Source organism: Drosophila hydei, unplaced genomic scaffold (genome assembly GCF_003285905.1).
Source record: "Drosophila hydei strain 15085-1641.00,03,60 unplaced genomic scaffold, DhydRS2 tig00000232-arrow-arrow-pilon, whole genome shotgun sequence".
In the NCBI taxonomy this organism is placed as follows: domain Eukaryota; kingdom Metazoa; phylum Arthropoda; class Insecta; order Diptera; family Drosophilidae; genus Drosophila; species Drosophila hydei.
The window spans coordinates 236,993-359,959 of record NW_022045690.1 but is presented as its reverse complement, the minus strand read 5'-3'; the positions used below and the strand labels follow the sequence as shown (position 1 = coordinate 359,959).

The 122,967-nt window shown below is 41.5% G+C and overlaps 4 protein-coding genes across 12 annotated transcripts; 2 read left to right on the top strand and 2 right to left on the bottom strand.

Annotated features, from left to right (window-relative positions):
• Positions 1-7,766: 7,766 nt before the first annotated feature.
• LOC111597411 (homeobox protein vnd) lies at positions 7,767-28,378 on the bottom strand. The gene is made up of 3 exons (XM_023312108.2): positions 27,278-28,378; positions 11,824-12,467; positions 7,767-9,157 (listed from the first exon to the last, which is right to left on the bottom strand). Exons 1-3 carry the CDS (start codon positions 27,394-27,396, stop codon positions 8,235-8,237), a joined length of 1,686 nt encoding a protein of 561 aa, XP_023167876.1. The 5' UTR covers positions 27,397-28,378; the 3' UTR covers positions 7,767-8,234.
• Positions 28,379-41,304: 12,926 nt separating this feature from the next.
• On the bottom strand, positions 41,305-101,315 carry LOC111597367 (amyloid-beta-like protein). 9 transcript variants are annotated; one of them, XM_023312033.2, is made up of 12 exons: positions 101,273-101,315; positions 99,765-100,005; positions 67,413-67,583; positions 46,577-46,715; positions 46,242-46,463; positions 45,506-46,176; positions 45,286-45,438; positions 43,143-43,292; positions 42,382-43,079; positions 42,167-42,314; positions 41,915-42,094; positions 41,305-41,691 (listed from the first exon to the last, which is right to left on the bottom strand). In XM_023312033.2, exons 2-12 carry the CDS (start codon positions 99,837-99,839, stop codon positions 41,584-41,586), a joined length of 2,715 nt encoding a protein of 904 aa, XP_023167801.2. In that variant the 5' UTR covers positions 99,840-100,005; positions 101,273-101,315; the 3' UTR covers positions 41,305-41,583. The 9 variants fall into 9 exon arrangements, with proteins under 9 accessions (XP_023167801.2, XP_023167794.2, XP_023167826.2 ...); XM_023312026.2 differs by having other exon boundaries at positions 101,217-101,311; XM_023312058.2 differs by having other exon boundaries at positions 42,167-42,311; positions 101,217-101,311.
• Positions 101,316-105,048: 3,733 nt separating this feature from the next.
• LOC111597463 (lysozyme) lies at positions 105,049-105,746 on the top strand. Its single transcript, XM_023312215.2, is given in 4 exon segments — positions 105,049-105,217; positions 105,277-105,426; positions 105,485-105,505; positions 105,508-105,746. Coding segments are annotated over 4 exon segments (435 nt in total). The 5' UTR covers positions 105,049-105,066; the 3' UTR covers positions 105,621-105,746.
• Positions 105,747-111,546: 5,800 nt separating this feature from the next.
• On the top strand, positions 111,547-113,248 carry LOC111597508 (transcription initiation factor TFIID subunit 1). The gene has a single exon (XM_023312279.2). The coding sequence runs from the start codon at positions 111,730-111,732 to the stop codon at positions 113,134-113,136; it is 1,407 nt and encodes a 468-aa protein (XP_023168047.2). The 5' UTR covers positions 111,547-111,729; the 3' UTR covers positions 113,137-113,248.
• Positions 113,249-122,967: the final 9,719 nt, after the last annotated feature.

The window sequence follows — 122,967 nt, the reverse complement described above, 5'->3', positions numbered from 1 at the left end:
TCGAATACATATGTCCATAATCCAAAGTTGCTCTATAGTCAGATTGATTGAAATTATATATATATGTTATTGAGTCTCGATATATTTGAATGCCAGCTCTTAGTATATATTACTCAGTCTCTTTCAATCATTTTCTTTTTCAGTTTTCTTTTTGGTCTACTCTCGTTCGCTTACAGGGTATTTCAGCTATGTGCTATTATTTCCTTTTCTAGGATAAGCCTGAACTTCATTAAAAAAGTCTTCCTATGTTCGAATTGTCAATCAGTTCCTTTCCTAGGTATACCCTACCTAGAACTGCCCATGTTAACTACTTTACACTTTACTTTACAGGGTATTTCAGTTGAATACATGCCCATCTATACATATTTGTAAACTCTGATTGCGGACAGACAACATTCACACACTCTTTCAATCATTCAATCACTCAATCACTCAATCACTCAATCACTCAACTGTTGTTGCTGCTGCTGCGTGTTGCCTTTTATGCAAATCATTGTAATGCAATATTTAAATTGATGTTTGGTGGCTTTTTAATGGCAAACATTGCCAGACACGCAACGTGGGCCGCAAAGTGCCACGTTCTCAGGGTGTAAGTGAGACGAAGGAGGACCGAAAAGCCCGCGAAGGGTTGCGCCTTTCGCTTTTACATGCTAATTATGCACAGATTCGTGTGAACTCTCAAGTTGTGCCTAATGGATCCCATTAATGATCTATATTCACATGAACTGCACTAGCCAAATGGCTTAAGCGTATTTCTAATCAATAAAATATGTTATATATGTATAAATATTAAATAATTTTATTATATATATATATCAATAATAAATAAATAAATATTAAGAGATAATCCATATTCTTGGACTGAGTTCCTCAAATTGATTTGGTAAGTTGATTTATGAGTTCGCTTACAATTTGCACTTGCTCTGTTTGAGGTTGGCTAATCCTGGCCGCTAAGCCCGTGCAGCCGTTTGTGTTCTGGAGCCCACTCCTTGGGTTCGTGTTCGGGTGTGTGTGGGGGGTGTTCACAAATAGCCAACATATTGGCCGCATCTTCATGCATAAAGAAGTGTGGCTGGCTTCTGGGACAGTGGACGGCGTGCACGCGCCTGCGAGGCCAGCTGTTGGCACGTGTGTGCGATGCAACTGAAAAACAACATTGCGAACAACATCGATCGCTGGAGGTGGGTGTGGCTGGGTGGGTGTGCCAGCCGCTGGCTGCACACAGAAACAATTGACTCGACAAGATTACATGCAGGAAATTCAATTTTAAAAGCAGCTGCCACGTGTCCTTTTAGTGCTTGAAATTGTTACAGTTATTGAGCCTGGTGCGTTGTGTGGGCCGCTGTGGTAATGGCAATCGTAATGCTGCTGGTGTTGTTGGTTGGTGGTTGGTTGCTGGTGGCTGGTGGTTGGATTGCCCACGAAAACTATGAATATGTAATTTTGGCAACATCGATGAAAATTGAGCAATAAACGCGCCGCGCTGCATTGCGTTACAAATAAAAACAAAAGGCCTGCTGGCAGTGGCAACGGAAACGGAACAAACACCACCAACCCATCAAGCCACCAAGCCACCAACCCACCAACACGCCAACCCACCAATCCAACAACGATGACGACGGCGACGACGTGTTAATTTGCAGGGTGGCTTTCTAGACAGCGGCAACGACGGCAACGGCAACGGCAACGGCAACGACGACGTCGACGGAGCTGCGGTGGCTAAAAGGGCGTGTGATTGACTTAATTGACTATGAAAATGAGAAATTACATGCAGATAATGACGATGGTCGCGAAATGAACAGCAAACAACCGCTGCCAGCAACAACAACAACAACAAGCGCGCTGGGCGTTATTAAATTTTTCAATACCCATTCTCACACTAGCCGCACCGCCCCGCCCCGCTCTCCCGCTAACAACTGTAAAATGAGCCATCAACTTTGATTTAATTTGATTTGATTTGCACTCCGCCTCCCCCGGCTCCCAAGCGCCACCCACAGGCAATCTCCCAGCACACCTCGCCGCCCCGGAGCGACGGTTTCCGGCGCTTTATTGCAGCACATTGGCTAATTAGAATTGCGACTTTGCGACTTTGTGACTTTGTAAACCTGCCTCATGCCACATTGTGTGAGAGTTTTGTCATTAAAATTGCATTTTATTTGCGGACAACGGTCAAGCCGAGACCGAACTAATTGAAAATTCCAAATCCTCTGCACGTCCAACACCCGTCACATAGGCCTCAATGAGCTGCGATCAGAATTAGTCCAATCAACTATATTTACACAGAGCATAGAACATATATAGCTGAACTAACATATGCAACATATATGAGATAAAACAAAATACTAAAAACTTATTTTATTTTATTTATCTAGTTTCCAGTCTACTCTCTGGTAAGGAGTGCTCGACTCTAATATACCCTGAATCCTTTAAAATTAACTTGTATTGAGTTTGGTGGAGTGGGAACAGATATGCAGCAAGCCAAAACGTTTAGTATATTGAAATATAATTTGAAATTACTAAAGCACTTCATCAACAGACATCAGTTTTATACAAATATGAAAAGTTATTGCTGCTTTTCAAGCGGAGATGTGCGCGCTATAGCAGGATTTACTTCGTCTGTAGCTCTCATATATGTGTCGAGCTCAGCACGGGCTCGCCACGTGCAAACAGATAAACAGACAGACGATCGAAAGGCTGAACAGGTGTAGATCGAATTGGCAGTTAATTGTAATCTATAATATGTGTGCTTTATGGGCACGACTACACCTGCTGCTGGCTTTCAACAAAATCATTTGCGCAGTCTGAATGGAAAATCAAATTTATAAATTATAAAAATAATTGAAATTCAACAGCTTGTTAATAGATACTTTCCTTCACATAAATATGCATTTGGATATGGACAGACAATCCAATTGAGCTCTGTCAATTGTTTCGATCAATCAAAAGTAGTCGGAAGAAGTAAATAAGGCATGTGTGCCATTTGGCATGTACGGCTAGAGCTGCTTAGACCAATGGGAGGCGAGTGCATGGAGTGCTTATCTAAACGCCACGCCTCCACACTGAATGGGCGAAGCAAGCGAAATCGGCGCAAAAGGTTCGAGTTTAGAAATCACTGAGAACTCGAGAATTTCGTTTACGCCCACTTGGAGCTAGGCGGCCGTTAAATGTCATTTCAGTGCGACTCTAGCAGCGATACGGCTAAGCGATCGATGAGGTGGGTGAGCGCAAGTGTGGAGCTCGAGCACCGGGGAGCGCCAGCTCGAGTGCCTGCCAATTTGCCAACTGCACATTGTTAAATCAAAAACGCAATTAACTTTGGCCTACAATCAAAAAGAAGAGAAAATCAAGCTTGGTTAAGTACACAAACAAACACATATTTATATATATATATATATATATATATATATATATATATATATATTTAGTCCAACAACAGCTCATGCACTTATCGATTATTTTATTAATTGTAATCTCATTTATTTACTTAACGGTCTTTACTTGGCCTGTTTAATTTCTACATTTCTGTTCACTGATTTACGTTTATTTTGTGATAAATTTATTTATTCGATCGACCAACTCAATATGTATATATATATATTTATATATAGTTGTGCGTGCGTCTATATCACTTTATATGGCGTTAATCAACTTTTTTCTTTACAAACTGCCCACAATCGAATCAATGTCGTTGTCGTCGTCGTAGTCGTTGTCGTTGTCGTTGTCTGGCACTGTCTGCCAGCTTTATCAATGCCAAAATTGAACAACCAAATACAACAAGAACAACAACATTCATTATATCGACTGAAATCGTTGCTGATTAAGCGTTGTAAGTGGCGTTCGGCGACTCACATGGCATTCTACGTACTCCTTGTTCTTGGGACTTGTTGACAAGTGCTGCGCTTTGCCCAGTTTATCTGAAGTTGAATTGAGATTGTTGCTGCTGTTGTTGTTGCGACTGTTCCCAATGTTGCCGTCGTATCCATTTGCTTGGCTTACCTTGTTCCCATTACCCAATTACAAGGCTTTGCCAAGTACTTGCCAACTTGAATTGAGGACATTGAATTGCTGAAAATAACAATCAATTGAGAGTCCTTAGAGAATGTTGAGGGAAACTGAAAATATTTATATATATTTGAAATTCAGATTTATTAATTTATTTTTAAATGTTTTTAAATTAATTTATATATTTTTATATTTGCCTGGATTAATTTATTTTTATTTATATTTGTTTGGATTTATTTATTTTTTTATATTTATTGAAGACTTTTAAGTGGTCAAAGCAGATGAGAGAATGTGCAGTTTATATGACTGAATAAGCGAAGCTAAAATAATTTACGTAAATAAAAGACCCAAGGGAGAAAAAAGAAGAACAGCATCATAGAAAAGATACAGATCGCCTTTTAGATGGACGTAATAATACAAATTCAATTTGATCATGAGAAATAGGTAAATATTTGAAGGCCAGGTAGATTCACCTGGACATTATAAGAAAAAGTCGAAAACACATTGGGAATGATTGCAGAGGTCAGTCGAAGGCTCAGTCGAAGGCTCGGTTCGAGGCAACAGCCGTCGTAATGTTAATACAAATATAATAAATTTAAATATAAATAAATAAATTGCCAAGCATTTTCCCTTCGACTTTTTAAGCTGCTCTATCTTTGGGCTCAAAATATAACGATTTATTACAATAAATACAAATTATGAAATCTTTGTGAATATTAAAGTTAGTTTTGTGGGAGTTAGCCAGATTTTGGAAATTTTAACGTATCTAAAGCTGACTGGTGCACTCGATATCTTGGCTGTCTCCCTACATCTCCGCATCCATCAAGCGCTCGGACTAGCGCCTCGATAAGCTTGCACGTTTGTACTTGACATGTCCACGCCAGCTCACCAATGTATCGATATATGTATGTACGCAATCTGTATTTGACGCGATCGCTGGGCAGCTTGTCCGGCCGTGCAAGACATATTGCTGATATGGGCGGCCACCCAACACACATACACACACACACGAACAGAAGCAATCAGCTTGACGCGGAGTGACGACCAGTTTGCACCTTCTGGGAGCTGGGCACAGAAGGCTTATCTGTGAAGCACAGCGAGCAGCAATAATAATAATAAAAACAAAATAATAATATTATTAATAACAAAAGGTTTATTATTGTGTTAACTCGAACAGTCCGGCTGCCGGGCAATATCAGTCTTGAACAGCTATTACGTCTAATCTACATCTTTGCAATGTGCCACTGATATGAGGCCTGAGTATAATCAACATCCTGTGCGATAGCTACAAGCCGAAACGAAGTCTAAAAACAAACCTTTATGCAAATAAACTTAATGGCCCGGCAACGGGAGAGGAGAAAATGTGAAAATCGCGATTTCGAACAATCGAAATTTATAGACCAATTAGGGCAATATGTATTTTTATGGAACCACTCGGAACTGAGAATAGAAATGACTCTAAATACTCGAGCTAAGATAAATGCTTCCATATATATATATATATATATGCTTGTGATAGGGAAACATATTTAATTCATGCCTATCTCTTCATGCAGGCGTGAAATTGCTTAAATTAAATACTTATCGTATGAAAACATAATTTTAATTTCAATTATTTATTTAATTAAATATTGAATAAATATAGTTCAAGTCCATCATTGATAACTTTTGCCATATCTAAATTGGGAATTTGAATATTCAACGCCTATAATTATCAAAATTTAAATTTGCTTCAGTTGCTTGTTTAAAATATAAAAAATTGAAGTGAAAAAATCATACAAATATTTAATAATATTTATGGTACTTCAGTAATCGTTCAGTTTATGGCCTGTGTAAAAATATTATTGTTGTTGTCGTTGTTAGCAAAATATATGACCAAGCACTCGAAGTTTATTATTAATACATGGTATAGTTATTATTATAACCTCTTCTCTTAAGCCCAATAGCGAGGCATGCAATTTGCTTATCATTTTTGCTCAAGCAGTGAATACTTTTTGTGTACATATATATAAATATATTAATATATATGTATAATGTATACATATATAAATTGCATAGTAATTATGCAAGTAAACTCTCAAGTGAGGGCATTGCGCAGTTGTGCACACCCGGCTGAGCGCGTTCCTGTACTTGTTTTCGAATGACTCGACCAGTCCGAGTCGGATTCGAGTGCTTTGTAGCGCTCATCAATGAGTAATTTAAATTGCCGTTTATTCGACTGGCACTTGTTTATTTTATGAGATACTCAAAAACATCTACTTGAGTTCGAGTTCTTTATTTGGGCAAATTATATGCCCTCCCACGAAAGCCAGTCTGAGAGAGAGCGAGAGAGGGAGTGATGTCCTACGATTCGCAGTGTGATTTCTAGTCGCATTCTACTTGCATTTCGTCTTTAGCATGTCGCATAGTCAATTGACTGCCAGGCAGTGGCACCACCACCCACTAAATCAGCTATTGATGGCCATGCCATAAAGTCAATATGTTGTAACCGGGCAATTATGGGGCCATGCCATGCCATGCCAGCCGTGCCATGTCATACGTTCGTATTGAATGCATCGCGTATGGCTGGGGCGGGGCTTATCGCCGGGTAGCATTACCAAAGTCCGAGTAGCCACTGAACTATGAGTGCCAGTAGTACGATTCGTATAATCATTAATGGATTACGAACCCGATTGCCGGCCACCGAACTGAACGGTAGCTGAAAGCCATAATCAAATCGTATTTATGAGCTGCTTAATGTTTTTTACCAGCTGCCTTCGCCATCTGATAACTATCGACGGCTTGTCGCCACTACAATACCCTGCATTGTTTACTAATCATTATCGATATATGCTAAGCATAGAGTTGATGTCAGCAGCTTCTCAAATTGCCCTAATCTAATTATATATATCAAATATTCGGTTTGCATTAAGCTCGTATTCAGATAAAGGTTTCGCCTGAATGACCAATTATGAGTGTATCTATTTCCGATAACTATATTTCAGCAGTTGTTTGAGTTATTGCTAATATAGAGCCATGGAAATATTTATTAAGAATTTCTTGCTGAAGCTACGCCAGTAGCTGAAGTATTATTATTAAAAATTGATTATTAAAAAAATGAGAAGATTTAAAAAAGAAATGATTTTTTATATGCTTTGGGGATGGCACAAGCTACGGCTAATATCTGGATGGGGATTACATGGGAGGGCACATAATAGTTATTTATGAGTTAATAAATAAGTTTTAAGAAAAAAAAACTTCTCTAAGCCTTAGAGTCACACAAATATAGTGCCAGCTGAAGAAGAGAACAAGCAAAGTAATAGTATGATAAAGTCGCATTGCATTTCATAAACATTCAAGTGGAAGTTGCATTGTTTTTTTAATTTTTTATTTTGTGTTTATATTACATACATTTGTTAAGTTTTACGACGATTGTGTTAACATTAATGAACTCATTACGCGCTATAAATTCAAAGAGTTTGCTTTCTTTTATTTATTTATTTATGCACTAAAAAAAAAGAAATTTGATTATATTTTACAGATACGACCTCGCCTGGAACTAACATATGTGTGCGTATTGTTTATAAACAAATGTAATTATGCCTACGAATCGGACACTAGTTCATTATTGTTGAAATATATATATGCATATGTATATATAAATATATATACATACGATTATAACTACTAGCTGTTCCGTTAGTTGAATTATATATATTTATATACTTTATATGTTATTTATATTATTTATTTACAAAACGATGTTTTTTTTTTAATTTGCGCATATTTTATATTTGAATAAAATTATTATTACGTTTAACTAATGCTAAGCGAAAAAAAATGCTTTCTATTACTAACTTTTCTTTACTTTCCTTTAGGTATTAACGACTTTTGTGCGAAAAAAAAATGGGTAAAAAAAATAGTTACGACTAAATGGCCCGCAGCTTTAGAGCTGAGGGAAAAAAAAGGGTTTCTTCTTTGTTTATTACACGAATGATATTTGTTGTTGTTGGCAGAAGCAACAACAATCTTAGCTTGGCGCAGAGCGCTCGCAATTTGAGCCAAGACTAGTCTGGGTAGTTGAAGTGCAACCACTCGGCTCGCCATTTATTATTGCACCAATTTCTGTTTGTTTGTTCGTTCGAATGCCCGATCGACGTAGCTCAGCTAGCTTATTGTCCAGTATTCGAGTTAGCAGTCATTTGGCCGCTGCCATTCAGGTCGGCCAACTCGAACCTAGGCAGCTAGCAATATTAGGGCCACCAGGCGGCTCGCTGCGCGTGCGGATGGGCGTGCGCGTGGGCGTGGGCGTGGAGGCCAGCAGCTGCGGCAGCAGCCGCATGCTGATAGGCAGCGGCGCCATTCAGTGCCACCAAATGATGTGCGGCGGCATTCTGCATGGCAGTCGCTGTACTAACACAATCCTGCGCCAGCTTGGAGCCGTCGCCCAGGCAGGGCTTGCCATTGCGCACCAGCACGGGCACGGCGACACGGCGTGGCGAGGGCAGCGCCGACGGATGATGCGGATGTATGGCATTGCCGTGTATCATGCCGGTGTGCTCGTAGCCCTTCTCGTTCTGGGCTCGCTTGGTCTTGTAGCGATGGTTCTGGAACCAGATCTTCACCTGCGTCGGCGTCAGGCGTATCAGGCTAGCCAAATGCTCGCGCTCCGGGGCGCTCAGATAGCGCTGCTGGCGAAAGCGTCGCTCCAGCTCGTACGTTTGCGCCTTGGTGAAGAGGACGCGTCGCTTGCGCTTCTTGTTGGGCATGCCGTCGGCATTGACGCCGCCTCCGCCGCTGCCATCCGCGTCGTCCACATCATCGATGTCCTCCTCGATGCCGTCCTCATTGAGACTGTCGTCGTGGTTGCTGCCGCTGCCGGCGCCTGCATCGTGCTTCAGGCTATTGTCATTGTTATTGTTGTTGTTATTATTGTTGTTGTTATTGTTGTTGTTATGTAACGCATGCGCCGCTGACGTGCCACCGGCTGCACCGCTACCATGCAACGTATGCAGCGCATCGCCCACAGAGAGCGCATCACTGTCCGCCGAACGACTGTAGCTCTTATAGTCGCCAGAGAGAGCGGGCGACGTTTGGCAATTGGAGCCAATGTATGTGTAGGAGACCTCTGAGGTGACGGGCGAGGTGCTATCCGGACTAGCTGGCTGTTGAGTGCCTGCAAGTGGAGAGGAAGCAAGAGAGAGACGGAATTAGTCAAAGTTGAACCAAATACTTTAAGGGAAACTAAGTCTCTAGACCAGTTATATTTATCTAGTGCCTGACTTCTGTTTTCGCTCAGTGTAGTTACAGAGTCAATTTGTCAACAATTTAGAAAAATTAATGCAAACACACACACCCAATGTACATGAGCAGGCAGAAATTGGCCGAGGCAGAACCGCCAACGAGTCGTACAATTGGATTATGCTGCAGCTCTAGCTGGATGAGGGGTGGCCAGATGCAAGCGACCCTGACTCGAACCACGAACACCGCAGAGCGGAGAGGGTACAGCTAATAACGTCAATTAGAAGGAGCGGGCCATTGACAAGGCTCGATCGATCGGATGCTACCTGGTTGACTGGGCCTGCAAAGGCAACCCTGCGGAGTTACACCTTTTAGGGCAATTGCTCGTCTGCCTTCTGACCTTCGCAGTGTTGCCTTTTGCCATGGCTGTTTGTGTGTGAGCGATCTTTTCATTCTCTTTTTTTGCTATCGTCATTGTTTGCTGTGTTGCCGGAGAGGGAGTGAAAGGGAGAGACGGTGAGGGAGAGGGAGAGGGAGAGGCAGAGGGAGAGAGAGTACACAACCAAATGCTAATGAAAATACATTAAGGTTTGCAACTGGGAGACAATGGGATGCGACACAAAAGCCAAACCTCAAACAGCGCTGCCTCCTAATGGCCGCCCAGCCCCTGACTTCTGTGTCCCGCGTCTTGCATCCGGCTCCCTCTCTTCCGCTTTTGCCCATTTTGCACAACGCCCACTTTTTTTGCCTTTTGATATAAGCATATAGTTACATTGATTTATTGGCCATGGGCGTCTGGGTTTGGCTTTTGTGTGCGATCCACGGTATGTGGACCCTGTCTGTCAAGTCTGGCTTGAGCGAATACCCAATGCAGTGCACCACATTCCGTCACAATTGACTAAACAGAACTTAGAGCAGCGCGAACTCGAGCCAGTCGAGGGCCGTCTAAACCAGCCCCAGTCCAGCGCGAGTCCTGCACTAGAATCGTCCTCACCATGACAACTCAACAAATTAATAACTTAATATAATCAAAACGACTCGACTTACAGCTGTGAAATTTCCCAAAAAAAAAAAAAAAAAAAAAAAAAAAAAAACGGGCAACAATTATAATTTGTAGCTGAGCACCATATCAACGAAAAGACAAAAGGAAAAAAGAAATTGGTATAATAAAACAAGGAAAGGCCGTGCAAAAGCGAAAAAGGACGAAACGGAAGTGCGTGCCATAAATTTTCAGGCTTATATGAAAGGAATGACTGAACAATGTTGTGTCCGCGACAACAATAATGCAGGGGAAGCCCTGCAACGGCGACGGCGACGTATGAAAATAAAAAATACAAAAAGAAAAAAACGAAAAAATAAAAATAACAAAATTAATCCTCAAGTGTGAAGCGCATACAAACTATTAGTCAAGATTATGTTTGGGCCACAACTCAGTCTAGGGTATGATGGACTCGTGTGCGCCCAACAGCAGCGAAAACGGGGTGGTTCAGACCGCACGGGCACTTCGCATTTCAAGCACCTGAATCGACACATCATGTCCCATCTAACACTGCACTACATGCACTCCATGCCACTGCCAGGCAAAGGCGTCTGCCAAATGGGGCGTGGCATGGCCACAGCCAAGGGTTAGCCCTCGACGAGCCCTCGAAGTGCCAGAGACGCAGTCAGCGCCCGTAGATATGCAAACACAGCTGCCTTTTGTGAGGCAATTATTGAACAATATTATTAGGCGGTCGCTCTCAAATATCCCCTGCTCCTTGCCTCTACCTCTGCCTCTGCCTCAGCCCCTGCTCCTGCCGCTGCCCTGTTAACCATGTATATATAGCGCAACTCCGGTAGCCTATAGCTTCGACTGCAGCTGGGGTTTTTGAAAAAAAAATCCTTTTCTTGATCCATTGAATAACTGCAGAGGAACTCTAACTTATGATTGAATCAGATCACAATTTCAAAATACTTTAGAATATCTTAACAAAACTCAGTTGAGAGCTTTGCGAATATGTTTTAAGCCTAGTTTTTATATATTCTTTCACATATTTGCACATTTGTATCTGTAATTAAAAATAGCAAATCTGGTAATTCCTGAACTTTGTCAAACAGAAATCTTTACTAAGCTTTCGACAATGACAGTGCAGCAAGAGAACGGCGAAAAAGCGAATGTGTGGATATTGATCAAGATTTCATATTAAGACTTAATCTTAAAGCTTAATGAATTCAAGTTTTTCCTAAGAAATTATTTTACTGAGATATTGATAATAAAAAATTCGAAACAGAGGTTTAGTTCTCACAACTATAATAGATCAGAGAGCTGCCCACTGCCCACCAGCGCTCGACTAGGAGATACCTCAAAGACAGTGCCAAGCAACCCTTTTAAATAATGGAGGAAGTAACATTAACCATGACTTGAGAGAAACCTGAGCTTGGCTTTAAAGTATGGACGAACGTCGGGACAAACTTGCCTCAGCCCTTCAGAAAGAGTTTAACAATAGCCCTGATGAAAGTCTATAGACCGATTGAATGAGTTTAGAGCACTTAATAGACGAGCTTCCTAGCTATATTTGAGCATGATCTGAAGAATATTTGCATATTTTTCGGAACACTTACCATAGAGCTCGTTCTCCTTGATCCACGCGCTGCGACCTGAGTGGGTGAGCATTGTCTGGGCCATGTGGTGGTACGAGGACATCTCGTATTGGCCGGCGGCCACAGCCGCGGCGGCCGCTGCATTGTGACTGGCCAGCAGATGGGCAGCGGCCTGTGCGGAGGCGGCATTGGCATGGGCGCCCATATGGGGCATGGGCGGCTGAGCGCCGCCCGAGCTCTGGTGATGCGATAAGGGCAGCGGTGCGACAGGATGATGCGACTGATGGTGCAGATGCGGATGGTGGAGCTGCTGCTGTTGGTGGTGATGCTGGAGGTGTTGCTGCTGCTGCTGGAGGTGGTGGTGGGCATTGTGCTCCGTCGTCTGATGCTCGCCATGGGCTGCGGGCGTCACATGCTCGTCTGTCCCACTGGGCGGCGGCGGTGGCAGCGCTGGGTTGGGCGTGGGCGACAGAGCCGTGGGTGTAGGATGGCCATGGCCATTGCTGGACTCAGCGCCCAGCTCAGCGCTATGACTGTGGCTGCTGTGATGCGCTGCCGCTGCCGCCGCTGCTGCGGCACTCTTCAGCTCCGAGCCATCCAGATTGAGTATGTCGGATATATGAAAGCCAGAGCGCTGCGAGGACGGCACCTTGGCATCAAAGAGGCTGCAAAATAGACAAGAGAGCAGAGTTTTAATTGTCGATTCAACACTTGCTGCCACATCCGACATCCGGTGTCGTCTCATGAATGAACGGACAGGAAAACAAACACAATGGCTAACAAATTGGTCGGGTCTCAGCTCGGCTGGCTACCTGTGCACACGGCGAGTACCTGACGCACTGACTTTGGCCAAAGAAAAAAAAAACACACGCAAAAATTGCACTGAGCTGCGACTCGTTTCTCAATTTTTCACACTTGCTGGGAATTAACTTTGATTAAGTGCAGCCAAATCGCTGGATTATTGACACCTAGTCCACCGACTCTAGTCCAGAGCTCGGCCATGGCCACGGCCACAGGCCCAATTTTCAGTCAGCGTCTTAGTTTGAGGCTTAGCCAGGGCTAATGCAAATTTGATTTTCCACTAATACCATCAACAATTAAACGCAAATCCGCTTCTGGTGCAACACTTGCTACCTGGGCGATCGGGGCACAGCATCAGGATCAGCTCGAGGTGCAGGCTGGCCTGGCTAACCATTTTTCGGCCACATGTTGGCGCAAGTAAAAAGCGCTCTCGCTTCCGGTTTTTCCACGGCGAAATTTTCCCAAATGTGCGCGCGAAATTCCCACGCGCTCAGGTCCATCAGGACGCGGGGCATTCCCCGCATGTCTGAGCGGAATTCCCTTCAGCACTCGACCCAGCCCGCGGCCAGACAGTGTGACGCCGTTGTCTGTTGCACACATGTTGCCAGGTTGGGGTTTCCCTGCAACTCACCTATGGGAATTTCTAAGCCAGCCCGAACAGGCCAAGCAGTTCAACGCTCGGCCACTTGCGAGCTGCGATCGCACTACAATGCCAGAGCCCAGCTCTGGACCTTGAGCACAGTTGAGCATGCACCAGCCCAGCAAATCTGCGGATCGGCTCGGGGGGAATTACGTGGTCAGAGCAACAGTTCGCTGCAGGATTTGGGTAATTTGCTTGCTCGCGGGCAAGTGTCTTAGCCGTCTAGCAGTTACTGATTTGATGGGATTGCCGGCAAAGCTCGTTACTCTCGAGCTGGATTAGTGTGGGCGCAGTTCATTAGCTGCACAGGGGGCATAAAATAACACAGACGGCTCAGCACATTAAAAAAGGGCTGCAGTGGATGATAATGTTGAGCTGAATCTTGGACTTTGGATGTTTCCTTGTGAACTGAACTAAAATTGAATTCAATTGAAGCTAAGTTCTGGCCTTAACTTAATTGAAGATATCTGGAAATACTCCTACTTATATCATTCAATTGATCGTTCAGTAAGGTTTACCCATAGCAGAGCTGCCTTTAGTTCTAGCTGATGATATCATAAATGAAACTTTGATATGGATATTTATATATATATATATATATATATATATATATATATATATATATATATATATATATATATATATATATATGTCTATATTTATATATATATCGTAGAGATTAGTATAAAAGTTGAGGGATTTTCTGGTTTGTTGGCCAGATTAATTTGGATAAAATGTAGCATGCGCTTGAAATACAAGCTAGCTGAAGATTAGCTAGATCGTTTGCTGTATCTTATCTTGTCTTATCAAGTGCAGAGTTAGCAAAAGAGGGCCAGATCGCAACTAGGCGGGCTATATGTTTTGCTTACCCGGGCAAAGCGTTGCGCAGTGCCGCCGGATAGAAGGCGGCGGGCAACAGAGCATGGCTCCAGGGCGGCAGCAGGATGGGCGACCAGGGCAGGAAGGGCGCAGCTGCAGCCGCTGCCACCGCCGCCGACGATGGCACCATCAGGCTGCTCATGCTATGCAGGCCGGGGAAGCCGCTGAAGGCCGCTGCGCCCGTTGGTATGCGCAAGTGCTCGGCGGCGGTCAAAGTGGCGCCGCCCGTTGGTGTCGTCGTCGGCACCGTGGTGCTGGCCGTGCTTATGATCTTGGCTGCTCGCTCCAGCGATGGCGTCGACGTGCGCAGCGGCCGCTTGGGCGTTGTGGGCGTGCCGGGACTAACGGTAGCCGCGCTCTGCGGCGAGGCGGGCAGGCTGCCGGCGCTGCCCAGGCCGCTGCTGTTGCCGCTGCTGTTGGTTGTCTCCGTGCGCGCCTTGTGCTTGGCGGGCGTACGCTCCACCGCCGGCTGGCTGTGCGTGGTGGTCATGTCCGTGGCCGTGGTGGGCGTCGTAGCAGGCGCCGGTGCGGCTGTTGGCGGCGTTGCGTTGCACGATTTGCGCCGCTGCTGCGCGGGCGGCGGCGTCGGCGACGGCGTACCTTTGCGTTTCTCCGCCACTTTGCGGCCGTTCGAGTTCACAAGTGTCACACGTGCAAAAAAAGTACAAACAATGCGTGGATAAATCCCAAAGGATTTTCTTGTACTGCAATACACAAACTTAACACTTGGCCAGAGCTTTGAGGGCACCGAACGTTATCATAATAAGTCGGAAAGCGATTCACTGCGATTCGATTTCGATGGCGATCGCGTTTGCGTTTGCGTTTGCATTTAACGTTTACGTTTAGAGTTTTGATTTTGACTTTGATTTCGTTTTGATTCGAGATTTAATTTCAGCTTCTTATTCTGATTTCGATCTTGTTGTCGACTCGTGTTCGGCTTGCGTTGTCAGCCGCACTCTAAACATTCCAAACTGAAGTGTCATCAACAACTAACGAGACATCAAGAACTCGACACGAGTCCAAGCAGCCAACGGCGCAAAAGTACCAAAAACTACTCCGCACACACACATACACAGCGAGACAGACACAAACACACACACATGCATGCCTTGTGAGCATTGTATATGGTGCATCCATCCACCATTGGGTATATAAACTCACACACACACACACACGCATAGAGAGTCTCTCTGGCTGTTGTTTAGCCGCGGCGCGTTCGTCGCATTTTTACTAAGTGGCTTCTCATGTCCTTTTCAACAAGGATACTACGTCGGCAGCAGCAGCAGCAGCAGCAGCAGCAACTATGTGAGTGGCTCATTCAACCACCAGCAATAGAGGCGGCAGCAACAACAACCACCACCATTTGTTGTCGAGCGCGCATCCTTGCGCCAAACAAGGCCAGCCTATACGTGTGTTAGCCTGCCGTCTCGCTCACACTCGCGCGCAACTGCCAGCCGACGAGTGCCCACTTGAGCCGCCTCTCTGTGCCCTCTCTGTCCATGTGTGTGTGTGTGTGTGTAGAGAGCTGCCATTGTGCCGTTCGAGTATCGGCCCTTTAGGTAGAAGCGGCCAGCCAGTCAGACAACTCGCCGCATCCCAGAGCACTCTGACGCGCTGCTCTGGACCTCTTTCATTCATGAGCATGGCATTCAGCTGGCTTGACTGACTGACTGACTGACTGACTGACTGACTGAGGGACTGATTGGCTGACTGGCCGACTGACTGGGGACTTTTCGCCCTGTCCAGCACTTCATGTTGTCAACAATTGCCGTGTCATTATATTGTATTTATCATTATCGCTCGTCTCTCCAGCTGGCCAGCTGACCAGCTCAGCTCCTAGCCCTGCCAGCTATAGCCCTGCCAGCCATACTTGTGTATGCGTGTGTGTGCGCCATCATTGTCTTGGAGTTAAACGGAGATGCCATTTGTACGCTCTTATTACAACTGGCATCTCATTAAAGCTCTGCCGGCAGCTCATCAACTGACACCACTCGGAATGCACTCAGCAAAGAAAACTGTCCTTAAAGCTTGCAGAGCATTGCTAAAAGTTGATCGAAGTCGAAGCTCGCTCAAACCTGATATTGTCTTTAAAACATTTAATCTTAGTTATATAATGTTTAATATAAATACATGAGAAGTAACAAGTATAGATAGCTATGAGTACCTGCAGGTACCTTGTCTTAATGTGCTTTAGAAGGTTCATACAAGAGCGATCCTCAATCCTAAATCAAAGTTTTAAATGATAATAAACCAAGATAAATATCACAGATTTTTATTTAAATACTTTCAATGGCATTGCTTAATACTAAATTCGAATCAGCACTCATTGAAAAAGTTATTATATGCAGAATATTCGATAGCTTTTCAATATTTATTGATTATTGATATTGATATTTATATATCGTTATTTATTATAGTGGGAAAAGTTTATTTGGCATGGCTGAAAAGGGCTTAGCTCACTTTTTAACAGCAAGGCTTCTAGTTCATAGTCCTGTCAAATCGTTGATTAGTATAGACCCAAACTAAACAGAAAACAATTTGCCAAAATAAACTAAACTTTATTTGAATTGTTTTTGTTTCAAACTGTAATCTGTAAATTAATACAAAATTTACTCTGAATGGCTAAGTAAAGAAGGGCTAAAGGACTCTATATGTAGTGTGTGTTGTACCTAAGGGAGGTTTTAACGGATTCGTCTGGAGTTTTTCTTATATATAACTAGCTTAAGGAAGAAATGCAGAACTGGCAGAACTATGACCAAGATATACAAAGCCTGACATTTAGTTACAAGAATAAAAGCTCATCAAAATCTAGTTATGTATAGGATTCTATTTGATTACAATATATGAAATATATGAAATATATATCTCTAGTTCTTAACTTTAATGTGTTGAATGAATAAGCTATTAGTAATATTTTATGCAATAAATATTTATTAAAATATGAGAACTCATTGTACCCTGTAATCGCGCCGACTTGCTAGGCACTTGAGCAAAAAGTCGGCACATTTGATTCGATTCGATTTCATAAGTAAAGCCATGATTAGATTCAGATTCTGCACAACAACGCCATTAAGTATAAGTATATACGTCTATACATATATATATATATATATATATATATAATATATAGCTAAAGCCTGTACATATGTGGAGCTGTCGCTTGTCTAATATTACGGAACACACCCAATTGTGTGTGTGCGTGTGTAGATGGGAGGACCTACCGTAGAGGGTCTGCTGAAAGGAACATCATCAAAACGACCATTAGCTAACTTGAACAATGCCAAGAGGACGCGTGCAGGGCGAAAAGTTTTAGCAATTGAAAAAATAACATGGCAGACATGGCGTGCCAGGGCACCCACTCTATATACGAGTATGTATCCCCCCACATAACATATATGCCATGTGGAGGGTCTCTTTACATAAGCAGATCGAAGCACATATGTATGAATATGTACACACATATAAGTATGTATATATGTGGCGCATGAGAGGCCACTGGCACTCTATGGCCGTTCATGGCTCGGATTACAAATGAAAATGGGAAAACACGCGCACTCCTCAACCAAAGAATAACAAACGAAAAGAAAACACACACAGGCACAGGCTCGCCTGGGGAAATTACGTGTAATGCCGTCGGCGTCGTTGCTGTGGCTGTTGCTGTTGCTGTCGCTGCTGCTGCTGCTGCTATGCTTGCTCTTCTTCTTGTTTGCGCTGCAAAAGTGGGCGCGTCGCTGGTGCTGCCGCTGGCCAATCGCAGCGCGGCGCGAGCGAGATAGCTAGCGCGCATGGCGCACTTGCGCGCTGCTGTTGGGAAATTTCCCAATTTACAGGATAACGGTGACAAGGGAAATTTTATAACAGCACCAGCAGCAGCACGCCCATTTTGTGCGCGGCCTCTTCTAAATAAGAGTATATAGCGAGCGTGTTATGTGCGTATGTAAAGTGTGAGTGTGTGTGCGTGTGTGTGTGATGGCTATTGTTATGCGCTTAATGATGATGTTGCATTTAACAATAGCAGCAACAATAAATACAACTACAACAACAACAGCAAGAAGCAGTAGAAGGAAGTGAGCTAACCAAAGGAAAAGCCTTTCAGCGCTGGCAGCGACGCGTCGCTGCGATGCTTCGCTTTGGCTGTTTGTTGTTGTTGCTGTTGCTATTACTTTTTATTGTTGTTGTTGCAGTTTAGCTTCCGCAGGAAGTTTAAGTAGCCAGTCAGCGCCAGCAACAACAACACGAGTGAGTTTCTCACATTGGCAAATGTATCTCTGTCGCTGCATTTGTATCTGTATCTGTGTATCTGTGTATCTGTCTGTCTGTCTGTCTGCCTGGCCCTGTGTGTGTGCGGCATTCAAATTACATACAAATTCAATTGAATTTCGCGCACAAAACTTGTTCTGTTTTTCCGGCAGTTGCAACTCCGTTCGGTTCACTTCACCTATTTATATTTATTTATTTATTTTTTTCATCTTTTTTTTTTTTGGACACTTCAAAGTACTCTGGCGGGTTTGTTGTTGTTACGCTTCTTGTTTATTGAAGTCGTCGTTGTCGCTGCTGTTGCTGTTGTTTTGCTTGGCCCCTGCCTATTTGTATTATTGTTTAGGGTTAAGTAACTCGAATCAATTGTTGTCTCTTTGTCTTTTTTATTCTTCTCATTTCTGTGTTATTTTGTTAGCGTTTGGATTTGATGTCTTCTAGTTTGGCTAATTCTAATTCCTACTTATGCTGCTTATCCAAAAATAAACGATAATTACTGGAGTAAGCTATGGGCATTCACTTTTCACATCTTAACGTCTTTTATTTCACTCAAAGCTTAATGTCATATGAGAAATTATTGTCAAAATAAAATATTATCATACAATTTTTACTGAAAGGAAAGTTAAACCTTTTTTTAACCATATTTATTTAAAAATATTACAATTATAAAAAATATATAGAATAAATAGTGCCAATATTCATTCACAAATTCATAATTATCCATTGTAAATAATTAAAACTTATTATTTATTTTTTAAAATATTTTTTAAAACTTTTTCTTTTGTTTTAGCTTAAAATTCTAAAACTTTTTCGGCTCATTTTATAGCTTTAACGAAATAGTCATTTATGTCAAGTCACTTTTGATGTCTTTAAATAAATATATTAAGTATTTTTCATATATGATTAAAGCACTCAGCAATTGTTGTAATACTTCTAGATTGTGGTCCACTTCCGCTCATAAATTTTTGTTAAGGGCCATGCTCATATTTTCTTTCAGCATATTGATTATTTCTTATCGCCGACTAGATTCTTCAAAGCAAGTCTTGAAGGAAATTGCGTGTTCTTCTTATAAGTACACACTTTAGCAATCTAGATCTAATTACCAATACTTTGATTTGCTACTTTAGCCTCAATCGAGACATGACATGGGACTTTGAATGAATGAATGATATGTTTCATTGGCTTTAAGCTATGCCTAACTAATATGCCCGACGAGATGCCTATAATGATATCTCTAACTTGATTTGCAGCTGTTCCATTGCCGGAGCAACTCCAACTGAAGTGTGACAATGCGTAGGCCACTTAAACGAACCGTAGCCGGCAGATACAATTAACAACAATAGCTACGACATGCTGACTGCTAATGTTGTTGTTGCCGATGGGGATTGCAAGCTATACAAATGCAATAAAATATGTTGAATGTCAGAATGTTGGGCAGGCAAAAACCGCGCGACAGTTTTTCGGATTTGGGATTTCGCCTTTTAGGGGCGGGCGGTCTAACAACCCCAATTAAACGCTTCGTTGCCAGCAACTGCTGTATTGAGCGTAAAAAATCAGGCACGCACACACACACACACATATATATATAGGGTAGAGGGGGGATTGTTGCAGAAGAGTTTTTTGTTTTTGGCAAAAGGTGTTTGCTTAGCTGCAGGCTTGTTAACTGCGAGCTATGCTGCAGCCATGGCAGCACAGCAGAGTGGCACACCTTTACACACGCACACGCACACGAACACACGCACTCTCGAAGCGGAGCGCAGCCATTCATTCAATGCTCGTTTATAGCAGCAACAGCAGCCCGTCTCATCCATTGTCATCCATTTTAATTTACCTTCCGGTTTTCCTTTCGTTTCATTCTGTCTGCTCTTGCAGTCGCTCCTCTCTCTCTCTCCCTCTATCTCTCTCCCTTTGTCCCTCTCTTCAGCCAGCTCGTGTTGTCAATTGACGGCCATGACAATTTGGGTTTCAGATTCGTTGCGCGGAAGTGATTTACCCAAAAACTGACTTTGTTCCAAAGGAGTTTCAAATGGGCGGAAGCAGCTCATTCAGCGCTCGCTCACCTTTGCGCAATATATAAAGCATTTGTTATTGATTGATCTTGGGTTTGTTTAACAAGCCCCTGGGGTCTTGGTCAGCTCCGCTGGCGTGATCAATGTAACGAACATCCAACCCCCGAGCATGTCTCTCACTATGCCAATTCAGAATGGGCGTTACATTGCCGCCAATTTTCATCTAGAATTGAACTCATTTCCCGCTGGAAGCTGGACTCTAGCAATCGATAAGCGTCAATGTGACCAGAAAACAACAGAAGAACACAAAAGTTTCGTATACACAAGCAACTCGTGTTAGATAAACACCAGCATTATCAATCATTGGGAATATGACACCTGTAGAACGAATTGTTTCCAGTGTAATGCGAGCAGGTGATCCGTTCACACTGTGCCTTATAAGGGTCATTGGTATAGAAAACGATATTTGATTTGTGCTTAATTGTATAACATAATAAGAGCCACTTGACTAAAAGTAATATTATCAATTGGAATTTCTATAAAAATCTTTAACATTTATAAAACTTGAGCTTTCACATTATTAGAGTAAAGACTATCAAAATTTGAGCCCAGTTAACAGACAGACTTTCAAATTTGAGTAAGGTATTCAAACGTTCATAATTTGGTTTTATTTATTTTAAAGAACAACATATATAAATACACTCCAAGACCTAGGGTCCATTTTGGCTCGATACCCTCTTGCCACATTTACCACAATTTGTCTTGATTGTCGCCTTTTGATGCTGAAAATGCGAATTGCATGCTGCCTGAAAGTGATCTGCTGGTAGTGTCACTCACTGACAATGGTTTTTTTTAGCTTTGTACACTTTGCATATAAATTTTGTATTATATGTAGTTTTTTGGGACTGAGAACGTGTGTTACGCAGTCGATAGTGCCCGAATCTTAGGTTCCATTGGATCCACTAGTCGTTAACGTACTTAAATAATTATAATAAATATGAAATAATTTATAAAATAGCTTCTTGACTCAATAATTTATTATATTATGTTATTAAATTGTACTCTATACTTTTAATTTAATATAAATTCTGAACTTATGAATAATTTGTGAGCATATTTGAGGCCAAGCAATTATCGAAAACATTAACAAATTGCTGTCAGTTTAGTCGATGAGAGAAAACACATTTGTACTTTGGTAACTATGAGGAATCGCCTCAGGCTGCTCAGGAGCTGTTTGTTTGTTTAGCTGTTTGGCAAATGGCATAAATCAGCTTAGGATATTTTCACACAATTGTCATTGGCGTTTGTAATCGAAATTCCATGCGAGATGCAAAGCGATTTGATGCGTACAGCTTACAAAATTTAGATAAATTACTTCCTACTTTCGAGTTTCCCTTGGCCCGCACGGCGGCTAATGCCCTTTCGTGGCCTTTATTGAGAGGACATCGACGCTGACATACAATATAGGAATAGACATGAGGAGCGAGAATCAGAATCAGAATAGGAATCGGAATCGGAATCGAAGTCTAAGTCGATGTCGAGTCGAGCAGCGGATGTTGAGCTCTCCAGGCGAGTAGGCCGACTTCGAGTTTGAGTCAATGGATCGCTAAACGATTGAAGGCAGGCCAACCTCACACAAAAGGCGGCACAACCTCATTGACTAATAAAAAATTATCTATGTGTGCGTGTCAGTGTCTACAGCTGCCAAAGACCTGGGCCATGAGTATCTAATTGTGAGTGCCATAGCCATAAAGCAAACCCGAACTTGACAAATGGGTTTGTGCCGTGTGTCCCACTGTGCCAGTGCCAGTTGGGTTAGTTTGTCAGCCAGCTAGTGAGTTAGTCAGTTAGTCAGTTGGACAGAGTTTGTCAGTCATGCCTGCCGAACTTCCTCTGCGCACTTCCTACTTCCTTCCTCACAGCTTGACGCATTCGCCAGATACACAATTTGCAATTTATTTCAAATGCCAAACAATTTCAATTGCAATATTTTTATGAATGGCACAGCGGCCTTTAACACACACACAGAGACACAGAGAGAGAGAGAGAGGGACACACCTTGCCCAGTTTTGTGGTATTGTCTTTGGACCCTGCCAGTTCAAAACGTATCCGTATCTGTGTCTCTGGTCATGTCTTTTGTCTGTTTAATTGCTGCGTTTTGTCAGCTTTGATTTGTGAATGAAGGCGGTGTTCCTATGAAACTCATTAAAGCCAACTTCAGCTGCACGAAAAACAATTTCTGCTGGGCGTCTGCTCCCGCTCCCACTCCAACTACCACTGGCATGTTGCAGCGCCCGTGACACTTCAGCCAATCACAGCCCTCATTACAGGCCAATCAAATCGAAAAAAGAGTAAAACCCCACATACAGATAACTCTTCCGTTGTGTTACTGTTTCACTTGACGAAGATTGAATACAGTTGCAAGCGAAGAGCTTACAAAATATATATTTACATATATTTCATATATGCAATATACTATTGAGATTGTCATACAGTGTCAGACTTATAGAATATATAAAAATAAATAAATAAATACATTTTTATTTTGATTTATGTTTTGTCTAGTTTGGCGTTACTATTTTAATGAACACAACTGTATGAGTTGATGTCTATGATCATTTTATATGAAATGTGTGAGCCTCAATTGATGTTGTTAGACAGAGAGGCAAATGCAGATGCACCTACTGCTGTCATAGAAAGCTCGAGGCAATTTGGGAATATTTACAGGGCATTGAGAGTAAAGAAAGTAGAGTGAATATAGTTGAGGGCAGATAAAATTACTTGTTATGAATATTCATTGAAAATCAAATCGATAGATTTTCGTTGCTGAATGCATCACATATTGCTTGAAAGCAGCCAACTACCCAACGTTAGAGTAGAGCTCGACTGTAGAGAGCTGCCATATATGACTGAGTAGTAAATGCAAATTTCATTGTATTATTTTCACATTCGCATGGCGCATGCGATCTGTTAACTGACTGACTGAGTGACGGCCAAACGGACTGACTGACTGATTGAGAAACTGGCATTAAATGTCAGAAAGTCACACGTCGCGTTGTGTCGCGTCGCCTCTACTCGAAAGCTGTGCAGCATTTTGTATTAAATGTATCAATTTCTGTTTTAGCCCAAACTGTCGCCTGTTTGAGTTCAGCATGCTGGCAACATTTTGTCTTTCGACCCATGACATGTGCCACAGACAACAGACAGCAGACAACAACGACAATGACAACCTGCGCCGGCAAGTGGCTGCTTTGACAGCGTCGTTTTAGCCAGGCAGATACAAAAAAAAAAAAAAAAAATACACAACAAAAAAAGGAAAATAGCTCGCGGATGACAGTTTGGGCCACGAACGCGCTGGGTAAAGCCAAATGCCCGCCAGGGTTGCCGAGTCTCTCCCAACAATTATCAGCTGCCAAATGCTTGTTGGCTGCAATCGAATCTCGCTTAGCTGCCAGCTCAAGTCAACTTCACTCGTAACCCAATTCTGAGCCACTTGACAACTCTGCAAAGTAATAAAATATAAAAATATAAAGCAAAGCAGCGCGCGATTTAACGTTAATATTTGCGCCCAAGGAACAAAAAATAAGAAAGAACGAAAAAATAAATACAAATTATCGCGCGTAAGGGGCGTATTAAACGCATTCAAAACATGCAACAAAACACACTTAAATACCCTACAAAAAACGCCTTTTGCTAAGTACTTGGTCACAGCTCAGTTTACATATGAATTTGAGAGCGTTAGGTATGACATTAATTAGAATAGTTAACCAATTCTAGACTTAACAAATTACAAAATATTAGCTTGGGCTATAAATTATTTATATTTTATAAAAATCGAGATTTCCGTTTCCAAAAATGTATCCAAATACATATGCCATGGAAAATCTTTACATATTATTTATATGTCAACCAGGTGACTTCATTTAATAAAGTATATCCTGATTATTCTTTACTTCACCAGCCTGGAAAATTTCCCAATATACATAAATTTTTGTTAAGTAAATCTCATTTATTTTTACCAAATAAATATAAAAAAATCAAGATAATCAAGTTCAATACCCACAATGTGAGCCAATTATCTTTAAAGCTATTTCAAGAATTGAAATAAATTTGAGGAATATTATCTAAAAATCTACGAACTTTCAAATGATTACAGTCTCAATTATTCAGCATAAATCAGATATTTTTTTGTATAGTTTTCAAGGCTGTGAAGCTCAATTCAGGCATTGTTAAAGAATATTTTTAGAATTTACTTAGAAACTTTTTAATCAGAAAGTGACTTTCATTCCTATATTGAAAGTAGGGCTAACAATCTTTATATTACTGATCTATAAATTGCGTACAAATGTTTATAGCCTAAATACAAATGCGAATAAGTAGAGTATTTGAGGTGCCTGTCGAGCGATCAGGCAACGTTTAACGTTTAGCTGCCTGGCTATTCGTGTGTGCTTTGTTTACTTCCTGGCTCATCCGACGGGGACGACGATGACGATGTCAACATATGCACATATTCCCAGGCATTCGAAGTTTACGATTTTTGGAGTACGTTCAACTTGACTGATTGCGTTTCCGAATTGCGTTTAGCAACGCTTCTCTCAGCGATTGCCAGTTCTTTTGTTTTATTAATAAAAAATAGTATCATCAAATAAAATTATGTTTTCGAACTTCATATTTCAGGGTGCCAGACAAGTGCATAGCGTGTCCTTTTCAACTCCAAAAGACAAGTGAGTGCGCGCAGACTGTTCAAAAGGGGACAGCCCAAAGAGACCAACTGCTTTCATGTATATATACATATATATATATATACATATATAAATATATAATATAAAAATATATTTATATATATTTCTTATTATTATGAATTGACTTAGATGTTTGACTGGCTCGATTGCGAGCAGTATTTGCAGAGATCGGTGCGTATTTTTTGTTGTTTTTATTGTGCAAGCAACAAGGTTAAAGGAAAACATAGAAACATAAGCAAATATACAAATTAGTTCCATTTAGAGACTTGAAAGACAACAAACATGGACTGAATGTCACTTTTTTTAATTAAAATTACAGTTGAATTTGAGCTCGAACAACAACCTGTGCCCTTGGCAAAAGAAAAAACACGAAGAAAAAACGAATTGCAACCTGTGGAACGAGGGAAAGTCCCAGGCAGAGGCTCAGTCTTTGGCCAAAAACATCAATGAAAAATTAGCCGTGTGACAGAGCGAACCAAACAACAAAATAAAATGGAAATAAAAATAGAATTTGCTTTTATTTGGCAAACAGTATTATCCGAGATTAGCCGAGGGTTCGATGCAACGATTATGGACAAACCCAATTAAAGTAAAATTTGCTAGACTCTCACTCTCAGATGCACCCGCTCCCTCTCTCGCTCTCGCTCTGTTACTCTGTGTGTATGTGATTTTCCAAACGATTTCACAAAACATGTGTTTTGGTTTTCAAAGTGCAGCCGTGAAAAACCCCGTAGCCCTAGCTGCTGCTGCTGCTGCTTTCCAAAATGCAAAAGGTGACAAAGTGGAAATAATGCGCATTGTTGAGTGCGTCCCTCGCAACTGCCGAGCTCTGTGGCTGATGCGACACCTTTTGCCCTCGGCTTATCACACATGCTCGGCCAGTCAGTCAGCCAGTCAGCCAGCCAGCCAGCCAGCCAGCTAGCCAAGTCTCATCACAATGCCGTAACATTGGCTTAGGCCAACACTCGCGCTCGTCTCTGTGCGAAAATCAGGGGCTTAAGACGGGCTGATATGCGATCTGCGCGTGTGTGTGTTTGTGTGTGAGTGTGTGCGATCAGCACAATTTCATTATGTTATGCCATTAAATGTTAATAGTACGTTTGTGGATTGATCCCTTTAAACTTGTTCCTGGTCTTGGTCTTTGGCTGCTTTCGGCCTGGGCCTGCACTCGGCTTTGAGCCTTGTTTTCTTCGCTTCTGTTTTCTTTACTGATTTAAAATCAAATTGTTTTTAATTGCCGCAACGATTTCCTGGAAATGTTTTGACACCTCACACAGTCGACGGCACCTGTCCAACTCTACAGCACATACATATGCATAAATTATAAATTTATTCACATAGACGAATAGCTTTTCCAGTTAAGTATGTAAATCAAACGAATTTCTGGACTGCAGGCAATACTTGAAGTTCACTCTAGCATACAGACAATTGGGATATATAGATATAGCTGGTTTATATAAAGGGGCTTATTAAAAGTAGGTTTATATATAGGAGATATAAGCAGACCTGGCTGATAAACTATATAAGTTCTTTGTTAATATGAGTAGTGGATTTTGAATATGCTTAGAAATTTGTACTTTTCGTTTTACTAATTTCTAAGCATTGCCCATTAAATACTCTTATTTGTTTAACTGTGTTTTCTAGATTCAAACCTTCACGAGAGTTTTGCTGTTGCATATATTGAAGTTTCCCGTATGAGGATAATGAAGAACAAATTCAAATCTGAGTCGATTCAAAATCAACTAAAAACTGGAAAAGACAAAAAGTTGTCTTGATTTTATGGTATTATAAAACACATAATTATGTATATCATTAAATTAGGATTATATCCAATAATTAGCATTATAGCAATAATTTTTTTTAGCTGCCAACGATTCTATGATAATCGAAGAAGTTAGCGTATGAAGAAGAAGTCTTAGCTTCTGATTCTCGCCAATAAGACACACTGAATAAAAACTTAAATGGAACGAAATGAATTGCCGTCGGCATTAGTTGCAGTTGGCTGCAACTTATTGACCCTTGAGTTGTTGAATGTAGTTGGGATTGTGGCTATTTATTATCCGTTCATTACATGAAATGCTAAATGCTAAATGGTAAATGGTAAACGGTAAATGGCGCTGAGCCAATTGGCCTGTTTAGGTACTCACTCGTAGACGTGTTTGTTGTATTCATAATCCGGCTGCATGCAATAATCCGGCTGATATACATTGTTTGTATAATAGCTGCAATCCTCAAAGTAACCGCAATTCGGATTGTAGTTGCTCATAATTAAAATTTGTTGGCGCTCTTGGCCGTTGGCGTGCCTTCCAAAGGACAACAACAATAACAAAAAAACAAACAACAAAAAAAACTTGTGACAAATTTTTAGATATTTTTATATATATTTATACGAATCACTTGGCACTGGGTGGGTGGTAGGTTGTTTGGGTGGTTGGGCGGCTTCTTAATTGCACATTGATTTCAATTAACTTTTGAGCCGGCGGCAATTATTTGCACGATTTTGTACTGCGCCCGGATCGATATTTAATGCGCGATCGCTTTTTAATTTGTGTACAAATATAATAACTATTTAATAGCGGAGAGGCAAATGAATTTGTCACGATAGTTGTCGTGTCACGGCGCGGCCTGATTTATTATTGAATCCAATTCAAATACTAATTCATTTATGGCAATCCCATTTAGTGCAATTTGGGGCTCAATTCAATTCATATCGCGTTCCACTTGACGCGACGAGTGCGATGATTGTTAACGACGGTAGCGACGGTTCTTTCCGCTTTGGGGCTTTGGTTACATTTTTCGGTGGGTGCTGCTGACTGGTGGCTTGTGTCGTTTGTATCGAGCGGTGCGCGCGCTTTTGACTGTTGTTCCGTTTTCAATAAGCCATAAAAATGCCATTCGGCGATCCAGCTAGCGAGCGAGCGAGCGAGTGAGCGAACGAGCCCGGTCCACTTACGCACTCGCTGATATGGCCCAACTAACTAGGCAAAAACAAGCTCAATGCCCATGCGCATGCGCCTTCTCTTTCTCTCTCTCTCCCTCTTACTCACTTGCTATCTGTCTCTCTCTATCTAACTATATCATGGCCGAGCTGTCGATCAGCGAGTAAATTCAGCAATTAGCGATCGATGCGTTTAGTTTTCGGACACTGCGTCAAATGGAATCAACTGACACGGACAAACTGGGGGCCAAACACGAACGTGCCCTGTGCCTGTGCCTGTGCCTTGCTGCGACTTGATCCACACACACACACACACAACAAAAGAGAGAGAGAGAGAGAGAGAGACAAGCTTATAGTGAAGTGGCGCAACGTTCGACACTTTAAATGCTACAACAATCACTTATTAAAGTCAAATAGGTATTAAACAAAAAGGTAGAAAAAGAACCGAGTTAAGCAAATATAAATAAAGTACACAAGAACATCGACAAGCGACATACATATATCGATAATGTATCACTGCCTGTGTGTGCGTGTGTGAGAGAGTGTGTGTGGAGTGCAGATATCGCTGGCATGCATATATGAATACGCAGGCGAGCATATAGCCAAGCTTATGAATATGTGGCCAGGCACTGCCACAGACACAGACACGGCAACAGAGGCAACAGAGGCAACAGAGGCAACAGCCAAAGATACTCGCAACGTTTGCTGTTGATTCCAAATCGGGGTTTTTCTTTCAATTTTTTTTTTTTTTTTTTTTTTTTTTTTTTTTTTTTTTTTTTTGCTTATATTTGTTCTTGTACCCTTTTACCGATTTGGTGGTCTGCTGCTGCAGTCGCACAGTGGTGCGAGATCCGCTGCGAATTGCATTTATAATTGAATTTAAAACAAATTATTAAGCAAGATATAATAATATATAATTTTACATTTACATAAATCAAATTGAATATGAATATACTAAATTACTTAAAAATAAAATGTAATACAAATACATATGATGACCAAAATAGAGTCAAAGCAAAATATATTATAATAAAGGAAGTGTTTTTTTTTTTTTTGACATATAATTCTATTATTTACAGCATATCAAAATAATAAATATATAACATATATTATATTTATAATAAATTTATTTGTATAATCAATTTACATTTATTTATTATTATTACTTATATAAATACATTAATTATACAGTTGGAATGGATTTTTATATTTCAATTTCAACAATTTTCAACCACTCACACACCACTGTAAGCATACCAGTCAGTCAATCTACCCGCTCTACACACACACACGCGTCTGATTGGAATGCAATAAAATAATGCCAAACAGTAATATGATTCAATCGCGATCAGTCGTTCGACCTGTAAAGACGTGAATTCGAACAGCCTTCGCTTAAGCTCTACTGCTGCAGAGTTCTAAAAATAGAACTTTGCGGTGCATTCTTCAACGCAACAGCAACAAAAACCGCACACGCAGCGTTTTCTTATCGCTTGCTTCCGCGTAACTCAATTGCTTTAATTGCAATTTACGAAATTTCGTCGCTTGGCGCGAGTGCGCCTGCACTCAAAAGCACAATCCGCGATGACATCTAATGTCAATAACCTCGCTACAGCTGTAAAGGTAAATGCAGAAATGCAAGCCCAGCTTAACGTTGTGATGGCAAATAGGCAAGCCTCCATCATGCCAATAAACTCAAAAATAGATATCGCCTCCGTGCAAGGCATCACTAACAACAAAAACACGAAACGTAAACAGCCAAATTCACCAAAAACCATCAAGAAAAGGCTCATCTTCGACGAACCAAGCACCAGCAATGCAGCATTAATATCAGAAAATCGATTTTCACTGCTCGTAGAAGAAGATGAAGACTACAGCGAATCACCTGTAGCTCCAGAAGCCCCAGTATTGACCGACCAGCAAACTACTCCGAAACCTCGTCCGCCCCCCATATGGTGTCCAAACATCAAGTCTGTGGCCCTACTTCAACAGATAATAGATAAAGTAATTGATGCTAAATCATACGTAATTAAGCCAAAGAAGAATAACATAGGTGTATTAACCCAATGCAGTGAGGACTATCGCAGAGTTATAGACCACTTTACTAAGCTGGAATTGGAGTTCCACTGCTACCAGCTTAAGGAGGACAAACCATATAGAGTCGTGTTCAAAGGGCTTCACTCCAGCACTGATACAACACTAATTAAAAAGGAATTGGAAACCAAAGGCCACACAATTACAAATGTGCACAACCCACTGAGCCGTATGGACAAAACACCGCTAAATATATTTTTTGTTGACGTGGCTCAGGCCCCCAACAACAAAGAAATTTTGGACATTCGAGTTGTCTGCAGGCAACGCTGCACAGTGGAACTGCCAAGAAGATACAACGACCTGACACAATGCCATCGCTGTCAAGAATTTGGACACACACAACGCTACTGCCACAAAGCTCCCAGATGTGTGCGTTGCGCCGGGAAACACGCATCCAAAGACTGCACCCGCGAAAAGGACCAGGCACCAACTTGTGTGCACTGTGAGTTACAGCACCCAGCCAACTATAAGGGCTGCCAAGTATACAAGCGGTTGCGCAAATTGCAATCCCCAGCACAAAAAAGGAGTCCCACACAAACACCGTCTACGGGTCCGAGTACTGCTTCCGAAATTACAAGGCCCCGGAGCATTACCCAAGCCACGAGCTTTGCAACGCCTATTAGTGGTGTTTCTTACGCACAGGCCGCTAGAGGTGGACCGTCAAATAAGAATACCACAAGTGACACTTTGTTCACTGAAATGCTTCAGCAACAACAACGTCAGTTTGACGCAATTAATGCCGAGCTCAAAGCGATGCGAGAAGTACAATCCCAACAAGCAACCATGCTAAACAGTTTAATGGCCATCATAACCAAGCTTGCCTACAAATAATGGCTTTACGTGTGGGTATCTGGAACGCCAATGGCCTGAGAAACAAGACTCAGGAACTGGCTGCGTTTCTCTCACAAGAAAACATAGATATAATGTTAATAACAGAAACTCATGAGTGCCCCACTACACAAATTTTCGGATACGAACACTATCAGGCTCATGGTGAAGGAGCAAACTGCTTTGGTGGATCCTCAATCCTCATACGAGCAACAATACCGCATACACCTTTACTGCCAATTTGCAACGCAACAATGCAGGTCTCAGCCATCACCCTGCCTACGTCTATTGGAGCGATCGAAGTTGCGTCAATTTATCTTCCGCCAAACACTGGTCTGTGTGATCATCACATGGAACAGGTTCTAGGCCAAAGGTTGAATAAGACCCTCATCGGCGGCGACTGGAATGGATGGCACCCATTTTGGGGAAGCAATAGTGCGAATCGTCGCGGAGAAGTCATATTTGAGGCGATTCAAAACTTACAATTCAGCATATTGGCGACTGGAGCCCCCACCCGTTACCCAATTAATGGACACAGGCCCTCGGCAATCGACTTCGCTGTCTACAAAGGCATCTGTGACCGGCAATTGACCATTGAAGAATCCTTGGACCTATCCTCTGACCACCTGCCACTAATAGTCACAATCCACGCGCAGCCACAGCCCTTGCCCATTAGGAAACAACTACTGCCAGCAGGATCAGATTTAGGAGTCTTTAGGCGCGAGCTCCATTACTCTTTGCACATAGAAATGGAACTTAACACTCCTGAAGACGTGGACTACGCAGCAAACAAACTGCAGGAAGAAATAGTCAAAGCTGCGCACCAAGCCGCCCCACCATCTTGCCAAACAAGACAACAGTCTCCGTACAACATCCCCCTCACCTTGGAGGCCCAACACCTACTAATACACAAAAGATGGGCCAGGAGACGCTGGTTAAGATTACGCACGCCTGATGCCAAATCCATGTACAACGAAGCCACGAGGCATCTTAAAGCTGCTCTCGCCCTGCTTCAAAAGAGGTGTATCAGCGATGCGCTGGTACGAGCTGAATCGCCCACTGACGCAGAGTTTCAATTATGGAAATTTACAAGAAAGCTCAAACGGCAGCCAATACGACGTCATCCCATTCGGAGCATTTCTGGTTCCTGGCACATTGGAGACGAAGCTCAAGCTGAGGCTTTTGCAAACCACCTTCAAGACCAATTCACGCCGGTGATTACCGCAGAGGCCTCAGAAATCGAAGCAACAGAAGACATCGTTCTCTCGCCCCTCCCAGCTGAAGACCAGATAACTGGATGTACAAAAGAAGAGGTTCTTGAACACATCAGAAGAGTGAAGGCAAAAAAATCCCCTGGATATGATCTAATAAACGGCAGAGTCCTTAGAGCACTGCCTGACTCCACCATAGACTACATAACTATGGTGTACAACGCCATGCTCCGCATCCGGCACTTTCCAGCCTGCTGGAAGCGCGCCGTGATTGTGATGATTCCTAAGCCTGGCAAACCCGTGGGAGAAATTGAGTCGTACAGACCAATTAGCCTGTTGCCAGTACTCTCCAAAATATTCGAAAGAATATTTCTGGAACGAGTACTGACACATCTGGGACGCCAGGAGGCCATTCCAAACCATCAGTTTGGCTTCAGGAGACAGCATGGAACACCGGAACAGGTTCACAGAGTTGTGCACCATATCCTTGGAGCCTTTGAAGAAAAGATGTACTGCTCTGCCGTCTTTTTAGACATCAAACAGGCGTTTGATCGAGTTTGGCACCTGGGACTGCTGCAGAAAGTGAGGACCACCCTTCCAGCCCCATTTTTCGCGTTGCTATCCTCATACCTTATTGGAAGAACCTTCCAAGTGTCAAGGGGGCAAACAGTATCCTTGACTAGACCAATTATGGCTGGAGTACCACAGGGTAGTGTTCTAGGCCCAACACTTTATACTTTATTCACAGGAGATATGCCAACTCCCGAGCCAAATATAGGAAGTACAGATGCAGTACTCATAGCGACCTATGCAGATGACACCGCCATCTTATCACGTCACGTATCTGCGCAAGAAGCTTCAGACTCACTACAAAAATATCTGGACTCTTTCGGACGCTGGGCAAAACGGTGGTGTATCACCATTAATGCACAAAAGTCTGTACATACTACCTTCGCCACTAGAAGAGGAGATTGCCCAAGCGTTGCATTGGGGCCCACTATTCCCAAAGCCTCAAAAGTAAAGTACCTTGGTATCACTCTTGACAGAAGGCTGACTTTTAAAGCGCACATAAGTCAAGTAACCTCAAAATGCAAAAGCAAGCTAAAAACCCTCGACTGGATGCTGAGAGCTTCAAGCAAGTTGTCTTACAGCAGCAAGGCCGCCATCTACAAGGCAATAGTTGTCCCAACCTTCGTATATGGTATCTCTCTATGGGGCTCCTCGGCGAAGACTACAAGGAACAAAATTCAGACCCTGCAGAATAAAGCACTACGCAGATGGACTGGAGCCAGCTGGTTTGTAAGAAACTCAGTCTTACATAGGGATTTAGCAATTCCCACAGTTGCTGAACTCATTGGGCGACACAGTTCAAGATACGCGGACAGACTTGCAGCGCATCCTAACCATCTCGCAAGCAACCTGGCTATAAACAACAATAGGCGAAGACTGAAGAGATTGCATCCTCTAGACAATATTAGAACTAATTAAGATAGTAGCTACAAGTGCAGAATAATTGGCATATCTGCCCTCCCATTAGTTAAGGTTTAGAGCTAAATGCGCTATAGAGTCTAAGACAATAAGCTGCAACAAAATAAAGAAATAAAAACGAAAAAAAAAAAAAAAAAAAAAAAAAAAAAAAGTAATATGATTATGATGACGATTATGTGGCGCATATGTTTATTGACAAACAATAACTCCCGATGGACGACGCACGGAATCCCAATCCCGGCTGCAACTGCCACTGCCACTGCCACCGCTGCTGCTTCTGCTGCTGCTGCTGCTGCTGCTGCTGTTGGTGCTGTTGCTGCTGTTGCTGCTCTACTACAGTGTCGCTTACAACAACTTTATTTGTACACAACTCGTTGCGATATCAGTTTGCGATACGGTGCGCTGTGATAGTACGCCGTACAAGCTGAAACAACCTACATAGAAGCCATGGACTGGCAACAGCGAGCTACATATATATATAATATATATACACATATATACACAGCTATCCATGAGGTAGTTGCTGTGCTTGTTTACCTGTTGTTGTTGCCTCCTTATCATCAGTATTAAACGTATTTTGATATATGCTCGCTTGATCAGACATTGATTATGATTTAGCTCCATGGAGCTGTCTTCCTCGGCTGCAGTTGGGGCTTGCGCTGCAGCTTATCGGGCCCAACCAGCAGACGGTAGCCCGGTTTCCATTTACGTTTACTGCTGCAGCAATACAAACACAATCTCTGGTTGTTATCGCCAGCTACAGATATCTCTATATATATTTATATATATTTGTGTGTGTGCGTGTGTTCGGAGAGTGAGAACGTTCGGCCCGCAAAAGCAGGCAACTACCAGGCCAAAGAGACAACACAACGGCTGTCTCTCTCTTGCCTTGCCTGCTTATCTGATGCCACTTATCGAGCAGCGACCAACTGCCTATGGCTGGCCCCTACTGACGCCATCGGGCGCTGACAGCTTCGGTTTGGCCTCTTTCGCGCCTCTCCGCCTGCTCAAAGCAAAACCCAAATCCCAATTGAACAATTCCTTCTGCAATCGGGATTATGCAGCTCAAGCAATTGACCCATCAGCTCAGCCAGCATTGCATAATTTCGCCAAGCTCTTCAAGTGCATTTCAAAGTTGAACTATTACTATCTATCTACTATCTGTCGAACTGTATCTATATCTCTGACGGTATCTATATCTGTATCTGCGTTTGTTTCGCTCTCTGTTCGTACACGGTGTGCACATTCTGTAAGTGCATTATTTGTTAGTTGTCGTGTAGACGACAGTGGCCACTTCGAATACAAAATGCACTTTGGAAAGTTTGTAGATCAATATACGAATCAGTATACACGACAACTAAGCGACTGAAAGATACCCTTCACGAAAAGGAAGAGCAACTAAATAAAATACCATTTAAATTGCTCTAATGCACAGGCTAACAGGAATTGGTATCAAGAATCAAGCTATATCTTATCATCATCGATATGTTGTTTGAGATTCAGATTCAGCTTATAAAAGTCTTGTGGGAGAGTTAAATCTGATTCTTGCTTACTAAAATTCACCCAATTTCTCAGCTGGAACCAAATGTGAAATTGTTACATCAAATACATGTTTATATTATGCTTCTTTGAATTTCGAACTCACTCACTTATCTCACAGAAATCGATCTTTAGTTAGAGCCTTCAGATTAATAAACTGATCTAAGTCATTGAGGATTTAACCACGCCAAATCCAATTTGTAATCAAGGTTATAGTTAAATTTTTATAATATATTTGTTGATTGAGATTGCTATGAGATAAATCTCCAAGCTGATCAAATTTATTTTAACTGAACATAAGGAAAAAGTCCATGGAATTGCCAAGGTACAAGTGCAGCAGGCCTAGATCATAGGCTGGACTTCTGGTACTTCCTGATGTTTGCATACAATTGATATAGAAACTCAGCTTAACTTTAATACTGAATATGATTGATGATGATAAGCACTCGAATGGCTTAATTAAGCGTCAGTCCAAGTGAAAATGAGTCAAAGCAACAACAAGAAAAGTAAAAGTAAATTGAATTAGTTCCTCTACTTATTTTCTATCTCCTTTTGGCCGAGCATCCCTTTGAGCTGATGGGTGGCAGCTGCTGCTTAAGGGACGACAACTAAAAGTATGCAACAGAAACTCAGTTGACGATTCGTCTCATAAGCTACATCAGCCATTTCAGCTGCCCGAACAGTTCTGGCTCCCAAAATGTAGCTATCGGCTGACCTAACTGCTTAAGCAGCATTTTCAGTTAAGTACGTTTTCAACTTTCATAACAAAAAAACACAAAGAGCGAGCCATTTATTGTTGTTAAATAAAGTTATTTTAGTCGAAATAATATGAAAGAATAGAATAAATAAACATGGCAAGCATAGCGCTTGCTATTGCTGTAGAGGTAACGTTTATCACGCTGCACTCCCGGTTGAGAGTCGTGATCTTTATCTGTGTCTATGCCGTGCTCCACATTGTGTTGGCTGCTAGCACATCGATCATTTGTGTGTTTAGCTCGAGTAGGTGGGCCATGGAGGCAGCCGAGCCGAGCCGGGCCGACTAGGTCGGGCTGGGTCGGGCTGGGCTCGGCAATTGGTTGCTCCGCTTGTCGCTTAGCTCATATATCAAAATGTACGTCCATTTTCATGCTTTGGACACTTGATAGACTGAAGTGCTTTACATTGATTTCACGTATATACCCATACAGTTTCAAGTGATTTATTGTAAAGGCTTGTTCGTGCACTCCAAGTTGAAACTCATAATGAGCACACATCATAATCAACGTAAGCTCTGCGGCATAGAAATCACCTAATAAGTGGCCCACTCTTCACCACTCCTAACTGTCCCTCTCTCTCTCACTCCCTGTTAGATATTCGTTACGCAAATAACCCAGTGACCAGCGATGGAGGACACAGTCTACGGGCCACTTTAACTAGCAAAGCCTCCAGCTGGCCCACAACAGTAAAGCCTGCCTATAGATAAACTTGTTACGATTCTAAGCAAACAGCCGTCTCTAAGTCTCGGTGCCTATCAAAGCGGCTTTTGCCCCTGTTGTCCAACTGAATAAACTTTCATGTCACCTTCATTATACATACCTGAGTTTGCATCTTAATATTAATTTAAGCCTTTATAATCGAAATTTGGAGTGGCTGCTAAGAAGTATTTTAAAGTTCTTCACTGTGGAAATCCTTGTCTCATGAGCCATTTAAGACGGCCTACATATTCATTATTCTATAAGTCGTTAATGTTATCAATCAATATATACATCATATATCAATCAATATATATCGTTATGTTTAAAATATAGTTTTGAAAGAGAGTGTAAACAGATGTAGAGGAAAGGTCAATCAATGACAACTCTATTATGAATTGATGCCATTCAAGCAGTAAACTCTGGAAGATGCCTTTATTGGGCGTAGCTTGCTGATAGACGTTTTATCCGATTTGTGACGCTCTCAATAGACGTAACTATATATTTTTATATAGAGGTATCTTTAATATATTTAAGCATATTTACTCAGGTATACACTCATTTAATCAGGAGTTTAGACCAGAGTATATATTCCAAGTTTCAACTATGCAGCCTTGGCCTTGTTACTAACTAATATATTCTTTTCTTACTTATTACGTATTAGGAGTATTAAAATAACTTTCAATTTGTTATTGTCAGTAAAGGCAGTTTCTAGCTAAGCGTCAATAAGTCTAAAGTCGGATAATTCAAATTGTGAATTTGATTTACGCTGCGTATTTTATTGCATTACTCAACTCGTCTGGTGACTCCGACACTATCAAAACCCGCCGCAGTTTGCAGTAAATAATCGAGTGAATTAGCGCCAGTCTTGACTCGTTTATATTCATTCGTTCTCTGCTGCTATAATTAAATCTGAAATTTGTTTATATGCGTTGCTAGGAAAGTTAAGACATAGGTAAAGCAGCTTTATCTCTATTTAACCAGAAGAGAGTAAAAGAGAGAGATACAGGTTACGCTTTTTTTGGGCAAAGTTAGTTTTTCTGTTATTTTATTTTATTTATGCAAAATATTTCGAAAAAGAACACAAAAATTCAAAATTAAATTATATGATTATACAATGAAAATTGTTTTGTTTGCCATTCGGTTTTCTTTTTTTGTATTTTTTTTGGTTTTGTTTTTTATTTGGTTTTGGTTTTTGTCTTTGCTTACGTTTTATGTTTGGTTTTTTGCCTTTGGTTTTTTGTTGTGAAACATTTTACAATTTTTATGCATACTTCATGTCATGGCCGTTCTCTGTGTGTTGTTGCACTCTCTCTGCCTGCCTCGCCGACCCGACTGTCTGTCTGCCTGCCTGTCTTTGCGTCTTTCTTTCTGTCTGACAAGAGTTGAAGTTTCCAAATGTTTGAATTCAGCTGCATGGCGCATTGTTTACACTTTCCACATTAATAATAATATATATAGCGTACAATTATTGTTGCAATTACAATTGTCTTGAGTACATTTAATATATTTAAATTTTTATACGTTTTCATTTTGTTTTTTGTTTGTTTTTGTTTTTCGAACCTATGCAAAAATCATAGTTGACAAAAAGAATTACACATTTTGTATTTGTTTTTTTTTGCTTTTGCTTTTGCATTTTCATTTATTTTTGTTTTTCTTCTTTTTATGATGAGACTACGACAAAAACACATGCGACTTATTACACATTTTCTTATATTTGTGTTCAATTTTTTTGTTTTTTTTTTTTTGTAATTTGTTAATGTTTTGCTTTTAAGTTTTTGTGTAAATTTTCTTCATTTATGATATTTTTACTTTTATGTTTAATTTTATTTACGCAGGACGGGGTTTATTTCTTACACATTTGCATTTTTGCTTTCATATTTTTTCTCTTCTTTTCTTTTCTTCTTTTGTTTTGCTTCACTAAGTGTAAATATCAATTGTTTTATTTTTTTTTGCAATATATATATATATATATATATATATATATATATATATATATATATATATATATATATATATATATATATATATAAATATATATATATATACATATATATTTTGTCATTTTTAAATATTAATGAATAAATTAAAAAATATTCAAGCTTTGACTAGTTAGATTTGGTTTTCTTTTTATTTATTTTGAGTGTGTGTTTGTGTTGGTGTGTTTGAAATATATATTTGTAATGCTCTAATCCAATCTGTGTGTGTATATGTGCGCGTATATATACGTGTGTGTGTATGTGTGAGTGTGAGGGTCTGTGACTTGACTGTCTTTGACTGCTCGCGGTTTGCATTTGAGACTGATAGATATAATATATATATATATATATATATATATATATATATATATATATATATGCACATATATAAATATATATATGAATGTGTGTGTGTGGGTATGTATTTACGTATAGCGAAATCAAGGAGAAAAAAGTAGTTTTGGTTTTGCTTGGAGCCTAGAAAAGCTTTACTATATATTTTATGCCCTGAAGCATTGCATTAGCTGAAGAGGTTATGAGAATTATGTGGGTGTCACAGCAATATGTTTGGGTAGAGAGCGGTCGTAGTAGGACAACGGAAACAAGCTATATCATAACGAACTCTGACAAATCAAGTGAACTGAAACTTGATTATTGAAATCAAGTGCTAGTTGAATGCAATTGAATTGTTGCTGTTGCGTCTGTCTATGCTCTTGCTATATATATATAAACATATAGATATATAATTCATATACAATTTAGTACATATAAATATATCGTATATATGTAGGTATACAAATAAAGTTACAAACTTTGGTTTATAGCAAAAAATGTACTACAAATTACATTTATATAAATTGGATCTGCTCTGAGTATACATATATATATTTATATATATATATATATCTTGTGTATGTGTGTGTACGTGTGTGTGTTATTAAATAACAGAACGTCTCGAATCAAGCATTCGGCCATACACTTGTCCAATATTTGCCAAGCAATCGAGTTGAAAAATTAAACTAGCAATTTCTATCGGTTTATCTCTGTAGCTCTGCCTATCTGTCCCACTGTCAATTGCTTTGATTCGCTGCGTCTGTCTGTCGCATGCAGCAACAAACATATATAGATATAGATGTACAGGGAGATATATTTATTGTTTTGCAATCGGGCTGAAGTGCAATTGTTGAGCGAACCCTGAGAATGCAGCATAAGTGCACTCACATTGACTCTATCGAGCACTCGTTGCTCTCGCTGTTGACCAAGTTGTTCGCTGTGCAAATACTTGGCCAAATAATGTCAGTTCAATGATTTGTCTAATTTAACAATATCATTTGATATGAACAAATGCCAATGCCTAACAGATTGCCAGCTGCATGCGTCTCTGTGTGTGTGTGTGCGTGTATGTATGTGTGTGTGAGTGTAAGTGTGTGTGCTGAAAGGAACAAAAGCCAATTACAAAAAATCTTGAGAAAGATTTCTGAAAAAAACTTTTGCATTTAGCTTTGCTTTTGTTAATTATTTATTATTTTTGTGTTTGTGGCTTGCCTTAATAGCTGAGTTTTTATTAATTATTTATTTGTGTTCTTTTTTTTTGGTTTTGTTTCTTTTTTTTCATTTGGGTGTTGTGTATAGATACATAAATACATTTATGGACATTTTGCGTTTGCGTTTGCGTTTAAATATATTGTATATATATATATATATATATATATATATATATATATATTTATATATATATATATATATAATTTGTTTTGCCATATATATAGCTGTATATGTGTGCATATATATGCTTAAATACATACATACATATATGTATATATATATATAGATATATATGTTCATATATAGAGATTAGTACGCGTAGGTAGCTCTTAGGTTCACATGTGTCTGTCTCGCTCTGTGTGTCTGTGTGTGTGTGTGTGCTTACGTATTTGCCTTGCTTTTGCTTAATGCATTTTAATTTTTAGCAACTACTAATTAGGCAAGCAGCGCTGTTGCTTATTTGCATTGCTCAATAAATTTATATAGCTTTTTTATATTTCTCTTCTTTTTTTGTGGACGCCGCAAAGTATGCAACGCTTTCTTACATATCTCTGTGTGTATGTGTGTGTGTGTATGTGTTGAGTGTGTCTAGTTTTTATGGACTTGCTTTATATATCAAATTGTTTCATATGCTGCAATTCAATTGTTTTACTTTTGTGTGTTAAACATTTCAAATCTGTATGTATATGTGTGTGTGTATGAATGCGTGTGAGATTTAAGTTTCATATTAAATTCACTTGATATTATTGTTTTGCCTGTTGCGTTTTTAATACTTTTTCTAAACAAGAGCAATGCAGTACGAAACAATTTTTGGTTTGACTTTTGTCAATTTCTTTTCAATTTCTCTGAGTGTATGTGTGTTTGTGTGTGTGTGTATTACAAACTGGGCTGCTGCCCATTTTGCTTTGCTGTTTGCACGTTTTCCTTTTGATACATTTAGATATCATTTGAAGCATTTTCATTTACGTTCAGAGTATGAGAAAGGGGAGAGCTTGAAAGAGATTTTTTCATTTTTAGCATTTGCTTTTGCTTTTGTTTTTTGTTTTTTGCTTTGGTTTTTTTTCTTTTTGTTAAACATTTAAATACTTAAATTTAATTGCTTGCTTTATATTCTTGCCTTTCATTAATTTAATATATAGATGCATTACATTTCACGTACGTTGCGGAACTGCGGTCCTTAAGACGAAAAAAAAATTTTTTTATTTTGTTTATTTTTAATATCATTTAATTTGTTGTATTTTGTTTTTGTTTTTCTTTTTTTTAGTGATGTGCCATGCTTTTTGCTGATTGTTGTTGCTCTTCTTAGGTGCATGCTTTTGTTCTTATTGTGTTTATTTTTATTTTTTCTTTCTGTTAATTACTTTTCTCTTTTGCTCTAGGTTTTTACTCTTTCACTTCGAAATATTTGTAGGTTGGATTCTCGTACCCATTGATTTGCATATTGGGCACAATCTTCTCCTCTTGTACGATGGGATGGTGTGTGGTCACATTCTGCAAGTGCGAAACAGAAAGAGATGCATGAATAAAAGTATTTCATAACTGCGTGAGGGAGCGAGAGAGAGGGAGCCATTGAGAGAGAGAGATATAGAGAGAGACTAACTAACTGAAGCACCCATTAACTGATATTAATCATCTTATATATGGCTCTCTCTGTCTCTCTCTCTTTCTTATCTGTAAATTGTCTTTTGACATTGACTTTGCTCATTGCTTATACCTGATCCACTTCAATGAAGCCCTGAGCGTGCGGCGAGCGTGATGTTCGCCATTTGGCAACGGCCACGCCCACAAAAACAGCAGCCATTAGGGCTATGCCAGCAAACGAGAGCGTAAAGTAGACATTGCGTCCCTCCTTGGCCGCATGCGCGTGCGCAAATTCTCGACGCAGCGAGAAGCTCTGCAAAGAGAACGAGAGAGGATAGGCTTTAGGCAGATGCGGCACGAGATGTGGACGCCGCAGTTGAAATACCGATTCGCGGTGGCCCAGATCGTGGGTCATGAAGTGCTGCACCTGCGGCTCGGCCTCCTGATGTGCCACTGCGGCGGCCACATCCTCAACCGCACGCTGCACAGCATCGTCATCCACCGTTGGCAACACGGTCTGCACCTTGGTGCTGCTGCAGAGGAAGAGCATATCGATTAGCGCCATTGCAGAGGAACAATGAACTCAACCAGTGAACTAACCTGACTGTAGCCTCAGCGTACTCAGCATCGGCCAACTCCTTGTCGCTCTTTGTGGTGTCGAGATTCAGATTGGGCACGGTTACCAGGCCAGCAGCTCCCTTCAGATCCTTGCTCCTGTCTTGCTGTTGTTGCTGTTGCTGGAATTGTTGCTGCTGCGATAGCTGCTGCTGCTGCTGCTGGGACAGTTGCTGCTGCTGCTGCTCGGCCGCCTGCGACTTGAGCATATCATCGACCTTTTTGGCTTCCATGCGCAGCTTCTCCTCGCGTAGCTTCTCCCGTTCAGCGGCGCGCTGCTCCTTGCGCTGTTTCTCGGCCAGACGCAGACGTTCCTTCTCGGCCACCTTGCGCTCGATCTCGATGCGATATTTGTCCAGGATGCCCGCCTCCGCCTCCTCGCTCATGCCCAGGGATGAGCCGGGTATGTCGTCCTTGCTGCGCAGCGCCAAAATGTAATCGTTCATCAGCTGGGCAATCTTGGCCGACAGCTCCGGGTAGCGCTTCAACATGGTCATCGACTGATTGACTGCACGATCGATGTCAATTAGACGTTCCAGAGTGCGTGGTCGCTCCGATGCGGCTGCCTCCAGGCCACCCGGACCGCCCGAGTTCAACAGATGACGATAATGGGCCAAAGCATGTGCCCGATCCTTGTGCAAGGCGCGCAACAACTTCTGCAAACACTTCTCGACATGATGGGCCTGCGCCAAGAGCGACAAGACTTATAGAAAATGGGGACTCGGATACTGGCGCAAGATACTCACATTTGGTGGCTGCTCCGTGAGGGCCTGGGTGTAGCAGGTCATGGCCTCGCGCTTGCGCTGATTGATGTGGGCGAGCACGCGCTGCTGGTGCATGGCGGCCAGTTGGTGCTTCTCGGCGTTGCCTTCTTCCTCGAGTGCCTGAACAGAAGTCTAAAATTACATTCCCATATAAAGACGTATTGCACACCAAGAGAGAAAGATTATCAGCATGATGTTGGAATTTAAAACTTTGGATTGTTTCATTTGATCGATAGCAATATCGATTTCGATTTCGATTGCAATTTCGCTTTCACTTCATTAAGTACAGCTACGTTTCGCTACAATTTCAATGGCTATAACTTGCAGTTGTTGCGTTAGTTCAGCGCGTGTTCGTTTCGTGTGTGTTTGTGTGGGTGGATGGGTGGGTGTGGGGTCGTGAGCGCGGACTAATAACTTGTGCCACGAACGCTTCAGAATACTGTGCAGAGCGTCAGTTGAAATTGCCAATGAAATGGAATAATACAAATCTCGATACATTCGGAATGTGAAATTTACAGCCAAAGTGTAAAAGTCGCTTCACACATGGAACATTTCTCGCACTGCTCTTTAGCTTTGTTCGCCCTCTCTTGGCAGTTGCAGTCTGCAATTTGATTGCGATTTCAAATTGAACTTCAATATTTTCTTAGTCAATTTCAATTCAACTAACAACACAAATTGCAAGAGTAAATGGAAATTTGCATGTGGTAAATACTTTTGAGGCATCAGTTCAATGTTTGCCCTATTTTTGTGGCCTCAGCTTAGCTCAAATGATGTGAAAAACTAGGGAACGTCCAATGCACACTTTTGTTGTCTAAGTACTTTTGACTAAGGCATGAATGTTCATAATGTGTAAGCGGAAGCTGACAATACAGAGGGAGATATATATATATAGAGACAGAGCGAGACAGAGAGAGACAGGGAGAGAGAGTGAGAGAGGCAGTAAGCTATCGACAATTGAATTGATGTTCTTAAGAGCTATGTATGTATGTAAGTTAATATGGTTTCTATATAGAGGCATGAGTAGATATGCATATTTACATGACTAGATAATGGCAATTCATATTATGAATATATAAATATATATATTTGATTGTTTGTTTATCTGTTACGAATGCAGTAAGCGCAGCATTTTGAGTATTTGATTTTAAGCAGCATTTGATTACAGCTATAGATATGCACTTATATACACATTCAAAAACAGAGAGAGAGAGAGAAAGTGTGCGTGTGTGTGTAGGTGTGGGTGTGTGTTGCTCTCTTTGCAGTTAGTTGCTGAGCTGGTTGGTTAGTTAGCTAGTTAGTTGGTAAGCGCTAATTGATTAGTTGAGAGATAAACGAAAAGAGCGTCGTTAACTAAGAATTACACGAGTTCAACTTTAAAGCCAATCAGTTTCAACTACTTGAGCACTTCTATATTGGAGTCAATTTGTTGCTGAGCTGTACTTGTGTTGAGAGTTGTTTCTTTTGCGTTCGTTATAACGTGTATGTTGCATACATCATTGAGACTATTGTTATTGTTATTGCTTTATGATTACAATCTGATGCCTCTTTCGCTCCCATTTGCCATACATGGATACACAAAGAGTAGGAATTACATGACTACATACATACACACATACATTGATTAGATGAAATACAAAATAGCGAGCAGAAATCATATGAACACAAGCGACAGGTGCATTGCAAACTTAGGCAAACGATAACCAATAAGACTAACTAGAATTATAATGAAAATGATTTGCTATAGCTTATAGAACTAGCTATAGTAGTAGTAGTAGTAGCTACTCAAAGGGTTGGGGCAGCGGTCCACATAGTCGAGCTGTTGCCAACTGAACAACTCTGTGAACTCTCTGTCCCCAAGACAAACATACAGTCACACTCACATACTCACACTCACACACACACACACATATATATGTACATAGTTGGTTTTGAATAGAGATAGTGAGTTGGTGCGTGAGATAGAGATAGAGATAGCCAGAAAAAGAATACACAATAGAACTATGACAGGTTGGTTGGATTTGGGGTAGGGGCTTGGGGGTTTGGGCAGGCGTTGTGGTTTAACATTTTTGATGGGGTAGTGGGTGGGTGGGTGGTGGCTGGGTAGGGTAGGCAGTTGGGAACAAACCTGGAAACGTGCCGTCATACGCTGTTTGAAGCTTTGCGCTGCCTTTGGATCGGCCAGGCGCATATCCTGATATTTCTCCTCTAGATCGGACCAGTCCTTCATGACACGTGTAACCTTCTCGCGGTGCGATTCCTCAAGGCGCTGTTGGGCTTCCTTTGTTTAGAATATGTTTTGTTTTTTGTTTGATAAATAAACCTGCACCCTCAACGTAAACACTTACTTTCTGACTTACTTTGTAGCTCTGGTGCTCGTAGTGCGGGTCGAAGTGCGTGAAATATGGATCTGAGGTGGGCTGAGCTGTCGATGGTGGAGCGCCAACTGCGACGCCAGCAACGGCAGCAGCGGCAGCAGCAGCCGCAGCGGCGGCAGCAGCAGCCGACAATTGCGGCGTACCAGTGACCACATCCGGCTTCGAGATGGATGGCTTGCTGCCCACCTGCTCGGCCACGGTCAGGCTAGCGGGCGACGAGGACATCAACGGGACTGAGGCTGTCTTGAGCGAGGGCTTGGCTCCGCTGGAGCTGCCATTGGGATCCCAGGTGTCGGCAATGCCAGCCACATCGCTGTCCGAGCCGGCGCCATCCTCCTCGTAGATATCGCTGTCCTCTCCGCTGTCGTATTCGGCATTGATGTCCTCGAGGCCGCTGCTGTTGGCATCGCTGGCAGTGCCTGTGCCGCCGACAGCGGCTGCCTCATCGGCGACCATTTCGTCCTCCTCATCATCGCCCATCAGATCATCCTCATCGTCCAGCTCATCGTCGTTGGCATCCTTGGAATAGTTCGAATCGTTGCTTTCATCCTCCTCATTCACGCTCAGCTCTACGTTGGCATTGTTCAGCTGTGCTGGCGGCATAACGGGAATTTCGGTCTTCTTCACGCGTATCTCATCGGCTAAAAAGACGAAAGGTGTTGCATCAGCGAGTGTGACCCATGCCGTGAGCAGTCGCGCCACTTACTTTTGAAGTGCTTGGGGCAGCAGACGAACTCAACGCCAGAGAAAAGCGAAATGCCGCAGGGCAGCAGCATGGCAAAGCTGCGCATCTGCATGCCGCGCTCCTGACAGGCGGCAGCTCCAGTCTGATTCCACCTGACGAAGGGCCAGCAACGCGACGCATTGTGTATGTGGTCAAAGAGGCAGCCCTCAGGCACCAGCAGTGCGTCCGATTGGAATGGTCCTTCTGAAGCCAAACGAGTTTGTCGCCGCATTTTGGGTTTTTTTTAGTTTTGTTTTTTGTGGAAAAGCAAATGATTAACATTGTTGGCTCAGAGCTCAGCTTGTGTTCATACTTACCCAAGCAACGGAACGGCTTGATCCAGCGATGGGCACCCTTACACTTGGCCGCATTCAACGAGCCCTGACGACACCAGCCACCGATCTTCTGGTAGTGCGATGATTCCACAATGTTCGTAATGTCACGATTCGGATAGGCCTGCAAGCAATCACAAGTGAGAGCAACGGTTAGCTGCCATGAAATTGATGCACAGAAAAATCTGAGACAATGCCCTTTGTTTCCCTCGAATTCCAGCTAGTCTTTTCAAGTGTTCAGAATGTGATCAACTGGCAATTGACGTAGCCAATGTTAGCTTGGCATAATTGTAATAAAATAGAAGTTAAAGTTGTTTGCAATTTGTTTTATTGTGCCATGATTACGTTGGCAGCCAGCGCATTGCTGCCAGCCTGCACTAAGTACACACATTTACATATGCAAACAGCCCTGGCAAGTGGCTTGATAAACTGTTGTCAGCATATGCAAGTGACATTGTCAGAATTTTAACATTTTGTTGACAAATGCTGATGTGATTGCAAATTGCAAAGCAAATACAACTTTTTACATCAATCAATTGACTTGGAACTGCACTCCCGAACAGAGACCCAAGCACGAATGCTAATCGAAGTTGAAGTCTTTCACTTTTATGTGAAACAGGAACTCAAACTGAGCTGTGCCGTATCGATACAAATTGAGTTGGGGAAAGCATAAGCAAAATCTAAAGCTCAACTATTTGTGATTATGTTCGATGTCTTTTTGTTTTGGCTTTAGTATTTGCTTAATGCATTATCCAATCTCGAGGCACATTTAATGTAATTTGAAGTGAAGCAGATAAGCCTCAAGAGTTGGGTTTTCAGTGAGCCTTGCTTAAACAAGTGGCTTTTCCATTTCCACTCGAGCGATTATTCCGTCTGCTCAATAAATGCGTCAACTAATCCAAATATTTATTTGTCCCTGTTGAGGCTTGTGCCATGGCAACGGCAGCAGCACAACATTATCATCAGCACCAAGTTTGAGTTGTGCCAAGTGGCAGCAGCAGCAGCTTGTTCTCAAGTGTGCGTGTGTGTGCGTGCGAGGGTACTTGAAGGCACATGTAAATTGAGTGCAACCAAAAGCCTTGGCTTCGATTTTGACACCTGACTGCTGCACACACACACGCACGCATACTCAATCAAAATGGGAGCACACACGCAGAGTGAGTGCGAGAGAGAGGGGTGGATGAGTGGGCAGATGTAAGTTTTCAGTAGGTTTTGTGCCATTATTGAAACTGCCTGCAACAATGGCAACCACTTGGCGTATACGTAATGTGCGCACTTAGCACTCCAAGATCGATGGAGAGCGCACAGAGCTGCTGGTTGCTAATGTTGATTAGACATTAGATGGCATTCAGTGCGTGCGCGTATCGATAACCATATGCTTATTAGTATCTATACACATATCCGCATTCGCATCCGTAAACGCCCACGCCATATAAATATTCAGCATGTGTTTGTGTGCGTGTGTCTATCCTCTGGGGTAATTCAAAGTGGATAAGCGGTTAAATCATTAGATATTTATAGGCTACAATTTCATTGTCTGCTGTGTGGCATTGCTTAGCCAAGCATTTGATGCGTTTCTTTTTTCTTTCTCCTTTTTTTGTTTGGCCAACGAGCAGTAAAACTTTAATTGGCCGCCCAGTTTGATTGACTGCCTAAATGACTGACTAACTGAATGGCCTTATAAAATATCGCACACAGCCACGTCATACACACACACCGCACACACACACATGTGCATATGCTTATATATGCGGTAAGTATGTGTGTGTGTGCTCGAGTGTGTGTGCACTACATTTGTTTCAAACAATTATGTGCCGAGTGCCACACACACACACACACACACACACACACGTAACACCCAACAGCTCATGAAAATGAGGCCTTTTTAAATGTTGTTTGAGTGTTTTGCTGCAAATAGCACACACACACTCACACACACTCTCGCACACTCGCACACACAAAACGAGTGCAAACGGCACGTAGGCAACGAACCGCTTGGCGCTGAGCCATACGGCCAGACAGTTAGTCCCCACCATAGACCCTCATACCCCTGTCTGCCCCGCCGTCACAGCTTTTGGCGTCCAGTAGGCCTTCTGTTGAGCTGTGTGTGTGTACAATGTATTGCCGTATAGCTGTTGGCAACCAGGCTAAATAAAACATTAAAAGCACAAAATAATGATGCTGATGCATGTCAAGTCAAACTGAAAACCGAAACCCCAAAGGCACCCAGGCCCGTTCCACACTGAAAATAAAACAAAAACCCAACAAGGCCCCATACTGTGTGTGACCATACATTCACATATATATTTATAAACATATAGGAATGTGTGTGTGTATGTGTGTGTGCGTGTGTAGCACATAATCATACATATAATGACACAGTGACAACCACTTGAATCGAGCATGTCCTTAGTATTGGTTCAGCATCGCCATGTGCTTTATCTCGACAGAAATATGTATTCCATTTTATCCTAAGCTTTCATTCTTCTGACATTTATATTTATATCCCCCATTTTTCTCAATGGCACGCAAGACTGTATGAAAGACAATCTTATATGGGTTCAGCTTGCTGTCTGCTTATATCAAGACACTTATAACAGTATAACTGTTGAGTGCTCAGTAACATTTTACTTTATAACAGTTTCATATACCAGATAATGGCATAAGTGATTATGTTTATGTTTATAAATATCTGCTAAGCTGAACAAACATATAACAGTTTTTGGCTAGGTATAACAGTTTTTATTTCTTAAAATATATATAGTGTTTTCATGTTTAACAAACCATCCTACTGAATAAACAGTTTTGTATAACAGATTTGTATAACAGATTTGTATAACAGTTTTGTATGGCAGTTTTGTATAACAGTTCAAAGCTGAACAGTAGATTGCTGAATAATCCTACGATCGATAATTGAATTAATTAAATAGTGTTATGCTTATAACAGTTTTTATAGTATAACACTTAAGTACTAAGATACGCTCTGCTTCTATTAACTAGGCTCTGTCTTGTTATCTTTCTTTTCTCCAATCAATTAAGGTTCAATTTCATTAATGCCGCATATAGTAGGTTCAAGTGTTATACAGTCCTAAGCTGACAGCACAATCTGTGCTATCGCGCTTAACAGGCCAACTGTGAAATTGGTTGCCCACTGTGCGCACGGTGTTTGGATGGCCGCTGCGATAGCGTGCGTGCGTGCGACTTGATATATGGGTGCCACCTACACCGCTTCACTCTCTTTAGTTGCCATTTAAAGGAAAATGTTAAAAAAAAAGAACGCACATCATCAGCAGTGGCAGCAGCAGTAGCAGCAGCAGCCACAGCAAAAGCACTGATGACGATGGCAGCGGTAACGTCGACGTCGACGTCATTCACACAACGGCCTCAGCCTGACCAGCGTTGGTCGAAGCTGCTGCTGCTGCTGCTGCCGCCTGTGGGTGACTCTGAGTCCGTCATTTGTTTGGTCGTTGGAGTATATAAACGTGCCAACCGAATGCGCAAACCAACACACACATACACACACACACACACACTCTTGCAGAGAAACACTTTCACACGAATACGTGAAACTGTGGCAGAAGAGCGCACGAGAGGAGCGGCTCTGTAGGCGCACTGACTGGGCTCTTGGGTGTTCTGGCAACCCCCACCCGAGGCAAACCGCTGTGCCTAGCCGCGTCACCCTCTGCCCGTCGCTCCGTCTTGTGCTGGCTTGGCCCGTTCGGGCTTGGCTAAAATGTGTTCGTTATACTTGGCTTAATCAAAACATATTCAACCGAGCGTGAGGCTGTTTAAGTGCTTCGCTCGAGAGAGCTTGCCACAAATACACACGCAGCGCCAACTTATTGTAACAGAATTTGATTCTTTTGTTTCCATAAGCACACACACACACACATACACAGGCACTTGGTTGTGGGGTAAAATGAAAAGCAAATTTAATTGTATAAAATTAGCAAAATGCGCGGCTCCCATGTGAGTCTGTATGTACTTGTGTGGATCTGTGTGAGCATGTGTGTGGGTGTGTGGCTGTGTGTGTGTGCGCTAATGACAGACAAACAATTAAACTTGACATTTTCTCTATTGTCCCTCGCACACACAGAGAGAGCGAACACGCGTGTTTTTCTATTGTCAACTGTACATGCGCTTATCCTTGAGCAATGCAATTAGACAAGTTTCAATCTAACGGCAACAATGGCAGTTGAAACAACAGCCAAACAACAGTTTGACACACAACATTAACAACAAGATGGCGTCGCCACATATTGAACACAAAATGGCGGCCATTGCGCTAGCAACAGCAGCGACAACAATAGCCGAGGCAACAGATTGCGCGTCGTCCTTGATGTCAAACTTTTCTATATGTATATCCTTAAATATTATATTTTTGAGCTATAAGTGTGTGTGTATGTGTGTATGTGTGTGTGTGTGTCGTCTGCGTCTTCGATCGATATCTATTAATACATTGTGAACTTCTGTTTGCCAGACGAATTTTCCGCTCATTTTCGATAGATACTTAAGAGTCTCTGGGTTGATTAATGATCCCACGGAGTTTGGCTCCACTTTTAATTAAGCTGCACAAGCGATGAATATTAAAAGTTTGGCTTAAGTGCATTAATAATTCTAAATTGGCCTCGCTTTTGCCATTATCAGACTCTCGCCGACTCTTATTCAATTCGCTTTCAAAAATAATTGCATAGCGCTAGGCGCGCACGGGCCACGCCTACTTTTCAATGCCTGCAGCTGACAGTTGGCGGTCGTTTTTTTTGGCATTGGCGCAAGGAATTTGTTTGTGGGCCCCGCCCCCAGCGCTTGGCTCAATGCAAACAGTCGACTTGCGCGTGTGTGTGTGTGTGTGTGGGTGTAGTTGGTGTGCTGCAGCCGAACGCGTTATTGAAAATGATTTTTTAATGCGGCATTGCCGCGAGCCTCACTGCGCGTGGACCCCACCGCCCCCATCGACTGCTTCTTCCTCGTGCTGCTTCCTCTGCTCCCGCCGCTTGTGCACAGTTTATGCGTGCGCTGCCTCAACTCATTTTGTGGCAACTTCCTATTCGCATTTTGCCGTTCAAGGCTCTTTCTGGGTATTTTTGTTTTTGGTTTTTCGAATTTAAATTTGAATTTTACATACATTTTGGTGCGCTTAAAGCTCGCAGGGGCGTGACCACGCAGCCAACGGCATTTGTTTGCCCACGCCGAACTGCTGAGCTTGTTGTAATTTAAGTTCCAGCGACCGCCCCCGCCCCCGCCCCCGCCCGCCGTTCCCTTACGGCACAAACAGTTTGAACTCGTGGCGTATACATATTTTTAGTTCAGTCAACGTTAACGTCGGCTACAGTTACAGTTAGAGCCGCAGCTACGTTTACTGTTACACAGACACCCACAAATGCCTGTGGCCAACAAACAGTGACCGCTGCGAGGCCCTGACAGCGCCTAACTGTTCTCAGAATCTGGGCACTCGGCCTTCGCGCGTGTTTGGGTCTCAACGCGTTGACATTGAAATTGTAAAAATAATTTCTCCTTTGCCACGTTTCATTCGCACACACACACACACACACACACACACACACACACACACACACACACACACACACACACACACACACATACGCACAACCACACACTGAAAAACAATGCGGGCAAAAGGCCAAATGCTGTGTCATTTCCATTTGTTTGTTGTTGTTTGTTTTTTCTTTAAGTTCAAACTTTTGTGTTACAAAGTCATTTCTGTCAAATAGGCTAAGCAAACATATTATTTTAAGTTGACTCGCTTTTATTTGCTCTTCGTCTCCTTCTCCCGCCCTGCCCCTCCCTCTCTGTGCGTGTGTGTATCTGTGCGTGAGCATTATTTAAGCTTGGTTAGGCATGCGTTGTTGGTCAGGCAGTTAGTTACACTTTTAAGTGGCATTTGGCTATAATGCGTATACGCAACGTGGCAGGAATGGAGCGTCGCAGCGTGAGTTACATATTTAATAAGTACAATTCGCTCAGCACTTTATCATGATTAGTGCAGCCAGATCATAAAATCTGATACTTTTTTCTCTTTTACCTTACACGTCTTATCGCCTTTCATGATTTTTATTCCATATTATCTGTGTGTCTAAGTTTTTTTCGGTTTTCTCAATATCTCTATCCTACTCTTCGCTTTATACTTTCTTTCTGCCTTTTTTCGCTCTCTGTGTATATCTCTGTCTCTCCAACTCTACCTTTCTTTGCCTTGCCTTTTATCTATATATATCTTTACCTCTATCTCTTTATCTTATTTCTCTCTCTCTCTCTGTCACATTTGTCATTGCCTTTATTTCTCTGTCTTTACTCATCTCACTGTCCTTGTTTCTTTTTCTCCCTCTCACAATCTCTCTACCTCTCTTTGCTCTGTATCGTTTTCTTTCTGTTTCTAAGTCTCAAGCTCGCTCTCTCTCTCTCTCTCTCTCTCTCTCTCTCTCTCTCTCTCTCTCTGTCTCTATCTCTCTCTATCTATCTATTGGCATCCATTTCTATTTTTCTCATCCATCTTAATTTTTCTTTTTTCTTTTTTCTTTCTCTATCAATATTTCTATTTCTCTCATTTCTTATTTATCTCTGTCTCTGTCTCTCTTTTCATAGCACCCTGTCTCTTTCTTTATCTAGTGTCGTTCTCTATCTCTCTCTCTCTTGCACATTCTTGATTACTTCTCCTTTACTTGTTTTCATCCTAATTCGTATTTTTGCTCAATTAATCTTTTGTCTTTTCCCATTTCTCTCGAACTTTCGCTTTCTTTTCCCGTCTCTTTCACATCAATTTGCCTCAAATCTGTTATACTGGCACGTTTGCTTCATATAAGTCGCATATTCGATTATAACAGAACAAAACTGTTATAATTGTTATACACTCTCACAATGTTATAACTGTTGCAGATGAAAAATGCGATTTAAATGACCAAAAGCTAAATCTCACGCATTCTTCTCCGACCGCATCGCGTTCTCTGCGCCAGCTCGCCCTTCACATGAATATATATGCCTGACTGTGTGTCCGTCTGTCCGTCTGTCTGGTAGCCTGCTCATGTGTATGTACATGCAATACATCACCTTTAATGGGCATTTTGTGTTAGCAGGCATTTAGCCCTAAATGCTTTGGCAACGTTACAAACAATTGAATTAAGACTGGGCCGCTGCACAATTGCGGGCAGAGCGGCTGCTGTTGCCGCTCGCCGTGCGCGGCTTTGCAATTTTGTAGCCATTTAAGGACTAGGTCCAGCCAGCCAACCCGTGTGCCGCTGGCTCTAGCTGTGGCCCAAGCCCATTTGTTAGTTGTGGCCTAATGTATGTGTGCGCCGGTCTCTTTCTATGCTTATCTATTTATCTCCCTGCTGATGCTGATGCTGCTACTGCTGCTGCTCTTATGTATTGGCCAACTATATTTAGCTCTCATATACACACTTATATGTATGTATGTGTGGGTGTGTGTGTGTGCGCGCTTTGAATGGCTCGTTGGCGACTAAACTACTTTTTGCCTGTTCACTGAGTTTCAATGGCCACGCGGCATTTAATTATAAACATATCACACACACACACACACACACACACATTTACATCTACATATGCATATAGAATGCTAGAAAAAACAACAACAAGGCGACATATTTAGCGTTGTGTTTTTATAAGCCAATTGGATCAACGTAGCCAACTGCGAGCACTGTGAGCGCCAACAATTTTTATTGCCAACTCGAGTCGAGTACCAATTACAGCGCACAAAAACAAGCACATTTAACAAACAGCTATTTATATATACAAAATTGATAAAACTAGTTTTTTTCTTTTCGTTTCCATTCATTAACCCACACTCGAGCTGTTCGAATTATCGGCATGCATTTGCGGTGCACGACACAAATCACACAAACCAAACTAACTAAAAGGCATTTAGCAACAATTTCAGAATTTCTCACCCACACTTGAAACTTGCATTTAGCTACAGACTAAATCTGAGCAGGGACGAGGCTCTGTTTACAGCTCTTCCATGGGCTGCTGCATGTGCTCATGCATGAAGCTTGAAACCCTGCACAAGAGTTGGCTTCTAAGTCAATAATTAATATGGAGCTATGGGCATTACTTAAGTTGATGACAGTCGGTGTTCGATAGAGCACTCACAACTTTAATGACAGAACTTGTAGCATATGCTTTTGTTAAGATCTGGCCGACAGCGTGATTGTATAAGCACTAATTAGAGAGAGTCGCAACTCTTATTTCAATTCATCTATAACTATACCTACTACTCTCTCTTCTACAGTATTTAAAATATAGATTCCGCTACTCTTTAAGTCTCTTCTTCAACGGCGTGGCGTCTGTTTCCTTGCCTCTCCCATTTGTAGCCTCCGATTTGATTACTATTACTTGTTTCAATTGAAATGCAAACTTTCAACTTGCGTGAGCTTTCTAAGCCATGAGTGAATAGCCAATAGTTTTAGCAGCCTTTCAAGCTGAATGGGTTTCAGATAACTATTTCTGCTTCATACATTAAACGAGTTTGACTACTTCAGAAATCGCTGTCGCTTTCCACGCTGCAGTAAATTTCAGTTCTGCTCTAGAATCTAGTGTTTCGCTTGAATCAAAGTAGGCGACAAATTAGAACTCAACTCATCAGCTTTGAACTCTAAAATAAAGTCATTCGTGAGCTAGTCGCCTACGGAAAGGGATATATAATTTAGAAGCTCACGCTTTGTGCTCTCCTTACTATGGCCAAGGCAAAGGAACTCTTGAAAGCATTCGCACGCGCATTCGTCTTCTCGTGGCTCGCCTATAGCTTCTGCTACATGGAGCGCGAGCTGGAGCTGGCAAACTTGCATATTCTAACCGGAACAACAGCCGTGATTTTGAGCGCGTTTCTGATTCGATTGCTGCTCAGGCAGCCAGACCAATCACACTGTGGGCAAGGTATTTTCCTCTGGATCTCTGGCAAGGTGGTGCTGGGGCTAATTGTCCAAATGCTCTCGACCCTGCTGCTCTCGCTCTGCTGGAGCTGGCTGCTGGACGATGCCAGTGGAAGGGGCATGGTATACAATTCGAAGAGCCTTCTGCCACTTGGCTGCACTTTGATTAGCTATGAGATCTATTTGGAGTGCTGCAAAACGTCGCAGTCTGATGAAGTAGACAGAAACCTCGAGTTCGCCTGCGCTGGTGCACTTGCCACATTTGTAAGCTCATTTGCCACACAGCCTCATTAACGGAGGGCAAGCGTGGCGAGAAGCATGCGCCCTCCATCATATCGTTAATTAGGAAGGTTTTGTAATTGAATACTCAGAGCTGAACGCGACTGAGCATAAATCTCATAAGCCGTTTATTAACTATCAGCAGCCAGCGAGCGACCAGCAGGCAGCCATTGTCCTCTGCTCCTCGAATCAAGCATAAAAAGGGCGAAAATATAGTTAGGGTCGACTAATTGGTAACTGGAAGCTTCACCTAACTAAGATGGAAAATAGATCGAATATAAAAATATTTATTAAATCTAAGAATGCAAGTGAAACCTCCTTTGAGATCGAAGCATGAAACACGCTCGACTTCACATGGCTTGGGATATTTTAATAAACAAATTGACTTTAGCAGTTGAACAAATTGTATTCATTAATTAAAATGAAAGCAATGACAATAACCGTATGCATTTACAAGTTAATTGAATATTAAAATGTTCGAGGAAACTGTGTCAAATGCACACTAGTCAGGCAATAGAAGGAAATGTCTTTACGGACGGGCAGGCTGGCCTGGTCTGGCATGGTCTGGCATGGCCTGGCCATACGAATCAATGAATAAGTTAGATATAAGTTAACACAATTGATCAGCAGAACGTAAATATTGAAGCTGACCATGCATTCTCAGCATAAATGCTTACGACACCAGCTGTCTCAAGCGGACATTGCACAACAGCGGAAGCGTCCACGCGCAACAATGTTGCTGACCAGCGACCTAGTACTGTATGCAATGCCAGCGTTTTCAGGGCTTAGGGCTAGCTTCTATTATAAGAACGATTGTCAAATAGAGTTAGTTGATTTTTGGAAATAAAGAACGTCGGTCATCGCCACGGAATTCACAAAGTCTTCTCATTTTTCGAATAAGTGTTAACGCCGATACTCCGTACGCGCTTAACATAATTTCGAAATCTTAAAATAATTAACTGGCGCCCAACGAAATCGGAAAAAAAAACCCGAACTCAATTAAACAAATATTCAAAAAATAATTTGTGAAAAAAACCCGAACTCAGTTAAACAAATATTCAAGAAATAATTTGTGAAAAAAAAAAAAACCCGAACTCTATTAAGAAAATTTCCAACAAATAATTTGAAAAAAACCCGAACTCAATCAAACAATTATTAAAAAAAAATTTGTGAAAAAAAAAAACCCGAACTCAGTTAAACAAATATTCAACAAATAATTTGTGAAAAAAAACATTATAAATTACAACTAATACGCAACAAAAAAAGTTCACCAAGGGATTCATCAAACCATCAGCTCTACGAAAATAATATAAGAACATGTAAGTAGGGTGTTCAAAAAAAAAAAAAAAAGAATAATAATAAATAAAAATTGTAAAAATACAATTCCAACTGTTCAACTAAATTTTAATTGTATAAAAAACACTACACATATCTTATTTGCATGTTATGAGTGATAGTGAGATACAAGATTTAGTAAAAAAATTTCAAAGTATAGATACAGGTGAAAAAATAAAAATGTCTTTATCTAACGAACAGTTAAGAGCGATTGTAGAAGGCGCAGTTACAAGCGCATTAAGAACCCAAAAAGAAAACTTTGATCAGAAATTACGCGACATAGAACAACGTATTGGTTCTGTACAAGTTAGCACTCCTGAAGTAGAAACATTTAGAGAGGCCGAGATCAGGGCAAGCGTCATTTGCAATGAAACCCTTGACATAATGAAATCCCTTCCAGAATTTGAAGGAAAAAATGAGACTTATGTATCATGGAGGAAAGCTGCGCATACCGCATACAAAGTATATGAAAAATATGATGGTAGCTCGAAACATTATCAAGCTTTAGGAATATTAAGAAACAAAATTAAAAACGCCGCCGATATGGTACTCTCTTCGTTTGACACTCCTCTGAATTTTAGGGCCATTATAAATCGGTTAGATTTCACGTACGCAGACAAAAGACCGATATACCTAATTGAACAAGAGCTGTCAACACTCCGTCAAGGAAATCTGACACTACTACAGTACTATGACGAAGTGGAGAAGAAACTGACTTTACTCATAAATAAGACAATCATGACCTATGACGCCAACGTTGCCTCTTCGTTAAATGAGAAATACAGGGCAGACGCTCTACGAGTATTCATCTCAGGTACCAGGAAAACTTTAAGTGATGTCCTATTCTCAGCTAGACCAACTGACCTTCCGTCTGCACTGGCATTAGCCCAAGAAGTCGAGTCTAATCATGACCGGTATATGTTTGCCACGAATTTTGCACGTAGTTTAGAAGAAAAGGCTCAGAGAACAGTACAAAAACAACAAGGCAGAGATAGGAACCTAACTCAAGACCCAAAATACAACCAGCCAGGGAAAAGCCCATATTATAAGAAACAAGAATTCTCACCACGACGAGAACAAGTTGAACCAATGGACGTTGATACATCCGCTCGCTTCGGACAGACGACCCAATACCAGCAAAACACGGCTCCCTCAAAGCAAACTCAGTGGTCGACTCAACAACAAAACACAAAATATGAAAGTTACAATAATCAGGGACAAGCAAACAAGAGACCAAATAATAGTAGTGCACGACTCACAGGACCGAAGCAGCAAAGAGTTAACTATTTAGAAGCAAGAGATTCAGAATATGAACAGGACGGTAATAAATATCGGACCATCGCAGAAAATGAGGCAGAAGACATTGAAGACGAATCCGACGAATATGACCAGGTCCATTTTTTAGACCTGGCTCCCTGCTACCGTTCATAGAAAGATCAGTGGCAGGAAGGACAATAAGATTACTTATAGATACAGGGGCCTCTAAAAACTATGTTAAACCATTAAAAGAATTAAAACATATTAAGCCAGTAGAAAAACCCTTTCGAGTAAAATCAATTCATGGCTATAACGATATTGACAGGAAGTGTACAATGCATCTTTTTAACACAAATACAACATTTTTCTTACTACCAAACCTTACGAAATTTGACGGTATAATTGGACTTGATTTACTAAACCAAAACAACGTTATATTAGATTTCAAAAACAAGAAGTTAATAACAAACTGCACTTCCGAGACTATTAAATTTCTAAAATGCCCAGCCGTAAATTTTACGGATGTCAAAGAAATAGAAACCCCTCAAGCCATAACGACAAACTTTCAAACAATGCTCAAGAAACGAACAGGAGTCTTTGCGGAACCAAATGAGGCACTCCCGTATAATACCAACATCATTGCCACCATTAGAACAGAAAATGAGGATCCCATATATTCCAAACTATACCCATACCCAATGGGCGTATCGGAATTCGTAAACGCAGAAACTCAAGACCTGTTAAAAAACGGTATAATACGTCCATCTCGTTCACCGTACAATAACCCCGTTTGGGTTGTAGATAAAAAAGGTACTGATGAACAGGGAAGGAAAAAGAAGCGTTTAGTCATAGACTTCAGAAAACTTAACCAAAAAACAATAGACGACAAATATCCAATCCCCAATATTGCCTCTATCTTATCCAACTTAGGAACAGCAAGGTATTTTACAACCCTAGATCTGAAATCCGGATTTCACCAGATCTTACTTGCTGAAAAGGACAGAGAAAAGACAGCCTTTTCTATAGGAAGTGGAAAGTATGAGTTTTGCAGGCTCCCTTTTGGCTTGAAAAATGCACCCAGTATTTTTCAAAGAGCCATTGACGATGTGCTCAGAGAGCAAATCGGAAAATCTTGTTATGTTTACGTCGACGACGTAATAATTTTTTCTGAAAACATGGAAAACCACGTCAAACATATCGCCTGGGTCTTAGATAAGCTATACGAGGCCAACATGAGAGTTTCGCCAGAAAAATCACACTTTTTCAAAGAAAGCGTTGAATATCTAGGTTTCGTGGTCTCAAGTAAAGGTATAAAGACATGTCCAAGTAAAGTTGAAGCGATTCGTAACTACGAATTACCAACAACTCTGTTTAACGTCAGATCATTCCTCGGCCTGGCAAGCTACTATAGGTGTTTTATCAAGGACTTCGCATCTTTGGCAAAACCTATAAGCGACATCTTAAAAGGCGAAAACGGCAAAGTTAGCGCAGGACAATCAAAGAAAATACCAGTAAAATTCGACGAGAGTCAACTCACGGCATTTGAGAAACTAAAAGAGGTTCTCGCATCCGAAAATGTAATGTTACTCTACCCCGACTACAAGAAAGCGTTTGATTTAACAACTGATGCTTCGTCCTTTGGTCTAGGGGCAGTCTTATCCCAAGGTGGAAAACCAATCACCATGATATCAAGGACATTGAAAGATAGGGAACTTAGCTTTGCAACAAATGAAAGAGAATTACTTGCTATAGTCTGGGCCTTGAAAAGCCTCCGAAACTATCTGTACGGAGTAAAAAATTTAAATATCTTTACGGACCACCAACCCCTGACGTTTGCAGTATCTGACCGTAATCCAAACGCAAAAATCAGGCGTTGGAAAGCTTTTATAGACGAGTATAATGCAAATATCTATTACAAGCCAGGGAAGGAAAACTACGTTGCTGATGCGCTATCGCGGCATAATATTCATGCCTTGGAAGACGACGCACAGTCAGACAGAGCTACAATGCATAGCGAAGTATCACTCACGTACACTATAGAAACAACAGACAAACCAATCAACTGTTTCCAAAACCAAATTATAATTGAAGAAGATAGAGTAGCCTCTGATCGTACAGTCATTATATTCGGTAAAAAAATCCGACATACAATTCACTTCTCAGACAGAAATTCGTTAATCGAAAGAGTTTACGATGTAGTCAAAAAAGACGTCGTTAATGCAATCCATTGCGAGTTACCAGTACTGGCATTCATACAACATAAACTAATAGAAACTTTCCCAACAACAATATTTCGATATACAAAACATATGGTAAATGACATTTTTGACAAGAACGAACAAAAAGAAATAACTGTAACAGAACACAATCGAGCCCACAGAGCAGCTCAAGAAAATGTAAAACAGATTTTACAAGACTACTTTTTTCCAAAAATGACAAAACTAGCTAACGAAGTGGTTGCAAATTGCAAAATCTGTAAAACAGCTAAGTACAACCGTCACCCACAAAAACAAATACTTGGAGAAACTCCTATACCTTCCTATGTGGGTGAAATGCTACACATTGACGTATACTCAACTGATAAAAAATACTTCCTTACATGCATAGACAAATTTTCAAAATTCGCAACCGTTCAACCCATTGCTTCAAGGACAATAATCGACATACAATCGGCAATTTTACAACTTGTAAATTTTTATCGACATATCAAGACGATCTATTGCGATAATGAACCCTCCTTAAAGTCCGAAACAATAAAATCACTATTAAACGGCCAGTATGACATTCAAATCGTAAACGCCCCACCACTCCATAGTACTTCAAATGGACAAGTCGAGAGATTTCATAGCACCCTCAGCGACATCGCAAGATGCCTAACAGCTCAAAGAAAAATTACAGATACCGTTGAAACGATACTCCAAGCAACTATTGAATACAACAACACAGTTCACTCGGTAACAGACAAACGTCCAATCGACATAATCCACTCATCCTCCCCAGAACTTAAAATTGAAATAAGAAATAAAATTCAAAAAGCACAGCAGCTCCAAATAAACAGGGTAAATGAAACAAGACACGATAGACAATTCCAAGTAGGCGATACAGTTCTTGTAAAGGCAAACAGACGTTTAGGGAACAAATTGACACCACTGTACAATGAAAACAAAATTGACGCAGACTTGGGGACAACGGTCTTAATAAAAGGGAGGGTGGTCCACAAAGACAACCTAAGGTAAACAAAACATTAAACCCTTTTTATTTCTTTTTATCTTTAGGATTTGGGCTATAATTCTCTTCGCCACAACGGTAGCGGCGAAACTTACCGATTATACGAACACAGATTACATACCGATCTCAGACGGATATGTAACCATTTGGACGGATTTCCAATATTTAAAACATTCAACTAATCTTACTCTATACTCAGCAATAGTAGAGGACACGAAGAAATTAAGACAAAATTTTCCACGATCACATATGAGACAGTTATTAGACACAGATATACAACATATAGAAGCACTAATAGCCACAGTAAATATCCATCATAGACATGCTAGGAGCATTAATATGCTAGGCACCGTTCTTAAAGTCGTAGCTGGCACGCCAGACTCCGACGACTTGGAAAATCTTAAATTTACACAGAAAGAACTTGTAGAATCAGAAAACAGGCAAGTAACTATAAACACAAAAATGCAAGAACAAATAAATAAGCTAACCGACACAGTAAACCTCATAACAAAAACAAAGCAAATAGATACAGAACATTTGTATGAGACACTGCTCTCAAGAAACAGAATAATTATTTCAGAACTAGAAACCTTGATGCTATCAGTAACACTTGCAAAGGTTGGAATTGTAAACCCCTCCATATTAGATTCTTCTGACTTAAAAAATATTGTTAATGAACACCCTATAAATATCACTATTACTGACTTAATGGAAGTATCTCAAGTTAAAGTCTTGCTAAATAATAACTTTTTACACTTTATTATAAGATACCCTAAGCCTAACATAGTATGTAAAAAATTAACAATATACCCTGTCCAACACGATGGCATTGTAATCAATTTCGCCGAAGACTACGATATAGCTGTTTGCGACAACCATGTAATATCAATAGGAAATTGTAGCACAGCCCTCACAACAACGTTCTGTAAGAAATTACCCTATACAACGTGCGCGCAACAACTGCACTCAGGTGGCACTGCACATTGCTCAACTCGACCCAGCCATCTTGAACCTCTAACCATCATCGACGATGGCGTTATCATCATCAACGACAGAGTGGCTATAGTTGACGAGCAAATGGTGAAAGGGACATTCCTCCTTACCTTTGACAACGAGATAAAGGTAAACGGCACCGTATATAAAAATCCAAAAAAATACGTGAGGAAATCCCCGAGACCAGCGGCATCCACGCTTCTAAATATAACGGATCATCAGGAAATACCGAGCCTGCCGTACCTACAGAAGCTAAGCATAAAAAACATCCGGGACATTGCTCAAATAGAAGAACAACTGGTAAAAAGACCAATAATATCTGGACTAACCGTGGTCATCATTCTACTTTCCTGCTACGCCTCAACGAAACTTTATCAAAGACATCAGAGGAGCAAACGTCAACTTGATCTTCAAGCGGTAATTAACAGTTTGAAGAACTCCGAGGACGTCATTCACCTAAGTGGGGGAGGAGTTAACACAATTGATCAGCAGAACGTAAATATTGAAGCTGACCATGCATTCTCAGCATAAATGCTTACGACACCAGCTGTCTCAAGCGGACATTGCACAACAGCGGAAGCGTCCACGCGCAACAATGTTGCTGACCAGCGACCTAGTACTGTATGCAATGCCAGCGTTTTCAGGGCTTAGGGCTAGCTTCTATTATAAGAACGATTGTCAAATAGAGTTAGTTGATTTTTGGAAATAAAGAACGTCGGTCATCGCCACGGAATTCACAAAGTCTTCTCATTTTTCGAATAAGTGTTAACGCCGATACTCCGTACGCGCTTAACATAATTTCGAAATCTTAAAATAATTAACTTATACACATTTTGTATTATATACAATGCAAATGGTGAATAAATATTTCATAGCTGGGTGGCTCGGGGGTTCGGGGCGGCGAACAAATTGTTTACAAAATGGCCTAAAAATCAATGCTTGTTCAATGCAAATGAGTACAAAAGCAACAACGGCTTGGGCCGTGCTCGGTCGAAGCTACGAATATGTAATTCGGCTCATTACAAAAACCAAAAAGCAAACAAAAGAGCACACACACGCGCACACACACGCACACGCACAACAAAAATAACAACTAAATTGTGACTGTGCAAACAATTAGAAAGCAGCGAACGATTTTTGGTTGCCTGACATCAATGCGACTAAGCAAATACGACCCCTTGCCCTAACTTTCCAACTTACAGTGCCAGCCACGCCCCACCCAGCAACGACCCCGCGCTCTGTGCACCTCTTAGTTGATGTCCAGGGACACGTAACCACACGTTTGGTCGGCGGTTTGTATGTGCGCCTCGCCGTAAAGCAGCTGCAAATTAATTAATTTCCATTTGAATGGAAAACAGCGAAATAAAAACCAAAATAAGGCGTAAAAAAGAACACAAACAGACACAGACAGAATGAGTAAGGGAGAGTGGCAGGCTATTTAAATATGCATATACATAAATGAGTTTGTTCTGCTGCACTTCGGAGCTGTGGCGTACCCAAAAAGCGCAACCAGTCGAACAATTCGCCAAAAGCAACAACAAACAAACAAACAAACAAACGAGCACAAAGGACAACAGGTTCACTTCATCATTTTTTTTTTAATTAATTTCTTTTTGCGACCAACATCAAAATTTTGAACGACTGCTGAAAAAAAATGAGAAAAAAGTGTAGCATACTTTTGTGCGGCTTGATTTATTTCGCGTAAAAAGGATTGACTCGAACGTTTGAATGGGAAACGAGCGAAGTAAATGGGCAAATATGTGCGCCAGAGCCGCAATGGCCTTCTCTTTGTGCGTGTGTGTGTGTGTGTGTGTGTGTGTGTGGCTGACTTAGTAAATTAAATGAGCGTAAACTTTGCGCTATTTGCGTTTGTCTGTTTGTTTGAGGTCAGGGGCTGCTGTCGCGCACCGCATCAAAATAACCAAATTAAAAAGCAGGCAAATGTTTAAGAAATGTACCCACACACACACACACACACACACAGACATATATAAGCTGAAAATGCAATTTGTTAGCAACATCAATTTGACTTTTTACCCAGCGCTTGACATTAATGGTCAGCGCAACTGAGCTTGAATACGCGTTTTATACTTGATATGCCCATTAGGAAAGGTTTTATAATCAAATTATGCATAGAGAGAGAAAGAGGAAATGACAGCGCTTGCTCACTGTCCCTCTCCCTCTTTCCTAGTCAGTTTGATTTGTACCCTAGTCCAACTTTGCTATGCAAATTCAAATTGCGATTCAAAGCGAAGCAAATAACAGAATATTTTATTGATTTATCAATTGCTCTAAGCTTTTCTATTCTTTGAAGCACTTCAATTATGAGCTTCGCTATTCTAAATATGTTTCAATTAAATATCAACAGACTAACATCTATGGAGCTGTGCACAGCTCTCATACATATTTATTGTCAGAGGGAATTCGTTAGTGTCGCAGTTTTCCCTCTTCTTTTTTTTTTGTATATCGAAAGCAAAGCAAACAATGAATGCACGAATGGAAAATGGCGCAACAGCAGGTGGATTAGGAAAGAGATGAAAGCCTGATAGGCGCGGTGGGGGTTGGGTGGTGCACAGTTGAAAGCAACAGCTTAGCATTGTCTAATGGCTGGGATTTGTGTGGCTCTCACAGTTGTTGCTGTCGCTGTTGTCGTTGCTGTCTTTGCGCGTGTTTCGGCCTTATCAGCAATGACGACAATACGTAAATATCTTGAGTGCCGTTGCCACTCCAACTGCTATGAAAAGTTCTCATACGCCGCTTGGGCATTTGATGATTTTGTATGTATGCAAAAGTACAAAGTGACCAAGCATTGAAAGATATTTAAATTCAATTTGCTATTCAGTATCTTTCTTAGTGACTTTCCTTATTTCTTGCATATTGCTTATTCTAATTTGCCGCACAGCAGCCAGCAATGTTAATTTATCTTTGCTTAGATCTGCATGCAGAACCCTGTGGCTTCATCGAATACCTTTGCTGCTCTCTTGGTTCATTGATATTGCTAGTTCATAAGCATGGCAGCGAGAAATGCTTTGAGTCCGGTCTTGAGTGAAGGCAGATGTCGTGCAGAGCAGCTGGACTGGCAGGCTGATGGCTCGACTAAATACTAATTTAAAGCATTTTCTATTTTCGATATTTTTGGTTTTTGGGAAAATATTTAGCTTTTGTTGTGCAATCAATGCTATTTTAATTTGCACTTGTTTCCTTCTAATTGTCTGTTTCATATTGTTGATGTAATTACGAGTATTTCGCAATTTATTACAATTAGCATTGGCCGCTGTCAGAACAGTGGGCGGATGTGGGCGGTGTGGCCTGCAGCGGGCGGGGGTTGTCATCGGTAACATGTTCACATAAATTAAGCATAATATAAAAATTAACATAATTATAAAATATGGCTAGCGTGAAGAAGAAAGAAAACACGCTTCACATTGTAAATACGAGAGCAACGTAAATTACAGCCAGGCAAAAATAAAATGCAAATGCAAAGCCAATGAAATATTTTCCACAAACCCATAATATACACACACAAATATATATATAAATGTACATGTGTGTGTGTGTGTGTATAATATGATTTACGTTGTGGCAAAATGACGACAACAGCAGCAACAGCAGCAGCGTCAGCAGCAGGCCGCAACAAATTTGCGTGTCGAAATCAAATGCGACAGTTTTGACAGGCCGCAAGGCTCATTAGAAACATTCGCCAAATGTTCAGTTCGAGCACAGAATATGTCATATTTACCAAACAGAGACAAGCAGAGCAGAGCCACAGCTTGTAATGTGGTGTTCAAGTCAAGATATTAGTTTACAGCGACTGACTCGACTCACAGTCTCATCGCATGCGATCAATGCAAATGAATTTGCAATTTGCAATTTGCAATCTAAGTTTATTCATACGAAGCCATTCTGCCATTGTGCTGAAATATGAATGCACTCGACGCCCTTTGATTCCATTCGACATAGTATTTCACTTAACACTGTTGCCGGTGTCAATCAGCAAAAGCTTTGTTGTTGGGCTGCATTGAAGAAGGAAAGAAAAAACGCTACATTAGCCGGCAGCTAGGGAAATTTAATTAAAAAAGCCAAAGGCAAGCCAATTTATGAGGGCGTCCCAGGCGTATGCGCGATGTGTGTTCGCACTGCCTGCCTGGATGAGAGAGACATAGAGCGCGAGAGAGAGAGGGATACGCGTATGCAGAAAGCAAAAAGCAGAAAGTAAAAAGCGAAAATTAATGGAAAATTAATTAAGTGTCGTTTAATGTTGTCTCAATATAAACGCTTTCAACGCAGCGCAAATTAAATTGTTGTTGCTCCACACACTCATTCAACTACTGAGCATAGCTGCTGCCACTACTGCACCCTCGGTTGTGTGCCTACAAAATGCTGGCTGGCTGCTGCTGCCGCTTTTGATTTATTGCCTTTCATGTTGCTGCTGCACTTTGAGTGAAGAGGCTGGGTGAATGTGAAAGGGATGCTTGGGGGGCAGCCAGAGTTCGAAATAAGCTTGCTGCGCTGGTTGCCAGGCCAGCAAAGCCGCTGCTTTGCTGCTGCTGCTGCTGCTGCTGCTGCTGCTGCTTGCGGCTGGCCACTTGAGCGTTAGCGTGGCCATAAAATTACATTTTGCAATGGGGCCACGTGGCGTATGCGCAATCTCTGCTCACTTTTCATATGCAAAGTAAATGCAATAGTGAATGCAAATAGCAATTTTCATGCGGCTTCAATTCAATCAGCAGCACATTACAAACACGTGCCCATCCCCATTGCCATCCCCAGCTGCTTCCCTTGGAGCACTTGGGCATTTTCAATTTGAAAACGCAATCCCCCTTACTTACCTTCTTGCAGTAATCAAGCAAATCCATTTTATCACGCAAACATGTGGCGCCCGTTGTCTTCTTGCTGAGGTCCGTTACCCAGCGTCCCTCCTCGGATAGATATTGCGGTTGATAGATTTGTCCGGCTTCGCAGAGCACGGCGATCTGTGGCTCCCAGCGCGGCGAGGCGGCCTGTAAATAGTATTTGCAAATGCAAATGCAAATGCAGCACGGATTAGTTGATAATACATTTTCCATCAATGCCAAAGAATCTACAAATATGAGAGCATGTGCATCAGTGTGTGTGCGTGCGTGTGTGGGTGTGTAAGTGGTGCAATCAAATCATGTCATATTGCTAAATATTCATATGTGTCTGGACACGGAATAGGCACAACAACAGCTGAGTGCCTATCAATAAGACAAACACGCATTCACGTCACGTTCCATTCCACTCGACAGGGGCCACACGCAACTTGCAATGAGCCAGCTGTTGGTCATATGTGCATAGAATTAATGCCTGGACCAACAACTAAGAACGTGCTTAAGCAAGAAAGAAAGGTGAAGCAGCGACTTACAATAGAAATGCATTTGCTGTAAGAGAATTTCCTCTAGAAACTTTAACTCTCAGCTATCTAATCAGTCAGAGCCAAAAATATGAGGGGGAAATATAATAGCATCAGTTTTACAGCGTGCGTTTAGCAGTGCGTATACGTAATGTTCATTTGACTTGACTCGCAGCATAGACAACATAGACATTAATCATACGCCACATTGTGCAAGTGAAGCTTGACGCGCTCAGCCCGTACCACTGCTGGGTGGGTGTGGCTGAGCGATAAAAAATAATGATGCCACATACAGAGGGACAGAGAGACAAAGAGAGAGAGAGAGAGAGAGGGAGAGAGACCGAGAGATCGCATTGGACTGTGAATATGACTTGGATACAACAGCAGGCGGCACATGTGGCAATCAAGTGAGACAACTGAACTCATTAGGCGGGTCTGGGCGGGCAGACAGAGGTATGCATGTTGACGGCAGCTAAACCTCAACGATGTCTTAAATGGTTCATTACAGTTGCCATTGCCAGGCAGAAGCAGCAGGCAGAAGGCAGCCAACAGTTGCCAGTTGGCAGTTTGATGAATGGGCAGAGTTGAATTATGCATAGCAAAGCAGGCTCAATTGATGGATTGATTGAATGATTTTGCTCTCTGATTCAGATCGACGCAGTAAGCCAAGAGCTACCCTCGGCTCAAGTGTCGCACTCATCAGCTCTCAATTAGTTGGAGTTTCTATTCGTAGTTGCCAATTCTGTTGATGCTCTCAACATCGACGTATTGTGCCGCATTTGAGTCAGTTTTTTGCGACACATCTCGCAGGACTGTGGCAACAGGCAGATTACTACACTGTCCATCACTGTTCGTCTCTTGACCTCGCTGCGCACACGTATTGTTTTTGCTGCTGCTGCTGCGAATTTCCATTAGTTGCTGGCCATTGTTCGGCATCAGCGCTGATAAGCTGCAGGTTCATGTTTCAACAAACTGAATCTTGAATGAATGCAACGCATTCGCATCTGGCTGCCATTCAAATGCAGCATTCAGCATTCAGTATTCAGTGTTCGGCGTTCGGTGTTCAGCATGTGCCACTGATTCACTCGCTTAGTGTCTGAAAAAACCAAAACTCGTCAGCGAAATGCTTTCAATAAAGCGCACATGTAGAACCTGCTGCCATGCACAAAGCATTGTTTGTCCAAATAGAGCTCGCTGTCAATTTCCATGTTAAAAAAAACCACATGTACATATATATATATATATACATATCTATATATATGTGTATAGGAACAGAGCTGCTATAGGGCACGGCATTAAAGTCAATCTTGATACAAAATAACTACAGACCAAATGAAAACATCAAAGCTTAAATACTTTGAGTTGTTCTACCTGAAGCACTTTAGCATTTTTTCTAGTGTTTTCTAAAAACTTTTGCTGATTGAAAAAGTTGCACTCGATATTTTTCAGCAGTTGTTGATGGACGTAGCGATAGTATTGAATATATATCATTTACTTTTCAGAAGTCTATATATATATATGATATACATGAGCTCTCATTGCATTAAATTTATTTTTGTATAATTTTAAAGAGTTTTCCCACTCAACTTAAATTAGTTTCTGTTTCGCTGCGCAACTTAAGCTTGTCTTTGTGTATGTTCCGGCGGCATGTCAACTAGGAAAAGTCTTATTCCCAGCTTTATGCCCACGTTGTGCTGCTCAACCATCTTGATTATCCGCAACATTTTAGCTTGTTTTGTTTTTTGTTTTCTTGTTATCATAACAACGAGAAAATTGAGTTGCCCGACGCTTCGCTGAGCCACTCGCTAGGCAGGTCGCTAGGTCGGTATCTATGCAAACTCCATTATCAAAATGCATTTGAGCAGCGTTACGTAGCTGCATTAAAAAAACTTCCTGCTCGGGCGCTGCTGCTGCTGCTGCTGCTGCTGTTGCTCCAGCTCCTACTCCTGCTCTCCACTAATAAATATAATAATAGCCTGCGCCTCTGGCATATGCGAACGGCGCGTGTAACAAGCCTGGATGACAGCTCCTTCGCCTGACTAGCCTCAGCTACTTGGCTCATGCAGCTATCCATCCACACACCAATTGCCATCGCTCATATGCCTCTCGCTCTCACCCTCTCACTCTCTTTTTGTCGCTCTCTTTCTTTCTCTGTGTGCTCAACTATTTCGAAAGTAATTAAGTTGGCAAAAAGGCGGAAACATGCTCGTTCTTCAGCTCAACGTCGCCTTGCCAGTGACGTGCCAGCATTTTTCCAGGCAATCTAATAATTCACAAAACAACACTCACACACACACACACACACACACATATGTATTTATATACATATAAAAGTCTATATGTGTGCATATATATATATACAGATTTAACATTTTGCCTGCTGTTTGCATGTGAAAAATTTGTTGGCCCAAGCTTTTGGCTTGGCTTTATGTTTGTCTTTTCTACGTCATTGTTGCAATCAGCTTTGTTATTGCATGCCTTGTTGTTGCTCTTGCCGTTGCCGTTGCCGTTGCCGTTGAAGTTGTAGTTGTAGTTGTCGTTGCTGCTGCTGCTGCTGTTGCTGGTGCTGTCAACGATGACACCATAGTCTATGCCAAACAACATGAACTGCAATTTCAGCTGCCGCTGGCTACAGTAAGGGGCATATTAAATAACGCCGTTGTCCGTGTTCGGACGCAATCTACCAGAATTAAGGCAAACACTGACGCAATCAGAGCAAACTTTGTCAACATATAATATGCATGCTTGAACATACCCTGTAATCTCGAAGCTATGAAGGTAGCCGGAGTTCAACTCGGCCACCAAAAGTGGCAGATTTTCAAAACTCTGCTGAACTCGCAAGCTTCATTGGTCAAAGTGATCTTAAAGCTCGAATAGTTCGTGCTGATTGGAATGGGCTGCTTATGCGTTTTTAATCTTAAGCTGCAGCAATCAGCAGATGCTAATCAAAAATGATGATGTACTCGAAGTGGCTGCGAATGCTGCCAATCATCGGAAATGAGTCGGCAACAATTTGCTGTTGGCTGTTGCAAATGCAGAGCCAAACGGTTGACTGACTCATTGCCAGGCGGCAATCCAAATCGAAATTAAACACAGGACATACACACATACAACGAAGCGGCACACAGACATACGGAGCTGAATGGGATGGAACATGCAATGCAGCGGAAACGGAAGCGGATGTTGCAACGGGGAGGCCCAGGCGCCAGAGTCAGAGCCAGCGCCAGAGCCAAAGGCAACGGCAATTGCATTTGCCAAAAGTCTACAGGCCAACATATTGTATGTGTATATATATATGTATATATATGTATGTTTGCGTGATTGTATGTATGTAGGCAGTCAGGTACGCCCACACCTGCTCGCTGGCTGTGAATCAACGCCGCTTTCGCGAGCCAATAACAGCCCAACAGGCCAAAGGGGCAATCAAACGCACGCCTTAAATGCCTTATGGACGCATGGGCATGGCAACTGTACACAGTACGCTTCGGTACGGTTCAGCCCAGTTCAGTTCAGTTCAGTTCAGTTCAGGTAGCCAAAAGGCAGACAGGGGCGTTGAGTGCTTTGTCAGTTGGCTGACAAACAGTCAGCCTCCTTAAACAAGGAGCTAACGTGGGCTATAGCATATAAATCAGCTACGAACTGACAGCAGATCCATACAAAATATATGAGTAGCAGAAGATATGCTGCAATTTTCTCAGAAGCCCATATATACATCGAATCGAATTCAGCCTCAGCTTTAACTGCACTAAGCAAAAGTCTTGTTTGATGTTAGAGCACAAATAAGCGAAGAACAACATCAATTGGATTATGTATTTACAGCGAAAACTTAATACACTGTGCTAACGAAAGTCCCCAGAACAAAATGAAAGCGTACATTGAGGAGTGGGAGCTAGAAATCAAATTAGTGCTTGGGATAAATTCATATCAGTTTATAATGTAGTTCGGCAAATTGATTTTGGAAATCGAATTGAAGCAGCGTCGACCTTAAATCGATCGAAATTCCATTTCAGAGACCGAATTTATGGCCAAGTGGTCCAATGAGAATAGCAAAGCAAACTGGGCAATAAGTAGATGCTACTTATAATGCGGCACTGGCTGTCACTGTGCCAGTAGCTGGGACTGCGACTGCGACAGTGCGAGAGGGGCAGCGGGCAGCAAGACACAATTATGTTAATGTTTACTCGACCGTAATTAACTCAAATTTATGATATTTTAATTTCGCCTGTGTGGGCGTGGCTGGCGACACTTGAGCGGAAGGGAGAGAGAATAAGCGAGCAAGCGAGCGCTAAAGTTGAAAACGTTTGCAGGCAAAAGCCCAAAACCAAAGCAAAAGAAAAACACAAAGAAATTGCGTTATAATAGCGCACGTAAAAAGTTTTTCCTCTCGTTGCCCAGTTTTCCATTTCGCTCAGCAGCCGGAACCAGCGCCACAGACAAATACATTTTTAATGCGGACGCGTTAAAAAAGAAGCAAAATAAGAAATGACAAAAAAAAAATACATTAAAACTTGTTGTCTTGAAATGTCGAGAATCGAATGCTCTTTACAATGTCTAGACACTATAAGAGTAGGCGTTGTAGTTGAAATAGCTACTACTTGAAAGACATAGGCGTAAAAGTACTAGTTAGGAGTATTCGCAAAAGTAATAGTAGTGGTAGTTGGTTATGTAGTAGTTGTAGAACCAACACAATTGTTAGTCGAAGTGCTATTGGCAGCATAAAGGATAGAAGCAGTAGTATATGGAGTCAATAGTAGTAGTAGTAGAATAAAGTTCAATAGTAGTAGCTGTCTAAAGGTTAGTTGTAGTGTAGTAGTAGTGGTATAAGTAAAAGTACTGTAAATAGTAGTAGTAAAAGTAGTCGTAATGTAAATATTAGTAAATTTAGTAGTTGTATACAAGTAGTATAAGTAGTAGTAGTAGTAGAAGTAGAAGTTGTGGTATAAATAGTAGTAGCTGTAGTTATAGAACTAGTACAAATAATAGTAGTAGTAGAAGTAGTAGTATAAATAGTAGTAGTAGAAGTAGCAGTATAAATAGTAGTAGTAGTAGTAGTACAAATAGTAGTAGTAGTAGAAGTAGTAGTATAAATAGTAGTTGTAGTAGTAGAAGTAGTAGTACAAATAGTAGTATAACTAGTAGAAGTTGTAATAATTGTAGTAATAATAGTAGGAGTAATTTAAATAGTAGTAGTAGTAAATAGTTATGATAGTAGCAGTAGTAATTGTAGCACAAGTATGAGTAGTAGTCTAACTGTAATTAGTAGTGGAATAGTATACGCAGTATGAGTAACGGAAGCAATTACAACAATAAGAAATAAAATTGTGTCTAATGGTTCGTTCGTACTTATTTATACATTCATTGTCTAGTTAATAAAACTTAGATATATGCTTCATCGATTCGGAGTAATGGACAAATATTTATCCTTATTGATGCATCGCCAAAGTGAAGGGACTCTCGCCCTTCCTTTCCACGCCTCTATCGCTCTGTCCCACTCTTCAAATCTCTCCTTGTCTTTCTCTGTGTCTGCCTGTGCCCTACTCAGCTGGTGACAGGAACTTAATAACCTTTGCTTGTGCATGGAAAATGTGTAAAAATTGGAAAAAATGAGCCAAACATTTATTGCTGGCCAAAGTCGCTGAAGAAGCGACGCAAAGCTTGGCAAAGTGCTGCTACACACAGACACAGAAGCACACGAGATGGAAAATGCGAGGCTGGGTGAGCAGAAAAACGGTGTTGTGCATGTTAAATGCGGACAGGCATGAAAACAACACGTAGCGAATGCAGGACAAATAGTGAAAAATGGCTGCAAAAAGAAAAACAGATGAAAACGAAAAATGCGAAAAAAAAAAAGGAAAAGAATAATGGACGAAAATGGGGCAGGCGGTTGGCGTGGGGTGTTTGTGGGGGCGGAGAGTCGGCACGCGACTCAGTTAAAAGTTTTTAAATTCTTAATGGCATACACTTACACACCCACACACACAGATAAATGTCTTATTTTCTTCAGTACGAAATTTGTTTAAACTTATATTTATCTATACTAATTCGAACCTCTCTAGATGGTCGTACAACTCCTTAATTAAAAACACAAATAGCAAAGAAACCATCATGTATATACAATCAGTTGAATGTAATAAGCCACAAGAGACGCTCACACACAGCTGTCACACACGATGAGACTATTATTTATGAGTTTTCTACGTTTGGTTTTTTTCCCTATGTGCATTTTTCGCTTTTTGGCATTTAATTTTATGTTTTTCTGTCTCATGTTGTGGCGAGGCTCAATTTCGAGTGTCAAAGCATTCCGTAGTTGTTGTCCGTAGCCACTTGGTGACTCAACAAAACACAACGCCCACACAAAGACACGCAGGCTGCAATTGCTTGTTTGCCTCTGGCATTTGCCATAAAATTTCAGGGCTTTGCCTCTGTCCGTTTGCAGCATCGAATTTGTAGCCAGGGACAGAAAGAGAAACCGACATTCCAATACGCACACACACACACAGAGACATGTACGCCCACACACGCACACGCACGCACTTTTATTGAAAATCTGCTCGGGCCAAAACAAAATGCACTCAAAACTTGAAAAGCTTCCAAAAACTCGAAAAACAGAAACTTTGTCTCAAAGTTGTCAGAGCACCGAATTCAGCCTCTGCCATCTTCAATCAGTATGCTTACGTGTGTGTGTGTGTGTGTGTGTGGACATGCAGGTAAGTCAGACAAGTGATTTCTTTGATGGATTCCAACACAAACACGCACGCACACTGATGCAGACAAATTAAATTAAATTTGCCTGAAAGTATGCAACACAAATTTTTGGGCAACTTTGTAACCAAACTGTGTTCGTATGAGCACGTATGTGTGTGCGTGTGTGTGTGTAAGCGATTGAGTGTGTGTGCAGAGTACTTCTAATTGACGTTGCAAACAGCAGTTTTAATTACATTTGCTGCCATAGCTTGAGTAGATGCAGGCGCAGCGTCATCTGCTGCTGGCAGGAGTTTTGCTCTATTTTAAGTCGTTTCTCCCTTTTTTGAAGAAGAAGAAGACTTTCGTTTAGTTTTTGATATACTTGAGTGGTTGCTAGGTTTTTTTTCTGTCCGTCGACATTAACATAATTATTTTAGCTTGTGGCTGGATTAGAGAGCCCTGAAATGCAGTCTCATCTAATTGATTCTGCATAGACAGCTTGACAGCATCTGCATGTTGGCAGCAGGAGAGGAAGCGGCAGCTCTTCAATTATACAACTTTTGGACAAATCGAATTACCTCCAATTCAGTTTCTTCCATTGCTTGTTTTTGTAAATGAAATAGCAGTCCTGGGCAGTCTTCGATTTCGATTCGTATTTGATTTTGACTTTCCCTTTGCTCTCTGTGGCTTTTAGCTGATTTGGGTTATGGCCCACCCCGCCCACTTCCCAGCCAAGCCCAAGCCCAGCCACCATCTAATCGCCAACTCCGCCGCAGTGACACAGTTCGTTATTGGTCGATTTGGCAGAGGTCACCGCGCCAAATTGCCTGTCGTTTCCCAGTTTTCCCTCTGCCATCGTTTTTTTCCGTCCTTTTCTCTTTCCTTTTTTATCTATGGCAGAGCTTCGGGCTAATTGAGTGTGATTTGAATGCTGGAAGTGATGGCAAATGGAATTGTCCTGTACGTTTAATGGCCATCAATTCGATGATACCGAAGCAGCGTCACAAAAGTGCAGGAATAACGAGTTATCGCTCTTTTTCGACATCTGAATCTGATTAGTTAGTCGCCTTTACAATTCGTTACGTAAAAACAAAATTGAATTTGAGCAGCGATAACATTGTAATCATCGAATCATCTATCGACAGCTCTCAAATGGCCAATCTTCTATGCTTTGTTAGCCAAGTCAGCTTAGTTAGTGCTGAATGCAGGCACTGTATCTGTATCTGTATCTGTATCTGTATCTGTACCTGTATCTGTATCTGTATCTGTATCTGTATCTGTATCTGTATCTGTATCTGTATCTGTATCTGTATCTGTATCTGTATCTGTATCTGTATCTGTATCTGTATCTGTATCTGTATCTGCATCTGCATCTGCATCTGTATCTGTATCTGTATCTGTATCTGTATCTGTATCTGTATCTGTATCTGTATCTGTATCTGTATCTGTAATCTGTATCTGTATCTGTATCTGTATCTGTATCTGTATCTGTATCTGTATCTGTATCTGTATCTGTATCTGTATCTGTATCTGTATCTGTATCTGTATCTGTATCTGTATCTGTATCTGTATCTGTATCTGTATCTGTATCTGTATCTGTATCTGTATCTGTATCTGTATCTGTATCTGTATCTGTATCTGTATCTGTATCTGTATCTGTATCTGTATCTGTATCTGTATCTGTATCTTATCTGTATCTGTATCTGTATCTGTATCTGTATCTGTATCTGTATCTGTATCTGTATCTGTATCTGTATCTGTATCTGTCTGTATCTGTATCTGTATCTGTATCTGTATCTGTATCTGTTGCTGTATCTGTATCTGTATCTGTATCTGTATCTGTATCTGTATCTGTATCTGTATCTGTATCTGTATCTGTATCTGTATCTGTATCTGTATCTGTATCTGTATCTGTATCTGTATCTGTATCTGTATCTGTATCTGTATCTGTATCTGTATCTGTATCTGTATCTGTATCTGTATCTGTATCTGTATCTGTATCTGTATCTGTATCTGTATCTGTATCTGTATCTGTATCTGTATCTGTATCTGTATCTGTATCTGTATCTGTATCTGTATCTGTATCTGTATCTGTATCTGTATCTGTATCTGTATCTGTATCTGTATCTGTATCTGTATCTGTATCTGTATCTGTATCTGTATCTGTATCTGTATCTGTATCTGTATCTGTATCTGTATCTGTATCTGTATCTGTATCTGTATCTGTATCTGTATCTGTATCTGTATCTGTATCTGTATCTGTATCGTATCTGTATCTGTATCTGTATCTGTATCTGTATCTGTATCTGTATCTGTATCTGTATCTGTATCTGTATCTGTATCTGTATCTGTATCTGTATCTGTATCTGTATCTGTATCTGTATCTGTATCTGTATCTGTATCTGTATCTGTATCTGTATCTGTATCTGTATCTGTATCTGTATCTGTATCTGTATCTGTATCTGTATCTGTATCTGTATCTGTATCTGTATCTGTATCTGTATCTGTATCTGTATCTGTATCTGTATCTGTATCTGTATCTGTATCTGTATCTGTATCTGTATCTGTATCTGTATCTTTTACTCTTGCTTCAATTTGTATCTTTATTTACTCATGTGCATCTGTCTTGTGTATTTATATTTTTCTTCAACTGTTTCTGTTTTTTTTTTCTGTATTTGTATTATTTAAGCTAAGTCTCGGCAAAGCAATCTGTACCCCAAGCAGAATTTGAGTCTGTTTATCTACTTTTGACTTTAAAAACAAATACATTTTGTATCTGTGCCGCCTCCCTTCATCTTTGTCAGCTAAGTATATACACAGTTTCTTTATATATATCTCATCCAATGGTTTCCACTTGTACTTCATCCTTCTGCTACTCCTATATATAATATATATCAAGAGTGCACAATTTGTATCTGCAACTGCAAACTATTCTATTCTGTAACTCCGTTTTTATCAGCCATCAATATTTGAATTTGTGTATTCAAATGTATCTGCATCTGCACTCGCATCTGTATCTCATATGCTAAATTAAATTTGAATGTAAATAAGCTGTTGTATCCATTGATGTCTGCTGCTGTATTTGACTATGTAGCTAAATCTTACCAGTTATGGATCTGCAGCTGCCTCTATATATTCCTCCACTCTCTTTTACATTAAATTGAATTTGTATCTGAGATTTTGTCTATATTTTCATTTTGATTTATGTCCTTTCACATTTAAATCTTCAGTTAAACTGGAATATGTGGCCTGGTGGCAAGTCTCACGTCTTACAGCTGCAACTCAATTTGTATCGATACTTGCTTCTGTATATTTTATAGTAAGTTTAATTTGAATTTTAATCTGCAGCTGTAGCTATATTTAGATATATATATATATATATCTATGTTTGTATAAAAGTGTGTATGTGCTGCTCTGGCTTAGTCTCTCTAAAATACCTTAACTGTGAAAGCAATATGTCTGTGCTGATACATACAACTGCAGCTCTTCTTTCAAATTATGTTTCTATTTTAATTTTAATACATTTATATATGTATATATCTGCCATTAGTGTGTTGGTCACATGTCTGGTTAAAGCTCAAATATTATCTTGCTTGTGGCTATCGGTGAGAGACATGCTTGAACAACAGTATAAACTGTCAGATTTTCTGTCGGAATGCAGAGCGCAAGGACCTAAATCAAAATGGAGTTACATTGTATAAACTGCAAATTAAGTGCGCTACAAATTAATACTGAATCAGCAAAGCAATCAGCAAAATTACGCAACGAAAATGTGTCTGGTGCGGTTTGGAGCTGGTTATGGATCCGGTTCCGGCTACGGGCCCTAGCCGTGGCGGGGCAGCCGCGTCATTTGGTAATGGCAGAGCGAATAATATGAGACCACGACCATGACCACGTCCGCATGGGATATACATGGGCATTAATGGGCCTAAAACGTTCACCAATGCATTAAAATAAGGCTAACAAATTTTAAGCCGGCCACAAATTGTTGGGGCTTAAGCGTGTGCTCGGAAAAAAAAAAAACAAAAAGCGCTTCATAATAAATATGATTAATTTTATAGCTTTTTATCTCTATATGCTGTCGACTGTACATGTGTGTGCGCGTGTGTGTGTGTCTGTGTGAGTGAGTCTGGTACAGTTGGCCACAAAATTCACAATTTGCATGGAATGCATTAAAGTTGGCCACGCAGCCAAATTCAAATCCACGAAATTTATTATTGCCGCAAAAGTGCTGCAACAGCCTCGCCTCTATCTGCTGCCCCCTCTCTACCCTCTCGCCCTCTGTGTCTCTCTTTTGTTCGGCCGAAGCATTAACGTATAATCGAATAAGAAACATTTAAAAAAGTGGAAAAATTAAAAAGCCGACGAGAGCAAATGTGCTGCGTGCTTTTCTGTCCACGCTCTGACCGTCCATGACGAGGCATTGCAATTCAATTAAGTGTAAAAACTAATTAAGTGACTCTGGCGTGGCGTGGCCAGAAATATTGCCAGTGCCTGCCGCTGGTTGAGCGCTGCTTTTAGGGGCCTTTTAGGCAACGCCACGCCCCTACCAGAGTGTGTGTGTGTGTGTATTGTGTGCTGCATACTTTTTGGTAAAACTTTGGCGTGCGTCAAAAATAAATTGAAACCGGAAGCAGTCACAAACACCCACAGAGAGAGGGAATGCGTGTGTGTATGTATGTGAGTGTTCGTGCGTGCCTCAAGATGGCGACTTTGACAACACTTGGGCCTAATGGCAGTCTGACAGTGTGGCAGGCAGTCTGACAGGCAAAAACTTTGCCCTGACAGCGACTAATTCTCATTCTGTAGATGCACAGTCACCCCTACCCCTACCGCTACCCCTACCCCTACCCCTAGCTCCCAGTATCCGGCACAGCACCAAATCCATTTCCATACCAGACCCGTGCCCCGGTATTTTGCTATTTCCCCAATTCTCATTTTCATTTTAATCGCCAAGCGTAAGCGTAAGCCAAATGAAAAGCTTTTTCAATTTATTTTCTCGCATCTTGCCTTACCTAGCAGCAGCAGCAGCAGCAGCAGCACAGAGTGTAAACCTTTGATGCTTAATCATTTGGCATGTGGCAGTGGAGTAAAGTCTCAACTCTGCCGTAGCTCAAGCTGCTGCCGCACTTAATATCCTGTATACAAACACACACACACCCACACAGGCACAACAATGGAAGCTGTTTGCTGGGCTGCTGCTTGGGATAATTTATGCTTTTTACAATATTAAAGCGGATTATTGTTGGCTCTTAAAGATTGCAGCGTGCGCAGCTTCTTCGTCTTCGCAGTAGTTCACAAATGTGCAAAGTGCACATTTAGTTGATGTCGCCGGATTGTCATATCGAGCTCCACTTATAACTGTAAGCATAAACCTGCAACTTTGCAAGCTTAAAGCGAACTTCCGATAAGCCGACTGGCTGTCTATCTGCCTAGCTGCCTGGTTGCCATGCGCAACTACTAATTGCATTGCCCGCCACTCACCAGAAGATGCAGCCCTTGGCTTCAGTTGGATAATTGCAAGAGTTGCCAGCGCCGACTATATAGATAGACACAAGTCATGGCAGTGGCTTTGATAAGCGTTGATTTAAGCTTTAGTCACTTCACGCTCATTATACAAACAAGAACACACCCACACCCACACCCACACCCACAGTCAGGCACACCCACGCACACATGCTTTGAGGTGCTCCGATGCTAGCTGAAGGCCATGATTGATTCGAACGACGACGTGGCACAGTTTAGTACATTAAATCAGCTCGTGCCCCAGGGCGGCTTCACTGGCTACTGTAGCTTTGTAGCTTACTGTGTTGCAATTGTTTATCCGTATATGGATGTGTGCGTGTGTGTGTCTGTTCATCTGTTTATCTGCTTTGGCTTGCTGTTGTTGGTTGTGTGCGCACTTTGTTTGGTATTTCGATTTGCTTTGCTTTTCCGTTGCGCTGGCAACGTTTCGTTTGAGTTTTTCTCATTATCTTGCTGAAGTGAAGTCAATGAATTACCCACACACACATACATACACACACACACACGCACACACATACATTTTTGAATAAATTACAAACAGACTGGCAGCAGCAGCGGCAAAAAAAGGCAAAAACTTAAGTCGACACAGGGGGCGTATGCGCAATTTACCAGCCATGTTGATGACGACAAGGTGTTCCGTTAGCGGGAGCGAGATAGTGACAGAATGCAGCTGAAACCTTTTGGCACACTCGCCAACTTACAAAATAGCTGCAACAGTAGCTGCCTCAGCAAAAAGGTGCCACAACATGCTGCACCACCCTAAGGTAAAGGCCACAAAACTTCTGCCATTGAATTTTGTGGTTGCATTTTCGAGCTGGGCTTAGCTGGCATGCAGGGCATGCAGGGCATGGGGGCATGAGGGCAACGGGAGCAGAGTGTCAGAGCTTGTCTCCCAGGCGTCTTAATTAAGTGTAGGAAGTGCACAGCCCGCAGCAGCAGCAGCAGCGGCAGAGGCAGCGGCAGCGGCAATAACATCTGATAATAATAGGAGTCACACGCCCAGCGGACAATGGGTGAGAATTGTATAAGCTCGATTGCAAAGGTTAAATTTCAGCAGTTAAGTATTTGTATTTCGATATAAGATAAGTACATGTGCTTTCGATTTAAACCAAAGCGAACTTACGAGAGGAAAACGCAAAACACATTCAGCTGCGACTTATTGAAGGGCAAAGCTGAAGTCGTCGGAGCACGAAATTGTTGCATTGAAAGTGCATTTCGATTTCGATAAATCGATAAGAGTATTGATCGATATTTGCAATTTAGATGAAACGTAGACGATTATCAATATGGAACTCTTAGCGCGAGCTACATTTCAAGCTTAAAAGTTGAGTCAGTCCTTCCACCTCGAGTTGGGTCCATTGTGAGAGCGAGTCTTATCGCGTAGAGTGTGTGTGTGTGTTGTGTGTGTGTTAATGGGTCGTCAGGGGTAGAGCCATGCTGCCATCTTAAGACCCACACACACACACGCAGCTGAAATGATGATGATGATGGAGTGCAATTACTTGAGGCGGAAGCGACAGTAGTCGCTGCGTCTTTGGCGTCGAGGGCGTTGGTAAAGGGCGTTAGGGCGCCAGGGCGCTAGGGCGTGGCTGGGCCAAAGTGCGCCAACCAAATGAACTTTAATTAAATTCTTTATATGCATGCTTGTGCGTACATTTCTCTTTTATTTCAGCTTCTTCGCACAATGCACAATGTCATCCAGTTTGGGTAGTTAAGACGGCGCCAGAAAGCAAAATATAGACTGAATGTCTTTAAGAGGAAAACATGCCGAAGCAGCAGAGCAAATGCTGTCAAATTTAGCAAAGTTGCAGCACTGACCAGCAGCTAGAGACGGGAGGCGAGCCGAGCAATATTTGAGCTGCCTTCAATGGAGTCGCAGCTGTGTCGCAAGGTGTAGCAAATAAATTAAAAATTGCAGCTTTTGTCAACTTTGCCGTGAACTTTTACACTTGCATTTTATTTATTTTCTATTCACTTTTCGCGCTCTTCATTTTATTTACAATAACTTTGAGTGCATTTGCCAGCGCCTGGTCGACAAAGGTCGCACAACTTTTCACTTTTCTTTATTATTTTTTTTCCAGGAATTTCCAGCTCCAGTTGAATAACCAAGCAGTGCTAGTAAAAGGGTATTTGCGTGACTCTCAGTGACAAAATGTGTCAAAGCGCGTACTACCTCGGAATTTGTATACATTTCTGAGATATCTATAGATACTAGCTAGTGGAGCAGGCGAATGCCTTCCTTTAAGCATTCCTCAAGTTCATTTTTGCTCACTTGCGTGGAGCTGGAGCTGGCTTGAGTTGCCATCGAACTTGCCCCATTTCCATAGCAATTTATCTATTTCTGTTGACTTGGTTTCTGCTAGAGCATTTGCGCTTCGGTCTGGCTTGCAGCTCTGTTTTTTGTGCTGTGTCCAGTGCTGGGACTTGGCTCATTATGCGCGCAACAACAACAACAACAACAGCAACGATTGTTACAAACTTCAGTTTTGATAAAAAGTAAGCGAGCTTCGCTTGCTCTGCTAAATAAAGTGAAATAAAAAATGGGAAAAGAACACCGAAATTATTTGCAAATGCAAAAGTTTTGTCCTTCTGTCAGCTGTTTTCATTTATTTCCTGTTTCGTTGTTGTGTCAACATGACGCCATTTTGTTTTCTTGTTTAAACGCCCCGTTACCGTTATAGTTGCCATGCCAGCCCTCTCGCTCGCACGCCTAATATTTGTGCATAAGTATTTAGCAAAAGTTGCAAAAGCACAAAAACAAAACGCAATGGAGAGAGACGAATAAAAGAGCAGGCCAGCTTAAAAATTAGTACAATTAAGTTTAATAGACGTAATTTTTAGTGACGCCCGAGCAATGGCCAGAGCGAGAAGGACACAGCTGGGCCCAGCTGCCCTGCAACTGGGCGCTGTGGACTCTGCTCAGCTCTGCCCTGCTCTGCGCTGGCATTTAACAAGTTCATAATGGCGAAATATGCAATGCGAGCAGTGCGCCTTAACAGCACTTGGACACTTGAATGGCACCCAATTACAAACTGTGCAAACTTCCACACAAAAAACTGGGCAGGGCCGCGCTGGGCGGGAGTGCAAAGTGTGGCAAGTTGGCAGACAAATCATATGATGTGAGGGATGCTCGAGCAGTGAAAGCGACTTTTGTTTTGTTATCACATTTTATAGCTGTGTGCTTTGACAAGACAATGGCCGAAATAGATTTAGAGCGAGAGAGCGAGCGAGCGAGAGAGGGAGAGAGTGAGAGCGAGCACTTAATAATGAGTGCTGTATTATTTATGTGCACAAAAAACTATCGACTGCTCTGGGGACTTGTTTTTATGACAGTAGTCATAGCGTAGAACGTGCCGCACAAGTGTTGCAAGTGTTTAGTGGCAAGTGGCAAATGGATCGATGAACTAAATCTCTTCCACATTCGCATAAAACTAAAGCAACTGTCTTATCAGAAGCTAATCTTAAAAATTTCATGGCTATCGATAACACCTGCACATCGAGATCTAGAGCTTAACAAAATTACAGCTCTCTTTTGAATAGCCAAATGGCTATAATATTAAAATATTACATTTTGTTGCCAATTCTTTGTCTGATGCTCTTATTTGGTCAGCATCACTGCAACGTTTTGTTAAGAAGCTCTCTGCCACTTCCACTGCCTTTAAGAACTCCTTGCTGTTGCAACTCATAAGAAAGCTTGACAAGGCTGTTGGGGCAGTTGCATTTGTTATCGATAACATGCGGATTTACACATATTTATCAGCAAGTCAACGCTGTGCGCCAACAGTGTTGCCACTTGGCCGGACAGAAATGTTGCCTGCATGCGTTTAGGGTTGACAGCCTCATTTGCTTTTCCTTTGCATTCAGCTTTCACATTGTCTTTGGCTCTGTCTTTGTCTCTGACTATGGATGTGGCTGTGGCTGTGGCTATGACTGAAGCTGAAGCTGATGCTGATGCTGATGCTGCGGTTGGGGCCGAGGCTGCGGCTTTGTTCTTCATTCATTACACATCTCAAAATTGGCTTTGTTGTGACTTGTTCCACTTCTTTGTGTCTTGCTTGTTGTAATCTGTAAAGTCTGCATTGCTTCAAATCCATAAAATATACACACTCACACACACACACACACACACACAAGTTGAATACAACCCCAAAACTGGAGAGGAATGAACCTAACCAAGGCGTAATTTCCTTTCTTTTTGCTGTCGCGTTGTTGCGTATTCAGTTTTTTTTCTTTTTACTGCTTTTTGTACTTCAAGGGAACTGGGCGTGTGGGCGGGGCAAGTGGGCGTGCGAGTCAGCAACGGCCGAAAGGAAGTTTACTTTGTCGCATTGTCATTTATTTTGGCATTTTTGCCACTGACGTTTGTCCTGTTGGCTGCTGCTGCTGCTGTTATTATTGTTGTTGCTGCTGCTGTTGTCGTCATCATAATCGTTAGTTTCGCCTTGCTGTCGCACTCCCTGGCGCTGGAACTCCCAACACCGCTCGCCGCCCTCTTGCGAGTTAAGAAAAACCCAGAGCATTACTTCAACTTCTGTCTTCGAGCGTCTGCCTCTGTGTGTGTGTGTTGGTTTTTATGACTCTTATCTGTTTGTTGTTGTTCCAGCAACCACACTGTCGTGCCACCCCAAACAGCAGCTTCGCTCATCAGGCACAGTGGCATGCCACTTACCCAATCTCCCCGCCCACCCAGCTCCTAGCAGACGCTGCTCAAGCAGCCTTTTTTTTTCGTATTTTCCACTTTTGCATTGCATATTTCAAGGCGCAATTTTTCGTGTCAATAAAATGAAATCGATTTTTGCTGCTGCTGCTGCTGCTGCTTTGGCAATTTTATTTATTTTCCATCGATTGAAAAGGTTCAACAACTTTGTGCCACATGCACATGGAAACGCTGCACTCGCCTGCCGCTGACAGCCGCTTGACCTGAGCCAACAAGCAGGTGCTGTGCATAAGCCAAGCCAGCTACGAATGCCTTAATAATGCCAGCCAAACGCAAGGCTGCCTGCCGCAAATTAAAACAAGTAAGTCGTATCATTTGGAAATGAACATGTCCTCAACAACTCGATCCATTAACCACAAGAGCGGCAGCAGCGGAGGCAACGCAAATTAAAAGCATATAAAAGTAAATTTTGGAAGCGTATTTAAAGTACAGCAGGAATACAAACAGAGCTGCCGCAACAGCGACCAAACCGCGTTATACAATGACCCAACAGCAAAGTTGGCTCTGCAGAGCGGCGAGGCGGTTGGGCGTGGAGTTAATGGCTTTGGGTTGCCAGGCGGTGGGAGAGGGGGTGGCTCAGGCACTGTCGTCGCTATGCAAAGCGCCACCTAACTGTCAGCGCGTTGAATGCCTGTGGCAAGAGCAGCCACATACTCACACACACACACATACACACACACAGTGGCACACGCATGCGGACAACAAAAACAACAAGCGAGCAGCAAACAATTTTCAGCTAACGTAAAATACTAGACAACAACAACCACAGCAACAGCAACAGCAACAGCAACAACAGGGAAATCCCGTAGCGCCTTGAATGAATGCTTGAAATTGGTTTTTTGTATTACGAGCGCTGCCAGCAGAAAAGTATTCCAAGCACACACAGGCACACACACACACAGAGTGTGTGAGAGAGGGAGAAAGGCAGCACTGGCTGCGGGGCAAATGGTGACAGGCAAGCGAACAGGTAACCCGAAATAAATTCGAAATAATTTGTGTAAAATAGACGAGCCAGCAGTTGGGAGCGGACAGCCGCGACCTGTGGTGAAATTGCCGGCGGCAGCATTGGGAACCTACCACAAGCAACAACAAAGCAAGCAGAAAAACGCAACATAAAAGGAAACACTAAACTCAAATTCACCACAGGCTGTGTAGCTCACCTTGCGGGGCTGCCAAAAAAGTAAGGCATGACAAGGCCAAACACGGGCGGAGCAACAGAGATAGCGTGAGTTAGTTGGAGTTGAGAAAGCGAGAGAGAGTGAGGAAGAGGGAGAGAGCAGCTAAGAGAGCGCAGCAGTTGAGGCAGTTGGAGCGCGAGTGCGAGCGCTTAAGCCCTGGAGGCTCATAAGCAGGCACAGATAAAGCGACTGGCATTAGCAGCTCTTGAGAAAGTTTCGCTGCGCCAAAGGCGCTGAGGTAGCTGCACACATATATACAGCTGAGTGTGTGTGTGTAGTTATACAAACTGACTTGCTGACACTCTTTGGCACATTCATTTGCATTCATATTGCAGCCCAAACACATTTGAATTTGTTTTTCAGTTTATGCTCCTTTTTCTTCTTCTCGGCCATTGACTAAATTTCAGATTTGCTTTTAAGCCGCACAACAATCCAGGCGAAATTGAAAAAAGCGGCACACAAACAAGTATATTAAGTGAATAGAGAAAAGCAAGAGCTGACCCAAAGGTTACTCGTAAACTCATTTGAACAAACTCAAAAGATTATAAACTAAATGCGGGAAATCCCGTTTCCGTGTGCACATCAAAATCTTTCAGACATTCCTATTCTTCTGCTGCTGCTGCTCTTCTTTCCTTTTCTTTTCTTACTTTTAAATAGGGGCAAATATTTTGTGCTTTGTAATTTCCTTTGCTCGAACTGGCAAAAATACAAGATTTATATATGTATAATAAAGAAAAGAAATAAAGCAAATACACACACACAGGAAAGGTCAGAAAATTGAGGCAAATGCAAATAGGCGAAACATGAAGCAACAACAAAACGAAACGCAAATGGCGAATCGTGCGAAACGAAGTCTGGCAAAACAGGCGAAGTTTAAATTAAAAAGACTTTGACATAAACATTTTGCTAACACACACAGAGAGAGAAAGAGAGAGAGACAGAGAGAGAGAGGGAGAGAGGTAGAGAGCTGTCGTTGCTTTTGGCTTAGCTCATTGAAAGACAACAACAGCAAAGGTAGCTCAAAAGGCTCGCTTGGCCATGGCCAGGCACTGCACAGTGGCACAAAGTTGCTTGATAATAAACTTTCAGATACGTTCAGGCTTATGTAATTGAGTCGAATACATTGCAGCATATATATATATATATATATATATATATATATATATAAATATATATATAGTCTAAACTACAAGAGTAAAATAGAAATAGGAGAACCTTCTCGAGATATAAAACAAAGTAAATGATATAAAGAAATTACTATAAAAATACTTTTCAGTTCATGAGTTTGTGTTTTAATACTTAAATAAATATCTGCAGTGAAATAATCGATAAAAGCCTTTCAAATAAACAAAGTGAGAACGAAGTCGAGCCTGGACTTATTATATAAAGTACTATTGCCATCGAGCCATAAATAAAAATGAAAAGAATTACAAACATACGATATATGTGGCTAGTGGGGCAAGTGGGGCAAGTGGGGCATGCGGGCGGCAGGCGCTGTGCGAGCTGAAGTGTGGGCAGCTTATACAGTCAGTTAAATTTGCTGTGATACGAGTGTTAACCACTTAATTTTCCGTTTCATTGAAAAGGCATATTAAAAGGGATATGCCAATAAGTACCAAGCCATGCCCACACACACACACGCACACTCACGCACACATGCGACTCGTTTATTTCTTTTGGCAAACAAATTAACTTAACTGTCAACCGCAAAATCACAACAGATGCAGTAGGCACTCAATCACAGTGCGAGTATTTGTGCCGCTTCGAGTGCTCCGTTTGTGCTGTGAAAAACTAAAGCGGCTGCCGACCCCTTTTACATATATATATATATACACTTATCTCTCTCTGTGTGTGAGCAAGGGGTTGTAATTCTGGCGATAAAAAACACTTTTTATGCCTCTGGTCCCGTGCTTATAATATGACAGCGCTCAGCCCTCCGCAGGCAGCAAACACTCAATATCAATAGCGCTTTATTTGCGTTAAAAATCAGGCTACACACACACACACACACAGCCATCCACACACGCACTCGAATACGCCCGCTAGGACGCATAAACAATTTTGTAGCATACTTTCGAGCGCGTTTTTTTCTCTCTTTTGGCAGTTGCTTTTGACTTTGCTTTTTGACCATATTCGCACAAGTATTTTATTTTTTGGCGCTTTATTTATTTGCCAATACATCAGCGTGTCTGTGTGTGTGTGTGTGTCTTTGAATCGGACAGTTTTGCGAGTGGCTAAAAAAAATAATAGAAGAGAAAAGCAAAATAAAAAACATACATAGAAATTGAATGGAAACGCCCCCACGGCAGCCATGAGGCTTTCAATTCTAGTAAATTTATGATGCTGTATGTATATGTGTGCCATGTATGTGTGTGTGTGTGTAGTCTTTGGTTGCGCACATGACCCTGGCGACAGGAGTTGTTTGCTGCTTGGTTGCGCATACGACACGTTCGACCATAATTCTGGGCAGCAGCAACAACATTTAATATTAAAATAAAATATGTATATAGTGCCAGAGTGTAACAGGCTTAAAGGGCAAGAGCGAGAGCGAGAACGAGAGCGAGAGCGAGAGAGAGCCATAGTGAGAGGGTAAGAGAAATGTTGAATATAATCAAATTTAACGCCTGACTAGTCGTCAAGTGGCCAAAAGTGGCCAAAAGGTTGTTACAATTTATGGATATTAAGAAATCCAAATTGTATATAGTATATGGCATATAGCTATGTGTATATTCTATGCAGCACACAGAGCGTGGCCTATCGATAGGCGCTCGGCGCTGCTGCGCGCGTACAGACGCCGCATTAATCAATCGAGCGCACAAATCAGCGCTTAAATGCCAATTGAGTTTAATGGCAGCTCATATTGGCTGCCTCACTGCCTGGATTGCCTGAGATGCCCGAAAAAACAAACCATTCACGCCCGCTAGCCATGCGGCGTAGCGAAACGAAACTGTTCAAACTGGTTGGCAAAGTGTCATTACTTTGCTTAGCTGCTGCACTAACAATTTGTCTAGCTGCATGAGTGTGTGTGCTTGGGTGTGTATGTGTGTGTCTGCGAGTCATTGTCGCATACAAGTGGCATATAATGTGCTATGCCATGCGCTGCATGCCGCATGCCGAGACATGGAGATATTTTTGTAGCTGCTGCTGCTGCTGCTGCTGCTGCTGCTGCTGCTGCTGCTGTTGTGTCTGTGGCACACTTGAAATATTTAAACGATAAAGCAGCAAAGGCATGTGCCTGTGTATGTACTTGTGCCTAATAGAACCCTAGTGACAAAGGCATTAGCACACAGAGAGAGAGAAAGAGAAAGAGCGAGGGAAACATTGAGTTTTGGCTCGTTGGCTTGGCTTGGCTTTGGCCATTAGCTTTTTGCCACAGCTGCGCGTCGCTGGCAAATTTTAACCACAAAGCAGCACAGTTTAATAGAGCCGCCCACGCAGGCAACTCACTTGCATGCAACAACATCAGCAACAGCTACAACAGCCACACATGTGTGGCGTCTAAGCCCAACAACAGCAGGCAAAACAAGCCATTGAGTGCGTCGCTGTGGGCGTGTTGGCGTGTGTGTGTTTGCATGTGACAGGGCAACAAATACAATTACAGTTGACACCAAGCACACACACACACATAGATAAACATGACTAGCAGGCACTATGCGATGCAGAGCATATAACATTATATTATTAAGTGCCTCGGCAACTCCGCGTGCCTGTGCATGTGTGCGTGTGTGCGTGTGTGACGGGCTTAAGGAGTAAGAGGCACAACAAAGTGCGTTGGACATAGACACGCGAGCCAGAATGCCAAAGGCAAGAATGAATTTTCAGCAGTTTTTCCACGAGGAAAAACCAAAGTTCATCATCAACAGCAACAAACTAACGAACTCAACTAAGCCGACGCAGCTCAATCAAAAATCAGCTTAAAGTTAATATAGAACAAGCTTTAAATTAATGCAAATATATTCAATCAATTTTTTATTAGCACACGTTGCTTTGTTGTTTGAATTTGTATAAAAAAAAACCCTGTTATTTGAATATAATTTATGCCAAAATCATTTTGATATAAAGTAAATGCAAATTTGTTTTGCGCTTGACTTATAAAAAAAACAAGAAACAAATTAAAATGAAATAAAATAAAAATAAATATGAAATAAAATAACAATAGTAAAAATAATACAAATAATAATAAAAATAATTTATTATTTGATTAAATCATTATAACAAAAATAATGAGGTTCTTATTCTCGCCATTTTTTATGGTAATTTTCAGCTGTGAAGTACATATATAAATATATATAAATATACATATATATGTATATATATATATAGTTATAATAGTCGCTTGTGGCTTTTCCCCTTACACCACGCCGTAGCCTTGTTAGCTGACTGTTGCGTCCTTGCACGCCTTAAAGTCCCTTTGCCACATTCAATTCACACAGATGACGATCTTTTTCATTCTGTTGAGAAACGAATAGGCCATAATTCAGCCTTTGTGACAATGGCATATTTTATGGCAGAACAGCTAATCAGATTCATCAATACATATATCATAACTCCTTTTCCGTTCCTTTATATATTTATAAATATAAAATCTAGCAGTCAAAAATCTAGCAAAAGCTTCTAGCTGCATGTTAACTCATATTCATTGACAGACTTTAACTTCAATTTAAACTGCATTGCAAGACAAATTCACTGTTAAGATCTAGATTCTTCGGACATCGCTACAACAATCAAGACATATTTAAGCTTCAATTAACTTTTTCTAGTTATCTAGTTTTTCACTAACATCAATTCTAACCAGTTGGTAAAGCTAATGTTAAATTTGTAATGTACTGAGCATCAAAAATGAATGGATTGTTATGTGGCATGCTTTATGCACTGTCTAGGCGCCTCAACTATTCTATTTATATATGCGTCTGTCTGCCTGTCTGACTACATGTTTATCTGTCTGTCTAACTGTCTGTCTGTCAATTTGTCTGTTTGTCTATGTCTCTGCCCGTCTCTGTGTGTATATATAAATTTCATTATCTGCAAACGCGCTCGTAAAATTCAATTTCTTTAGCAGCAGCAGCTGGGCACAGCTCAAGCTTCAGTTCCAGCTTCAGTTCATTTGAGTTTTTTTCGTTCTTTGCCTTTTGCTTTATCGCACTTTGCTTTACCCTGCGACCATATTTTTGTTGCTTTGCATGAATGTGCAAATAAAATTTAATTTAATAGCGCGTTTTATGTCACAAATATTGCGCTTCACTTGACGTAGTCTGCACAGCTAGCACATGTCCTGCCCCCACTCGGCACACATGGAGTCAGAGTCACAGCGATTGCGCCTCGCCCGCTTTTATGACCCTTAAATGGAGTTTGAGGTTCTTTTTTCAGCCCGGAACTGCTATTGGATGTGACAAACTCGCCGTCGCCGATGCAAAGTCTCGTTGATAGCCAAATGGGATTTGGGGAATAGGACGAGCGATGACGCGGCGCTGTCAGAGCGTGAGCTGCATCTGGACCTCGTCCATTGATTTGGTTGCCTGGCCAACCAATGTACAAGTGAGGCCAAGCCACAGCCAAGCGCTGATGACTTACAGTCAAACGCTGCCAAGCAACCGACGTGAATCAAATGAATGCATTTTACTAGCATTTTCTTTTTAAATGCTCCTCTAATCTAGATGTTTATAACAGAAATGTATTTACTCTCAAGTGGAACTCAAGAGGCGGCAAAGAGCTAGAGAGCGATGAGGGGGCAGAGAGGGGTAGAGAAACAAGCAAGAGTTGCGAAGAAAAGCCAAGCAAGCGAAAACTATGCCAATTGAAAAATAAGCCAAACGAGAAATGCTTAAAAAAATGCGGAAAATATAAGAGGGATGGGTGGGGGTCGTGTTGGGGGCGTAGGGTTAAAGGCAGCCAGGCAAAATGCAATATTGCGATTTTATAACACAAATTGCTTATAATCACCCAAAAACAACAACAGCAGCAGCAACTACCATAGCAGCAGCAGCAGCAGCAGAAGCAGTAAAAAGCCAAAACGGAAATGCACGTTGTAATAGCCTGGAAGTGGGCGTTGCAAGTGGGCGTGCGTAGCTACGGACTGGGGCTTTAGCAGCTGCTGCTGCGTTAACTGTGCCACGGGTCGCCATTTTGCATGGGAATGGCATAAAAATCATATTTCCGTTTTATTATTTGCTGTTAATGAAAATGCAAATAAAATTGGATTTTCCGTGCGGGCACAAAAAGCCAGCTAAATAATAATAAAAAAGAAGAAGAAGAAAATACCGAAATGCTGCAAAGGGGCGTGCCGTGGGCGCTGCTGTGGCGTGCCGTGGCATGGCGAGCAGGCAAACTGCTCCAAATGTATTTCCTGGCGCACATTTCAAATAAACATTTTGGTTATCATCGTCCCCTTCCCCCCCCCTCTCCCACTCCCTGCTCCTCACTCAGCAAAAATTTAAAAGCGAATATTTCTACAACTCTCTGTGTGTGTGTGTGTGAGTGTTTGGGTGTGTGTGCTTAGAATTAATTGGGTCACGTAATTAGCAGCTTGTTTGTATGCTTTTTTTATGTGTAGCCTTAGCCGTAGCCGAAATTTGATTATTTGCATTTAGTCAGAGAATTCCATTTCATTTTTTTCCGGAGCGAGGCAACTTGTCATCCAAATTGTTTGCTAACCGAAATGTTTTCAAATCCCAAGTCGTCAATCTCACGAATTACATGACTCATTTCCTTTTTGGCTTGTGATTTTCAGTTTGCTTCTTCTTCGTTTTCAAATTTCCTGCTTCTCAGCCAGCAGAAACTCGTGACTAAAATGCGGAATTTGCTAAGCTTCCTGCTTGTTTGCTAACAATTATATTTATATATTTTATTTTTTTTGGATGGAATATATGTTTCTATGACAGACTTTTATAGATGAGAGAGAAAGTTCTTTTATATTCAAATTCTAGACTTTTCTATTTTACATTCCATTTTTTTCCCACTGCTTTCCAAACTTCAATTAGCTTTTTTTTTTATTTTATGCAGTTGTTCATTTTTACAGATTATTATTTTCAATTGTCAGTCACATGTTGCACACATAAACATAAAATTTAAAAGTCACAGATGAAAAGTCAAGTTGATCTTCATATACTCTGCGTAAGAGCTCTGCAACAAGCCGTTAGCAAAATATTCCCCAAAATATTCCTCAACTTCATCGCTTTAAGAGCTCACTCTTGCAGTTAAATTAAGAAAGCATTGAGAGGAGAAAACCCATTCAAGCCAAAACTCAAGATGGTGTCAGAATGGCTATTAGCTATTCTAGGAAAGGCATATGGCCATATACGCTTTAGGTAGAAGCGTTACATTTGTATGCAGAGGGCAAATAATTGATTCATTTATTCATTCATTCGTGTGCCGCATCATCATTTATCTATTCGGTTATTTATCAGCGGATTGGACAAAGTGCCATCAGTTGAACTCGTTCTCTCTTGCTCTGTCTCGCTGTGGCAGCCACTCGACATTCAGCGTTCAACGTTCAGCGTTCAACGTTCAACGTTCGACACTCGACTGATGGCTAATGACACCATCGATAATGATGCCCCACGACAGCGCCGTTCGCCCAAATGGCGTACGAAATCTGGCCAAAAACAATTCGCCTGGAAAAGTCAAGACGAGATTCATTCTACCAACGTATGCAACGAGTTTGTCTGCTACACACCTTCAAGCTACCTCTTTGGCAACGTGGGCAACGTGACTCGGGCGATTGAATAGTGGCATGCGGCTCAAATGAAATCAGCGACGAGCTGAACTACTGAACTCTCTGCCATGGCACATGGGAATCAGACTTGGCAGTTGCGCCCCCACTCGCAGCCACCCAACCCACAGCGAACCACTTGAGCAAATAATGCATGTGGCTCTGCTGGCTGGCTGGCTGACTGGCTGACTGACTGGCTGACTCGTGGACAGTGGGCTGATGCAGGGAGCCATCACAACAACAAGGAAAGTCGTTCAGGCTTAGTCAACAAAATGCCAAATTCAAGCACCTGCCACAAGTTTCAGTTTGGCACGTTGTCGTTGCACGTCCCAAGCAGCGCTTTCCCATTCTCCTCTAGCGTCCACGTTCACGTTCTCAAGCTCCTTGTTCCCGTATTCCTATTACGTATATATGCCTACATACCTACATACATATGTATATATACTTATAGCTTATAGCGACGCGCAATACAAACAAACCAGACGAACGAAATCGGACGAACTTTTATTTTCAGCTTGAGCAGCTTCTTTCAGCGCAGGCTATCATCAATGAGGCCCGCGTCCACCCACTTTTAGCAGCTACTGTTTGCATTAGCTGAACGCCTAGCCACGCCACGCCACGCCACGCCACGCCATGCTGCGTCGCACCTCGCTGCTGTTACACTTTGTGGGTCCACCCTTTTTTTTTCTTTTGTAGCTTAGCAAAATGGCGACGTGGCGTTCGCTTGCCACTCTCTCTCTCTCTCTCTCCCTCTCTCTCTCTCCCTTTCTCTTGTTCGCTTTTTCTACTTGGCACTTCAAACGCAAAACTTGTACCGTAAAATTTCTGTGAATATATATATGTGTGTGTGTGTGTGTGTGTGTATGTGTGTGTATGTGTGTGTATGTGTGTGTGTGTGTGTGTCTCCGTTCGTTTGTTCGCCACCGATTTCGCTATTTATGCTTGCCAAATGTATTTTAATTATACTCCTTTCGAGAACATTCGAATTTAATTGGAGAGTCGACTTCTGTGAATCAATAAGGAATATATAAATATATATTCTTGATCGGTATGACTAGTCAGCGCCTATAGCCATAGTCCTCTATCTGTCTGTCTAACAACTGTCTATACTAAATAAGCTATACCCCTATCTATGTCTCTTTCTGTCATTCTTTCTCTATCTCTCTCTCTCCCTCTATTTCTTTCTCTCCCTTTGTCTTCCTTTCTCTGTCTCTTGCTCTGTCTGTCTTTCTGTATCTCTCTGTTTATCTCTCTCTCACTATCTCTCGAGGGAGAGAGATGCCTGTGTATCTCGCTTTGTATCTCTCTCTGTCTCTCTCTATGTGTCTCTCTCTCTCTGTGTCTATCTCTCTGTCTCTATCTTTCTATACTCATTTCTCTATATTCTTCCCCCTCTCTCTATATCTATCTCTCTCTCTCTTTCTTTCTCTGATCTTCTCTCTCTCTCACTATATCTATCTCCCTCCCTCTGTATCTCGCTAAGTATCTCTCTCTGTCTTTCTCTATCCTTCCCCCTCTCTCTATCTCTATCTCTCTCTCTCTCTCTCTGTTCTTCTATCTCTCTCTCTGTTCTTCTCTCCCTCTCTCTCTCTCTCTCGCCCTCTCTCTCACCATTATCTACTGCCATCAGATAAATCAGTCAACAGCTTAGCCTAAGCTACCAATTGTCTATTGTATTAGGGAAGGGCATTTAATTGTCGCCAAGCAGAGACAATTAAATTTCTTATCTTGTCATGTCTTTCGGTTCGTTTACTTGGCCCCGGTCCCCGGGCGCCACTCGCTGCGCACCTTTAGCTCTCGCAAACCGTTTGCTTCATTTGTTTAATTGTGTGACTCATCAGCAGCATCGTCATCCGCAGCAGCTGCACGATGATTATGGAGGACAGCAGCAGCAACGGCCGCACGGCATCGACTTGGGCTTAGCTGAAGAGCCGTCGCCTAGCGTCGGCCGCAGGACAAGTGTTGTTGACCCATGAGCCCCAGCATTTGTGTTTGATCGAGGCAAGCGGAAGGAGGGCTCGCAGCACAAACGGCAGCAATTGCAAAAGTTCTTGCCACCAATACCGTTTCAATAACATCTTATTCCACTGCAACACAAAAGAAATAGAAGGAAAAAGGGAAAAAACCAGCTCGATTCTATTTTTATGGCCTATGGCTCGGGCAGGACCTGGGCCCCTGGCTGCCTGGCTGGTCGGGATTGCGGCTATGAAACTGACTTTGGCTTTGGCTTTCGCCTCGGCTTTGGCTATGACATTAGCCTAAAACAAAGCCATTGCGCTTGGCTAGCTGGCTGGCTGGGCAGGAGCAATGGGCAGGGGTCGGGGTTAGCGCCTTTGTGTCAACGTTGAAATGAACAAAATGCATAATCGAAAAAATCATTGAAGCGTTAACGCTTTGTAACTGGATATGGGTTCAGATATGATAAAGGGAAGACTGACTAACTGGCAGCGGGCTAGCAACATGGCATTCCCAGCTAACGTACAAGAAAAAAAGCAGAAAAAAAGAGAAACTCTGCTCAAAGGCAGGGGAAAAAATAAGAAGACAAATAAAGCGAAGCAAATGGCGCAACGAATTCAAAGCCAAACCAAAACGAAAACCTAACGAAACCAAACGAATCGAAACGAGTCGAAGCGAGGCGAGTTGAGATGAGTCGAGGTGAGTCGAGGTGAGGCGAGGCGAGGCGAGGCGAGTCGAGTTAAGAATTCGAATTGCGGCTGAAGGACATAGCCAGCAAAAGCTAAAGGCAGGGCAAGCAAAGGCGAAAAGAAAACGCAAAAGGATTTCAGCTCTGGCACGGGAAATAGAAAGGAAGTGGGGTCAGTGCACAGTCCATCTGTGTTCCTCCCTGTGTGCGACAGTCTGTCTGTCCGTCTGTCTGTCTGTTTGCCTGTGGGCTAGTGGGTGCATGGGTGTGTGGACTGTGACACCACATTTTATGAATGTGCACGAACAGCAAAAGACGACAACAACAACAGCAACGACGACGCCAGCAAAGTGGATGTCAATGTGGACGAGGACAATCGTCAGTGAGCCAGCAAACGACAGCGCTGCTGACCAAGTTGTTTGGCATTGCCAAGCCTGATAAATGCTAACAGCACAAGGGTGGCGGCCCAAGGGGCCCGATGAGCTGCAAGTGCTGTGCAAGTGACTAAGTGCATGCAATAAATGCGAACGTCCGGCCAACCATGATTAAATGCAAACGCAAAGGAGCACACAGGACGACAGCGACAGCGAGAGAGCGTGAAAGAGTTTATCAAATGCTGAAGCAGAGAGCCAGGCAGTCGATATTGATAGCACCAACAACTAGTTGACGGCAAACCACGCATTAACTGCAGTCAAGTTTTTCCTATGCTTTCCTTAAATCATTGGTGAATGGCGCTCTCCATTCGATATGCCCGAGCAGCACAAATTGTGCACTTGCTCATCATTAGCGGTGGCCAGGCACACAATGGACTCCTTCACAAATATGCAGAAATAAACAGATATATATATATATGTAGTGATATGTGGTTAGCAACACTTAGGGCAAAGCTGCTTAGCTTCGAGCTGCTGCAAGCCACAGCCACAGCCACAGCCAGAGATTTTCCAGCTTGCAGTGCAAAACAAGTGAGAAAGTGGGGAGAAAATCATGTGTCTGGGCATGTCAAATTTAAATATAAGATAAACAGCTTCGATTAGTCGACAAACAGCTTAGCCGGACTCTGAGCTAGCTTAAAGTTAAGTAACTTCAATTTAAGGACACCTCTCGGGCGATGATGCACGATGATCATCGGCAGCTGCGATCTGATTCAGAGCAGATGCAGCGCAGCTGAGCAAGTGGTGCGACAGCTCTTCAATGGCTAAATCAAGCTACAACTAAAGAAAGTGACTAAGCTAAGACCTGGCTGCTTGGAAGCCTTGCTCAGAGCTGCTGCCAGAAGCAGTGAGCAAGTCATGCAAGAATTCATATGATGATGATTCAAGCTCGATAAGCATTAAATGCTAACGAGCTTAGTGGGTCTCGCTGCGAAGCCCAGGCTCAACTAAGCCAGCCAATTAAGAACTTTATGTGGTTTGCCAACAACTGAAACTAGTTTCGAGCCATGCGATTCATAATGCGCATTAAAGCAATTGTGAATTAAAGCCACAAATGGGCAGCTGGAGCAAGTTTTGCTGAGTTGCAGTAAACATGGCCAAGGGGGTTGCCCGGCCAACCGTTCTACGAATTGACAGCTAACAGTATTGTACCGTTGTTTTAGACCGACAATCAAATGGCCAACCCACCCCTCGCTCCCACCCAGCTCTGAACCAGAAGCACTTGAATATAGACGCCTCGGATTTTGTATGGGTTGTGCGAGCAGCGAGCAGCGAGCAGCGAGCTTCAGCCTGTCGATGGACTGACGGCTCTTTGGGCCTGGACATATTGCAGATTGCGCCTCGTGACCGTCTGTGCATGAGTCAGACACGCGCGTGCGACGAGTCCTTTGAAGCAATATATATAAAGGACGCAAGAAAGGCGAAAAAAATAAAATACAGAAAACAACTGGAAAATACGTGAAGCCAACCACTCGCAATGCAAGTTGTACGTAAGCAACCACCGACAACAACCACAAAAAAACGCCGATGCGTTGGCTCTGATAACGTGCACGGCAAATGTTGACGGCTCGCTGACTGAGCGACGTGTGAGCGCTGGTGTGGTGCAGTGGGGGGCGGGGGGCGGTGGGCGGTGGGTAAATATGGATACAGTGCCTGCAAATGGTTGGCCAACAGTGACAGCTAGAGGCCTGTGCCCTGGGTCACTACTCATAAATTGCTAGCAACAAAGACCAACATGAATAGCGGCATTAAGGTATCAGGCAGCACACACACACACACACACACTCTCAAAAGGATATGCAGCTAGGAGAACATTGCAAGGCAAAACAAATTGCAAGCAGCTCACACAACAAGGTAGCCAACGTGGGTGGCTGGGTGGCTGGCTGGCTGGGTGGTTGGGTGGTTGGGTGGTTGGCTGCTTGGTCGGTTGGCAAGAGAACCTGAAACGGTTGCAGCAGCTGGCCAGCTTATAAATCAGCTTAGTTGTTGGCAGCCCTTAAAAACTTGCACTCGCCCCCGCTCGTATTATAGAATTTTCAATGTGTGTGTGAGTGTGTGTGTAGTTGTGTGTGCTTGTAAGTTTGATAGGTTTTAGTTTTTGTTTCAGCGTATCTACGTTCGTATTATATTATATCATTTTTGTATTATATCATTTTTGCGCAAATTGTTTTGAGGTTTTTACGTGCAGCCCAGGCAGCAACAACAACAACAACAACAACAACAACAAATTTCTTTAAAATTCATTTGAATAGCATTTTGCACAGCGACTGCTTAAGCCAAGCAATCGATGAGCCGTTTAAGACTCTTCGAAGCTCGAATCTCAAATCTCGAGCCGTAGCAGAGCTACGTTTTGTAAGCTAGCTTAAGCACTCAGCTCTGAGCCGCTCAGTGTGCGTATGTGTGTGTGTGTGTGTGTGTAAGCCGCTTGTGTGTCATGGCAACAAGGAATAGAAGTTGGAGGTGTTGTCAGCAAAGTTGTGCTCGAGCAATCAGCGCTGCGCCTGGCTTAACAGTTTTCGCAATAGTCATCATTAGTTAATGAGTTGTTAGTGGACACCTGCTGGCCAGCAGGTGCGACTTTCATATGCAAATTGCTCAAGTTGCGTGTTGTGTAAGTGTTGCGACGGTTGGCGGCTGGCGGCTGGCGGGTGGCTATCCAAAACAAAAACCCACCAAAAAAAAAAAAAAGACAAACGAAAGAAAAACCGTTCAATTAAGCCAATATTTGCGCACACTCGCGTTCAGCTGTGCGTGTGTGTATGATTGTGTGTGTGTGTGTGTTTGTGTAAGGACAAGCGGCGAGAACTGAGTCTCTTTTTCGCTGGCATATTTTGCGGCTCGCTTAGAGCTGCTCGAGTGTGTCTCTGTGTGCGTGTGTGTGAGTGTGTGTGCGTGTCAGGATTTTGGTGTTGCATGACTCACCTGCACAGTGCCAATGAGCACGACGGCTGCCCAAAGGCTACGCAGCAACAAATTACGACGCAGCGAGGCGCACATTATTATTATTATTTTTGTGGGTTTTTTTAGTTTTTTTTTTGGTTTTTTAGTTGTTGTTTTTAGCACTTTTTGGCCAAGCGCTGTGTCCAAACGGCTTTTGTTTTCGGTTTCTTTGGGTGTTTCGTTTACACTTTGTGTCCACTGTTGGCTGCAACTGCAACTGCAACTGCACAAATATGAAAACAATAAAAAAAATAATACAATGTAGAGCAAATGGCGTTAAGAATGATAATAGCAAAGGAGAGGCGCAAAGAAGCGAAAGCGCAACCAACGATCAAAGTTTTTGTTGTTGATGTTGCTCGATTCTTTGCGCTGCTCCCAAAAAACTATGCAGCGGAATAGTGTGTGTATGTGTGCGTGTGTGCGTGTGTGTATGTATGTGTGTGCGTAGTAGTATTTGATTGTAGAACGTAGTAGAAGCTCGCGTCAAATAAGCAGAGCATATATGAGAGAACAATCGAGACAGAGAGAGAGGGAGAGAGAGAGAGAGTGGAAGACTCTACACTCAACTCTCTACTTGGAGACTTCTCGCCACTCGCTATGGTCTACACTCGCTGCTCTCGACTAACTGCACATAACTCTGCGTAGACCCTGGCTCAAGACTGAATCGAGTCGATTTACTTATACCCTATATATGTATGCATATGTGACTGGTCTGTATGTTAGGAGTTCGGCAATAAGCCCATTCGGATAAGACTATTCGCAGTTGCTACTCATAGAAAAACAGCTGCAGTTAGTTGGACTACAGTTTTACGTCGCTAGCACAACCCACATTTAGCCACTCTCTCTCTCTCTCTCTCGCCCACTCTCGCTCACTCTCTGGTTTCATCTGGATGAACTGCGCACGCACAAGCACATACAGAATCACACACACACACGCTCTCTCTCTCTCTCTCTCGCGTTCACTCCTTGCGCCACTAGAAAAAAACCGAAATTTTAAATCGAAGACAGAGAAAAAAAATTGTTTCTTTTTTTGCACAACAAATAAATTTGTTTCTAGTTTTTTTTCTTTTTGCTTTTGTGTTTTGCTTTATTTCACAGCCTTTTACTTTGCACTTTGTTTATGTGTTTCTCGTTCATTGATTTCGACACGCACTCGAAAAAAAAACATAATCAAATACAACAACAATTTTAATGCCGACACAAGACACGAGCAAAAAAAATTTAGTATTTTACTCTCTTTCTCTCTCTCTCTCTCACTCTTTCTCGTTCTCTGTCTGCTGCTTTGTGGCTTGTAGAAATCGTAACTGGCACTCGCTCAAGTCCTTTAGCTGCCTTCCTCTCTTTATCTTACGCTCTCTCTGTCTGCCTCTCGCTCTCTCTCTCTCTCTGTCTTTTGTATATGTGTGAGTGTATGTGTGTGAGCAGGTTGACAACCTTGTGCTGTTCAGTCACAGTAATGCTTCGAATGCACCAGGAAACTTGATGAGTACCTAGCGCTGCGAACGCTCACAAACGACTGCAACTGGCGCTGGTTGGACGGATAACTCGTTGCCTTTGGCGGACTCGGTTCCTGGTTCCCGGTTCTCGGTTCTCGGACTCGGAACTTTGCCATCGACTTCGACCTCGAACCACAGCTTACGGCAGACGGCGCATGCGCCTCCCCATCGAATCGATATTAAGTGCGAAACGCCACTGCCACTTGCCACAGGGGATGGAAATTCATGTGTGTGTGCGGCTTTATGTGAGTGGGTGTGTATGAGTGTGTGTAGCTCTATGTGTGTGTGTAGCTCTATGTGTGTGTGTAGCAGCAGCAGGTGCTCTATATGTGCTTTAAGGGCTGCTGCAAAAGCTTCGCTTGCACTGGAACCATCCACGTAATAAGGAGAACTAGTTCGCATCTAGAGATGGCAGTTCTGTTGCAATATATTTGAAAAGTATTAATCTGTATCATTGAATTAAATAAGTAACTATTGTTTTGAAACAGTTTTGCCTAAAATAGCCTATGCCATAAATACCTCAGCAATCTCATTGAAGATATTGTTAAGAACTATTTTCCGCTTAGCTAAAAGCTGATTTTCCTATTTAATCTGTCAGATATTACAATCAAATTTTGAAAATAGATCTTCGTAAGGTTTTATTCCATCTGTAGACATAGCCTGGGACCTGTTAAAATCTGTGCAAATCAAAGTAAAACATAAATATAAATAACTTTTATTACTATCGCAAAAATTTTAAATAAGTTAGGATATATCTAGAGTTTTGATAGCATCCCTGTAAATCGATAAAATGTCTGTGTGTGAAGGAAAATCCGAGTTCGAAAAACTGTATATATGTTCGTAGATATGCAGAGTGGAAAATATTCTCACAACTTTTTGTTCGAAAAATTTTCGATTTTGAGTTAAGCTCGTTCGAAATTATAATAAATAAATTTAAGGATTCTAGCGAAAATATAGGTTGATAAAAAAATATTGCTATATGAAAAAAAAGGAAAAAAAGTTGATTTTTATATTATAAATAAATATATCAATACATATATAAATATATTCAAAAATCTAAAAAAAATATAGTCAAATTTTTAAAGATATAAAATATAAAATTAAAATATATATAAAAAATTTAATAAATATTATTAAAATAATGCGAAAATATCGTAATATATCTAATTATGTTTAAATGTACAGATTTGGTAAATTCTTTTTAATTTTTTCTGATCATAAAATAAATATTGTTGTATGAAATTTATATATTTGCCTTAAGCTTGACTGACACCCTGTGCATAGATCCATTATAAAGCTTGAAGAATTTCCTTTTCGAAAATATTTGAATTCAAAAGTTTTGAATTCGAGTCCCCCAACTGTACGTAATATTCAAGATTTGAATGCCGATATAATATAATAGAAAAACAATAACAAATAAATAATTATTTATTGAAGCTTTACACATTTAGGCACGCCTCAGGTCAAATATTTGCTGATTATTACAAATGAGCCAACTGATAACATTGAGCACTCGAAATGTGAGCGGGTTGTTTGCATGGCTGTTTCAAGAATTCCCCAGTTCTATCAGCAGCAGATCTCATTGCAAGCCCAATTCAACTGAACTATGCTTACGCATTATATAGAAAATATATTTGAATAATAAGTAAAGTTTTCTACGTACTGAAATATGTATAACCAAAGCTGGCTTCAAATATTTATGAATAAATATCGACTCGACGCTAAGATCGCTCACAGTATTTTAAAAGATTATCTGAAATGTGAATCGTATGATATATATGTGAATTAGATGAATTATAAAATGGATATTATCACTTTAGAAACTTATACTTGATTTTTAGAGTAAGCAATTTACTTATGAAAAGGATTTACAGGTCACATGATCATAAAATTCAAAAATTAATTTCAAATCCTAAATTCGTATATTTGTGAGAGTTTTTTTAAATATAAATAAATATATTTGCATATATATTTTTTATTTTTACTAATATAAAAAATATTTTTTTTTTCAAAAATAAAATATTTGGCTTATGAAAACATGAGCAAAATAAGCTTTAAAGCTGAAACATAACATCGTCGTATTTTTTCGTATTGAAAACAGGTGAAAATTCGTTAGAAATAAAAAAAAAATTCAAATTTTTCACAAGAGAGAAATTTTAATATTCAATTTAAACTTGTTTGCTGCCTTGGATTGAATACAGTTTATACTGCAAACGGTAGAAAATTCTCTGAATTTTCATATGATTGAAAATTTTCTCAATAATTCTTCATATTTCGGCTGCAATAATATTTTTTCGATCGGCGAGTTTAACTTTCGAAATTATTTCGGCTCGTGAGTTTATTTTCCGCTCTCTTCAAAAATACTCTGTTCCTTAGTGATAAAGAGTATATTGGCTTGTAGATTTTTACCTAATTTTGGCCGCACATATATGAAACGAAAATATATCATTTTTTTTTTGGAATCAGTTATATGTAGAAATCAAATATTATTGATTAAAGATAAAATAATAATTTTTTCCGCGCGCGTTACTGCCCTGGAAGCTATTAAACTGTCAACCAACTACAGTGTATCTTGCAGTCGGTAAAACTTTGTTTTACATACATATATACAGCAGGGTTTGTGTCTTTGCTATGAGCTTTTTAGTGGTTTATGTCTTAGGTGTGTCTTAGCTATGAGCTTTTTACTGGCTTATGTCTTAGCTTCGTGCTTTTTAGTGGTTTGTGTCTACACTTTCGATAAGTTTATTTTTCGTTAAGCCTTCGAGCTTCGCTGAGGTGAAAAGCTAAGGAGCCGTATTAGAATAAATATTTTGTTAGATTAAGCTCTGAAGCTTTCATAATAAGTAAACCATTTTTGAGCTTTTTGTTGTATGAGACCTGATAAAAATGAAACGAATATTTAAATTGACATATTTTTTCCAAATATACTCCCAATAATCTCAATATTCCCAAATGTTCGTTGTCAAAAAAATAGTAATTAGTTTCACTAAGTTACATAATACAATGTATATATATAGAAAAGTATATATGTTAGATATTTACATTATTTTCACATTTACCACAACTTTTTAAATTTTTCTATATTTTTTTATTGTGGATTTTGGCTTATTGAAATATGTTCAACTTATTTGAATAAACTTAGAAACTGAAAAAGTTTTCAGCACTTTTTACCTGTGTGATTTCTAGCAGAAACCAGTTAAAATACCTCAGTCGAGTGAGCTCAACTGGTAGATGCCTCTTACCAAGAGCTGAGCTGAAGCGTTTACAAAAAATCAAATCATATTTAGCTGCATATAAAGATATAGATTATATATATATATATATTTATATATATGTATAATCAATCAGGTCAAAGTATATGACGAAGTCTGCAATGATTTTCGTATTCGTATTCGAATGGCGATTGATTGAGCTAAAGCGCTCTACTAGTGTCAACTGCAATATGCCCTATGCTAAATGTATAGAGGGTATTGCCCGAAACATGTTTTCTTTTTAAAAACAACTCAGCTCTACTTCATCTTGGATAAGATTTACTTAAGGTACAGAGTGTGCAGCAGCAGCTACATCAACTTAGCGCTAAATCAATTAATGATTAATTCTATAGACACTGCATTGCATTCGAATTGCTGCCAACGGCGAACCCATTAGGCCCGCCGGCAATTAGATCTGTTAGCATCGCACTTGGAACAACGCAAAATGTGGCTTATCAGCAATCGATTGTCTACAGCAGCAGCAGCAGCAACAGAGATCAAGTTCAAGCTTGAGCACAGCCGGCTGGCAGTCGCAATATGAGATCGGCAGTGCTTGCACTGTTCTACGTGAGCTTGTGGCTCTGCTTGGGAGGCGTTGCTCAGGTGCTGAGCAAGCGCTATATGCGCTGCGAGCTGGCCAGGAAGCTGCTCGAGCAGCACAGCTTCGAGCGCAGCCTGCTGAGCAATTGTGAGTGACTGCGGATGGGGCGAGTTGCCAGTGCGAAGACTTCAGTTCTCCACTTTCAGGGATATGCCTGCTGGAGCATGAGAGCGACTTGGAGACGGCCAAGCTGACCACGAATCCGAATGGCTCGCACAGCTATGGCCTCTTTCAGATCAATGGACGCTACTGCCAGGAGAGTCGACGTGGCGGCGTTTGCAATGTCAAGTGTGAAGGTGAGCCTCGCTTGGCCTGCTCTGCCCATTCAATTCTGAACGCTCTGCCCCATTCCAGACCTGCTCGACGAGAATCTGCGGCCTGTGCGAAACGCATTCAAGCTGCCGAGGGCTTCCGCCACTGGAATGGCTGGCAACGCTTTTGCCGCAACAGCCAGAACCTGCCCAATCTGAAGCTCATATGCGGCATATGACTTATTCAGTTGCTCCAATAGCCAGAAAGAGCTCTGTACATATTTGAAGGGATGTGCATGTGGCTCAATCTACAGTGGCGTACGAAATAAGCAGCGCACTTCAAATGAATTTTAATGATTGTGATCCGAGAAATGTAAATGAAATAAAACTATATGTAATATTATAGAATATAAGAAAATAAAATTAGGTTTTTTTACAGCTCTTAATAGGTAAAACATTTAATTTAAAATTAAAATTAATTTTTATTATTTCAATTAATTTATATATAATATTTTGGCAACTCAATATTACCTTTAACTCTTCTATACCTATGAAACTGCTCGACAAGCAAAGCGAAAGAGCTAGTTCGAATTTTATGGCCGCTACTGTAGGCAGTTTTGTGCTATCTAGTATGCACAGTTATACAGCCAAAGCTTTTTGCACACTTTTCGAGTTAATCTTTTGGTAGCTCTGCCTCTCTCTCTTTCTCTCTCTCTCTCTGTCAATCTGTGCGTCTCTCGTTCAATCGCTCTTTTACTCTCGCTCCCACCGCTCGCACACTGACGCCGTCAGCTTATGGGGCTTTGGGGCCTCGGTCCGCTTCAGGGGGATTTCATTAAGTGACGCCAGCTGAACCGAGGCAAACGTTTGTGGTACGTTGTTCCTCTACTGCAGTGGGCAACGTATACAGTTCAATTCAGACTGACTACATATATTTTTTTGTTTTTGCTTTGTTCATGTTGTGCTGAAATTATAACAACGAGTGCGCAGTGGTTGCATAATACATAAATTATAATATATATATATATAAATATATATATATATAAATTATATGTTTTCCAGTCCTGTGGTGACTGAAAGTTAGGTTGAGAGGCGACTGTGCCTCTTATTGCTGGCCTCGGGCTCAGACAATGAAATATGCCATTTAACGAGCAAATGACGGAGTGAATATTTATTTAAGCGGTTTACTGGAAGAACGCTTTTTAACCCTGCTTTTAATTGTTCTTTTTTGAATAATCGAAACAGTTAATTTTATTGGTTTTTCTTATTATATTCACTATTTTTAGTTTTACTTATGTGACACCAATTTTTAGCATGTCCTATCAGTACGAGTTAAAACACGAGACTGATCTATATTTTTACAAATCATAGCCTCACCGGCGTAAGTAGAGTTGCTCTTGCCAGGGCTGTTCCTTAACTTGTCTAGCACCCGATAATAAGTGTTGAATAATACCTTATATTAAGTGTTATAAGCTAACTAAGTGTTATAAGTTAACTACCCCCCCCTCAAGTGTAAGGTCGTCCTCGACCGACCCAATTCCAGCGACGACTCCTCGCAAGTGCTTCGCGGACTTCTTTGCGTCGATGATCCACCAAAGAGTGAGGCCAATGCAGATTAAAGCACAGCATATGGCTCCTCTTTCGGAGTGCCGTACAACGACACATCATCAAAGTGCACCATTTCGGTTCCTTGGTCGCATATTAGCAGCGGTGACCAGCGAGTCGGTGCAGGTGTTCTCGAATGAAATCCGCAAGTCGTTCTCATTCACATTCAATACGGAGCAGTATGAGCAGCGTACTGATTCTTCGCTATCGCCGTTCAGCAGGCGCTTACTAAGCTTGCTCTTGCGCCTACGTATGTGGCGTCTGTTGAAGCTGTTGGTGCCCGACGTGGACGTGAGCCTTGGCATCGGATGATGCACACCAAAGTTGTGCAGCTGCAGCGACTTGAGTGTGGCTGGCGCCGTCGATGACTGGCCGTGCACGTGCCCGTGATGGCCGTGATGACTGTGTCCCACCACTCCAGCGATGCTATGAGCCGTTACTGGACGAGTGATGTGTGTAGTCTGTCGGCGCGCTCAGCTGGCGATTGAATTCGGCCTTGCGGCGCGTCAAGTCCGTCAGGCAGTATTTGTTCAGATGGCCGTTGCTGGAGACAGGGCTCTTGGGCGATGATGCCAGATGCTGCGTATAGGCCGAAGGAGTTGCTGCTCACGCTTAGCTTATTGCCGGCGTTGTGCAGCAGATTGTTACAGTTCTTGCCGCTGATCTTGGCTGCCAGCGACTGCGACACCGGCCGACTTTTTGCTAGGCGCCCTGTACTCCTTGTCGTCGCTCTCGCTGCGCACCGATGCTCGATACGCAGGAAATGTCTTCGTCTTGCTCTTCAGCGAGCCGTTCAGCAGTAGCTGCTGTTGCCGTGCGGCAACTGCCGACAATGCCGGCCGCTGCAGTTGACGTGACGCCGCTGCCGATGAGGATGAGGATGAGCCGGCAGCTGTGGAAGGTGCCGACAGAGATGGACAGCGGTTGGAGCAACCTGTGGCTGTGAAACTTCTTGAATTAATGCAGTTGGCGGTGTTTTGGGGATTTCTTGACTTGGTTCTAGTATGGATGAAGAGTCGCTTGGCTCTGCCGCCGCGAAGAACTCGTTAGTTGTTGCTTCTACTGTTGGTGGTGGTGCCGTGAACAAGGGGATTTCCTCAACGATTCCGCTTGTAGATTTGCCTGCTGTGGTTCTGGCTTAGCATCCAACTGTGGTGCGAATAGAGCTGTTGCTGGTCCTTGTGAAAATATGGGCAAACTCTGTGATGTTGGGAATAATGGAACTTCCGAAACAGGTGCAGTTGACGGTGGTGCAAATAGTGTAACCTCCTGATTTTGATTTGAAGAGCTCTTTAGCTCTTCCCTCTGAGTCGGTGACTTAAAAAGGTTGTTGCTTGTATCTGGTGTAAGTCCTTGTGTTGCGTTAGTCGGACTGGAAAAGAGAGGAACCTCCTGAAGTGTATCGGATAGTGCTGGTGCAAAAAGCGATGTAGTTGCTTCGTGAGTCTGAAAGAGGCCCGTCGATGCCTGTGGTGTAAACAGCGATGTTGCTGGCCCAGTTGGGGGTGGTGCAGCCGCAACAGAGGAACTTCCTGGCTTGGCGCTGGTGCAGCTGACGGAGCTGGCGCTGTAAATAGGGCAACTTCTGTAGGCTGTGCTCCAAAAGGATTAAAAATAGCAGCAGGTGCTGCGAAGGGTGCAAAGGGCGTGGCTGTTAAAGCTGTTTGCTGGCCAAAGCCTGTTGCGGGCACTGCAGTTTCCTGAGCTGTCAGTGGACTCTTGTAGAGTCTGGTACCCTTCTGCAGGCGGTACGAGGAGTGTGCAGGTCCTGCCGCTGGTGGTGGTGCTGCTACTGCCGCTGGTGGGGGAGTTGCTGCAGCCACTGATGGCGGTGCAAACGTTGGAGTACTCTCGATTAAACCAGGTGCTTGAGCAGCTGTCAGTGGCTGAGGGACAGTGGCTACTTGGGTGACTGTCGGAATCTGAGCGTATGTCGCTGGCGGAGCAGTTGCCCCAGGCTGAGTAAATGTCGGTGGTACCGCGGCTGGCGTTGGCTGAACACCGGTTGATTGCCCAGAAACAGCTGGTGCTGGCGTAAAGAAGTTACCAACAGACGGAGCTGCAGCAACTACGGAAGGATTGATGTAACCACCTACAGTGGGTGGTGCTACAGTGGGCGAAAAATAATCAGCAGCAGCAGGCGGAGCTGCAGGCGTAAAAAAGTTTGCAGGCGGCTGCGGTACGGCAGCGCCGGATGTGCTTATGTCAAAGTAGCCACCAGAATCAGCTGGATTGTAGCTGGCTGGTGGGGGTGGCGCAGGTTCGTTGGTTCTGCCTGTGGCCGATTGCACTAGACCCGAAATATTCTGTAACACGCCAGTGGGCACTAGACTAGTGAGTGAGAAGAGACCACCGCTCTTGCGTTCCTCTTGAACGGCTGGTGGTGCAGGCTGCTCGAATGCTGCTGCTGCCGCCGCTGCCGATGGCTGTGTGGGATATGGCGGTGCTTGGAAGGGATCAACAGCTGGCACTGGCTGCTGTTGCTGCTCGGAGAGACCTGTGCGTATAGCTTCTTTCTGGCACTAATGCGATAAGTGTTCTGTCCGGCCCCACGTTGGGCGCCAATTATATGATTTCCAGTCCTGTGGTGACTGAAAGTTAGGTTGAGAGGCGACTGTGCCTCTTATTGCTGGCCTCGGGCTCAGACAATGAAATAAGCCATTTAACGAGCAAATGACGGAGTGAATATTTATTTAAGCGGTTTACTGGAAGAACGCTTTTTAACCCTGCTTTTAATTGTTCTTTTTTGAATAATCGAAACAGTTAATTTTATTGGTTTTTCTTATTATATTCACTATTTTTAGTTTTACTTATGTGACACCAATTTTTAGCATGTCCTATCAGTACGAGTTAAAACACGAGACTGATCTATATTTTTACAAATCATAGCCTCACCGGCGTAAGTAGAGTTGCTCTTGCCAGGGCTGTTCCTTAACTTGTCTAGCACCCGATAATAAGTGTTGAATAATACCTTATATTAAGTGTTATAAGCTAACTAAGTGTTATAAGTTAACTTATACATACATATATATACAGATACTTTTAAATGAGTAGCTTTTAATGTGCTTAGCATGTACCGTAATAGATGCATTGATCTATCCATGTGTGTTTGTTGTAGTGTCTGAAACTGAGCCTCTGATTCACAGACAGTCTATATATAAATATATATATATATATGGTTCTCTAAATATATATAAGTTCTCTAAGCTGCAACCGAACCATCTTGAAAGATTGTGTTGTTCAGTCTCTCAGCTGCAGTGCACCCAAGCTGTTGGCCCTATAATCAAGTGCAGCCAAAGTATTGAAGAACCTTCATCTGTCCCCTTTATTATATACTTAGTTGTGCTATAATGAAATACATTACAAAGTTATAAGTTGAAGACTTTGTTTGGGAAATGATTATGTTTCCCAAATATGATTCAAGCTGTGAAGTGACCTCATGAAAATATGTATTTGTAAGCGAGGATCGAGTGGGTGGCTTTGTATTACATGTTACATCAGTGTGTGCCCTGAATCCCTCAATATAATTTACTATATTTTGTTTTCTTTGCAACTTTTGAGGACTTTTGAGGTTGCAAGTTAATGAGAACCAAATGCGAAGATTCAATCCTATCTGAATAAGTGTTCGAAAATTAAAAACAGTGTGACCTTAAATCTAAATGAAAGCAATAAAATGCTACTGAAGCTTGAATTAGTTCGAACTGCTTCAAAGCTTGCGATGAAATAAAGTAAACAAAAGAAATGTTGCCTAAAGCGGATCAATTTAAGTGAATATATATAGTAAATTGTATGCAAAAAGAGCTAAACATTCAGCATAACCTCAATTTTTCAACCTAACCTCAACTGCTGACAAATGACATTGAATTGACTAATGCATGAATAGCCCAATGTACAATATGTTGTGGCTGTGGAGCGTTATGTTGATTGTCAGTTAATATATATGAGCTTGATTATGAACACGAACATGAACATGAACCAGTTCAATTAGTGCATGAACGGTTTCGCTTTTGGAGCTGTGGAGCATTACATTGATCTTTATTTTTAAGCTTGCAGAGCCAGAGCTCTTCATCTATATCTATATCTATAGAAGAATCTAGAACTAGAAAAACTTTGTGTGGAATTTCATAAGAAAAGCAAAAAAACGAGTTGGCTGATTCATTGGGTTGTTTGAAAGTTCTCTTGCATATTTCACCATATTGTGAAACAGAAAATCAGGTAAACACAGAAATGGGTGTCTATAACCGAGAAGGTGTATATAATTGCACTTGTTTATTACGCATGTGTGCGTGTGTGTGTGTGTGTGTGTGTGTGTGTGTAGCTGTTTACATGAAAACTTGCTATTTTTAGCCAGAGCTCTCGCGATTTGGCTGCGACGCATTAGCTGGCTCCACAACTCAGTCAAGCGTGAGCGCTCTCCCTCGCCATCCTTATCTTTAGCTCGCTCTCGCCCACTATCTCGCTCTCGCTCTCTCCCTGTCTCTCTCTCTCTCACTTTCTGTTGGCGTCGCTGCCAGCGTTAAACGTTTGCAAACGTTGAGCGACGCGTATAAAAGTTGCCGGCCGGCAAGCGTTCAACATCAGTTGGCAGCTTGAAGCTTTCTGGGGCACTCAAAGAGCAAGAGAGAAAGAGAAAGAAAGAGAATCAGGGATACAGCGCAAGAGAACCAATTGAATCGCATCTAAGAAGTCTTGCAATTGTTATTCGAAAACATCACAAGGATAAGCGAAGCATATTTCTCAAACATGGCTGAGTCAGCTAAGCGTAATGAGCAGCTGCTGGACGCTCAGGAAGAGGTCCTTGATTGTGACATTGAGTTCGAGGAGGAGCAGCCGCAGTCCTCGCAGCCGCCGGTGCCGCACAGGAGCAACAAGCTCATCAGGAAGGCCATGAAGAAGGCGTACAAGGCGCAGCGCATGCTGCAGCAGGCCATGGAGCAGCTGGCCGCCGAGCAGGCCAAGGCCGAGAGGCGTCAGTGCAAGCGGGCCAAGAAGCAGCGAAGGCGCGAGAAGAAGCAGCTGAAGAAGCAGGCCAAGAAACAGGCCAAGAAGCAGCAAAAGGAGCAGCCAAACCAGAGCCAGGATCAAAACGAGCAGCCACGCAGCCGCTCCAACAGTGTCAGCTCCACTTCCAGCTCTTCGAGCTCCTCCAGCTCCTCGAGCTCCTCGAGCAGCTCTTCCAGCAGCTCGAGCTCCGGCTCGGAGCAGAACTTTGGACGCGGCTGCTATGGTTGGCCTAGACGACATGGCCATCGTCATCATGGCCGACGCGAGCGTTCCAGGTCGCCTTCGCACTGGCGCCGGCATGGACATCATGGCCATAGGCACGGCCATGGTCCCCATCACGGCCATGGTCCCCATCACGGTCATGGCCCCCATCACGGTTTCGGTCCCCATCACTTTGGACCCCACAATTTTATGGCCCGAGGCGGCTTCGGTGGCTGCCCCTGGCCAATGATGGAGCAGCAGTTTTTTCGGAACGGCGACCTGCCGTGGGCTCAGGAGACGCGCATGGCATGGCCGAGACACCGATCGAGATCTAAGTCGCGCTGTGCTTCACGTGGCAAACATGGCGCCCATCACAGCAGGGGAGACAGGGGAGACAAGCGCAGCCACAGCCACAGCCACGGACACGGACACGGAGATGGCCACACGGGTGGTCACCATGAGCGTCGAGTGAGCCGCTCCAAATCCAGCTCCAGCTCCAGCTCCAGCTCCAGCTCCAGCTCCAGTTCCAGCTCCAGTTCTAGGTCTAGATCTAAATCTGCTAACGATAAGGATCAGAGTCGTGAACATGGACACGGACACGGTCACCATCGTGGCTCTCATCATGGGCCTCACCATGGACACCATCATAGATCGCATCATGGTCCCCACCATGGACCCCATCATGGACCCCATCATGGACCCCATCATGGACCCCATCATGGACCCCATCATGGACCCCATCATGGACCCCATCCTCGTCACAGTGCCGAAAAATGGCTATCTGATGGCTTCGACCCAAATTCTTCAGCTTTTAACTCGTTTGATCTGTTCTGGCATTCGGCCCCGCCGTCAAATAACAGCTCCAACAAGCACGACAAGCATGGCCACAAGGGCAAGGGCAAGGGCAACGACAAGGGCAAGGCCGAGGGCAAGGACAAGCAATGAGCAGCTAATCTGCTGGCCTGCAGCACTGCCTCCATGCTTATTGAAATGTTGTTCGACTACGACCATTATTTTCCTATACTTTGCATTAACCAACTAATATATATATATTTATATATATTATATATCTTCTATAATATATATCTTCAATAAAGAAAAACAAGTTATACAAACAACAAAAAAAATATAAAACAGAAAAAGTGTAAAAAAAAGTCTAACTAATCGTTTCGCACTGTAAAATAAATATTATAAATAAAACAAACCAAAGCAAATAATTCTGTATCATTTTTGGATGGGAGTTTTCTAATGTGCAAAATTATAATAAATATATATATATACATATATATATATATATATATATATATAAATCTAATTGCACTTTAGTCAAGCCAAACAATTATTTATCTAGACTTGCTTTACGCTTGTTAAGCTAAAATAATTAAATTTAATGATGCGATTTGCATTTTGCAATTGCCAAACAAAGGTGTATTAAATGTTGGCCAAATTCTCTGTTTAATAATTATTTAATTGAGTTTTATTTTGCAATTTAAATGAGGAATTCGAGTCCAACATTTTTGTCAATTTTAATTTATTTTAAAATTTGTTTTATACTCATTGTGGCATTTGACAGGTTTCTTTGTTTAAAAAGAAAAAATTTTTAATTTTATTTTATACATTTTAAAGTTTGTGATTTACAAAAAAACAATCAAGCCAAAACTGTCTTAGAGCAGGGTCTAAAGCACATTTCTAATACCAAATTTGAGTAAATTCTCTATGACTTCATGTTTATCTGACGATTTAGTTAAAAAATTCTGCACTTTTCTTTAAAACCAAAAAAAACTGAATAAAAATAAACTGTGTAATTAATTTAAAATTAAAAAATATTTAAACATAATAAATATTATATAAAAATAAGTATATAATTTATTAGAATTAAGTAATCTTTATGGGCAAAACTATTATTGATACACAAATAAATCTCACATTCAAATTGGATATATAATTAATATTTATATCTTGTGCTTTATCGACATGTGTTTAATTACAAAGAGCAAAGCCCTTTGACATATTTGCTGAGGGCCCTGTTTAAGTCAAATGACGACTAGCGTAATCACAGCAGAGTAATTAATACAACCTTTGTTATAACATATCATAATGGAAAATAAAACAAACTCAATTACGCATCGCTTCACACTGTAATTTGAGTGTTAAATAGATAACAGCGGCAAAGCATGGGAAAACCCGACCTATAAATACTCTAACTTATGCATCATTTGTTGTTTTGAACGTGAACTTTCTAATATATAGGCTTTTGTCCATGCTTTATGTCGTATATATCTATATATGTATATACATATATGTCTATATACATATATATGATACACATATGTATATTTATCTATATAAATACTCTGGAATGACATTCGCAATAAGTTCCAGATAACATTCTGTGCAAACAAAATGAATTGGCTAGCTTTTGGCTCGCCTATCGCAGGCGTGAAAGAGGTTTTTCCCAAACACCATGATAAATGTGAAAAAAATACATTCGATAAGTCGATTGCAATTGCTGACTAAATATTCCACAGTTGTAAATGCGTTGTATATGTGGTGCATTGTTCAGATCAACTTGGAGAGGCAGATCTACTTGCAATATTGGAGGGGCATAGGCAAGTTTAAGTGTTCCCAGCGGGGAAAAGTGTTCTCGAAAGCTGTCTGCTGTCTCGACATGTCAAATCACCTAGCTAAGCAATGGTTAATGAAGAGATGAAAAGTAGACAAAGAAATTTATATATATATTTATAAATTAAATTAATTCTATAAATAAATAATAAATAAATAATTTAATTATTTTAAAATCACATTTTAAACTATTTTGGAGTGAAAACTTGAAGATCTAATGGAACACATATATACATAGATATATATGTTTTTTATTGAGCTAAAAAAGTATTCCATTTAAAACCTTTTTTATATTTAAACAAATACAGTCAAATTTATTTGATATATTTTAATTTATTAATTTTTTATTATTTTTAATTAATTATTTATCAACTCAGTTCCTAGCGAGCTCATGCTTGCCTGGGTACAGTTCAGTTTGTTAGTAGCGTGCCTGGCTTAACTACAGTTAAGAGCGTGCGTAAGAGAGCAAATAGTGGGTACAGTTCGTGCATGCTGTGAACAGCTTTGCCCCTTTGGGAACAGTCTGATGGTATTGTGTGGGCACAACTATTTCAGTTGCGTTCTGCTTGTGCTGCTGCCAAAGTAGGACTTCACAATGCAACACCCACATTCACATCCAATCCACACACACACACACCCCCACGCAGACACGTGCATACATGGACGCCCACACTGACCTATTCGCAGAATGAAATGTAAATATCATTTTTAAAATTCTCGGATTTCACATTTTAATTGCAGGTGATGTGTGCACGCGACACTAAGCTACGCGGCTGCGGACAGACGCTTCATGTGTAATGAAGAGAGTGTGGCGCCGGTTAAGGGTCAGGGGTTGAGGGTTGATAAGATGCTGCAGCCAAAAGCTAAGCTGCGAACGTTGCCCGCATTTTACATGAGTTTTATCAATTGTTTTTTCCTTTTTTTTTTGCCCTTTGCTATGCTTTATCAACAGGTGTGCTTCGGTGTGTGAGTGTGTGCGACAGTAAATGAAAAATTTCATAGCGAAACTTAATTCAATTCTGTGACAATGTGACAGAAGCAGGAGCCCTTTTTTGCTGTTATTCGTTTCACTTTTCTCGCTGATTTTTATATTTTTTGTGCACTGGGGCTTCATTGTCAGCGGCAGCGACATCAACTGTGCTCGGAGAGCTGTATGAAAACTGCCAATCCGTGATTTATGTTGAGCGCACTTCTTCTTTTTATTTTCAATTTACTTAAAACAAAATAAAAATGGTGAAACGGCGGCACATAAAATGAAATGCAGGAAGTGGATTTTTGAGCGGAAATAATTTTGCCACATGTTGGCAAATAAACACAAGCCAAGGTGAAGATGCTGTGCGCGGTCGCCGCAGCCAGTCTATCGGCAGCGGGCGGTGGCTCAGAGCCAGCCGCCTTTATCGTTAACAGCTTAAAATTCAATATAAGTGCACAATTCTGTTCCTGCTTCATTTGAGCGTTATATAAATATATATATATATATATATATATATATATATATATATATGTGTGTGTGTGTGGGTGTGTGTGTATACATCCTCTTCTTTTTCTTTTTTGTTTATTAATTTTGGTGGCAGCCAAAGCACACGGCTGTGCGTGTGCGTAAAAAGTAATTTTGTGGCAAGCGTAGCTAATGCATAAGCTGCTCACTCCACAGCTGCTACACCTCCGCCTCCACCACTCTGCGCGTGTGGCAAGGTATTGAAAGCTTAAGTGAGGCATTGATGAGATTGCCAAGATAGTTATTGTCAGCTTGAACGTTTAACATTTCGCTTTAATGAAACTTCTTGTTGCAGCCAAAAAGTATGCAACACTTTCGATCATGGAAAAGTTTGTGATATAGCAAAAACGTAATTGAAACAACAGCGGACAAGTCGAAGGATTCGTGCCATGCAAATGGTGCTAGCTTGGGCTGACAAATGAGGTGGAGAGTGCTTTTATGGGGTATGCTACGTGTGGTAAGTGCCAGTTGCAACTGTGCGGTGTCTGGCTGACGTTGCCCGACCGACGCGAGCTCGTGGCGCATTTGGTATGCAACACTTGTCCGGCAACCTTAACAGTGTCAGCCAGCGAAGGCAAACACAAAAACAAACCAATGCACGACCAGTTCAGCAGCAGCAGCTACAACAACAACAACTTACTTCGTTTTGTGTGCGTGGCAACAAAAAGTAGAGCTGCCAGGGCAACGCTGCGTATGCGCAATGTGGGTGCGAACAATGCAGCAACTTGAACCGGAACGCAGCGAACGTGCGAACGCAGCTGCTCTTTTTTGGGGGCGTCTGTGGTGGGCGTGGCACCGGCCACAACATAGGCGTGTTGCTGCTGCATCGTGCCAAACATTTTAAGTGCAGCCGTGTGCAAGCAGCACAGGCAGCAAATTTCTGTTTTTCCTTATTTCACTTCTCATTTTGTAATGCCCTGTAAAAAGTGCGAAGCGGGCAGCATAGACTCACATATATTTCACTTAATATTTTCAATATATTTATAGATGCATATAAATTTTTCTATATATATAATATTATGTTTTAGGCATAATTTCAACTGTTCTTTTTAAAGGCAGTCAAGCTTAAATATGAATAAAATAATTAAATATAGTCTTAATATCAATGACATGGGCTTTATTGAATGGAACATTTATTGACAATTACGTTTAAAATTAATTTATAATTTTATATTCCATATTCCATACAGCTTGCAGGGTATTTAAAGTCGATCAGACGCTGTTACATCATTATAAATATATTTTTGCTCTCTCATTGATATTTTTATTTACCAATTCAAATGGCACGAGAAGCGAAGGCGACTGCCCTCGTTGCATTTAAATTGCATTTAAAGGACCAATAAATATTTAACTTAAATTGTCTCTGATGAATAATCGCTAATTAATTTGTATGCAGCGTGAATTGCGACCGCAGCGTGCGAAATGAACAACAGGCTTAATTAAAGCAAGACAGTTTATTTTTGAAAGTAATCTGATTGTCCTGGCAAATGCTGCATTGCAGCCAAATTGAATTTGATTCAAACGTTTTTACACAATTTGCCAAAAACAAGGAAAACATTTCAAGAGACATAAATAATTGAATTGCATTCGTACAATTGCCAGAAATTGCTTCATTGTCTTAATCCTGACAATAGGGCTTATTGAAATTGAATTTAGACTGTTTCTTGCTAATTCAATTAGATAAGTTATTGATAAAAGAGTTTTTAACATACCTTAAGCAGCCGGCAAGCACTTGCTATAGATTTTGTTTTCTCTACTCAAACAGATTGTGAGACGAGATGAAATGAAAATCTTTGGGAAAACATTCATGCAAATGAATAAATAAGCAAGTGGCAAAAGAGGCTTTGACTGACAGCCGAAGCAGACTAGATGAGCTGTAGGCAACAGTTACATATTTACATAAATATTACACGGCTATTACGAAATGCCACTAACACAGCCGAGGGCAGGGTGCAGCCATGTGTGTGTGTGTCGTCTGTGCAAATACATATGTAACTTTCTGCCATGCAATACAATAATATGAAAATTATTTCAAATGTAATTTCAACTTAATAAATTGTCATATAAAAAGACACGTTCCCTTGCAAACCGATTGGCACGCCCACACACACAAACACATACATACACACACGCACACACACACACACACACACTCAGCAACTTGGCTAAGTGTTTAAACAGGCAGTCGAGACAGCTGCAAGGGCTGCCTCATTACGGAAGCCGACGCTGGTGAATAACGAAGGAAACGCTGAAAGGTAGACGCATGACAAAAGAAAATGGCGGCGACAGGAAGTGAAGTTGTCGAAAGTAAATTTGCATAAACGTATGAAAAATTTTAATATTTACGACAAATTTGCAGCTACCCCCAACCATCTGCAATTCGTTTGCTCACATTTCCGCATACAAGCCTGTGGGCTTGCCTGTGCCCGTGTCTGTGTCTGTGTGTGTGTGTGCGTGTGAGCAGCATGCTAAGTAAAAACATGGCTCGAAGCTGAGCTACGATTAAAGGCAGCAGCAAATGAAAGGGGCCCAGTTGCTGTACCTGGAAGTGAAGCTGCAAATGAAATTGAAACCGAACTGAAACTGGAAATGGAAATGGGAATCAGGACGGATTGAATTGGTAGTCCAACGTCCAAAGCAGTGGTTCTAGGAGTGGCTCTCGGCAGATTGCCAAGTGTGGTCAAAATGAAGTTAGTAGAGTGAATGGGCAATGAGCAATGAAAACGTTGCCTTGGTTATGCACTTTAAGAGCATTGTAAGCCATTCAGACTATGCATCTCCCTCTCTCTCTCCCTCTGTTTCTCTCCCGCTCTGTATGTGTGTGTGTGCCTATTGCTCTTTCCCTGCCAATTCGCCAACTTTTTTATGACCCACAGATTTGGGCGAGCGCCAAAGTTGAAATGCAGGCGAATCAGTTTTCCAGGCAACGCTTTTTGTGTTTTAGCATTTTTCCTGCTGCATTTGTTCCTTTTATGTTTTGCATGTGAATTACTTAAAAGGCGGATGCACTCTAATTCAATTTCATATATTCATGAAGCTGTAACAATTCGGACTGCGCCCGTTCTTAGTCAAGCATACAAAAGCCCTCTTAGCACTAGCTAATTAAAACAGATAAATGCTATGTGGCTTAAATAAAAGTTTAGAATTCAAAGCTATTCATCTGTGAATTGTTCATTTAACTGGCTAAAGGCAAGCGAGCTGTATCTGTATCTGTATCTGTATCTGTATCTGTATCTGTATCTGTATCTGTATCTGTATCTGTATCTGTATCTGTATCTGTATCTGTATCTGTATCTGTATCTGTATCTGTATCTGTATCTGTATCTGTATCTGTATCTGTATCTGTATCTGTATCTGTATCTGTATCTGTATCTGTATCTGTATCTGTATCTGTATCTGTATCTGTATCTGTATCTGTATCTGTATCTGTATCTGTATCTGTATCTGTATCTGTATCTGTATCTGTATCTGTATCTGTATCTGTATCTGTATCTGTATCTGTATCTGTATCTGTATCTGTATCTGTATCTGTATCTGTATCTGTATCTGTATCTGTATCTGTATCTGTATCTGTATCTGTATCTGTATCTGTATCTGTATCTGTATCTGTATCTGTATCTGTATCTGTATCTGTATCTGTATCTGTATCTGTATCTGTATCTGTATCTGTATCTGTATCTGTATCTGTATCTGTATCTGTATCTGTATCTGTATCTGTATCTGTATCTGTATCTGTATCTGTATCTGTATCTGTATCTGTATCTGTATCTGTATCTGTATCTGTATCTGTATCTGTATCTGTATCTGTATCTGTATCTGTATCTGTATCTGTATCTGTATCTGTATCTGTATCTGTATCTGTATCTGTATCTGTATCTGTATCTGTATCTGTATCTGTATCTGTATCCGTATCTGTATCTGTATCTGTATCTGTATCTGTATCTGTATCTGTATCTGTATCTGTATCTGTATCTGTATCTGTATCTGTATCTGTATCTGTATCTGTATTTGTATCTGTATATGTATCTTCATCTGTCCTTTCCATGAATATATTTGCATCTGTATCTGCATTGCTAGGAATACAAATGTATCTGTAAATTGAATTTATTCTGCATCTACGTCTACATTTGTTAAATTATACACAAATAGATCTGTATATGCAAATGTATATATATAAATAGGTTTGTCTGCTTCTTTTTCTATCCTTTTTCTAAAACTTTCACCGAGAGATGCGATTCGTCACAGCTAATGGGAATGCTCACTAGGCAAGAGCACTTAACACATAAACAGCAAGCGGGGGGCAACAAATTTGTTTATTGTCAGAACATTAAATGGTCTTTCCTGATCGGATCTATTGGGCACTGGCATCGGTCTGGTCAATTGACGCATATAGCTAAGCCCATTATATCATTAGCTATTGGCAATTAGCGCTGTCATTTAAATGATTTTTTAAATGCCAAATGCTTTGCTTGGTGTTAATATTCAATTGTGTCGATACCCTGGACACGTGTAATAGAGTCGGTCAGCTCAAGCATATGTATGCATAAGTATCAGAGGAATGCTTGACCTGCAGAGTCTGCTTGGCGGATCAGTCAGAAGAAGTTCTTGACAAATTTGACAATCGATAATAGATGCTCTAGTAAGAAGCGATATTAAAACTCTCTTGAGTGTTCCTTGGATAGGGTATCTAAGTGTGAGCACTTGTAGTTTAACGGGCCTGTGCTTACTTAGTCCACATCTAATTGAAAGAAAGCCGATTTGGTGAAACGTACTCGATTTGATTGCTGCCAATGGCTGGTGGCATATTTTCGTATAATTGGGAAAAACTTTAGCTGTAATCGTTTTAATTTGTGTTCAGTGGCTTTTAATGGTGCCAGCGAATGGCTCTGCGATTGCTTTTGCGACTATTTAATTGCTATGCATGGCTACTTAATTGCCTGAATGATATGCTGCAGTCATTCTCGCACTTATATACATATATATATATAGTATATATATATATATATATATATATATATATATATATATATATATATATATATATATATATATATATATATATTTATATATATATATATATATATATATATATATATATATATATATATATATCCATTGCGCTCTCAATCTGTTCTGTTTTCGCTTTATAAGCTTCATTATAAAGATACTCTATACTCTCGCAGCAGTGCCAGCCGCATGGATGTGTTGATTTACTGGAACTTCATTATGCTTGTACACCTTGTCAAAGGGCTTATTTTCAGTGTTTACCTGTTGGGATTACATGCCACCTATCGTCGTATGTGCAACACATTGATTAAGTGGATTCACGGCTTTTTGTTGTTTTCCTTCTCTTATATAAGCCAACCATCGTACTTGAATGATTGTAATTAAAACTGTTTAATGTGTTGACAACTCTCTCTCTTTCTCTTCCCCTCTTCCTCTCTCTCTCTCTCTCTCTCTGTTACACCTGATATTAAGCACACAACACAATTAATTTTAACTTATGTAAAGCGCATCGGGAAATGCAATGGGTGCTTTTGTCTTTCGACAAATTGAATTCCATATTACGAGTGGCTGAATTAATTAAATTCCATGGCTATGATATGTCATTGATATACGCTGAGTGGTGATTACCACAGAAACAAGTCGGGGGTAAACATCTAATATATTCAGCTATTGGGATTAATAATTATGAAGCGGTATCGCATTAATTTGCAAAGTTATTGAAATTCAATTATTCAATTATTTTGCAATACAAATTCCAATTTATTTGCAGCTCAAAGACGCACACACCTGCTGCCACGCCCATACCTGCAGTCAAGCCCACGTGTGACATGGACGCAGTGATGTATGCTTCGCATTTGACCTGCGAGTCAAATGTGACTTGCACCAGCCCCGTAGCTGGGTGGGGCAACGGCAATGCCCCAATTGCATTTGCCAAAGGCTGCCAGGTGCAGCAGCAGCGACGCCTAATGCCAGGCATAAATTACCTGGTCGAGTGGCCACACCACAAGACAGACAGCTACAGCTGGACAGCTGACTGGGCACAGGAAATGGGAGCAGGTGGCCAGAGCACTTTGCTTCAAGTTTTATGATGTTGCTCACAGCAAATTACAGCGCAGGCGAAAAATATCATCATCATCCAGTTGCAGGTGTGTTGGCTCAGGTTTAGTTTAAGTCTTTCAGATGTGAGAGTTCCGCCAATCATTTCTGTGAATCACACCCTGAAAGCATTTGCATTTTAGGTTTAAGGATGAAGCAAAGCTTGTACGATTATTATTATTACTAGTTTAGCCAATATCTTACTTACTCTTAGCCACCTTTTCAGAGTGTCATTATCTGCTGCAAAGTGCTTGCCTCATGCGTTTTCTTTAAGCCTCGTTTCTCCTATTCTCTGTGCCCATTTCTTTTTAATAGCTCTTGAGTATTGGCTCTCTTCTTCTATTGTCTATTTCAAGCACTCAAAGACAATCCATTGTCTCTGTAATATATTCTCCTTCCCTATGTCTCTGTCTCTCTGAAAATCTGCTCCTCCTACAATACCTTAAATGCTCTCTCCAGCTCTTGCCTGAGATCTCATATCTTGTATACACATACACACACACTCTGATTGCTCTGTGTGTCCCTCGCCTTCTTTCTCTATACCCCACTGTATT

Excerpts from the sequence above, each read along its gene's own strand:
- LOC111597411 (XM_023312108.2), bottom strand. The coding sequence starts at position 27,396 with ATGAGCAACTACAATCCGAATTGCGGTTACTTTGAGGATTGCAGCTAT. Across the intron at positions 12,468-27,277 it reads TACAACAAACACGTCTACGA|CCTCTTTGATGCCAAGGTGC; the intron begins GTGAGTACCTAA and ends TCTATTTTGCAG. Across the intron at positions 9,158-11,823 it reads CAAGGAGAACGAGCTCTATG|GCACTCAACAGCCAGCTAGT; the intron begins GTAAGTGTTCCG and ends CTCCACTTGCAG.
- LOC111597367 (XM_023312033.2), bottom strand. The coding sequence starts at position 99,839 with ATGTGCGCCTCGCTGCGTCGTAATTTGTTGCTGCGTAGCCTTTGGGCA. Across the intron at positions 43,293-45,285 it reads GTATGACGGCACGTTTCCAG|ACTTCTGTTCAGGCACTCGA; the intron begins GTTTGTTCCCAA and ends ATGTAATTTTAG. Across the intron at positions 41,692-41,914 it reads GCTTCATTGAAGTGGATCAG|AATGTGACCACACACCATCC; the intron begins GTATAAGCAATG and ends TCGCACTTGCAG.
- LOC111597508 (XM_023312279.2), top strand. The coding sequence starts at position 111,730 with ATGGCTGAGTCAGCTAAGCGTAATGAGCAGCTGCTGGACGCTCAGGAA.